This window comes from Strix aluco, chromosome 3 (genome assembly GCF_031877795.1).
Source record: "Strix aluco isolate bStrAlu1 chromosome 3, bStrAlu1.hap1, whole genome shotgun sequence".
In the NCBI taxonomy this organism is placed as follows: Eukaryota; Metazoa; Chordata; class Aves; order Strigiformes; family Strigidae; genus Strix; species Strix aluco.
The window spans coordinates 846,726-983,700 of NC_133933.1; the positions used below are offsets into that span (position 1 = coordinate 846,726).

The 136,975-nt window shown below is 40.4% G+C and overlaps 1 protein-coding gene and 1 long non-coding RNA gene across 4 annotated transcripts; one reads left to right on the forward strand and one right to left on the reverse strand.

Annotated features, from left to right (window-relative positions):
- Positions 1-14,644: 14,644 nt before the first annotated feature.
- EFEMP1 (EGF containing fibulin extracellular matrix protein 1) lies at positions 14,645-64,071 on the reverse strand. 3 transcript variants are annotated; one of them, XM_074817114.1, is made up of 12 exons: positions 63,927-64,071; positions 63,474-63,562; positions 63,243-63,330; positions 60,211-60,259; positions 59,772-60,032; positions 27,555-27,677; positions 23,833-23,952; positions 21,335-21,454; positions 19,764-19,883; positions 18,163-18,286; positions 17,846-18,041; positions 14,645-15,870 (listed from the first exon to the last, which is right to left on the reverse strand). In XM_074817114.1, exons 3-12 carry the CDS (start codon positions 63,321-63,323, stop codon positions 15,712-15,714), a joined length of 1,353 nt encoding a protein of 450 aa, XP_074673215.1. In that variant the 5' UTR covers positions 63,324-63,330; positions 63,474-63,562; positions 63,927-64,071; the 3' UTR covers positions 14,645-15,711. The 3 variants fall into 3 exon arrangements, with proteins under 3 accessions (XP_074673215.1, XP_074673216.1, XP_074673217.1); XM_074817115.1 differs by having other exon boundaries at positions 63,990-64,024; XM_074817116.1 differs by lacking the exon at positions 63,474-63,562.
- Positions 61,474-75,506, forward strand: LOC141920418 (uncharacterized). The gene is made up of 2 exons (XR_012622331.1): positions 61,474-61,531; positions 75,127-75,506. It is a non-coding gene; the product is annotated as an uncharacterized LOC141920418 (long non-coding RNA).
- The last annotated feature ends 61,469 nt before the right edge of the window (positions 75,507-136,975 follow it).

Genomic DNA, 136,975 nt, shown 5'->3' on the forward strand with positions numbered 1-136,975 from the left:
AGCTGTCTCTGCTGTCATGTGAGGATGCATTTGCCTGATGAAGATCCCTTTGGTCACTGCTCAGCTTGGGAGTGTGGCTGTGGGTTTGGGGTCTGCCCCTGTCCTACAGCACCTTGTGGGGCTGTTGCCTATTTTGGGGCGAGGCAATGGTGAGAGGCTTTGTGTTGGGGATTAGCACATCAAAGGGGATGTGTAAGAGGTGGTAATTAAACCAGATGACGACATGGGGAAAGGCAGCACTAAGGATTTGATGACATGGCTCAAGCTGGCAATGGAGCATGGGGTGAAGATGAGTGATTTGAAGGCAAACTGTGATTGATCTGGGTTGTGTCAGGCAATGGCACAAAAACAATGACAAAGGTAAATTTAGAACTCTTCAACTCCTTTGCTGAAAAGCTAGTCATGATTATTTAGCTGTGGATGTGACATTTTGATATTTTAAAAAGCATTTTCAAGTAAGAGAAGAAAAAGACAAGACAGGGATTAATAGGGCTCTCTAACAAAGAGCAAAGCTCTGGAAGCCTCAGAGTTGCTGGTGGTGCCATGCAGAAAGGTCCCTGTAGTCTGTGAGAAAGACAGGATTGTGTAATGTAAAAATCAGGAAAAAGACAGGAGATGATCATTTGCCTACAACTTGTCAGCAATTAGCCATTGAATCCTTTTAAATTTCGCTGTCTCTGAAAGTCAAGGAAAAACTCTTTTCAACTTTGTCAAAAGTTGGATGTTGGCAGTCTGAACTTGCAGCAGCTCTGTGAATGTGGTGGATGGCACCCTGGAAATAAAGCAGCAGCTTTAGAGCTCGTGTCCTATAGATTGTATCTGTTCCATCTCTTTCCCCTTTGGCATGATGGTGTGCATTTTTCTCTTTAAATTAAAGTAAAACTATATAATATACAGTATATAAAAACTATACATAGGAGTTGGGAACTGGGTGGATGTGGTGATTGATAGAGGTTTTGTTTGCTGTTCTTGCCCACTCGCTTTGTAAAGGAGGTCTAAGCTTAAATTAAGAGCTAATGATCGAGCAGTTTGTTAACTTGTGCCATGTCCTTGATCTGTTTCCAGTGTGTTGGCTTCATCCTCTTGCTGTGACAAATGTCATTGATTTCAGCAGGTCTGGGTCAAGACCTTTGTACAGAGCTTTCAAATTCTACCATGAACACAAATATGAAAGACTGAAAATAAACTTATTTCTTCAAAATGACTCCTTGGAGTCCCTAAATGTTTACATTAATTTTTCTTTTCTTGCTTAGGAGAAAAAAAAAAATTTAAAAATGTGTGTTATCATTTGGGGCATGTAATAAGGAGCTACACCTTGATACAGGTCTTCCTGATCAGGGGAGATAGCACATATTCCTATAAAATGAACTATGAAAAAGGCAACAAAAAGTTTCGAAGGCTGATAAAAATGATTTATAGTCAGAACCCAGTTATAAATCCCATCAACACTTACTATAGTTATACTTGCACATTGCTGTGTTGTTGAAAGAAAGGTTAGTAAAGGAATTAAGTATGTGGTGTTTAATTCATATGGTTACTTACACAAGTTGCAACTAGCTTGAAAAATGCCAGCATTGTTAGTAAAAGTAGTAAGAGAATAGTGATGTATGTTAATAGTCATAAGGGTATCTGCCATTTAAAACTAAATATAGTCAACTGTGTTTTGGGAACTGAAATGTGTAGAAGAACATGTAAAATTTTTAATAGGATAATAGCAGCTGCAGAAGTCAAAGTAGTAGAGGAAGGGGGAATACTTCAACTTATGGTGGCAGGCATTTTCTCTGTAACATGTAACAGTTCAGTGATTCAACTTCAGCCTTTGATTTATCTCATTTAATTTCATACTGTGTTTGGCCTTGAGCTTTTTTCCAGGCATTGCCCTGTCCTAAGAGCATCCCAAACCCCCAAATTTAACCTGTATAAGTTATTTGTAACTCTGTGTAGTGGGTGTAAAGAGCGTCTAAATGAAAATCAGGAGTTTCTCTGTGGTATGCTCTGATTTTTAACTCTGTGTCACTGGACTGACCTTTATCAATGACTCTCAGCATATTATGCCCAGGACAGGCGATACTCTATCCCTCTGCCTTTGGCTTCTGAGGTTACACCCCAGTTCTGAAAAAAGCACCTATTAAATTATTTTTAATTATTACTGATGTTTGCAAGATACTGAAGTGATTGTGAATGTACAGGCGAGTATAAACACACAAACTCAGGGCAGCAACAGCCAGTGTATCCTGTTAGCTATGTACTCTTGTTTACTCAATCTTCTCTCAGTGATTTTCTTTTCCCTTTAGGATTATGCTTATTTTTTCCAATTCTAAGCAGTTGTCGGGTAGTTTCAACTTGCAAAACCCTCAACAGATGTAATTCTGCCCCTGCCATGATCGACAAACAAACTGTCATCTGGAAATCTTGTTTATTTTCTTCCTGAACCTGCTTTGGTCTAATACTTCTACTTTTGAGACTAGTAATTGTAAAAGTATGCTGATAAAAACTTTATCCTGCTTTATCAAAAGCTCATGCCATGTAGACCCATCTCCTGGTTGCATAGTTTATAGCCTGGCTGTTACCATTACCCACTCACGTCACCCTTGCACGCACGTGAGCTTCCCTGCAGGAGTGACACTGGGAGCTTTGAGTTTTGTGGCCAAGTGTGCAAAAAGAAATGTAAAAAATCCAGGTTTCCTCTGTAGTCTTGCTTTGTGGGTATGTGCTGTGTTACAGGCTTTAACTGCATGGCTGCAGAATGTTTCTCAAATGCACTATAATCAGCATTTTCTAAAACCTTAATTGCATGAGTTTCATCTTTTTTTTTTTTTTCCCCCCGAGCTGTTTTACTTCCTGCAGACTGTGCTGAGGCTATGATGCCTGCCTGGCAGTAGCATATGGTCAGCTCTACATATAACAGCAGTACAGTGCAAGATGCTGATGGGCACCAGCAAACACACAGCCTCTAAGGAGGCTGTGCAGAAAAAAATGATCACAGAAAATCCTCTCTTCCCTCTGCTTTGTGCTCTGAAAAGGAGTTTGACTTGCCATGCCACAAAATTTTGGGGCTAGAGCTGATTTTTTTGACCCTGGGAAGGATTTAAAGCCTCCATAAGGTTGTGAGCCTCTTGCCCTGAGCGGCTGAGCTGGAATAAAACTGAATTTCTTGGCTGACTCTGGAAGGTTTGGGGATTGTTGGCCCCTGCAGCATGATCCTTGGCCAGGGCTGGCCCCGAATACCAGTGGCTCCTGTGCCTTGCTTACAAGCAGGAGGGAATATGCTTTTGAGGATTGCAGTTAAATACTGCTGAGGGTGCATTTGTGAAGATTTCGGGTCTCTATTCAGCACCTGCCTTTTACTGGGTGGGTGTTAGTTAATGTTTTCTGGTTTTCTAATGTTCTGTGACCAGGCAGCTGGTGATGGCACCTCCTAGCCTGACCCTTGTAGCCTGTCAGGACATGTGCTGCAATCCCAAAATGCCTGAGGGGGGCTGGGAGCTGGTGGGAGCCCACCTGTGTGTCCACTGCCTTGTGTTGCTGATGGCAGAAGGATGAGATGTGTGCCCGGTTGTGCTGGTTTTGGCAGGAATAGAGTTTGGTCTCAGTGCTGAGAAAATGTCAGAGCAAAGGCTTGCACAGATTTATTCTTGGTTGGGGAAATGTACAAATCTTGGTTACAAAATCAGCAGCGCACATGTTTGTGCGTAGGAAAATGAAGTATTAGTGTATGCACTTCCACCATAACTGTGCCTCCAAATTGAGTTAATTATCAATACACTTCCTCAGCCCTCCTGATCCCCAGAGATTTTCCTGTACTAAATGAAAACGTGCGCCTCGTTCCTATTGTCTGAGTTAGGTGGAATAAAACCTGCCCAAAATAATACTGTGGAGGAAAGTTTCAGTTGTGATTTCTTGTGATGAGCTTTGCCGTATAACATCCTTAAACTCCGTTATCACAATTAAGTTTGCTTTAGTTTTTTGTGCTTTTATTAGATATTTTATTCAGTTAATTTACTTAGTGGAGTTCCTGAATATGCAGTTTTAATGTTCCTGGTTTTGCTAACCTTCTAAAAACAACTTCAGCAGGTATTTTGATATTTAAGAGCTTCACAAATGTAAGGAACAGCACTCTTTTATTTTTTTTTTGTTTCATGATGAAGACACTGGAGATGTGAGCGAACTAATGATCTGTATAATTATAGTACAGGTTGACGTGCAAACTATTCTTCACCAGTTGCTGTAAAGCCAGTGCTTTCTGCCTTTGCTGGTCCAGAGACCTGAGCATAGGCTCATGGAGGAATTGATTACAGTTGCAAAATTTTCTTGTAAAACTTTTTTCCTTGTAAATATATTCTTTGCACCAATCCAGTGCTGATTCAGTTATAAAAGTTTTTGTATTTAGAGGAAACTTCTTCCTCGTTATGGGTAAGCAACAGCCCTTCTCACAGGTCCCAGACCTGGTCTGGTACAAACTGATTGTATAGGCAAAATCTGTGTATTACTGTTGCCATCTTCATGATTTCTGGTCTCCAATCTTTGTTGTCTCTGGATCACGGCAAACAGATGGTGTTCAAGTTTTATTTGAATATTGGAAATGAGGCAAAATGAATTCAGCCATCACTAATAAGAATAATGCCAAACCCTCAGGAAGTTTCTTTCCTCCCCTGCTTTTCCATAGTCTTGTTTATACCTTACTTTGTTACACAGTTGTGTTTCATCTGAATGGTTTAACTGATGGCTTTGGAGATGCACCTGCAATTTTTGTGTGTGTTTCGTGAGCTGAGTCACAATGATCACGGTTACTGTGCACACAAGTGTCCCTTTAGATCTGTCCATCTTGTTGGTGCATACAGAAATGTACATAAATTGGATTTAATGCAGAAAAACGCGTCGCCATAAAACAGAGTTCCTGTTCTGGCTAGGTAAATGCAGCATTTTAATTGAATTTGATTTGAGCCCAACCAGTTGTGTATTAGTAATTGTTTTCCTCACAGCAGTAACCAGCAACAACTGCAGGCATTGAGCTTTATATGTAATCTAATTTTTGGAAAAATTGTTTAGCAATTAACGCTAATAGCTGGCTGATACTTGCATAGCATCCAAGTTCAGCTGTACATTTGCCTTTCACAGAGCAGACTTGCAAACAAGATCTGGCACCCAAACAGGCCTGTGCTAGACTGAAATCGTTCATGTGTAGTCAGATAAGTAAACAAATAAGGAATTTGGAGACTTCTTAGATTATTGAATTTTTTTCATTTGGTATCTGCCTTTTAAACTTGGAGCCGCCCAGGATGGACTTGAAACTAAGCTTTTAGGCTTAAAAGCTCATTTATTTATTTCTAGGGTATGTTATTGGTACTCGTAATAAACTAATGGGATTTAATAAACCCAGAACAGTTTCAAAAGGGGGAAACTATTCTTCAGTGTGATGGACGTATTTAAGCAATCAGGTCCTATACGCTTTGCTGTCAGGTTGATGCCCCTGCAGAGTCAAGCTATATGGCACTGATTACTCAGTTCTGCTCTTCAGTGAAACGTCATTTCCTTGAATTATCCCTTTGATGTTTCAAAGTCCCAGAAAAGGTGTGTGAGCACTGAAATGGGAATAAATGCCTTGGCAAGGGTGACACAAGGTGAAAAGGGGAAGCGGCAGTACATGGGCTGTGCTGGCTCCTGAACTGCAGAGCATAGAAAATGCTCAAAATATCAGATGTGTAAGTTGAAATCGCCTCAAGGCAGCTTAATCTTATATGGGAGGAATTGGCATAGTGCATAAACCAAGCAGAAATGGGCCTTGGCAGAAGCGAAGGAGCAGCAGTGTCTCCGGGACAAGTTGTTCTGAACAGTTTATCGCTCGTGTGAGCTCACGCTTGCTGCGTTGCTGACCTGGAGGACGTGTCTCCTGGTTTGATCTCAGCCTGATATTGTCCTTGGTGGAGCAGTCCTGCGCTTTATTCGAAACTGAGACGGCCTTTCAGGGAAATCCTTGACAGCTGCTTTCTGCCCGGGCTTTGTGGTGGTAGGGAGGGCTGTGGCACCATCCCCAGGATGGTGGAGGCAGGCAGCAGAAGCAATCTTAAAGCTGGGAGGGGAAAGAAAACAGTTTAATGAAAATAATGCTCTGTCAAATATAGGTCATCCTGTGCTTTTTGTCTTACCCCCCTGTCACCCCCAGGCATGATGGGGTGGGCAGGTTTCACAGTGGTCTGTACATCCCAATGTTCAAATTAACTTGGGCGGTTTGGTGCCTCAGGACTCATTTCTGCTTTGTGATTGCTTCATGCTGGGACGTTGTGGTGGGGTTATTTGGGGGAGAATTAAAAGCTTTTTTGTTGTTCTTCTGGATGGTTTTTGGCGCTGAGAAAACCTGTAGCTCTTGCAAAACGTTCAGCATCTCTGAACTTAAACACTATCGTAACATCAGACCTCACTGGATTTTGGCTTGAGGCTTGCATCCGGAAGTATTAAAACACTTGTGTTAGACAGGAATGTTACCCTCGATATAAATTTCCATATAAAAACCTCTACTTGTAGTTTCTCCATATATTCCCCCTGTTTGTCTCACCCTTCTTTCTTTTTATTGCTGTTTCTGCTTGGCAAACACCACCACAGTCCTAACTGTGTGTCAGCCTTCGAGGGAACTTCTGCAGGGCGATGAGGTTTTAAAAATAAAAGAAAAAATATTTTTTTAGGCTTCCTATGGACTCTCTAGGGCTTTCTGCCCCCTTGTCTATGCCTGATGAAGGAAAAGTGTGAGCAGCAGGATGAGGCTTTGAGTTGGGGGTAATATGGACAGGGAAACCCACAGACTTCTCCCGGTGCCTGGGTGGCCACAGCTGGGGCTCTACCTTCTGCTATGGGGTACCCTGTCCCTGCCTGGTCTCCCCTGCACCCTCCCAGTCCCCCTGCCATGGACAGGATGGCATTTACACCTTTAAAACCTCCTCAGCTCTGTACTGGCGAAGGGCTGTGTGGTTGTTGGCTCCAGCCTCGGTGCTTCAGGGCATGATTTCAACCATGTCTATGGAGACCAATTTTCAACATCAAAACAAACCAGTGTAAGTGGAATTTATATTACCTTTTAAAAACGCAAGTCAACAGAGCTGAGGACTCTGCTTCGACGAAGCCTCTTGGGTTTGTTCAGGGAATTACTACAAATATTTTACATCCTTTTTGAGACTCCAGGCAACCTCAGGAAGTGTCTGCTGAGGACAGCTGTTGAAATACCCCAGGTTGCATAGCTGATTGGGGGATTTTTGGGCCTGTGGGGTGTGAAAGCACTCCCTTGTCACCAAATATCCTACACTGCTTGAAAGCGGTCTTAATTTTCAGAGCCAGGCTGAGCTTTCTAAACATCTAGATAGTATTTTCTTCCCCCTGAAGAACAGTGTTTTCAGCTTGGGTGATGGTGATCGAGCAATTGCGCAAAAGCCTTGGTTGCAAGTGCATGAGTGTGTGCAAATTTGGGTAAGCCCAAAGGCAGGGAAACAATCTACTGTCCAGAGATGGAAAATATCCCTGCAGCAATGTCACAACAGTGGAAGGGTTGAATTCAGATAAGAAAAAGCTGCAGTGGAGGATGTGTCCGGATGCTGCTCGAAGCCCATTGAAGAGGCAGGTGAGAGTGGGCTGGGGGTGCTCCACCCCCTCTGAAAGGTGCCTTGAGCACTTGGTGCTCCGACTGAGTATCTTGGAAACTCAGCAATAAATGCTTGAAGTCAGAATCTGGAAACTTTACAAATGTGGGTTTGTTTTTTTTTCCCAAGCTGGTTAGAGGTTATGCCATCTCCCACAGTATGGGGAAGAGAAAGATACACCAAGCTACTGGACTGAACATTTGAAAATAGCATGGTTTAGGAATTTTGGCCTAGGTACAAGCATCAAATTATGTCAAGAGGAATAGTGACTTAACTGTTCACTTGATGATAGGAGAAGGCTGTGCCAACAAGCTGCCAGCTTAGAGATGTGTTTTAATTATCTTGGTACCTTGCAGGCAGGTGGATTTGAGTGGGATGTTGGTACTGGCTGGATCCTTGTTTCTTTACATACCAGCAGTGCATGTATGTATCGTACATCTGTAATGTGTGTGTGCGCATAATCTTTCAGGAGAGTTTTATTTTCATCTTCAATTGCCATGATGTGAATGTGGTGCCTCTCTAGCTTTTCTTTGCACTTGCTTGCAAACAGCATTTGTGTGAAGTGCAACTTGCAGCTTGACAAGAACATCACTGTGGCACAAGAACATCTTAATTTCTGCCAATTCCAAAAATGGGGGAAAATTCTTAAACTGAGGAAGAAAACGGATTTCTGAAAAATGTTTACTTGTGATGGAACTGGGAAGCTTTCAAGATGGTACGATGGAAGTTATAACAGCCAACAATGCCTCTACTGTATAGCAGTGGGGAAGGAAGGGTGATTGGAGAGGGGGAAGCTTCCTGATAAAAGTGGGAAGCTGAACCGTGGCCAGTTTGCCTAGAGACAGAGTGGTCTCTCTGTGATGCTCTTGCAAAGGTTTCACTGTGGTTTCAGTCTGATGTTTCCCAGCACTAGAGAGGAAAATGATGCACGAGTCTGGCTTGCAGTAAGACATAAGCATATGTCAGCTTGATCTGCTCTGTTTTTGCAGAAAACAGAAGAAACTGTGACCTTTTGATATATTAGAAGAAACTGTTGCTTGATTGTCCATGAAATTTTAGTGCTTTATTGGAGATGTTCACTGTATAATTTAGGTCTTCCCTCTTCAGCATACCGAAGCAAAGGCAGAAATCTTCCGACCCCATTAAAGTTTCATGTTACTATTTTGATCCTCGTGATTTGGTTTTTAGTACAAAATCACCATCCTTGCAGTGAGCGCTCGGCATGTTGCTTCATGTTTTCCACTGCCTACCTACCTTTGCCAGTTTTTAAAGCTCTGATGAAACAAAACAGCCCTACTAAATATTGGGGGGGCAGTCTTTAGACCAACCCTGAGTTGCAGAATTGTCTGGAACATGGTTCATTAGACGTTGTGAAAGCAGCAAACACAAACTTCAGTGTCAGGCTTTGAATCTCTTCAAGGGTCAATTCATGTCTAGTAACTGTGTCCAGGAACAACTCTCCTAGAAACACAGTTATTTGCAATGATCCTGCTACCTTTCCCCACACAGTGCCTTTAAACTGGGCAGAACTTAAATTTTTGTCCCTTGAAGGGTTTGGGGTTTTTTTGCAAGTGTTTCCTGCTCATGGAGTTTGCTTTAATGCTCTTGTGGCCACTGCTGAGCTGAGTGTGACAGCTGGTCACCAAACCCAGAGCCAGCAGTTCACCATGGACTGACTATGGCAGCCACACAAAAACATTACTAATGCAAACGATGGACGTGGCATCAAAATGCTTCGTGCAGGCTGCCTCCCTTTTTCTTTTTGGTGTGATTTTCAGGTTTTAGACATTTGACATCATAACACTGTGCTGATGGTAGAGCTGCTGGCAAAGGTGTGTAACAGCTTGGGAGCTACTAATAGCAAACTGCAAATGCTTTCCGTGTGCCTGCAGGTGCCAGGGCAATAGCCCTTGTCCAGGACAGCCATATATTTAATGGGTCTTGGGAGGCTTTTCTGTGAATTTGTGCAGTTATTTTTCAGACAGATCTGAGGTTTAACATTCCCAACATCCTGCCCTAAGAATGGGTCTGGGGGATGAGACCCAAACTGCATGGTTTGTTCAAGATGTAGTGGACTTTCACAATGGTGGAAATGTTCAGCTTCATTTTCTGCTCTGTCCCCAGTTATTCCTGATGCTGGATTTGTGTTCTGGAGCTGTGGTTTTCTTTGAGTGGTCTGTCATAACCTTGACACTATCCTCTTGAGAGTTGGTAGTCAGTTAAATAAAGCTGGGATAACTTTCTTCTATGTGCATCAGTTTTTACATTTATCCCCTTTGGTTTTATTTGGTATTATTTGCTCAATATTTGGAGCTCTGTAAAGGCCCCATTTTCCAGAGGATGCTCATCTTTACCGGAACAACTGGATAGCATTAGCAAAATTTGCTGCTTCCCCCTCTTCTATCCACTTCTTAGAGGCAGGTCCTTTGATATGCCTGTAAGAACAGCTCTGGCACCCTGGTATTGGCAAGTTCCTCCTCCAGGAACATGATAGAAAGTTTCACTTCATTTTTCTGCCATGGCATTATCTTTTCTACTTATTCCCCTAATGCGTGGGTCACCTCTTGGCCTCATCAGCCTCCTGGGAGATGGCTTCTGCTGTGCTTGGAAGAGGCTTGATTCGCTAGTCCGGGCGTTTGCAAGTTGCTCCTTTGGCCTGCCTTGTTTGTTTTTACGTGTGACCTTCCAGATCTCAGGAACATTTCTATTTTCCTCATTCATATACAACCTCAGCTTCTCAGAGGATGACTTATTGATTTTAATAATGCCTTTTACCCTGCTGTTTTGGTATGTTGGCTTCCCCTCTGCAGCCCTTACTCTGAGCTTCCAAAATCTGTTTGTTTTCCTAGTTTCCATGCCGCCTGCAAGAATTTCGCTCTTTTGACTTCCCACTTGGGTGTTTGTTGTATATATTCGGTATAGGAAACATTCCTATATATTGCACATAGATACTCCAGAAACACTCAAAGTGCAAGAAGAAAATGTGACCCTCAAGAGGAGGTGGTCACAGGTTCAGATGATTCTGGAGTGGCATCAGCAGGATTTAGACCTTGAGGTGTCTGTAACTTTCATGATTGTGGTTTCAGAGTTAAACAGCATAAATATGTTACTTTTCTCAACCCAGCTGGCAGGCTGCTAAATTTGAAAGCCTGTCTGTATGCTTGCTAGGGTGTATGGATGGGGATGGTGCATGGCCCTGCATAGGGAGTTTTTGTAGACCACAACTGCAGAGGCTTTAGAGGGTATCTTGGGGGGGCGGGGGGAAGTTTCATTAAAGCTGTGCAGTGAAGTGCACCAGAGTGTGTGTTTGCAGGACAGGAGCTGCTGAAGTGCTTAGCTGAGAGCTGCACCTTTCACTTGCAAAGGTCTGATCTGAAGCATGTTAGTGGGAATGTTTCCCCTGTTTGAATATATATGTACTGTGTGTTTATGTAGAGGTTAGAAAAATATTATATTAAAATAAAAAAAATATTAATTATCCAGATGTATTTCTGGGAGGGAGCAGAGATGCCGAATGCTGATGTCCCTGCTGGGCCTGTTGGGATTCTGGATCAGAAAGTAAAATACCTTCTCAGGTGAGAGCAGAAACAGCATGTGACTGACAGTGTGACTGTGTTTACAAACCAAACCCAGAGGTCACTTAAATCCAGTGTTTTGCTCTGCAGGCAGCATTGCTGTGTGTCTTGGCCACACAGCCCCTAATCCAGTATCAAGGTGTTTTCTGAGATACCAGAGAATAAACCAGGGGAAGCCTTTAGTACTACTTTGTCATATTGTTGTGGAACAACGTTTGCAGATTTTTTGCTGAGCAAATATATACAACAAACAGCAGGCTTTAACAAGAGTTAACTCTGAGATCATGTTAAAAAAAATTACTTGTTCAATGTACATAATCTATATCAGTATAAAATCAGACGGTATTTTTTCCCATGCAAAAATGACAAAAGCTGTTGTACTGTCCTTCAAATTTGCTTTGGCAACTATAAGCCAACTCTATTTTATTAAACAGCTCTCTTTCCTCCTAATATATACAGAAATGTTTGCAGTATAAACATCTTAACTAGACATCTGCTTTTCCCCAGATATAAAACACAGTTAACTTTTTGCCCTGTTTCTGTTCACTGGGGCTGATAACTTTTTCTGCTGGCCAGATGAAATAAAATTGATTTTTGTACCAGATGCAGCACAGTTCAGTTTTGCATTACGCAGGTGTTCCCCCAGCTGGGAAGTGTGGAAACGTGCCATTTTGCTGAGATGATGGTGAGGTTTAGAAATGTGAGGGCGTTAAAAATAATTCTCTGTGTTAACAGTGGGCTTTGTCCCTGGTGGGCTCCATATGCCGAACAGCTGACTGGGGCAGCAGCTGTTCTATATTTTAATAGGAGAGTTATAAAGTTAGAAACATGGATGATCATTCAAAACATAAGCAACTCTTTGCAGTCATGGCAACGGGATTCAACAATAAACTTGCATTTGTGAGCCTTCCAAACAAAATAATCCCACTGCACTGTGTTCAGGTGGTCTCGGGGAAGTGAATGAACTTGCATTTCTATTTCCTAAAGTTCTGTTTGCTCAAAGTCCTATTTTTTTTCTTTTTTCTCTCCCTGTTTTCTATTTGAGAAGATATTAAACTTCGCATGTGATCCTGATTTAGATTCTTTTCCAGCAGTGACAGAGATTTATATGAGAATCTTTCTTGGAGCGTGTTACTGATAATGGTCATGCCGGTAGGATATAGCGACGGCTGAGCAAACACTTTGCTCTCATACGCTTTCTTGGGATTTCAGCGTCCCTTTTTAACCCAAGTAGCTGTTCATACTCTTGTCGTATGTTTGCTGCAGTTCCATATCCTTTGCAAGGAACAGACAAAGTCTTGCTTTCCTGGAGAATCGGATGAACCTGTGGGTTTCCCTCCTAACAGCGTGCAGGTTTTCTGGCACAGCACACAGTACAAAAGCTCTCCTTGTTCAGGCTCCGAACCATCCTCTCATTTTGATTATGGGCTTTTCGGGCACGCTCATGCTCGATCATGTACCGCACCCCTATCCAAAACAATACCAACCACCCCTTCCAATTTCTGCACAGCCCTGCTGTAGTCCCTGGCTTGCTCTGCTTGCCTGCTTGTGTTTTGGTTTGGAGGGGCTGCTGTTATTTCAGCTCCCCACTTCCATAAAAGTGCCACGATTCATGTCATGCATGGAGAGCGGTTCCCACACCCGGGGACTGCGTTGAGGTCTCAACCAACTTGTCGCAATATAAGGGCAAGCAGCTGAATCTCTGCTTCTGAGCTGGGTGATAACATCTGGCTTGGCTAGTTTGGGCCCTAAGTGGTCTTACATAGACCTGAATATTGCAAACAGACTGGGAGCGGGGTGGTTGGCGGAACAGTATGTGACAATAAGATGGGTTAAGCCAAGTCTAAGAGCACGATGAGATGTGCAGGAATGAGCAGGCTGAATGTGAGCTGGGCGTGTGTACAAGCTACCACTGCCTCTGTTCATGCCATTTGAAAAGGATGTAAAGGTTGTTGTTCTCTCTGTAATGATCAATTTTGAGTCATTGTGAGATAAGCAGAGATTTAAAAGGAAGGTTTAAAAGTGCTGGTGATGAAACTGGTGTAAATACTGGCAGAGCATGAAGGTAGAGTAAATCCTTGGGGCAGAGCCTGGCAGCTTGGGGATGCTGGGGATGACTTGTGGCTGCTTAATTCACTGCAGGGAACAGTCTGGTGCCCTGCAAGTCCCAGGACTGAAGGAGGCAAAGACACTTCAGCCTCCTCTGGGCACCTATCAAGAGAAAACTGCCTACCTTAAACCTAGAAACAACAAAACCAGTTGTTTCTCGGAACGTGTAATGCTGAATGACACAATTTTGGAAGTTAAACGTCAGTGTAAAAGAACAGTGCTGAGGCTGGGGGTAGAGAGGGGGATGCTTGAGAGCCAGCACAGCTCATTTGTGAGGAACGACTACATAGAAAATGTTGACAAACTAAGTACAGAGGTGAGCATGTGCTGCTTACCACAAGAATTGCAGGAGGAGGAGGAGGTCAGAGGCATTTTGCTCAGTCCATGTGTGGGATGAGGAGCTGCCTTTCAAACCAACTGGACTTGTAGCGATTATGAATGGGGAGGAATCCCTCTGGGGAGAGGAAGGAGCTTCCTACAAGCCAAACGATAGCAGAGTTTTCACCATGGAAAACACCAATTAAATCCCTCTACAAAGCAACTGGGTTTGTATTGGTGAGCTCCTCTTTGCAGAGAGGGATGAAGGCTACCTGGGGTCTCACCCCACAGCTCTGGGGCCCCAGGCAAAGAAAATGCAACCCAGCGCCAGCACTATTTTTTGGCCTATGTTACAACCATGTGCTCTGACCCTTTTGGCAGATGAAATATTTGTTTAAAGCCACAAATGACTGCCTGAAGGAATGATCATTGGATAATGGGGTCCTGCTCTGCAATTTGTCTGAGCGTGGGGGATGTGTCACCCTAACCCAGAGCGGTTGTGGCCTGTTCTGAGTTCTATTCTGGAGTGCATTTTTGCTGTCTTGCCATGCAGGACCTCTGGATGCCAAGTTCTCTGGCTATGCTCATTGCTTCTTTGGGCACATCCCCTGAAAGCAATCACTGAGGGTCATTGACATAATAAATATGAATCTGTGGGTCTGCACCACAAGAAGTTTTTTTGTGTATAATGTAGTCACTATTTACAAGTATTTTCTATAAAAAATGAAATTGAAGTAGAAAAGAGGGTCCTTCCTGTAAATCAGGAACTAACTGGCAATGTGTGTTGGTGTATTTTTCCTTTTTTTAAATGTCAGTAAAACTAAAACTCAGTAGGTAATACATTAGTCCTTCTACAAAGGAATTGTGTTTTCAGTCTTCTGTGAACTAATACTGTGTGGATCGAGATCTGGGTCATTCTGACTCTGCAGAACTCGATGGGGCTTTGAGTCCCGCAGTAGCTGACAATTCAGTCCTCTAATGCAGCTAATAAACTACCTGAAAAAAGACTAAATACAATATGGTAAGAGATCTTTATTAAAAATTTTGTACATCAAAGGATTAACTACTACATTTTAAACAAGAAATAAGATTTTACATATTACAAAAGATGTTATTAGTTCTTGAATTAGAAATAAATTTTATGAACACTGTACACGATACATCTGAGTTGTAAGAGCAGGAATAGGACTGAGTGCCTGAAAATGATATAACTTAATAAGCAAATGCACTCAATTCTTAGTATACAACATAGTATTTCTGGGAAAAAAGCATGTTAGCTTCTGTCTGAAAATGCCGTATCCCTCTAACCAGTAACTACCAACAGTGTTCTCAGGAGAAAGCACGGACACATGTGCCCTGCGTGGTGATTTTTTTTTATTTGAAGTTTCTTTTGTTGTTGGAGAAATTTTCTTCCTATGGTCTATTTTTCTTGGAGAGAGCAGAATGTTATTTCGCGGTGCGGTTAACGCAATCTGCATGTACAAACCCAATGCAAAACATTTCTCGCAATGTAACTTTACCTTCAACCCAGATTAGAAAAACCAACTGATAACTCATAAATGTCTACAGAAATAGATTTTTATTGACTGTTATCTTTTGTTACAAAGTAGTTAAAAAGAAGAAATATATTTTAGCTTATCAGATAACCATTACTTTGTATCGTTCATACTATATCATTTTATTCTCTTTGAGATTGTCAGTGTAGCTGCATTAGAATTTAAAATAAAAACAACACAGAAGATCACCTTTTGATTGCATGATCTATTTGGCTAGGAAGGGTGTGTGAAGTTTTACAGGATAGTATGAACATACAGTTCTCATAGAAAAGTGTAGTATGTATCTAGTCCAAGAAAGGTAATAAAAAAAATTTAAATCTTTATACAGAAAGTGACAATGCCCATGTTATACTATGGAACACATCTACTAATTTTGAATTACAGGTGTAATGTGTGGATTAAAGATATCGATTTACTAAACAAATTTTTAAAAAAGAGAGCAAAATCTATAAATAAAATAGTAAGTGCTTTCTTTAAGATAATATTCTTTGGCTGCTTTAAGTGCCAGTGAAGGGTTATTGAAAACCACTAAAATGCGTAAGGTCCCACTATTATTGTTAATCTTAACACCGAGCTTGTACGATAATTCAAACTGTTGACTGTTAGCATCTCCAGATCCACAATGTGTTCTCTTGGTCCTGATAGTGATTTCACCAGTACAAGCATTGCACTTACAGCGCTTGTTTGCTGAAAGAATAACAACAAAAAAAAGGTTTAATTCAGTTAAATCTAAAACGATTCCCTAGTTGCGTAAAGAGAGTGCCTGTGCGTTACTACACTGTAAAAACGCTCTGTCTCAGCACAGAGATACACAATGCAAGTATTCTTTTAACATTTTTAAATGGCCATGACTAATCTCACACCTGGCTTTGCTGCAGGGAAAACTTTACCTGACTAGGGCTCAGAGGAATAAACTGCACTGCGAAATCTGTTCCTGGTTATGCTGACTCTCCTCAAGGACGTGAAAAGTGGTAATCTATCCCAGGATGGTCTTTGTTTTTATCCCCATCTATCAGCTTTTAAAATATATAGAGAATAAGTAAAACAAGAGACCTAATGTCTTTAACAGTGATGTAGCTTGTTCAGTGGAGGGAAACTCTAAGACTGTCTCATGGCTCATACTCCAGAAGTTGTGCTCCCCTTGTAAACACGGGGAATTTTTGCAAGTGGTGTGCCTGCTGCCATCCCCATCTCGTACTGCTCCCAGACTGGGGTCATGCTGCTGGGGAACAGGGACAGGCCTTGTCTGTGACAAGCTGCGAGTTGGTTCAACAGCTTTGTAACTTACACATATTAACAAAAGGGTAAACTCCATCTCTCCCTTCACCTACTACAAATATTTTCTCACTGTGTCAAATGAGTAGGGTATACAGGCGAATCCAATCCATCTGTTGTATCTGAGACCCAGCGCAGGGTTTTACTAAAACAATAGGAATAACTTCTAAGTAAGCCTTTGTTTACCACAGTCCCTTGGCAGGAATAAACACATGCTTCCTTCTTTAAGGCTTGCAATTTCTTGTTGGGTGGCAACAGAAGACTGGATTTGTTAGTCGAAAGAAAGTCAGTCCAAGGGCTAGATTGGTGTCTAACCCAAACTAGAGCTGGAGTGACCTCGTTCTTTTTTTAAGCAAATAACTATTCATATTTTGGGGGTACGTATGGGGTTTTGATGGGTCATAAATCCAGGGAAAAGCACTGGATTATCAGTTATAGCAGAACAAGTGAGATATAGACGAGTAGTTCCTTGTTCCCATCTTGGGGAAACACTGTGTAAACAGGCAATGCCGTATCTCGGTACGCTTTTTGGATATACTATCAAAAGCCCCTAATCTTCAGATTTGAAGAAAAAGAAACAAAAATTAAAACCTTGCAATTAATATATTTGATTGAAGCTTTTTGTGCTGATTCTGTTTTACTGACTGCAAAGCCACATATGAAGCAAAAAGGATTTCCCAGGAATTTGTAAATATTACAAGTGTCCAAGAAAATCAGATTTCTTCCAAAAAAACTTAAAAAGCAGATGTTATAGACACTTTCATTCATGTGTATCTACTTGAATGTATTACACCAACAGGAAATACTGCTATCGTAAGTCATTTGAACTTTTGTGGTTTTCTGAAATAGTTGTAGTGCTATGGGAAAATAAAGGTTTAAGTATGTCTCAGCACAAAACCTTTGTAAGCTGGCCTGAACTTATCACTTGAGAAATCAGTGCCTCATCCCAAGCTATTATCGATTTCTTTACTTTTTTGCTAAAACCAGAAATGTAATTAAAGTAATTGTACAAGGAATCTTTCTATAATCCTCTCCTCAATACATATACATGGGGTGTTGGTACAGAGAGTGAAAAGCATAGAGGTGTATCGCTTGTATCTGACATGGGTGTCACAGACTGCTAAATATTCATGATTGCTACTAGTGTTGCATTCATTCGAAAGAAACATTTTGATTCTCAGTTTAGAGTGTCCAGATAGAAAGGTAAAAGGCTTCTTAAAATTTGGAAATCAAGCACATTTAATAAGGAAGTATCAAAAAGCTGATAAACTTTGGGCTGCTGTGATACTCTCACAGGGACATTTGATGGGTTTGTCAAAATGGCAGGGCACTAGAACACCTTGGTAGCACCAAACCCACTCAGGGTCCAACTCCCGCCAATACTCACTCTCAGGTAAAATTCTCCGTTTTCGTTTCCAGACTTGATCCGGAATGTGTTAATAGTATTAGGGTAAATAGTGGTTGCCTGAATCTGGAAGATATCAGAGGGCACTGTTCTGTCTGAACGGATGCTCATGTATTTGTACACAACAGAGTAAGGCAGCTCTCGGCAAATGGCGTTTGATACGGGGCAGACACAGCGGCTGAAAAACAAAAATGGATGAAACCGTGACAGTTACAAACAAATGGTACTTGCTTTCTCTTGTATTTGATCATGTTGCCTGTTGAGGGTGATCCTAAAAAAAAGACTGATTTTTCTCTTACTTCTCCGATGTAAGGACATAGGGCTCTTGACAAGGATTTCTTGGGTAACAACGAAATCCTCCATGGTAGTTCCAGCAAATTTCATCCTCTCTGCATTCATTAGTAGTCTCGCACTCATTTATATCTAGGAGGAAGGAAAAGGGACTGTGTCAAAGCAGACAGAAATGAGTTTGCTACAAAAACAATTACAATGTCTTCAAACCAACTGAAAAAAAGCCACCTGCATGTCTGTTGAAACCCAACAGGTTTCTCTGTTCTTTACCTACTTTTTTCTGGGTCCTGGCTATAAAAGATTTCTCCATGCAGAAACAGAGCAAATTTGTTTATTGAGTGTTAATTAAGTCTGAAGATTTTTTTAGTTGACTAAAGATACACATTAATCATACATAATACATCTGTAGAAATACTGTAGAGTTTCTAATTGGCAAAGAATGATTTTATAGCAGAAGGTATCTTGTAGATGGAGGAAAAAAGGTTTTGAGGAAGAATTGTGATTTCCTACGTTTTGCAGGTTCTCATTTTTAATTGCCTGAGTTTCATGGTCTAACTAAAATGTTAATGGCTGTATCTTAACTAAAATAGCTTTGAAAGCAATAATGAAAACTTGTTTGTTGTGCAAAGCAGAGCTTCCTTTTTTTTGTCTAGGAAAATAACCCTGAGTGGAGGTGGGGACTGTCAGACTTGCACTGCATTAATGCTCTATTATCCTGTCATTGCCAGAACCCCCCTACTGTCTACCTATATGGTCTCCTAAAATTAACATGGTGACAGAAAGGGTTTATTCAACTGTAATCTCTTGGAGGGCACAAACAGGTTTTTAGGTGCTCAAACTACCCTGCAATGTTGCAGTACCAGCTGCTGTCCTAAAGAAGGGAAAGAAATTAATCTGGATTTAAGAAAAAATTAATTACAAATGAGTTGCTTCCTCATCCTTTCTGCCAATAATTAGCAAACGTATTTATTTCTAAAAATAATGACTGTTAAATTGGGTTCTGGATTACAAAAGCAATGGTTCTTGCACATAATATGTTTTTCTGCAACATTCTCTAATAAGATGCAGAGCTGTTTAGCACCAGTGAGGAAAAAACACAATCTTTAAAATTCTGGCATTTGGTGGCGCCTGACTGGAACATTTATTTTTCTAAACACAAATTATCTAAGCTGCTCAAGTCTTGCATTTTTTTCTGCTGTTATCAGAAGAAACATATTGTTCATTTCTACTGTGGCTTGATTTAGAAATCTCTATAAAATGAAACATGATATAAAGCCATGTTTAGCATCTGTAAAAAATGGCCTGATTTTTTGCAGAAATACTTCTCTCTGAAGGTTAGACTCACTACCTAGACATTCAAGACAAGTTTTACCCGAGGGTTGCAAAAACTGAAATTTTGTCCTAGGAATCTGAAGGATTTAAGAGTTTGAGCTGAGTAGGAATTAATATGAGAGATGCAATTAAAAATGCTTTATCAGTGTATCTTTTGCTAACATAATGGTAATCCTGTCATGAAATAGAAATATTTAGATAACACCATTTCTGGCAAGACTAAGAAAGCGTGCTATTAATAATGCAGTATTGAGACTGCTAAGATGAGGGCACTTACCTTGACATGTTCTGCCTCCTACTACCTGGTATCCTTCAGGGCAGACACATGAGAATTTTCCTGGTTCATTGACACATTGATACTGACATATATAACTTGAGGTTCTGCATTCATCAGTGTCTGCAGAGAGCAGAAAAGCTTCCAGTTACTGCTTTTTAATATCTACCTTGTTACAGAACTAAATATAATAGCTAAATGCTGGTTCTAACAGGGAAAAAAAAAAAGAATTCTGTCTAAAAAGAACAGGTTATCAAACAACTGAAATGTTTTGCTTAACACCTCAAAGCTGCAAACAGAAGGGTTAATTCTACTTGTGTTTTGTCAATAATCTTTCAAAATGAGAATTTTAGATTTGAGAAAGCAGAAGCAAAATTAGACTTGAGAACAGGTTTGGGAAAATAATTCTTGAAAGGATTTCTACTTCTAGTATTCCAAAATATGATTGCTTTCGCAAAAACCACAGATGTAAGATTAGTTAGTAAGGCAAAAATACTGCCTTTGTATTTGTGCCCGACACTAATGGAATAGCTCTTTGGAAAAGAGGGGAAGGCCTCTTTTTTGTATTCAAATCACATTCAGTGTATACCACTATCTTCTGCTTTTTTTTTATCCTTGTGTAACCATCAGTCCCTTGCTAGAGAACTGTAGTGTGAAACAGAATTTAACAGTATATGCCATTAACCGGAAATTAAATTAAACCTATCAAAGCTAGGGAATGGCTTGGAAAACAGCATAACTCCCTCCTACTACCTCTGAGGCTTGAGCCCAGTTCTTGATTTTATGTCCTTGGAGGCTGCATACTTGCTGCTCCCTGTTCTGTTCACTTGCAAGTAGGATTAGTTTAAGAAGCTTGGAGAGGGAGCATCTGTAATAGCTCTGCTGGCTTGTTTAGGAGGGCAGTGGTAAACCAAAAAGACCTCTTTGGCTCAAAGACTGGTAGAAAGGATATGGGCTTTAAGGGTGAGATCATCATGTGTCCAAAAGGAGATTAGAGGACCCCTGTGGAGACTCTGGCAGAGGAAATAAAGTGTTGATTGTATAATCATCAGGAGACATGCTGTTTGTATACACAGGCTTGAAAGCACCTCAAAAGCACAATTGTCACTTCCTTAAAATCAAAAATTTGAGGTTTTATTTTCAGAGGAGCCCAATAACACACAAAATTGCACTTGTTTTTGGTTTGCATTCCTTTCTGATTCATTTAATGGTCATCAGCATTAGACCACACACAATTCAAGTGAGTTTGTGAAATAAGTATTCAGCAGCCTTATTCTTCCCAGCTGTGATCTGAACTGTAGCAATGTCTGTCCTGTTTTGCACTTCCTATTAAAGAGAGATACCCATATCTACATGTACCTGAATGCAGCTGCAGCTACTAAGGTTTGTATTAGCAAGCACATTTGCAACATAAAACATAAATGTCTTGAGGGTTTTGGCTACAAACTGCACCCACAGCATGGCTCCACTTGAATTATATCCATTAGCTCACAGAAAGACTTCTGGAAAAATAATTTAAAAAAAACAAACCCCAAACCCAAAAACGCTCTTCCAAGACAAAAAAAATTGCTTACCTTCACAGTTGATTCTGTCACTGCTTAACTCAAATCCTGGGTTACACTGACAGATGAAAGAACCCAGTATATTGTAACACTGTTGTGCACATGGATTATTGGCATCACATTCGTTTATGTCTGAAAGGAAAAATTACAGATCTTTATCTTGTGTAGCTGGTAATTAGGCTGATTAAGTGGATTAGTCCTTAGTCTGGGTCTATTGCTTAGCAGAAGCTCAGTTGACTATATGGATATAGATCTGCAGTCACTGGAACGATGTCAGATGTATGCTTTACATTCCATGTAGAAAAAGAGTATTTTTCCAGGAATGAGAGTTATTCTAATGTGTGATGAATTCTTCCAAAAATGTTTAGTGTGGCTATTAAAGTCCGCATTCCAGCGTCTTTATTCAGGTATGAAATGCCAAGTCTCTATAAATAATTGATATAAAGAACACATACTGATAAGACCTCTCAGCATGCAGTGGTTAAGATTTGAGCTATTTATTACTTTTAAAATGTCTTCTTTTAAATTCCATTACAATTATAACATGAGCCTTTGAGGCCAGTAGAGTTTTGCAATGCTTTAAGGCCTAGACAATATTGGGGGAAGGTATGTTTCTGTGCTACATTTTTTCCATAATGTGCCCATCCTAAGAACATAGACGAGAACACTGTGGTATGAGAAGAGAAGCAGTTTTTAATGGGAAGTTGATATAACTGTAATCACCTCTGGAATCTAGAACACTTGTTTTTCATAGGCTGTTAACTAACTGCTGCTCTCTGTCATTCACTCTGTAGGTTTCAGTGTATTTTCCCTTGTATTCCTCCCCTGCACATTTTCCATTCATATTTGTGTTTATCAGATATAACTATTAGTAGAAAGCTGCATTTGAAAAAAAATCTTGAGTTCATGGCTTTTGCAAATGCTTATGAATGTTAGAAACGCTCAGTCGATTACAGATATAACTAAAAACTGAAAAAGATAGCTAAGACTAGGCATTCACAGAAACTAAACCAGAGAGGAGGATCTTAATTCTCTGTATGATGAACCTCCTAGTCCTGAAAATGAATGGTAATGGGGGGAAAAATGATCACCAAGGTTTTTTTTCTTCCTCCTTTTAGTTAATTTCTGGCAACAGTGCAATGAATGTACATCATGACAATGCTACCTGAAGGAATAAATAAGCTAGGCAAAGCCACAATTCTGTTTGTTTTCCTTCCAAGAAATACTGACCCACTTTCAATATATGCAAAAGTTGTAACACAAATGTAATTGGTACAGCTGTCAAGTGTCACTTCTGCCAGATGACTGTTGCAGATCTGAAAGTCTGTCTTGATGCAGCAACCGTTAATTTACAAATTTCCTTTACTTCACCTTTCCTGGTGGGAGTATCCCTTATTAGGCTGGGAGGCCAGCAAGTCAGAGAAGGGTTGGTGAAGCACCTAGGAAACTTGGAGCTGTCTTAGATTTGTAACTGAAATAACACACCTTGCATTTGAACCATGGAAAGGGTTAGTTAAGTAACAACTTGTCACATGGTTATGTTGTGTCCATGTGTAATTTTTTTACCCTATCATTTGGTGAAAACCAAGAAATTCCTCTCTTCAGTGCTATGCAGTGTGCCGGGGTATTTGATAAGATATGGCAACACTTGGAAGTAATGGTAGAAGCTGGAAAAGCCAGACTGATTTTTATATATATATAAAACTATGTATTTAATATAAATTTCATATATATATAAAAACAATATGGCCATAAAGAACTTCTGACCATCTCCATTGCCAATCTCTTGATATTTTTTTTATGGCCATTTTCTCTGCGCTTCAGCAGGCATAGTTACCTTTTTGTTATTACTCTAATTCTTCTAGAACAGAACTTAAAATTTCAAACTTAGCAGCAGTCTTCAAGTTTTACCACAGGGCTTCCCTTAGTGTTTACTTCTAAAGGGAGGATCACTTCTAAAGGATCACTCTTCCGTAGTGACCCTCATTTTCATTTTAAACAGTATTTTCCAGATGTGACATTTATGCTTTCTTTCCTCACTGTTTATCATGTGCTGAGGATAATTACACTTAACTGCGGAGTTAGTACTGCTTCCCCGGCTTCCAGTTCCAGCCTTTGAGTTGCATGAACTGGGAACAGTATCATGAAAGCCAATGATAATGCAAAGCGATCCACCAGAACTGAGATAATAATTAAATCTAAGATTAAATAATGAATATACGCCTCCAGCATTCCAGTTGCCAAACTAGATACTGCTCTGAAACCTGCTATGCCAGCAAAGTAACAGGTTTTCAATAAGGCTCCAATTTTCTCTCTAACCCGCCTGTACTTCTTGGATCACTTGCAGGAGAGCCTCTCAGTACAGCAACGGGTATGGCTTACTGGTTGGTATTTATTTCCTTTAGGTTGGCATGAAGATACTTAATATTTCTGCTGTGGCAAGTCGTGTGTCAGTATTTGTCTTTAGATTGGGTGAGGTCATGTGTAAGTATGTGCAGAGAACTTCTTACCTACGCAGGTGTGGTTGTTGGATGCTAACTGGAAACCCGCATTGCACTGGCAGAAATAGGAACCAGGAGTGTTCACGCATCGATGGTGGCAATATGGAGGCAGGGTGCATTCATCAATGTCTGAGTTAATAAAAAAGAGAAATTAGTCAAAATGGAATCATGGTACTTCACTGGTGCTGTCTTGTGTGCAGAGAAACTGTAAAGTTAATTGCACTTAATTAAAAATGGAAAAAAAAAGCTAATGGGAGCTAGGTACTGCTTGTATGGATGTTAACTGGAATACACTTCAACTGTTGTAGAAATCTGTTTTATGCTGATTGTCTTCTAGACACTGAGATCAATGCACATTCCAACTTCATATTTTATTCAGTTCCACAGTACTGCTTAGTCTTGTTTATTTTGTATAGGTAAAACCCAGAATGTTCTGCTTTTCAACCAAGATTTCTCATGATCAGTCAGAATGCCGACCAACACAGTGAACGTGGCTCGTAGCTCTTGTTTTTCCAAAAATTTGCACGCAGCACTCTTGGCATGTACTAAATCTTTTTAGCTCCATTAGGAAGAGTCCAAACTTTCTGTGCAAGTACAGGGGAACAGCGAGGACAGAAGATTAATGGGCTTGAGAAGGAAACAGGTGGTTGTGCTTCGGCAGGGATCCCCAGAAACTGGCTTGCTCCCCCAAGGGGCTGTCACTGCTCCCGTTCCCCTCCCTGCCTCTCCTGCATAGCTTTCCATACAGCAGCACTAGTGCCTTCTGGCTGCGCTCTCTGGTGCCACGGAAGGTGATCAGACTGGCTGAAGCTGGTGCTATCTCAGGCAGTATTAACTTCCCACAGACTCTCCTTGCAGATTAGGTCTGGTTTTGAGGTGGAGCAGGCTGCCTGTCCAAGTTTCAGCATTCCTGATGTGCATTGGAGCAGGGTTTTCACCTGCAAACCACATGAAATGTGTAACAGCCCCTTTTACCTCTCTGCGTTTTAAAATGTTTCCTTGCATTCTGGAGGAGAGATTGCTTCTGGTTTTGTCTGAAAAAAATTTTTTTTTTTGTTATGCTGCAATGCTGATCGTGCATGTATGTGCAGCAGCAGTCTTTAGTTGTGGCCTGCTTGAGCTTGGTGAAGAAATCCATGCCATGTTCTGTGCATGTACACAATGTGAGATTTCAAAGGCTCAACGCTCAGACAAATAAGACCAGTTTTCACTGGAACAAAGAAAGGCACTTCCCATATCCATGCCAGATCTTGAGTTTCCTACCTCCAGCTGTTTCCACCGTAGATGTGTTTAAAAAGAGGCCAAGACTTTTTTTTTATAATGAGGAAAGTGTTTGTTTTAATATCAAGCGAAAAAATAATCTTTAGAAGTTAACCCTTGCTTTGTCAAATTTGCAGTCACTGTTTGGGACTAAACTTAGCAGTTTGTATTTTGGATGGTTCTGAATGAAAAGCCTTCTGCTGGAAAATTCCTGGCTATCTGTACAGTAGTGATTGTCGCTGTAACTCTTTTGTTGCAGAGAGAAATTTGGAAGTAGAAATGGAATAAATTAGGAGGCACAGATCTCGTCTATCCTTGACTTTTACTGAACTAAGCTCTTACAAATTGCTGTTTAAAGATCTGATTATACAATATAGACATATGAGCAGTGCTTCACTGCTAGGCACTGCACTTAAGCACAAAAATGCTTCCAGGGTCTGACTCTAATTCAGCGGGAGTTTTTCTTGTGGGATTAGGCACATCAGGTCTATGCAGATCTAAGGGCTAAGCATTATCTAATCAATTCGGCCAAATCTTCTGTTGGAAGTAATGCTGCTGTCCCATGTTTCAGAAAACACTAATTTTGCAAAATGTGAACAAGCAAATTAAAAAAAAATTCTCAGAGACAGAAATGATTTGTGAATTTAAAATCTATCAATCGTTAGAAATGACTCCTTTTCTCCCTTTACCTTGAAGCCAAAATAGTCTGGAAAAATTTCTTTCAAATTTGAGAAACATTTCCTCCCATATGGAGAACCTCTATCAAGATCTGGCCCCAAGAACATTTTCTGGCTAAGCTGTTATAAAATCCCCAGAGACAGGCTTTATTCTGAAATGCTGACAGTACTAAGTGTAGGGATGTACTTATAATTTAGGTCAGTGTGTAATATGTAACACAGGTGTTATTCTTGGTTTTGACCTAAATAGGAGAAGGGAAATTTCACTTTCCAGACATCTTCATGTGTAGATTTAGATGCATAAATATATTCACATGTAGATATAAGGGTGTATCATTCTGCTTTTCTTTGGAGTGCTGCAATATGCATTCCATGAGACTTTCAGGTAGTACCGTAGGTCTTGACATTAGAAGTGCTATTGCAGAGCAGTAATATATTTTATCTGCTCTAAAAAGTCTAGATAAAGACCAGCTATTTGGAAAAAAAAAAAACAACCCCAAACAAAAAACAGTGACCTGTCAAAACTATTTCTCTACCTACATCCCAAACTACTCATCCTACTCTTGCACAGAAAACTGGGAAAAATCAGATACATCTGTGTTTATATCAATTTGTCAGTTCAGGGCTTGATCCATATCTTTTAGGAAAGAGATAACAATTTTTGGGTTGATTTCTACAGGCCTTGGCTCAGAACTCTAAAGAGAGAGCCATGCCCAGAAATTTAAGTTAGTCTAGACGTGTACTGAAATTTCCCCAGTTTCCTTCCTGCAGCTCTTGTTAGGCAGTGACTACCTACAGCCTTTGCAAGGCTTTTTGGAAGAGATTAAAAATAAATTCTTAAACACTTTCAAACGCACGATCTCTAACACAAAGAGGAGAACCTGAAGTGCTGCTGTTCCCGTTCTGCTAAGGACAAAAAACCCCCAACAAATGCTTTTCTCCTATGCTGCATAAAACCAGTCTTGTGTCTTACTCAAGACCACCTCTTATATCACCTCATGATGTATATATTTGATTCTCTTATTTCATAGTCGTTTTTATTATCTCTGACAAACCTAAGGCTTAAGGCTGGAGTGCCTATAAAAGCAATTCATCCATTGAAATCACGATTAAAGAGGTGTTAAGTACGGCTGAAAGAAGACTGCAGGAACAGAGTAATGGCACTTCTCCATAATGTCCCCAAAAGAGGATGGAATAGGAAAGATGCAGTGTTTACGCTGCACTTGGATTGAATTTAATGCTATACTTGTATAGGTCCCATGGGTGCTGATAGTTTATTTTGGCACAAAGAATAAAGCGTAGTGGTTTACAAGTTGCAAATATCATATACCTGCATTCAGAGTTTCCATCTCTTTCATTTATACTCATAAAGCACAGTGCAAGGGGGCTCTGCAGAGCGGGGATTAGGTCTGTGTGAAGGTAGTGCTTTGTCCTACAGATCTGGAGTCAAGTCTCACTGAGGTCAGTGGAAAGACACGCTTTAGGTTTGCTGCTATAGCAGACTTATGACTATATCTGGGACATTAGGCAATACCCCAATACAAACAATAAACACAACGGTAACTGTTAGGAAAATTAATCTTGTGAAGTTCGACTCCAAGCGTTGATTATACTTAAAATAGTTTCTAGTTCCATGTTTTAGTGATGAATTATTGTGATAAAAATGATTACTCCATTGCATTTCAAAGTTACATAGCAATTTTACAGTTCACATACCTATACACTTTGTATTCAATATAAAGTTGGTAACTGTAGATAATGAAACAAAGTAACTTAGTCTAGAGCAACACTTACCAACGCATTGGTCCCCTCGTTTCTGATAGCCTGGAGGACACTGGCAGCTGAAGGACCCTCTTAAATTGACACATACTTGGTCAGCTCTACAGTTATGGGTTCCAGTTGCACATTCATCTATATCTTTATAAAAAAAGCAAATGCAATATTAGTCATAAAGTTTACTTAAAGTATTTAGCCTGTTGAAATGCTTTACACATCTTCAAACTACCTGTAAGTGAAGGCAGCAAAATTCAAGAATACTCCAAAGATGTCATGTCAATGCTTACTCCATTTGCAGGACATAAAATGCTATCAGATTTCTAATAGCTTGGAATTCTAATATACTGCATTTGGAAATATTTTAAGATATGGTTATTTTAAACAATCAGATACATCTTATTTGTCAAATACCACTAATATTTTGTACTTATCGCTGTAGAACTTTCTGTAAACTTCTTGCAACTTTATCATATTTTAATCATTTGTCTATTTTGTTTTGTTTTTTTCCCATGCTGGTTGTTTGCTGCATGCTGAATTACTCTGGAAAATCTCAGCAAACGTAGTTCAGCCCTTTCTCAAGAATGAGATGAGTTAGAAATATGTTGTTCTGCTGATACTAAAAAGACACCGGTGATCTCTTTTGCATGGTTCCTGTGCTCCATACTTTGGACAGGGAACTTGGTATGTGGTGGCCTTCTCATCAGGAAGAGATCTGCCTCTTGTCATTCCCATGAAAGTTTCCTCTAATTCAATCAATCTGTTAAAGCCTTTGGAAACAGTTTACGTACGTTTGGATTTGAACAGTACAGCTAAAAATGCAAATGTTGGACTGATACTTTTCAGTGTAATTCAGGCAGCTTTTAGTTCACACTAAATGCAGGTTTATACAAGTATAAAACCAACATTTTGATTTTGCCTATTCATTATAACTGCTGGAGGTACTTAATTATAATTAAACTGCATGTGCTGACAAATAGGTTGCTTAAAATGGAATTGCAATTTGCTTTCTCATCTGAACATCCAAAATGTTGGAGAGCTTTTTATTGTAACCTGACACAGTACAGTGAAAAGACTTTTTAATTTTGGCATTGTACACAATTTGGAGACTCTAGGCTGAATAAACAAATTCCTTAAAACTTATGATCTCTAGTTTACAAATCTCAGCTGACCTCTCTATTTGTATAGGCACTGGGGATGTTAGAACATCACCAGTGGCAGATTCTGGGTGGTGCTTTGGAAAAAATGATGGATTCTTTCTCATAGCAAATGAAAACAATTTTGACCACAAGATTCAATAAAAAATAAACCATCAACAGTTTGAATTAATTCTCAATGTTTGCCCTTTCCCCAAATGCTCAAATATTTTATGTATATATTCTCTTTATCTGACAGGAAAAATAAAGTCCTTTTATGTTAGCCCGCTCTTTGCATTTCTGCCTAATTATCAGTCCTAAAGCTGCTGTGTTGACGCAGGACTTGCCGACTCCATTGTTCTGTACTGACAGCTGAAAAGCACATTCTCAGGTGTAAAGACTTTCAGAGACTATAGCTGGCTGCCTCATACCCACCTGACACATCATTAACTGCTGGAACCAAAGCACGGTGGAGTTCAATGCAAGTCTTTGCAGGGACTTCACTGGGCTTTCTATATACTCCTAGTTTCTACAAAACTTGAAAATAAAATGGCTATAATACTTGTATAGTTCAAATCCTTTTTGATGCAGAGTGTTCTGGAACAAAAAGTTTATCTGATCTTTAGAAACTTCATGTATGAGTCAACTTAAGGTGAGCTATGTTTTAAGATGGATTTGTCAAAATGCACTAAGTCCTTATGTTGCCATTTGCATCCATGGCTTGATTTCCATTTAGCTTAATTTCTGTGGCATCATAAGCTAAAATGAGGCAAACTAGATTGACTTGTGCACTCAGGGTCTTTAATTTTTCCCAAGGGTAAGTTCAGTTTGAAAGAAAAGCTGTTATTCAAAAGTAGTGTTTGACTGCTAGCTGCCTCCTCATTTGGAAACTTTTGGAGGATTTGATGTTATGGCCAAAAAGATATTTGTGGTTATAAGAATAACCTTTTCCTAAGACTTGTTTCAAGGAATCCTTCAGAGCTCTCCTAAGCTTCTTACTCAAGTTAGGATCCTGCACTGGGTTGCGTATTAGCTGTGACTGTATGTCATGTTTGTCTTCTACATGTCATGAAAACACGTATCAGTATGTAGCCTATTGTTGGTGGGCTTCAGCAGAGCTTTATCAGTGTTGTTACTCTGCATTGTCACACTTTTTGCTATCTTGACTGTCTTTGGATGGCTTTTGTTGAGATGTGAGTCCCTAGGCAAGCCAGGGAAACAGATACATGGAGTGAAGGATTGATGGGAGTTCTTTGAAAATTCCAATCCTATTGTTTTTTTGTTGGACTTCACTGAACTGCCTAAGGCAGGAAGTGGACAGGAGAGCAGCCTCTGTCCCTCACTGGAGAAGGGCAGTAGGCTGCCACGCTTGGAGCAGTTCTGCTCACATCTGTGCAAAGAAATCAGTAATGTTAGAGAAAAGCTGATGGCCTAAAGATCACGGAAGATATTGTGGGAGGAGAACAACAGGCATCTAGAAAGGTTTCCATGCTGGAACATTCAGTTCTGAAATCTCCAGTATTGCAATAATTACAGGTATGTCTACTGTTGTGACCGATACAAGGGTGAGGAAGTGAGTGGAAGATCTCAGTGCTGAAAGCAGTGCCAAATGTGAATCGTATTAGCGCGATACGAGAAGCAGCCCAGCCCTTGTGGAGTACAGAAAGAAGCATCGGTGGATTTTGCTATGTGATGTTGCTGCACACATCTCTGCATCTGTGCCTTTGAGGCCCAAAGAGAAGTCTTCAGTTTCTTGGCACTCGATGTGCCTTGAATCATCCTCCATTAGAGAAAGAGTCTTTTTTTTCTAACTGTCCTGAGAGTTATTGGAGCAATAGAGAAGTCATTGGAAGGAAGCAACATCAATGTTGGAGGTCTCCTTGGGGTGAGACAGATCAGCTCTGTTTTTCCCTGAGGTGGCAGAGGTAGAGTTACCTACCAACACACACAAACAATTCTCTCCCCATGTGAAATAGCATACTCTTACCCTGGTGGTGCCAGTATTGATCTGGGATTCCCACTTACGTGTTCATGATTCTTGAATGGGTAGACTGTCTATCTGCAAGTGTTTAGGGTCTGACTTTGAGAGCTTCCAGATTGTTTTCGCAGTTATGTCCCCTCTGTATGGAAATCAGTAACTCCCAGGTCTTCATTCCATTATTCCAATAACTACTTCTTTCAGTTTAAATCAGACTTTTTCAATCCATTAGATTCGTAGCTTGTTTATCGTAACTCACGCAGTGCCCTCTGATTCTGTGATTGTGATTTGGAAGCTGCATAAATTCCTGCTTTTAGTCCATATCGAATGCAATAATATGGGGATTAGATGGTGGTTATCCAAAGCACGTGTTTTCCTTAAATTCTACCATCTCGTTCCATTTGCTCTTTCTTGACAAAATAGCTAGACTTACGTGTGAACAGTAAATGGTGGGTATTGGGAATCCATACTTTTGGCTTCTGCCAGCTACAGACACCCGTGACCAGACTGATTTGGTATCTGTGAAGACACAGCAATCTGGGGCAAACGTGATAGAAACTCCTACAGCAACATCACAGAGCTCACCAGCTTTAATCCAAAGAGCAAGATAAATTTGTCTGACCTTTTCTCTCTAGCATGAATGTTTAATAATGTGTTACGTGCATGTGTATTTATAATAATTAAAAAAATTAAAACAAGACACTCCATTGCACACACTTGTATCTCTGGGGAGAGGGTGAGAGAACAAACATGTGACAGATGTTTGTCATGTTGCTTAATGCACTACTGGAAAGCACTCAAGATACCACAGTGATGAGTGCAGTATAAGAAACAGATCTAGAAAGAAAATAATGGGCTTTTACAAGCTCATTCTTGAGCATCTTTCCTCTGCATCCTCTTTTCCAAATCTAGTGTCATCATGATGAAGTTTGTTTCCATAAGTGTTTCAGCAACTGATGCCATAGCTGAAGCGTCTACCTTAAGCCAGTATCTTGTAAGCTATACCTGGAAACACCCTCAACTCATTCCTCATCAAGTTTGTTTACATCTTATTTCTAGATGTTCCACATACACTTGTTCACCAGGTAGGCAATGTACTTTATATTGGTAACCAATAATGAAAATGATCTTCTCTTTTAACATTACCTTTTTTTCTTTGCATTTTCTAATCTCAGCTAACATTTTAAAAGGTGGTGCTGTTCACTACAGATAAACAAGAGCTGTAAGTTTGTATTAAATTGTTAAACAACCTGAATAGTATTTTATTATGGATGGATGCGACTTGTGAAATATAGATTAATTCTTAAACTCACTGTATCTCTGAGTCTGATCTAAGATGTTGCACAGATTTTTATTCCCAGACAGTTATTCTCTGGACAGTTACATCCTGTGTAGTTGGAAAATTTCCTTTCAAATAACCTGTGTGTGTCTAACAATCCTTTTGCAGATTGAATTTAGTTGAAAATGGAACTGGATTACCTTCTGTCTTGATCATTTTATGGAGTCTTTCAATAGGCTACTCAAAAGCAAACTTATTACAGGATTTATTTGTACTTTGAATAGTTATAAAAATGTAACAAAATTTGTAAAATGAATTTGGACTGAGTACTGTAATTTCTATATGTTGCTTATAGGTGTTAACATCCAGAATACTACACTGAGAGAGCTTCAATCACAAGTACTCGGGGGATTGAAAAACACAGAATGCAGGCTCTCTTAAGTGTCTGAATTCAGATCCATTAAGCATCCTGACACGGTCTTCAATTATATGAATCTCACATTCTGTTTTTCCCGCAGGCTTGTGCTCGGCCAAACTTTACCATTCCCAAAATGGGATAGGTAGTATGGTCCTCTATCAAGCTGTAATGATTACTGCTATAGAAAACCTTAAATTGGTGGGAAGAGTCAGAGTCAATAGAGAAGTGGAGGGAGGAGCATTACAATTGAGGACACGGGTCTCTCAATTAAATTACACATAAACTGTGCTGCTCCTTTAGAAATGTTTATGGAAGTCCTCAACTGTACGATGGTGAATATGGGCCATTAGACCCCAGTGACTCAATCTAATATAAATCCTGCCTTTTGCAGCAATTTCCAGGGCTATTTGAGAAAGTCCATTGTAGAAGACTTTCATATTGATAACTATCTGCAGGTTAAGATAATGCTCTGATTTGCATAGGCTACTGTTCCAAGCTTGCAGGGTGCTACAGAAATAACGTGAGAACCATGGAGGGCAGCAGAGCTTGCTCCTGTATTCCTTGAAAATATAAATCAACTTGCATTTCATAGTTTTAATTCCACAAGCCTCACTAATAGCTATACCCAGTGATTCCCTCATTTTCCAAAAATGTACCCGCACTCCCTCTTGAAGTGATTTACACAATTATGTCCTTCCATTGCTGACTTTGGCAGCCTGCTCTATATTTCAACCACCAGTTGTGTACAAAAATTTTGCCTGACCTGCTTTTTAGCTATAGCTTTCTCTAAATCTAGTGTATGGTTCCCTGTTTTTAGAGCTAGTTAGTTTTTCTATTTCTCTACTGCAATCCATTCTGTCAGGCTCTTATCTACATCCATAAAATTCTTTCCTAGTCTCTCTTTCTGAGCTACAAACCTGGCTCTGTGCCCTTCATGCTGTGACTCATTTTTCCCAAACCCCCTGACTCATGCTGCTTGCTCACTTATGCAACAGCTTAATCTCTGTAATTTTCTTTGTATCATTAGGAGAAGTACATAAATTCACAAGATGCATTTCACTAGTGCTTCAAACTTTTGTAGAGAAAAATGCAATCCACATCTATCCTTCCTCTTCTTCAAGCCCCTTGAATCTTTTCTGCTCTAGCTCATACCTGTATGTTGTGCTCATAGCTGGAGAACTGTATTCTTAACTAATTCGAGTATGCCTTATTCCTGTGAGGTGCTCAGCTTCTTGCTGCTCACTGCCTTTCAACATATTGCAATTTACTACAGCATCTTCGCGCCTTCTTTGTGTATACATTCATCTGTTCAAACAAGTCACAAAATGTTTGTAGGTTGCTTTCTCTATTCTGGACTGTAACGATCTTGTAAGCAGAATATTCCACCAGATCAAAAAGAAGGCTCTTAAAATGACCTTATGGGATCTGAATTCTTATTTCTGCCCTCGCTGAGCAGCACCAACGGACCAGGTTCTGAATGGTTTACACAAATCTAAACTCAGAATGATTCCGTCGATGTCAGTGTTGCACTTGTCATTGACTCCATTTGTTTTGAATGTAAACGATAAATATTTTAGTTCATCGGTTTAAACTTTTTGAGTTCTCAGTGAGAGCAGAAAATGACTTGGTCTATTTTTCTAATAGATTCATCTGACCTGAAAACACTGCTTCCCACGTAAGCAGTGGCACCAGTGAGTCTGATATCAGACATACAATGATCTACACAGGACTGCAGGTATTGTGGACAATTTACTGAACTTCAGGACTCGGTAAAACCTTTCACTTTGTCCACTTCATCAGCTTTCCTTCTGCCTGTAAGACATTTTATATTGGTATTTTTCAGAAATAACCAGCTGAAGGTAAAATACTTGAAGAAATTAGACAACTATAGTTCCTCCACCATCAGTATGGGCTTACTGTATTTTACCAAATTAAGTATTTTGTCCCTTATTTATGTTTCTTATATTGTTCTTGCAACTGAAGCCAAGCTCACTGCTATGTCGTTTCCTGGATCCTCCCTGATCCTTTCTTACACATAGGAACAACATTAGCAACCTTCAAATTCCCTGGTTCCCTCCCCAGCCTTAGCAAGCTATCAACAATTTCTGTCAAAGGCTTTTCTATTTCCCTTGCTACTTCCTTCAACATTTGGGATGTTATTCATCTGGGCTGGATGCCCAGACAACTTTTAACTCATTGGTGTTGGGAGGCTGTGCTTTGCGGTGGTAAATACCAGCACAAAATATGTTACATAACATCAGGTCAGTAGGTACCAGGAGATTACATATTTGGAGAGATCTCTCACTTCTGGAGTGGCAAAACCTGTTAATATAGAGATCTGCACTCTAACAGTGCAGTCACTATCCAGTAGTGTCATGAGGTAGCGTCTATAATTCTGTACACCTCTGTAGCAGCCCATAAACTCCCTCTTTATTGCTGGTTTTTCTCTTTCCCTTTTAAATTTTCCTTTGGCCCTTTCATGTTAAGTATATTGGACAGATTGCCCTGGTAACAAGTTTTCACAGTTGAGCGAAGGTAACCTGCACAAATACTTGTTTGCACAGGAAAAATGTACGTAAGAGCCAAGACCTACATTTAAGCAAATATGTGAGGTAGAATGTTGAAATTAATGAGACTTTCATGAAAAATGGCAGGACTTCTTTTGGTGTGCTGAAACATTTCCCCTCTCAAATTTGAGAGTATAACAAAGCGAGTTCCTTGTAGATTTGTCTTTTAGTCTTCCCGGACATCATGGCACAACAAAATAGAAGTAATGCAAAGTATTAATGTAGAAAGTGTATTAAAAAAAAATAAAATGCAGTGCAACTTAGAGGTCCTTGTGCGATTCCTGTATTTGGACTGCAAAAGTGTTAGCAACTACCATGAATTTGGGAAGTTACCCAAGCACAGTGACTTCATGAATATGAAGGTACAGGAAAAGCATCCTTCTATTAGCAGAGTTAATGAGGGATCAAGCTGTAATAATCAAGTCTGGACTGCAGTACTTTGTCATAATTATGTATTGTCTTTGGTATGTCCAAACTGAATAGACTTATCACATAGAATAGCGAAATGAAGGAGTGAGCCATAGCTTTCAGCACTAGAACATCTCCCACATGTTTGTTTGGGAGTGGCAGGCAGCTGAAAAGGAAAAAAAAAAAAAAAAATGAATGAAGCTTTGAATGGATGCATTACTTCCTTTCTTCTGCCCTCCACTTTGCCTCCGTCTGTGATGCTACCTTCCTTCCCTAGTGTATGCCATGCAGCCTGGAAATTACACTGCCAAAGGTAAATAGCTTTTAATTCTGAGATTTTTTTGACTTTGGAGACAGCGATGCCATACGCAACTGAACGTGCTTTTTCTACCCTGTATCGTAAGACAATCCTTCTAATCGTTACGTTCAGGACAGCATTTCAGTGGTGACAAGGTAAGGGTGCTCAACCTGAAGCAGCACCCAAACATGAATTGGGCTCCTCTGCCTTCTGCACAGTAGCTGTCCATGCTGGAAACGCTATGGCAAGTTAAAAAGCCTAATGCTCTGTTACAACTTCTTTTGTGTTGTGCTCTGTACTTTTCCAGGCCCCTACCAGTACAAGCCATGGTCCAACGCAGCTTGTAGGAATGTGTTCTGATAATCATTATTGAATTGCAGCTAGAGTGAATTAAATGAATGTGACGCGTAAAACACTGTTCAAGTAATACCGGAATTAAAATTATTATTACAAATAAGTGGCATGGCTAATAAGACAACAATGTTAGTCTGATACAAGGCCACAAAAACTATTCCCAAAGGACATTTAACAATGTCTTTTCTACCCAGTGTTACTTCAACATGTGTTCATAAAACAAGAACATGGATGTTAATATATATGTCTCTGTGTTTAAAGTTTCTCAAAGGGAAGAGTACTTCTTTCCTAATAGAAGACCATAATGTTAACTATCAGTCTTCCTGCTCATCAGGAAGAAAAATGTTCCATGTTTTTGATTGATCTCTATTAATTTACAATATGTATTTTTGGCTTTATTTCTGCTGGGGCCATAAATGGAGCCATACTTGCTTTCAAGTTACAATCCAGTAATTCAGTGCAATGTGTCTGCAAGTCTGAGTGCTTCAAAATGTGAGTTGTCATAATGGTAAACTTTTTGATTTAGATTGCAATAGCTTATTTTTACTTTCAGGAGAGTATTTCCTGCTGTTGCTTTCTTGTGACTTTATGCTAGAGGTCTAACAACTTGTGCTTTTTGGTTCATGCCTGCCTAAGAGAGGATCACCCACCCATGATGACCAATACACTTGGACTATACTCAAAAACAACAAGGGTGGATTAAACTATTCCATTATTGCAGATGAAAGAGTTCTCCCCGACATCTGGCATATCATCTTCAAAACTGATATGGAACATTTCCATAAATTCAGCTTAACATTGTTTTTGTGAGTGTTCCAAAGTATTTTTAACATGAAGAAATAGCATGCAAACTAATTTCCTATTTGAAAGTAAATGTCTTGTTCTTATTTCTAATTCACCCAGTTATTAAAAAGAAAAAAAAGAAAAGTTCATTTAACTTGAAGCATACTGTTTTGTTTATTTAAGTTAATGGAAAAGCTAGTCAGTGTTTGATGTAAAGCTGCCCCCTTGCTTGAAAGAAAACCAAACAACTGGTTATGAATTATGAATATCTCCTAATAGTTTCCAGAATTATCTGAAGGATGTATTTTTTTTTCTTAATTACGTACACTTAAAAGTTCCAAGTTCCCTATTCATTTCCATTTTGTTTATTTCTCTCCTTGGAAACCTCATAAGCATTTTCCTTTAGCTAGGCTTGACTGAACAAAATATTACTGCTACAACCTGTAGTATTAGTGAAATAAAGGCCCCAAAACTCATTGCGGTTTTTAATTAGGAAGTTGAAGAATCACTCATTAAATCTTTGCAAGCCTTTTCACAGCACTGACACCGGCAGCTGCAGGGTGCCTGCAGAGGAAAACACAAACTTCTACCCAAAAAGTGTGCTTCAGAGCACACGTTAAAAAATCAACTTTTATTCTGAGACAACACCTAAAACAGTTCCTGCAAAAAAAATCTTGCTTTTCTTGTATGTTGGCATGTCTTCAACTGGTTTAGTCCTAATCAGACTGTTCCTCTTGTGAGGAACCACAGTGTCTCCTACAGTGAGGGAGGCATCTCCACGTGGGAGTTGCTGGCAAAGGTTCTGCAACGGGGATGCAGTCAGGTGAAAACCTGCTCTGTCTGTGTGGCACCACCCTAGTCTGCATGTCCCTCTGACAGTAAAGGCAGCTAGTTACCAACGGAACAAAATCGAATTAACACAGTGAGCCAACCGATGCACCGAGCATAAACTATGTGACATCCAACCCCAGCCTGAAATACAATAGCCTGAGGCTTTCTTTTGGTAGTGAATGCATAGCTCGTCAGGGCACACTTGGCTACCTTAAGAAACAAGGGACCTTCAGATACAAAGGACTTAAGATATAAAACAAGGGACTTAAAATATTTTATATAAGGGACCAATTTTATCAATAAATCTCCTTTAGCTTTTGCAGGCTGAATGAACTGCTTTAGGAATTTTAACTGTAGTTCCCAAGCTGAGAACATTTAAGTTCAAGTCGAGTTCAATAGCAGCTATCAGAAGGAGAAGGCTTATCTAAATGATGATATTGTTTTTAGCACTAATCATCCTATCAGTTGGCAGTACCAACATGCTGCAATCTCCACAGCTCCTACGTAAATAAGCAGATTCCTGATGCTGTTCCAACTTCAGAAATGCCTTTGAAGGCATTATTTAGTTATGAATTTTTCCTCCATGGTTATGTGATACTTTTAGCATGCTGCTGTATGTACCCACAGATGCCTTGTTCTGAAGAAATGTAGCTAATAGTTATATACTTTCAAAGTATAATTAGTGGGCACTGGTTTGTATTTTACCTTCTCGTGAATTGAAAAATGAAATGGTTAAAAGAAATTCACTTTCACGCCTTCTACAACTTTTGAATGATAGACCAACAAAAGCAAATTATGGAAATAGTACTTAAAAAAGACACATCAGTTGATTTGGTCCAAAATATACTCTAGGGATGGGAGGGGATTGGAAGAGCTGGGATAGAAAAACACAATGTTCAGGTTGCACAGTTCAAGCAAAGTGAAGTGAAATGTATGTGCAAAAGTTAAGATTTCTGTGGCAGTATCAGTTTGACTATGCTACAAACAAGCAGTCTTATGTGGTACTGATCTAACAAAACCATCAGGAACAGCATCTTGTAAATTTTTGTTTGCCTGTCTTGCCTTAAGAATTCACATTAGCTGGCTCTCCATTTGCACTTAAGTGGAAAATCCAATTTTCCATGTAGTTCTTAACATGAAGGGGGCTTAAAATGAAGTTTAAAAAATTCTTTGTTTGAAAGAGAATAGATACAAGAGGCAAAGCCAGGCAGGATCAAAAGAGAGGCAGAGGCACCAGGGAAAAAGAAATCTGTTCTTTGAAGGGAAAAGGAAAAAAAAAAAGGCAGTATGAATATTTATGAAGGAAGAAAAATGAACATCAAAGTTCAAAAGATGTATCATGATAGAGGTGACTAAGTGGAGGCTAAAGAAAAGAATGGGGGGGGGGGGAAAGGCACATTAAGAGCCCTACTAATGTAGCTGCTTTTCACTTACAGAAATAGTGTTTATTAAACACTTGATTATAATTCAAGCCTAGCAGTGTGATCTGCTTAGATCACCAAGGTGTTTTCGATGCCCAGAGACCTGGTAAGTACCTGCCAATGGCTGTATTTTGCTGCTGGTTTTCTGGTTCCAGTATAATCGGAGCTGTTAGAAGAATGCCTAAAGAGCAGGTGCTGAGGTGGTCCAGTGCACCCCGCACAGAACGTGTCCTGCTGTGGCTGCGCGTGCCTGGGACACGGCGAGAGCAAGGCGGGAGCCCAGGGGAGCTTATGGTGTGCTGGGGGCAAAGGGGGGATGCACGAGAAGGGTAACTGAAATAAGTTGAGGGTGTGCAGTCTACTGAAGATTGTAAGTTGGAGTGCTGCTTGGGAAGTATTTGTTGTTCTTTCAAAAACCTGACAAAAAAAATCTTAAAACTGAAAATTATTATTATTTTTGGCCCCAAACTAGGATTTTTCTGGGGTTTAGCCACATTTTTTTCTGTGTTCGGAAACAAAAAAGAAAAAAGACACCAAAAAAATACTTTGTTCTTTCAATGAGCCAGTAATAAATAAAAAGTAACATTTTAAAAAAACAGAAGTTTCCTTGGGAAGAGAGAGCTATTTTTTCTTCCAAAATTACTTTGCCTTAAAATTGTGATCTACTCTGCTCTCAGGCTAAGGATCTGACTTCCCAGCTGCCTTTAAGCAATCAAGTAGAAGTAGCAATTGGGACAGCTTTTCTCTCTTTTTTTTTTTTTTTTTTTTTTCCCCTGGTCTTTGGCTGGGAAGTTACATGGGTTTGCCTCAGAATAGAGGCTGTGCTACCATAATCCTGGCACTTTTCACTGAAAGTAAGATTTCGGCAGTGTTTCCTAGAGTAAGTAGAGTATTCCTGAAGTCTGCTTGCAGGACTGTCAGGATGGTGAAATGCAGCAACCTGTTTTTGTTTGCCTGAGCATGTGATTTTTTTTCTTTTTTTTTTTTTTCATACCTTGTGATCTTCACAGACTGCTGGCAAAGCTTAAAAGGTTAGTTTGAGAAGGGAGTGGCTATCATTTGTTTAGAAAATAAATAGAAAAAAACTAGGCCAAATACCAGTAAAGTTCCAGTTTTAAAATATTAAACTAACATACAACATTGCTGACCTGAAAAGGTCACATGAAGTGGGAGAAAGGATGTATTTAGACTGATTGCCAGGCAGGACGTGGGATCTCTCACTGACTTGGCAGTAGATACTTCAGCTCCATTTGCTATTAGTGCTGTTTCTAATGCTCCTTATTTGCTAAGTTCTTAAGTTTGACAGGATCCATGCTTTATTTTCCAGTATTTACACAGTATTAAGCAAGTGTGTAAATCTATTCAGAGAGTAACCAAGGCTTGCACCGCCCCCTTTTTTCTGCTCTGTCCTTGGGTAGTAGACAGGATGCTCAGAAACCTGGGAAAATGGAAGTTTTGAGGGGTTTTCCTTTGCAGTATGCTACTGGATAACAAGGTTATCTGTAACGTGTTTAAACTTGCTAAATATGGTGGAATAGGGCCCTTTGCTTCCAAATTTTTCAGTGAGATTGAAGAAAGAAATGACATTATTGTACTTAAACTACAACAGAGCTGTTACAATTTCTTCAGAAGAAATCGCAAGATTTAATGAAAATGTAAGCATCCCTTTCTATGGTCTGACTTTAGGGTACTTGGCTAGCATAAAGTAGAAAACCTAACGCAGCAGATAAATAATTGCTGCCACATCATCTAAGCACATCATTATCACTGCTGGATGAGATGAAAGGTATTTACAAATGAGAGTCTGCCAGGAGAACGCAGTCAGCTCAAGCTTGATCCAGCTCCAGCTGTAATCAATAGGAGCCTTCAACTAAACTAGAGCTTAAAGAACAAACTTTCTTCTTTTTTAAACACGTTACACTTCAAATTTTGTAAAATTAAAGCTGGAGCTCATCAGAAGTGAGGCACAGAAGGGTTTAGTGCCTAACAAAGCCCCGTGTTTTACACCACGCGTTGTTTGATGGTCTTCAAAATCATGCTTTCCGCTCTGACAACCTCAGCCCCCATTTTTTCCTTCTGCCCCTTAAATCTCCCACTTTTACTTTGCTCCCCGTTTTTCTTTCCCTATTGCTTTGGGTTCTGCCCTTCTAATTTTTCAAGGCGGAGAATGTGCCTTTGTTTGTGAAGAGCAAAGCAAATTTATGGCACCCTATTCATTATATTTATGAATCATATCTAACTGAATTTTTCCCATAGCCCAAAAGTGGCTGTTTGCCCAAAGGCACTGTTCTCTGTGCCTGTATTTGCTATTTATAAGGTGTATTTTAGTTTACATCAGAAGCTGAGGGAAAGACTTCTGCTTGATATCACTTCTGCCAAATGAAACCCACAAAGAAGCTGTGGCCAAAGGGACTCTGTACAAAAGTTGTCTGGGCTCTGTAATCTTGTACACGTGGGTGCATGGTAGTATACATTAGTTGCCAATGAAAACAATCTAAAATAGATACAGCCCTGTGCAAGTCTCAAGACGATCTTAAAATGTACAGAACACAGGTAAGTGAGCACTGGGAGAGAAACACACTTTGTCAAAACACAGTTTGGTGAGAAAATTGGCTTTTGCAAGATGGTCATGAAAGGACAAGAAGCAGCTCTGACCATCCCTTCTACTCTGTGCAAGTTGATTAAATTCCTGAAACTGAATTAAAGAGAATTGTTGGTTTTGAAACTATTCGTGGTTGTGACAAAGTATGGGTGCTCCCCAGAACATGTTGATGTTAAGTAGGCAGCGTAGCCAAGGACACCAAGAAATGAACCATTTCAGTCCTCAAAGGGCTCATATCACCAACTGCTCAATGCCAGGCAAGGCTTTTGGTTCCAGGTCAGCGACAGGCATTGAAAAGCACCAGCAGCACGGAGCCTACTATTCACAGTGAGGGAGATCTATTGTGGGACAATTGTTATTACAGATGCCCAGCCAAACCAGGCTTTTTGACTTGAGAGACCTGCAGGAATAAAGAGGAAATGGCTTTGTAGGTAACATGGGGAAGGGAAGGAACAGGGCCTGACTGATTCACTGGACAAGTTTTTTAATAGTTTGTGGCACGAGACACTTTTCTTGCTCCTGGCTGCAGGAAGAAGGATGAATGGCAAGCTTTAGCCATCCATCCTTCCTAAAAAGGTAGCACGGATCCTCTTCCTTCCCTTCAACTCTTTTTCAGAAGGTATTTTGCTGCATTATCAGTCTATCCATTCCCTATTTAAAAAAAGGCACAAGGTCCCAGATTTTGATTTTCTTGCAAATTGAGCGTATGAGCTAATTGCCAAGGATATGTAGCCTGTCTGCATCTCGGCATTGCTGAGGGATGCCCAGCATAACTGTTTCATTGCCCGGTTGTCTCTAGCTCTAAGTAGATAGTCATAAATGTTTGATTAAAATCTAATCTAGGCTTTCCATGACCATTGCAGAGGTTAACTAATGAGCACAGGCTCACAGGGGGAACATAAGGGCCTCATATGCTGTTGAATACAGGCCAAGATTGGTCAAAATAAATTTTGCTCATAAATTCTTCCAGGATGGGAGAAGAGATTTCTCAATTTAGACTTCCATCAAAGCTATTGGAAAAAGCTGTCAATCACACTCAAGGTTTTCATAGATGTCTTGCTGCCTCAAATGCCTTCCAGACAGATTTAATTCCGGTATGACTGATTGTCCACTCGGCTTTGCAGCTGTGCACTTCAGGGGGAAAGTCCATGCCATGCTCATTCATCTGCTGGATGGCAAAACAAAAATGACTAGTGGCTCCTTCTTCACGGAAGTGCTGTCTTCCAATAACTGATGAGGCAAGAGATGAAATGACAGAAGATGAATCTAGGGGAGACTAATTATATCAAAGTAATTAATGCCAGGAGTAAAGAATAGAATTAAAAGGTAAAGCAAGGAGGTATGTGCCTAATTATTAGTGAGATGGTCTATTTATAGCTGAGGAAAAATAAACATCTACAAGCACATTAATTTCTTACCGACAGGGTGAAGGGAAGAATAGATTAAAATTCTGAAGCTGGAGTGTTTTAAAATAATTTTTTGGATGATGTTACCAATCCTATTATTATTTATGCTACTGTGGTTTTTGTTAGCTAGAATAATGCAAACAACTGTTTGCAACATTAAGCCTTCTCCCAGGCTAATCAACTTCAAACTATTTTGTACGCTTAAGAGGTCTAACACAGTACTCGTATTTCTCTGTGCTGTTAGCTTACAGAAGCCTTCATCATGGATAAGGATTCCACTGTTCTGCTGATATGCAAACTCTGAACCGAAAGACAGGGCCACTTTCAAGCAACTTCAGTCTCAGAAAGGCAGAGAGTAGAGGATTTCGAAGGACAGCAAGAACCAGGCTGGTAGGTAATGATATTTGTGGCCTGTAAAGACTTTTAAAAGCTTTTGCAAAATACAGAATTTCCAGACTGGGACTACTGAAGAGGAGGGCAAGTTTTTTAACAGGCTTTAAACATGTAGGTTAAAGTGGCTTGAATACTTTCATATATAGCACCTAACCAACTCCACTGATTTAGAGGCTGGTTTTAACTAATCAGATGCTACCAATAAATATGCAAAACACTGGTGGAAGACGAATTACAAGATTGGTTTCTAGGAGTTAGTTGAACATCCTTTGCAGCTAGATCTGTATCTAAACTTGTTTAAGATCTAATACTAATGTATGCTTTGGAGATTTCATGGACAGGCAAAAAGATCAATATGAAAAAAAAGAAATACAATGTCTCAGATAATAGCAAGATACTATCTTCTGAACTGATTTCAAAGTTTCAAAAACACCTCAGAGAAATGAAAACCAAGTCCTGAAAGTTCTTGTATCCTATTATATTCAAAAGGACTGGGACGTGTTCAATGTGTTTTAGGATCAAGTCCAAATGATTTTTAAGGAGTTAGATCTTATTTTCAATGAAAGGAAAATAAAAAGGAAGCAAAGCATAATAGATAAGTAATGGCTGAATACATATTAAAAAGAGATCTTTTCAAAGCAAAGAACAATGATCTCTTATCTACAGAACATTCAGTAAATAGGTTCATTTTGCATATTGACCTAAAACTCTTGGGCTTGATTTATTATTGTTCTCATTTGTGCAGTAATTTGTATTTACCCCATAAGGCTTCATGCTTATTACATGTCCATGTGCTCGCCTGAAATGTCCAGTGGTAGAGAGCAAAGTCTCTCGAGCCAGAAAATGAATCTGAGAAGTTCAGGGAAAGAACTCTCTGTGAACATACAGCTACGTGTTATTCTGTCCCAAACCAGTCATGTCTGCTGCGTCATTCTGGTCCTCATAATGAAGAAAATGTATCTGATTTTCAGATCATAACAATTTGCAATTCAATTTCTAGAAGAGGTAAGATTTTACAGGAAGGATACTGAGGAGATGATTGTTTTAGTCAAACCAGGCATCACTTTATACAGAGGTGGCATGAAGTATCTAGTTAGTAAAAGTGACAATATTTTTTTCATCTGGCACTGTAAACTGTTCACAATCCTGTTTAGAGTCACCATAAATCATAAAGCATAAAGTATCTAGTTTCCTAAAGGAGCAGCTTTATTTCATTAACATTTTGAAACTCACATTGCGATGTTGCTAATTGTATAGTAATTTATCCAGGATCACAGTGTGAATTGCTGTTTTCAGTCAGATTTTGGCACTTGTTGCCAGCTTAAGAAAAGAGGAAGAGAGAATAAAGAATTAAATAGACACAAAAATGACGTGAAGAATATCTAAAAGGGACAGCACTGCTAGATGTGAGACAAGCTGGGATAGGCAGCAGAATTATCTGAAAACTGTCCCAGCAACGTAACTGCAAGCTGAGTAAACAGCTCCGTTCCTTCAGATCAAGGCTACTCCCTCCTATAGTTTCAAGCATTTCCTACCCACCCGTGAATAGGATTGGTCTGTGCTTGATATTGCAGGCTTGCTCTGGCAAGTTGTTTAGTGAGGGTTTTTAAAATAAAAGTTCCTAGCAACAAGGTGAAGGACTAATTCCAGACAGCATTAAGTAATTGTGTAAATTTAGGCATGTGCAAAAAATGTCAGTGAAATTGCTGGGATCCAAGCATGTGCTTTAAATGCTGGAACACAACTAAATGTGTCTTAATAGGACACCTCAACGTATGACCAGTGGTTTTATTTATTAAAAGGAGTCTTGATATGCTTTCAGTACTTGAAGAAGTTTGGTGGGCACTAGGTGAGAATACATCTTCGCATTTATTCAGAGCTTTGCATGTTAAGTAGCATAGACGCTGAGCAGTGAAACTACATTTTTTTTTCCTAGTTTGTGGATACACGTTGATATTCCTTTTTTTTTGTTGTTTTTTAAGAAACTGAAATCGAGAGTTGGGTCATAGGAGGCTGGGAAGAACATTCAGATTCTTGCTAGCTAGTCTGCTTCCCATGCAATGTTTTCCTACAAACCCAGGGCTGCCCCAGAATTGTGTTTCCCTTATGGAAAGCACTTCCTCACCTTCACCTTTTTTTAAGAAAACAAGCCGGTTTTTCCCATAAACACAGCACAGTTTTATAAAAATTTCAGTGCTGGAAAGTAGAGTAAGAAATAGTCTTAGTAGTAGGTGAAACCCAAGAAGGTGTATTTTTTAATCTTCAAGTAAAGGAGGAATGCAAGGCAAATGTTGAAAAGCATGAAGATGGAAGGTTTTCTCAGGTGAGCTTTGTCGCTGCATCTGTGCACACAGTGCCTTCCAGAAGGAAATTTTCACTGGCGATTGGCACCCTCTCTGTGCTACAGCCAACTGAAATAATAAAAAATTCTAAATAGTTTGGCAAGTGAAACTGAAGGACCAAGGCAAACCAGCTATAAGTATAATGAAAAATTAAAGGAGCGGGGGGGAGGAGAAGTCTGCCTCTTCAGCACATCTCTGTTGTCTGTCTCTATCCATCTAGGGTGAATTGAAAGGAAGGGTTCTGACCTGATAAAAGGAAAAACCTTTTTCACCATTAGGGCAGTCAAGAAGTGGAACACATTGCCCAGAGAGGTTGCGCACTCTCCACGCGCAGTGGATTTCAAGACCTGCCTGGATAAACCTCCTGGGTCTGAGGGTCTGATGAACCTGGTCTGATCTCAGAGCTGACCCTGCTTTGAGCAGGACGTTAGACTATAGACCCCCTGAGGTCCCTTCTCACCTGAATATTTTATGATGCTGTAAATACACTCTGTGCTATTAACCAGAATGGAGAACTGCACTACCTTTCTTTCCTATGACTTTTCACAGATAGTGTTCTTCGGGCAGTAGTTGAGTCAAGTGAGGTTTCTGATTAAAACATTTATGGAGGCTGAGTCACAAAACTTTTTTTTTTTTTTTTTTATGCAACCTAAGCACCAAACTAAACAAATTCAGGACAGCTGTGAACTGAGAGAAAAAAAACTGTAAGGAAGCCATTTGGTCATCACTGGGCTAAATTGTGAAATTAGTGCTAAGAATAGTTAACAATGGGACATAAGCATTTAATTTTTCAAATTAAGGACAAATGATAGGAATGGAAAAACCTGCATATTATCATTGCAGTTTTTAAGGGCTGTTGTCTACGCAGCCCATCCCAATTGCATCCCAATGGGACAGTAATACTGTTTTGAATCTGAATTTGTGTGACAGAGACGGTTCTGTAACTTTATGCCATAAAGCTGGAGTGCGTGTCAGTTGGTGCATTGCGTGAGGTTCTGCGGTGTTCTGCAAAGAGGGTCTTGAGTTTATCCAGGCAGATCCCATGGCTGTCCCACTTAGAATGTTACAGCCAAATTAAAAAAACATTTGTGTCGCCTTTTTGCTATTTCTCGTATTTTTAGACACTTAGGATCGTTCTTTCTGGCTGAACCCCCTGAGCGGCCATTTGGTCTGTGAAAATCCCAATTGGTCCCTTTGGTCTCTTTAATATTTTGCTCTCAGCCTACTGATCATAGCTGTCGTAGGAGTGTGACTCCACCCTGAGGACAAGGCGCTGTGAAATGGCTCCTTAGCCCCTGTTTGGTCACAGATGAGGCATGTGTATGGAGCCCCCGGGGCTCCCACAGCAGATACGAGCCAGAATTTGCTGAGGCCAGTTTTTGGCTAGGTTGAACATGACAGATACTAAAACAAAGAATCAAATGCAAAGAATGATATAAGCTGCTGCTGCTTTTGTCCCAAATACAACCCCAAACACAGCAATAGTGTTGTGTGCTTGTTAAGGTATGCAAGCGCATGCATGGCTAAGCAGGACAGACTTCCTTCTACATGCATACGTTGTCCAGAAGAATGGAGCCTAAGGCCCCTGAAAGCTGTGGCAGTACAGAATGACGTCACTGAATGTGACTATTGCATGCTTTTCTCCCCAATAACAAACTGTGATTCCTATGATGAAAATGTTCCGATATTAATACCCGATTTCTTCTTGATAGAGAAATGTTTTAAACTGCATTTGACAGCTAACAAGCAGATCAGATTATTTATGCATAGCTTTGTCAGAATTACAGAATTTTTGTCTGAATTTCCCAATGGTTTTAATTTTCAATAAAACTATACTGGTTTGCGTGCTCTAAAAAAAGTCTCAGCCTTCTGCAGCTTGTAGGGCAGGGAATGGTTCCATTACGATACTGAACATCTGATGTCTACCAGACCAACTAATCAAAGCTTTGGGGAATAGGCTTTATGCTCAATCCACAGGTAGCAGTCACCAAATGCAGAAAAATGTAAAATTTAACACACTGTGCTTTCTCACATTGGGCAGCATCAGATACCTCAGAAGGGCACAGACACTGCCAATCTACTTTCCAACAATTAACCTTATCTTGACATTCTTCAATAATTCAAGATTGCCTTAAACATATAAATTAGGTTTGTCATCCCTTTCAAAAATTGCTCTTTTTAACTTCTGGTCTCACTGTATAAAAGCATCTAGGCCTTTGTTTAATTAAAGTTCTTAACTGTTGGCCTGACTCATATTCTATAGCAGTGAGTTCAGGAAGCGTTTCCTTTTCTGGGGTCCTCCAGCTACAGCACCTTTCAGCACCTTCAGCATTTGGTTTTGAATTGTTGTGTTTCAAGGTGGGCAACAGCAGTCACAAGTTTGCTTTCTCCAACCCCTTGGTTATTTCTGTACGGTTTTGCCACAGTTATCTCTTTTCTCAGTTGTTAAAATCCCTTATCATCCCCTAACTGTTGCTTTCTCCTGCTGTGAGCTGCTCCTCTTTTGCAATATTCCCCCTGAAAGGGGCTGAGCAGTATGGCAAACAGCGGCACTCCGGAAGAGCTGTCTGATAGGTAAGAAAATCAAGCAAGTGAACTATTTCTGCATCATCAACAGCCACTCGCATGGCTCCGGCTTCTCTGCGAGCTGGGGAATCCCCCAGGAAGCTTTCACAAGGGTGGAGAAAGCAGAGACAAGATCAAGGCTAGTGCTCTAAAGCTGTGCTTAGGGGAAGAGGCTGAGGGTGTTCGAGGGTGTTGCTGGGTGGATCTCCTTGGCTAGTTTCTGGTTTTGGCTTTATTACATGGCTGTGCTTTCAATTTATTTCAAAGGTGCCTGGAGCCTTATAAATCTGCATACATAGTAAGGAAGAGATTCTCTTAACGGTGAATACTGCAATGTGAGTGTAATCATAATGGAGAGAACATTCTGATTTAAATACATAATGAAGCAACCTTTTCATAAACATATCTTCTAGAAATGGGGACTTCTCCCTTTTATAGGCATACAGAGCCATAGTTTCTGATGAAGGAATACTTTACCTTGGAACACACACAAAAGAGCAGCCCCTTCCCCAAAATCATCATTTCCCACATGCTGAATAATAGATTAACACCTATGAATATATTTTCTGGATTGTTTATAGAATGGTCAAACAGTGTTTACAATGTGAAAACTGGAAAGTTTTCTCCTGCCCCCAACTTTTGCAACGCACAAACCGTATCAGGAGGATGGTTATAACTCTCTTCCAAGTCAGGCCCGTTTGAACTGTCATGCTCTCCTGCTTCTGCTTACCCCAGCAGCCCAAGAGGGGCTCAACCAGTACACTGTTGTTGACTTAAGCCTATCATTTTTATCTGCTTGTACAGTGCTCTCTGCACTAGGTACAAAATACCAGGCAATATCTTAGGGTCTTGCAACCATCCTGAACTTTTTGTCTACTCAAGTAACATACAAGGACTGAGCTGGAAAGAAAATTTGTCTTGATCCATCAAATGAAGCCAGGTAAGATTGAGGAAGAGCTAGATGCAGGGTAAATACAAGCAGGATGACTTCAGATAAGAATGTGGCTTTTCTTCACCCTTGGGAAATGGGAATGATTCTGGATTCTGCACACTTTCCTGATTTAGTCTCCAACAACTTCTGGGAAGAATAAAGTAAGGTATCTTCCACAGCCTACAGGGGCAGACCAGTGGGTGCTCCAAAGCACTGCTTATTTCTGATGCAATCCCACACTAAGTGTAACACTGCCTATTGAAATATTACTGCTTTTAACTAGTGTGACAGGCAATACATTGTTTTATCTGGTTCACCTTTATCATCTAAAAGCTATGTGGAAAACTTCCTTCTGATAAGAAAGTCCTTTGAGAACAAATTCATCTACTAAGAAAGTGCTTTTTAAATACTACAAGATATAAAAGTACAAGTAAGATCTGGTAATGTAGGTGCAAATCAAAATGGTTTCAAAATTGATGTAGAACTCAGTAACTATTTTTTCAAGGCACTTGACAAAGATACCTATCTCTCAAAACGATGCTCTCTTTATCAACTTAGATGAACCTTCTCCAAATACTGAACTGTATTTGTTCCTTCTAAATGTGTATTTAATTCCATCTCTTTTCTAATGCAGTTCAGATACTCAAAATTCTCCACGGAGTAAGTCTAGACAAGAAAGAGATTGCTTTTTCCATCTTTCTATCAAGATAGTTTTATAAGCTAGGTCAAGTCAGCTAAAATCTCACTTAAATTTCTGCTCACTTTGCCATGTTTTATTCCTTTCCTCTGTGCAAGTCTGTTATTAAATGTTAGCTTACTGGCAACCTCTTTGAAACCATACAGAAAATTGCTACCTGTCAAAGTCCCTGCATTTTCCAATTCTAACTACTTCTGTTAGAACAGGCAGCTGTTACAGTATTGATGAGGCTTTCTTTTTAAATTGTTAATGCTAAGAGGTATGCAGTAATTGATTGTCCATCTTACTGTTTTTCTGACATGGTCTTTTTTCATCCTGTAAGATGTCTTATTTTTTCCCCCTAGATTTCTTTAACTCTTGTGAATTTTAATTACTGAAAAGCAAACTTGTAAATCTTCATATAAACACCAGTTTTACACAGCAATCTGACTTATCACAGTTTTTGTTTTGGTGCAAGTTACAGCTGGTAGTGGAATTTAGGTGTCGATAGTATTGAAGTAGGTGAGCTGACTACTTACTCGGAGGCCAGCAGAAAGCCAGTTCTCCTTTATAAAGACCATCTTTTTGAAAGAAAAGATTCATGGGTAGACGGTGACCATTACTTTGAAAACTCAGGCTGAAGATTTTACTGGATTGATGGACACAAAAAAAATTTCTTGAAGCCATTCAGACCTGAAACTAAAATCACCGTCCCCTCCATTGCTTTCACTATCTATTGCAGTTTGACTGCACAGATTATGACCAGTTACCTGTTAACAGAAATCCCACTCATGCAGGCATGTGCATATAAAAATCCTTGAACAAGTTCTGTTTGTACTCAGGAAACTAGAACATCTGTTCAGGCATGGACTAAACATGCTCAAGTGCAATGTCAGATTTGCTTATATCATATCATACCGGGTCATGCATTAGACTAGAAGTTTACTTCAGATTAAATTCAGCTTATGAAAAAAAGTTCATCAATGTCCTCTCCTTTTCAGAACTGATTTAAATAGGCTTCAATGATGCCTAGATACATCCACTCAAAGGCATGATTTTTTTTTTTTTTAATCAGAAGTTAATAAAGACAGATTTGGAGTTTCCCAAACTAAACATCTCTTCCCAGGAGATACACCTTTATACAGTGAATCCTTTATCATCCTATTAAACAATTTTACTTACTTATGTGGTTAGCCATCTATGGCCATCACCACTATCCTTGACCAAACGAGTACTATTTTTCTGACCTCCTAAAAACTAGTGGTTTGACAGTAAGAAATGAAAATAAGAAAGCTGTGTAAAAAAACCCAACACAACAACAACAAAAAACCCCAAACCAAAAACAAACAAAAAACCCCAAACAAACCAATACCAAACCAAAAACCCCAAACAAACCAATACCAAACCAAAAAACCCCACCAAAACAACAAACAACACCCCATCTTCTAACTGCAGAATAGTTATGGGATATTTTTCACTTAGGTGAAATTAATTATTTAAAGTATTCTGTAACAGCAACAGATAAGGGTCTACTGAAGATGTAGTTTTAAAAATGCCTAATTAAGAGATTGGGATACAAAAGGCCTAACTTATTTCAGGGCCTCAAGAACAACTTAGCACTGTAGCTTACAAAAGCGTGAGTAACATTGTTTTCTCAGTAACGTTTTTCAGCTTCAAAGCTACAGGTTTTGCCATATAATTATACATAACAAAGATTAGACATTTCTCCACTATACTTACAACAGAACCAACTTTTAACATGATTTCACATCAACAAAACACAAATGTGAATGAGCATAAAGGTATTTTATAATAACTACATGTATGCTAAACTACTTCATAGCTCTGTAATTTGCAAATCCCTCTTGTATTTTTAGTAATGCTAAAATGTAAATGAAAGAAGGTACAAGCAGGATTCTTGTACATTTAGCATGTTCTTTCAGGTTAAATTTTGCTGTATATTGAACTATGATAAATAAGCTTTCTCTCCAGCTTTCTGGCTGTTCTGCAGATAAAACTTAGCAAATTAAAGATGAAATCAGATGCAATCTTTGTGAAATGTCATGTTTTTAATCCATGAACTTTATATGGCTGATTTCCTATTCCATATATTCTTGTCACACACAGAGAGAGGAGATCTTACTAGCCAAGTTCAGATCTTCCAATCTTGTGGATAGAAGCAATTGAATTTTGACAGGTATGTGGCAAACCTCCCTTTGATAAGAACCCTTCAGCCGAAGGATGCTTAAATCTTGTATGAATTATTACAGAACATGCATAAATGATGATAGTCCAGAAAAAATAGCTCAAAAAGCATCACAGAGGGAAAATGAGAATAAATATTCTTTAAGTACAATGAAAGGAGATTGACAAGCTCAACTTACACAAAACCCATGAACAAAAAGTAAAAGTTATTACTCAGTTAACACATACACAGGACAGAGGGGTTGCCAGGACAAAGTGCTGTCCAAGAACAGTTGACTACACCACAAAATATGCAGAATGTTTGAGATACAACCTGGTAAGGTGAACTCAAAAATGACTCTCTTGTGGTTTCCACCAGACCAAAAATATCTCACTAGTACGGGGTCCTAATAGTACCATGTTCTCATTGTCCTTGACAACAGGGAAATGGCAAAACAGCAAACCTAAACAACATACTGAATTAATTGAAGTAATGGTGGAGACTGGTTTGCTTGACTATAGTGCAGCAGATATTCTTCCTTAGTGAAGGATACGCAGAAGAACATAGGCATCCCTAGGTGGTACAGTGAAGAACTGAACAGACCACTTCTGCATTTGTAGAAAGCTTTGTTCTTCCTGTAGAAGATTCTGTCATACACAGAAAGGTGAAGAAAAGCTGTAGCTACCATTGTTCTTTGCCAGCATGAAAAAGAAATGAAGAAAATCACTTGGAAAGAGAAAATAAGGAAAATAAGTTTTGAACTCCACCTCTTGAACTAGTTTTCCAGCTTGCTAAATTCACATCCCATCATTGGAGATGCTCAGGAAGTGTCTTGGGCCTTTAAAAACTGTGTCTGTAATGCTGAGATGCTTTAGAAATGTTCTAGAGTCAGAAAAGGTGACTTGGTAACCCAAACTTCAAAAATGAAAATAGAACACTGATAAGAACATTTCTGTTATATACTAAGTAATCTGAAGCAGGAATCAGGTTTGAAAACAGAAAAAAACGTGTTGGTTGAGAGAAAATTACCCTTAGCAAACAATCGGAGAAGGCAGGCACACACAAGCTTTTTCAGCAGGCTAAAGAACTACAGTGCAGGATGAAGTAACTGCAGACCTGCTCAAAGCAAACCCATTGAGAACATGGCTATAATTCTTTCATGGAAGCATGGGAGGAAGAATCTATTCACCAAGTGGCAGTAGTATCACTATAAGATTATCCAAGAGTGGTGCTAAAAGTAGCTGCCAGGATGCTCTCTCTCACACTGCTGTTACTGCGAGGGAAACTTTCTGTATCACCGCAATGTTGTAGATGACAATTCATTGACAGCAGGTATTGAAACTGGGAACAAAAGCCAGCCTGTACTCCCACTAATTATGTTTTATGCTGATGCTACTAAATGCAACAGATCACAGCTCTCATTCCTTGTAGGGTTTACTGACTTATAGGCTGCTTGTGTCCAAGCGTTTGCAACAAACACAGGGAATTCCTCGAAGAGATAAATAAATAGTCTGTGCCTTTTAATGGGGTGCCAAGTATACTGGGATGCCCAGTCAGGATCAGACATAAGCACATTCTTCCCCTTTGCTATCTGGTGTTATTCCTGATTGCATTCTGAAAAAGACCTCCAGCTTAGAGAGTGAAATTCTGAAGGAGGACAGATGGCTGGAAGCTTGGACTTCCTTCAGGCCGTGGGCCTTCTGAATACATTTGCTATCTTTTGTCTGTCAAAAAATTATCCTCCTCAGAGCTCCTAAGCAAACAGGCTTTACAATCAACAAATCAAACCTGAAAATATGACAGTTGATGTGACTACTGTACGATGCCATTTTTCTTGACTAAGAAGCCTTAAGAACTGCTAATGAGTTTACTTAAAGTTCAAGTTCAGTGCTTGCTTGCATAATCGCAATTCAGGAAGCAAAGGTAAATACAACTTTCAGAAGCTTGCCTCAATCTAGGCCACTTAGTGTGACTAGCATATGGTCTGAATCTTTAGCTGCAATGTACTGAGCATATTCCTGCAGGGGTCAGAATAATGGAAAAGCAGTAAGTGACTAAAGGAAGTAAAGCAGCTGCTAGTATTTATGCTTGTGATGGATGTTCACGGTAAAATGGTCAGACAGAACAGAGGATATCTATCCAAGGTCTTGACATGACACTCACAGCTGTGCAAATAGCACAGATGGGAAGATGATTCAGAGTGGCCAAATTCTGAAAATGCCCCAAACCAGGCCCTCAGGCCCTCAAAACAAGATGGTTTTTTGTGACCTCCTCTCTGGTCCCTCAGGGCTATTAAAGAGATGCTCCAGAAAGGACTCTTTGCAGCAAAACCCAGCAGTTTCACAGACTAACAGCTTGAACAATTGGTTCAGGATGGGCTGATGAAAGATGATCGCTGCATGACGTACCCAAATGTACAAGAAATTAATTGGCTTCTATGAACACTCGGTACAAAGAGCTGCGCAAATGTCAGCTTGTATCCTTCTGTGGATTCTCTTAGACTGGCAAAATTCCTACGGCTTTTCCAAGTAATTAGTATCCAGATGGCATGTGTAACCAGGTCAGTCTCTTAGGGTGGGTACTGCTGGCAACAAGTACTCTCCACTTGCTGAAGTACTGCAGCAAACATATGGAGATCTGAACTGTGCCTGAGCAGGTGCTCTGATGAACTGATGGCATCCTAAAACAGATAACTAGACCTTATTTTTCCTACCACAGCCTCTCACCTCACCCTGTCCTCAAACTAAACAGGTCTTGTGTTGTTGGGAGGAACAACTGTGGAACTAAACTTGTCACAACTCAGGCTCTTTTAAAAGTAGTCCTGAAAGCATTTTTTAAAGTGCTCCTTAAACTGGGGGCAGTATTTTACAAAAGGTTCTCCAAAACATTTCCAGGGCCAGCCTAAGAAGCTACTACAGGTGTATTTTAGCTTATGTGTAGATTAGCAAGTAGTGTGGACCCACAGGAGCAGATCAGAAGTTGGTGCAGAGGCTCCAGTGTCCCAGTACCTGCATTTCTGAGGGTCTTGGGGCTCTCTCTAGTCTGGTCCTGGAGCCTGAACACTTGTTAGTGGTTTGGGGTGTATTAGCAGCACTCCTGCAGTGCATTTCAGGTTTAGTTTCATCTGAACGGGATCTGGTTTGCATGTTCCAAGACCGCTCAGTGAGGCAAATCAAAGCGTGTTAAGTGGAGCTCATTAGGAGGTGCATTTCAGAAGTGCACTCAGCACCCCAGCCAAAATGTCAATGAAGAGCACCCTGCCAGAGACACACCCAGGCTCTCCAACCTGAACCAGTTCTGCCAAGGGCCAGGCTGAGTGCACCTGCAATTACCCAATTCTTATGTCCTTAGATGCCACTTGTACATCCCAGACATATATACATATATAAAATATGAAGTTATTTCTGTATGGAAAACAAAAGATCGTTAACTGTTTCCTCTTGTCCCTTCCTCCTTAAAATTAAAAAAAAAAAAAAGAGGAATCTAGACATGAAAAATTTAGGCTTATTTGCACTAAGTTAACTTCTTGAGGTAAAAGCCTAGATTGAGTATGGTAAGTTACTTTGAAAAATACTGGAAAACTGAATAAAAACCCCCCTAACTCCTATCAGTGAAGAGCTCCCTAAAATGATTTTGCAGGGAAAAAGTAACTACAGCACAGAAAACAAATGTATTCCTTTCCTCCCCCCACAGAGAAGTAAAAAAGCAACCAACATCCACTAAGTTGAGGCAGGGCTATCTGGAAAAAGGTGTTTTTCATGTAAGAAAGCATTGGTATATTTTTTTACAATCTGTCTCCCCCCTGTAATTTACAGTCACAGTAGCACAAAGGGTTATAAGGAGACTTGAGAAATATAGGAAGATAATTTATCCGAGGAGCAAAAAAGTTTTCTTACTTTATTACTTGTATTGCCAGCATGATAGGAATGGAAGGAAAAAAAAGTTCCCTTCTCAAGTTTACAGGTTATTTGGTACCTTTGCTTGGTCTTTTTTTCCATTCAAGTGTCATTAACATTCTAGAAAAAGCCAGTAGTTTTTTGCAGCCTAGATTTGACAAAATTGAAATAATTGGGTGATTTTCTTTTGACTTCAATAGGAGTGGACTCAAATCACAGAGAGCGTACCAACACAGTAGAAATACAATTCAGTCTTGTATGCAGGCAACAGAGTGCAGCTATTTATGTTTTTTATTAGGCAAAAAGTGTCTTTGAATATGAGCTAACTCAGTAATTTGCTTATTTCTTACTCTGTTTTTTGCTCTTCCTGATGTGAGTGATACTCTCACCATGACAGGTCAGAACACCTGAGTGGCTTCCTGAAAGTGCTGGCAGGTGCCACATATGGGAATCTACCTTAGAGACTCATTCAGCAGCCCTTGGAGTTGAGAGCAAATTTAGAAGTGACAGTGAAGTGTGAACTCACTCTGCAGAGACAGGGAAAAGGGGGATTAGTTAAGGTCATAAACTCAGAATTTAAGATGCAGTTAAAGCGTTTTAAGTTGAAGCACAAAGCTCAACTGCTTTGTACATATTCTACGTAGGAGATCTTCTCCAGAATAACTTCCTCTCATATTTTCATCAGTTTTGGGGGTTCCTGGTACTTACTGCTCATGTATACTATCTGAAGAATTTCCCAGGACATTTTTGCTAGCCACACTTTTAACGTCAACACAACTCTACAAGAACATGTTTCTGATCACTAGCAGTTATAAAAATGATGTATATCATAGGAAACAGCAGTAATTTCCACGGAGTTGTCTTCTGCCAGGCAGTGTGCTTTGCTATCAACCTGCCATCTGTGCTATTCACGTGCTATGTGGTCTCTGATAAATAACAGCATGCTTTGCAGACAGAAAACTCTCAACACTGATAAATATCGTAGTTGTCACTTGTTTTCTTCGGGTCAGAAGTTAAGAAGGTATTAAGTATCGTTTGTAATTCAGGCATATGGCCATGTTTTGGCAGATTAAGAAGTGTGGAGAATCATGTGCCTCTCTGAATGTTTCTCATTCCTGTCAATAGAAATAGGATCTGGCACCACTGCATTGTGCTTTACCTAAGGCTGAAGCTCAGCACACCACAGGATTAGTGTCATTTATGAGTGTTTATTCCAACACAGAAAGCAACATGAGTGTGTTTGGCCTATCGTACCCTCACTATTCAATGTTTAAAAAGGGAGTGGACATTTGTATTAAAACAGAAGGCTCCTCATACTCTAGTATGATGTCAGAAATACAGCTCCTCAGAGCGTGTTATTGTTTTAAACAGAGGTCTCCACACTTTCACATTGGTTATAAAATACTTAGTGCTGCTGGACTGGAAGGAAAATGTCATACATCTGCAAACAATTAGAAGGAGCTGGACTTCATATTTGATTTACTAAACAATAAAACAAGCTTAAGTGTGACTATATGTGTAAGTTACACTCCCTAGGAGCCTCGAGCAGTTATCATAGCAAAGTCTTTTAACCATAATTAAATAAATCCACAGTGGGACCATTGCTGATCAAGATTATCTTTTAGAAGATATTTTCAGCAGTGAAAAGCATGAAGATCATGAAGTTGAATGCATGCTTTAAGTGCTCCAAAAGTCTTTCATCCTTTCTTTCAAGCACACTGTCCACTACCCTTTTCCCAGCTGGAATTCATTCAGTACAATACATTTCAGCTTTTAAACACTAATATTTCCATGCTTTCTGCATTTAGATTGAAATTTTGGCATGAGGATATTAGTAGCAAAACTCTTGATTCAGTCAAGCCCAAGGTTTCACCATAGTTTATGTGTCCGCTAGTTACAAACTCTGGTACTATAACAACAGTTAACTGTCCTTCTAAATTAACCAAAGGTTTGTGAATTGAATATAAATATTTAGTTGCAAGTTTCAGGAAGCCAGAGCATGAAGTAAAATAATAGTAATCTATCACCACCGATCTTCTCCTCAACAAAACAAAAACCTCAACCAGTTGTCAGTCTCTAAATTAACCCTAACTCTCAACCTTTATTTGGAACAGAAGGTATTGGTACTGCACCCTGGTAAACTTTCCTATGCTATCCCCGACTTACACACCTAAAGCCACTGTAGCAAAAGTGATGTTCATGTTTGGAAATCTTCTAGCATTACTTGCATTCTTTTATCAAGCAAAAACTTTGTTCCACGTTAAAGTTGAAGCAGTTTATTGCAATTCACCGGCGAAGATGAGTGCCAGCCACAAAAACACAGCACCACCTGAGGAAGGGAGTGCCGGATCAAACACAGCAGTCCGGTATTCTGTTCCTGGTTCTGCTGCTACTTTTGCTAAGTTAAACTAAGGAAGAAATCATTTGTCATCCTTGGCATTGATCTTCTCTTGATCACCCTAAGTGAATGCTCAGGGTTAAGGGGGATCGCAGTACCGACCTCCTGCGGTAGGTTCTTTACTTGACATTCTTGAATTTGAGTGACAGAAATGTTGAACATAAGCAGATAAGCCAGAAATGCAACTCTGAGGCTTTGCCTACAAAAATAACTTATCCAGCCTCCATGATGATTACTATGCTTCAGAATGACAGGGAATTTACTTACGAGTGATAAATAATGTTCTGTGTACATGAATACCAGGCAGAAAGGAACTACCACTATATATTACAGCTCGCCCTGATTATAGTCACTCAAGTACTATTTTATATGATTATACTGTTATGGGCCACAAAGTGGAAAAGATGAACCATAGGGTCAAGTTTTGCCCTCTGTTTGCACGGGTATCCCACTCCCGTGCCTGGAAACCAAGTTTGTGAACCAGGAGTAGAATATATTTTTACGAAAGAAAACAAAACAGCGGACAAAACATTTGTTACTTCAGCAAGTATAAGAGTAAACTATTTATATAAAATAATAAATGAAACAGTCTTAGTTTACAGTAGTGCTTGTGAGTCTGGTCCCTGAATGCATACAATTAACATTGCTAATAGCCTGAGAATTTTGGCACTGCGTGTGGTGTATGTACACTCAGATGAAAGCTCTTCATTGCCATAGTTTCAGAGACTGGTTAGACTATGACTGGAAGTAAGCTGGCAGGGTCTGCGCAGAACTACTTCCACAGAGATCAGAAAAGCACAAGCTGTTCAGATGTTTGGTTCCTACTACTGGAGAAATATTCCTCGTACATAATAAAAACACTGTATTCTTCTGCATTGCAATCTGGTCTCAGGAAAAGTTCATATGGTGATTATTTTTTTGTTCCATTCAGCATTCACTTACTGAAGAATACACAGTTTTGCAAATCTTTAGAAGTTATCTATAACATGACTTGCTGTGCTGCCTGCTTTTTTCAAAGCACCGCCTCTCCCGGACATACTTAATACAATACAAAATGTTTGACTAAAGTTGCTTACTTGCATTAAGGTTTTTTTTGAGGATCTACAGACAACAGACTGAATTCTACCTGTTAGCCTGAAACAGATGGAACAGACTGTAAGGCTGCAATAAACTGAAGTTCTGTTACCTCGAACAATACCAGCATGTACATATTTTATTTACGTATGTTAAGTGCATATGTGTCCGGTTTAATGGTGCGACAATATATTCTAGTAAATGCAAGAGTTACAGGCTGTCATTTTCCAGGCATTAGATTTGTTATCACATACACTCCAGTGACACTGAAAGCAAAACATACAGCAGCTTGCTTACCTTGGCACACATTGTGATCGCTTTGCTCATACCCAGCTGCACACTGGATTTGATGAGTTGGGTTTGGAGGGGCACGGTGAGGATCAGCTGGAGTCCGTCGAATGACATTGTTTCGACCACTAGTGGATTCAGCTGCTGCTTCTTCTCGCTCATTTACAATAATTTGCGCTGTTCTAGGTAGACAGAGGTATCCTCCATAGTGGTTAACACATTTCATCCCACCTTTACATGCATCTGGGACTATTTCACATTCATCAATATCTGTGGTTAGCAACAACACAAGTCATGCTTTTAACAGTCGAACCTTCTGCAACAGCCATTAATACATCTAACACAATGAGACATGCAAGCACACCTCCTTGTCCAAAAGAGGGGTGTGTAATGACAATATTTAAAGAATATCGATGGCAAGTCTGTCTTTGAAATTTATTTACTGTACCTTTACAGCGTTGCCTAACAGGATCCCATTCATAGCCATCTGTGCATTGCTACAGAGAAAAAAAAATAATTAGGCTACTTGTGATTATTTTTGAAAAATAATCAAGCACGTTTCAACGAACTAAGTTTGACGCTAAAGGAAATGCAATGTTTGCGTACCTTGGTAAGCTAGAAAAATGGCTGCTGGTACAGCATTGCTGTGCAGGAACAAGTACATACAGAGAGAGCCTCTATCTCAGGAAGTTCCTGAGTTATTGTTTGTTGTGAGTAGGTAGATTTTATTGCAGCTGGGGACAAAGTGAGAAAAGCATCACTCGCTCCTTGCCTTGCTCCTATACGCTCTTTTAAAGCATGTGTCATTGGCCAAATGCTGGAACAAGCGAACCTCTGGATTGACCCAGCTGACCAGTATGAAAATCTTATGAAAAAGAAGCAAATTTTTCTGAATTTTGATCTTGTTCGCTGCCTTCCAACAGGTGAACATCTTTCATTCCTGGGGCTGGTTTGCCAGAGGGACTAATGGGCCTCTAAGCCACCGCACTTGATCCTCTCCCCCATTAGCACTCTAGCAATGGGGAAGGATCCCGTGACAGCTGGAAATTCATTCACATGCTTTTTAATCACATGACTCCAGGAACTGCAGTCTAGGAAGAACAATTTATATTGTGAGACATACAATAAACCGTTAGAGTTTATAACAGTGGGACTACTTACATAAATAAGACTGCAAAATTCCAACAAGACCATACTCAGCAACTCAGCATGTCAATGCTGACTAGCAAGTTCAGGAAGAATTTTAAATATTCTGCCCTGCAGTTAGGGTGGCATCTTCATTAATACTCTGCTCAAAAACATTAAATCGTCTGGAGGGCAGTAATTTTAATCACAGGTGACAGTTACGGAAACTGGTTAGCAAAGTGTCACAATGCTGCCAACTACAGCAGACACATTTAAAAGATCAATGAATCAACTGAGCTGCACCATGAAGGTGCATATGCATGCTATGCTGCTTAGGATATTACTTTAATGGCTCTATAGAAAAAAAGAATTGAGTCGGCTAATATAATTAGTCACAGTCAAGCAAGCTAAATCTCATTGCAACTCCTCTGCTGCACAGCAACCACACAAGTGACAAATTTGACCTGCTGATGCCAAGATCCACTTGTTCCATGCACTATCCTCAAGTTATTTTGAGGAACTTGTTGCTAACAGACACTGACTCAGCAATGGGATTGAAAGTATTTTCTTCATTTGCAGGTGACGCCAGCGATCTGCCAATGGGGCAGCGAGTTGTAACTTTGGAGGCTTTTTCTTCCAAAGGGGTAAGTGGACAGCAAATTGTATTACAATTCTTGATCTCTAAAGGAATGACTACATGCTGAGTTGACAACACCAAAGTTACTGTAGCTATGAAAACGCAAACCCAAAGGAAAACAGCTAATTCATGCATTTACTGAATCACCCAATTCCTGTTAATGCACAACAGAAGTACTGTCTATTTAACGGTAAGGAGCCAAGTCCATCTATTACTGCAGCTGAAGGGACTTTTACAGTAGAAAAGGATTTGGCCCTAAATGAATCCAATGTACGCATGAGAAACAGTAGCATCCCTAAGAGTAAAATTTCCAAAAGCTAAGGTTTGGGTGGGTTTTTTTGTTTTGTTTTGGTTTTTTGTTTTTTTGGTTTTTTTTACACAGTTTTACATGATTACAGTCTCGTGGTCACTGAAGCACCTAAATGCTAAGACCTCTTTGAAAATGGAGTATAGGAACCCAAGTAATATATGCATGCTAGAAATTTTCTATTGGTATAAACAGAGCTATGTAGGGTTATCAGAAAATGCTAATTAATTTTCTAGAAAGAACATGTAATAAATGCAGAAAAGGGGAGGGGGGATAGAATCCCTATATTAGTCTGGATTTTCAAAGGGTACTTAGACCTTCAGTTTCCACTTATATATAGGGACTTAAAAATCCCAGAGGCCTCTAAATAGAAGTACTCCCAACCTTCAAAAAATCTATTGCTTCTAAAGCCCAGTGTTAAAAGTATTTTATGACTGACTTCCTGATGCTCACTTGAGGCTTCTTTGAGCCCTGTCTTCTACATTAAGGTCCAACTCTGCAATATTTACTTGCTTGAGCCATCCCACTGACTTCAGTGGGATTACTTGTATAAGACACAATCTCAGTCTTTGGCTGTGGTTCTCTAACTTTTTGCATGTGTGCAGAATTTTCTGCTTGTGTGGCATTGCGCTAATGTCTGTACACATATTCAGAGGTCCACCCATATGAAGCAAGTTGCAGGGATTACAACTGTAATCAGATGTGAAAATGTGGGTTTTTCCCCAGCCCAAGCCGATGTAATTGCCACTCCTTCTATGACATGCATTATGCAAGCCAAAGACTGAATACAAGCAGATTAAAAAAAAAAAAAAAAGCCTCACAAAAAGGCCTTTAAATCTCTCACCCTATCACTTGGTTACAAGCAGAACCTATTTCCACTGTTCTTGTACAATTTTATCAAGCCATGCAAAAACCATTGCTCAGAACCAGCTCAGAAACTAACAGTCCTACGATCACTCCAGGACTTAGAAGCTTCATTAGAGCACTGAATTTTGAAGTACTTACATTCTGTTAAGAACAGCTTGAAATATCCAAAAGAAAACACAGAAGAATGTTTGACCTAATTATTTGTCAGATTCCATATATTTCAAGTGAAGGTCCTAAGGACCCTGTCTTTATGAAAATGCATTTTAAAATATTAAAACCGCATAATTTTGCTCAGTTCATCAAGCTCAGTCTGTAGATAAGCTTTTCAGAACAGGCAGTTGTAGCCTATTTTGCTCAATCCTGTCAACTTCAACTTTAAAACTCCGTTTCATTGCAGGAACAGCTTATTTTATGGTTAACATTCGAACTCAAAGAACTCTGTATTGCATGCTATACATTGGCAAGAAATTTGGTTTTTCTTAAGGGTCATTTAGGGAAGAATCCCTGCAAAGCAGTAATTATCTCAAACTCTATTAAACCTTACCGTGTATGTTATGGTTTCCTCAGTTTCCTGCGAATGTACTGTAATAAGAATGAGACCAGCCAAGAACGTAGCTGTCAACATCGTGAACCTTGAAAGAAAGAAAGAAAAAAAAAAATCACCAAATAAAGTGGGAATATTTTTAGCGCTCTCCTTGGCTGGAGGCCGCGGTCAGCACCTCCGGGACCGGGTCCTGCCTCGGCTGCGAGCGCAGGGCGCCCGCCCAGCCCCTACCTGGGGAAGCGGCCGGGGCGCTGCCCCTTTGCTCCTGCAAGAAGAGGGTGAGGTCTGGCCGTGCCTCCAGCCCCTTGTCGTTTATCCAGCTGAGGAGGGGGGAAAAAAATAAAAAATAAGTCAGTGGAGTTATAATACCGCACTTAATGCCACACCGGACGGGAAGCCGTGCACCCCGGCGCGGCGCGGGGCAAGGCGCAGGCGGAGCGACCGCCCTGCCATCGCACGTTTTGGGGCGGCAAAGCGATTTTTAGGTAAAAGCTTCCCGGCCGCAAGGAGAGCGGGGGGGGGTGGGGGGTGTGTGGGGAGAGCCAGGAGGGACGAGCCCCGGCAGCCACGTCCCCGCGGGGAGAAGCCACCGTCGGGCCGGGCCGAGCCGCTCCCGCCGGGCACCTGCTGGGCTCGGCCCGGGGCCACCCTGCCCGGGGAGCTGCCCCCGCTGCCCGCTCCTACCTGCGGCGGGGCCGGTGCGGGCGGCGGTGGGTGCTGCTGCTGCTGGTCCCGGCAGCGCCTTACCGCGGCGGCTCGGCCCCGTCCGTCCGTCTGTGCGTCTGTCTGTCTCTCTGTCTGTCCGCTGGCTCCGCTGCGGTGCCGGCACCCGCTCGCTCTCCTCCCCCCCCTCCCCCCCCCCCCCCCCCCCGGCGGGCCTTCAGCGAAACAGAACCGGTCCCGGCTCCTACCGGAGCCCCCGGACGCCCCCTACCGACCCCGCGGCGGCCGGAGCCCTGCGGCGGGGCGGGGCCCTCCGCCGCTCCCTGCCCTCGCCCGCCGGGGGTGCCCTGAGGCGGGGCAGGTGCGGGGCCCGCCGCCATGTTGGGGCTGTGAGGGCCGGGCGGGGCGCCGCCGCCTGAGGGGAGCCGCGGGCCCCGCGCGCTGCAGGAGGGCACCTTCCGCCAGCCCTGCGCGGGCAGCGCCGCCACAGCCGCTCCCTCCCGCCGGGCAGGGAGAGGGACACACATACCGCCTCGAGTCTCGGCAGCTGACTCGAAGCCCCGTGAGGCAGAGGTGAGAAGGAGGGAAACGCCGCGGCCCTGGCGGGTTTACCTCAGGGAGGTGATAGCAGGCCTGCCCTCACCCTGCTCTGTGTAGTGCCGCGTGTGGGATGGCTGCCCTACGACATGAAGTAGTGGTGGTGCTGAGGGGTGGCGGCTGTCTTGCCTGGTGACAAATGAGCTTCGCCATCCTCTTACCTGAGTTTCTGGCGAACTGGCTCGTGCTGGATGCTGGGCTTGCTCCTTGGAGCACGATTTTGAAAGCCCATGTATAAATACATATTTTAAAAAATGTATACTGAATTGTGACTTCGCAAGCAATAGCGTTTATCAGGCTAGGCGAGCTATTTGGAATTTAAAATAGCAAGACTGATGTGTTTTCCTGCCCATTTTGAACCCAGTAAATAAAACCCATGAGGGGCCCTTTATAGGGAAATGCTTGTTCCTTTGGACACCGCGTAATTTCAGCAATTGTTACTTTTAAGAGCTGCTTCTGTATATGAAATGCCCTTATTTTCCCTACTAAGTTACTGGACTGAAGGGAGGATGAGGAGGCATTACAGAGATTGAGAAGCTCTCGTAGGTGGCACGGTTATGGTGAGGAGCAGCCTGCCAGTGAACTCAAGAGTTCTGCAGGGGGGGAAGATGAACCTTTAGGACCCCAATTTTGCTTCTGGGTCACTGTGCCATCATAGTGCAGCTCTATTCTATTCCTCTAGTTGAACATGAGGTCTTTTAATTTTTAAAAAAAGTTTTTACCTCCTTAATGTTGACCATGAAGGCCCTGGAGAACTTAAGAAATCCTGAAAAAAGGTCATACTAGGTTGCAGGCCTCTGGCACTGCTGGCCTAGAGAATAGCTTTCCTCTATAATCCCTTAAATTCTTAAATTACATTTGATCTTACGTAAAACATAATTCCTTTTTTGGATGGCTACACATTAATTGCTTTTCTTACCTGTTTTAGAAACAGCCAAGCTGGTAGTTTCAGAATACTTTTATCTGCAACAGTATGTTGCCTTTTTTTTTTTTTTTTTAGCTAGTTGTGACAGGAGACAGGATTTTTCCTCTGTCTCTTCAGTTTCTGTGCTTACAGGTAAGTGGGACTCCTAAAAATGTAGGACTTAACAGGCCATGCACCTCACTAGTAATGAAAGTACAGAAGCAACAACATGATGTAATAGAGAAAATTTAGGTTGACTATATTTTTAGGACAATTTGCATGTACTTTCATATGCCAGCCTATTTAACAGGCTGTCTTTTGATACGTACTCTCCTGGTCCAAAAATGATTCCCTTAAAGCCTATATGTCATTTTTTACAGATACAGCTTCAAAGTGTTAGATTGGCTCTAAGTCAGAGACTCCTGTTAATGTAAACTGGATTCATATTGGTGATGTGGCCCCTAATGTTTTTTCAAATTTTATGGTTTGTGCTTACAGAAAGCAGTACACACGCTTCTAATAATTGAATGAATGCAAAATGGTAATATCAATTACTTTTATCTACTGGCAGGAACACTTAGTGAGTTTTGAATGCATTGTCATATCTGCCATCCAAAGAGAACTGAATTTAACTTGTTGGATTCTGGATTAAGTAGAAATTTTTAAGTTTTGTCTTAATCTACCGCCTAGGGAAACACTGCCTATATCACAGGATTGGTTGTTTTCGCTCTAGAAAAAGAGAAGCAGAGAACAGCAGAAACATCATTTTGGAGGATGTATGAACACCGGCCGAACATAGATCCAATACTTGGTTTCAGACATGGTATACATCTACTGAAATACCATATTCTGCTAAAGATAGTCCTCCGTCCTTTAAAGGGAGGTAGTAGACTCAGTTCCTGCATTTGTAGTTCAGGTATTTCCTACTGAGGGAGGTGGAACTTTGCCTGATGTAGGATACCGGGATTTAGACCCTTGGAGGAGTGTGTGAGGCATGTGAATGAGCTGCTCAGCAGTAGAACAAGTTAGTTATGTATCTGAAATGTTTGAAGACGTCATGTCATGGTCAAACCACCCCTTCCTTCTTGCTGACCATACAACATGACATTGCCAAGGCCAACCCCTTACAACAGTGGCCGACAGCGCGTCCTATTGAAGCAGCCCTGCAAGGCTGGCCCCTAGTTATTTGCTTTTGGCTCCTTCTCAAAATGGTGCACTCTATTTCCTACTGCTTTAGTGAACCCTTTGTCACATCTCAGCTTTTGCTTTCTCTAAAACCCACAGTTTTCATGCATTCTTTAACTCGCATGTGTTTGCGACTGAAACGTTCACATTTTTCCTTCCTGGCAGGACTTGTTGCCACCCCCCATTGTCCTCAAAAACCCAAGGATAGGTAGGCTGAAGGAAGACTGTGTGTGTGGTTAAAATGTCACTGCACTCCAACTAATTCTGGCTGCTAGACTTGTCCCTGGGGGCAATAGACAGCTGGACATAATTTAGAGCAGGCTGAGATTGATATTAGAGGCTCGCCCGAAAATGAGGAAAACAAAATTGCAGTTTAATCTCTTCTACTCCCAGATCTGACCCCCTTTTCCTGTTTCAAACATAGCTCACTAGAACAGAAAATCAAGCACACAGTGAATTTAAGCAACTTGTATTTGTCAGCTCAGGGGACTATCAGTGTCAATTTAAGATGATTTCTTTTCCCGAGCATGTCATATCAAGTAACACTGGAGTTGTCTAAACTAAGAGTTGGAATGGTGGAGATGTTATTTTCATGTTGGACTCACAGGAATTTTAGAACATAAATTATTTTGATAACATGGCAGGCTGCCTTTCTGCCACACTGCCTGCAAATGTCAAAATTTTTTCCACGTTTCAACTTGGAAATGACATAGTGTTGGTGAAGGATAAATTGTGAAGAATTATATGTCTGACTTTATTGCTGATTAAATATGACAAATGTTGAACTTTTATTTGAGGTAAGATTTTAGAAGTTTATTTATCTTCAAGGGAGGTATCATGAGTATATTGTTTGTGGCGTGAGGTGTGACTTTACTGTAAACTTAATTTGAAAGAAGAACTGTGCTAACAAATTAGTCTCAGTTTTTATAGAAAGTTAACAGTGAGAGGTAAAAATGTCCCGTATCGCTTTCTGATATGTTGACATTACAAGAAGTTAATAAGGACCAAAATGTCAGTAGCAAAGGACAGAGAACATATTCTCTCCTTCTTCTTAAGCCTCTCATTAAAATCAAACATGTATTTATTGTTATTGTTTGCTGCTTTGCATTACAGTAGAGGACATAGGTGACTGATGATACAAACACATAATTAGAGAAAACTCCTGCCCCATAATTCTTGCAATTTGATGAGGAAAGAAGCCCAAGAGTTGGATTAGAAAATCTAGTATCTTACAATTTCAGCCTTTATTTTGCTAAAATTATCTCCTGTACAAGAGATCTCGCATGAGTTTTGTTGTGCTGAGGCCTTTGGCTAACTTAGGCTAACCTGTGATTTCAGTTCTAAATGCCTAACAGTACTCTGAGGATATTAAAGTATAATGTTGTTGCCATTTTTGATTTTAACTTTTACTAAAGATCAAGCATGTGGTTAGCATGAAATTTATTAAGCATTCAATTTACTTTTCTTCTCCAATTTGTGTTTTGTATGTTTCTGTAAACTCTTGACAGAAATTTGAATGCCCAAAGAATATGGTAATTGTATTCTCACCAGAGTCCTCGGACAGTAAAAGAAAATGTGAGTGAGACTGAGGGGGTGAATGAGAAAGGCATCTGCCCAGAGGCTGCCCATCTTTTTCAGTGCTGCAGTTGTACATAATAAAAAAATTGAAGGGCTTCCGAAGTGTGAGTGGTTTCCTGATACAGCTGGAAACAACGAATGAAATGAGGATGTGATTGTGTGTGGGAAGGGTGAGTCCATTTTACTTTGCAAGTGTGGTTCACCACCTCTTGTGTCTTACATAATTAGTATTTTTCATGACTGTAAACCACTCTTGTCGGTACTTATGTGTGATGTTAATTTAAGGCTTCCCTTTAAAAAACGAGAGAATATGGCTTGCAGGTGCTTTCTCAGTGTTTTCAAGGGCATAACTTTGAGGCCCAATTGAACAGAAGTTTACTCACCATCCCAAAATGTCTGTTCTTAACCATACAGGTAAAGACTATTTAATGGAGTAAGAATTTCAGGTATGACAGATTTGGGCCTTAACTTAAAATGCACCACTATTGCTGTGAACATTTTATTCTGATAAGCAATTGTATCTGGAATTTGAACAGTCTTCCTATCTTTTGCCTGTATGGTTATTTTTAACTCATTCAATCATTTTATTCTGTGTAGCAGCTCTTCTCCGTTGCTCTCTCCACCAGGGATTTCCCTTCTCTTCTCTTTTTCTTTTTCTCATGCCAGGTAAAAGAAACAGCCGACCGGGGAACATGCATCAGTGTAAGTGTGTGGCTTTTGTAACACTGGAGTTGTCATTCCTTCTTTCCTTTTTCTGGAAAACCAGTTTAAATCTGATGCTGTACTAGGTTTCAACCAGTTTGGTTAAAATGAGAACTGTCTAGAACCTTTCCACAGAAGTATAACCCATCTGAGGAATAGATGACTTTCCTGATGTTCAAAATATTAGCTGGAATATATAGTTTTCTTCTGATTAAATATGTCAGTGCAGTTCCTTGCTCTGGCTAAGAGGCAAAATAGAAATGCCAGAATTCAGATCCAGTATGACCCAGAATATGTTGGAGACAGTTTTCATCTCTAGTTTTGGCTTCTCATGGAACTTTGTGCAAATCATTTAATCTAGTTCTTGGTACACTCTGTCTGTGAAATGAAGAAAATACGTGATGCTTGCACAGGGAAGTGGGGCAAATGGATTCACATATGTATCTAGGATTTCCAAAGGCAGTTAAATGTCTTACATACCCAGATGCCTTTCAAAGTCGATGGAATTTGGATTCTTACCTGTGACGTTGGCTTCAGGCAGCAGTGACAGGGCCTGCCGTGGGCACCTTGCTCTTGACTCAACTGAAAGTAGAATCAGGCAGAATTTCATCTAGCAGCGTTCATGTTTCAGAGAGAAAAATGAATGGGGATGAGTGAAAAGTCCATGTCCTCTTTTTCTCTTCCCTCTGCGTAGGAAATCCATTTGCCTTTCCTCTGAGCTGTAGGTGTCTCTTTTTGTCCTGTAGACTTTTTCATTTCTGAGAAAGGTAAATGTGAGCTGATTGGAATAGAATATGTATGTATGATTAGCATGGGTTTCTAATTGGCAGGTCAACTTCAGCAGGCTACTCAAGATGTTAATATGCCCTATTGTTAATTTTTGCAGTATTCCAGTATTGTATTTAGCTCCAGATTTTTTGGTTTTTTTTTTTTTGAGTAATTCAACCTTTTTTGCCCTCAGTCAAGAGTATGTAGAGTATTCCTGATTTTCAGACAGTGCTAAACACCTTCAGGGCAGACATCCATAGTTGAAAACCTTCACCTGCTTCCTGCAGAACCTCATGGAGCTAGAATGGAGAGTGACAGTGTTGTGATCTTTCAGCACAACAAAAATGAGACAGCTCAGAAATGCTGCAGTGGAAGAGGACCTTAGAAGAACAGATTTGTGGGGCAGAGCTCTTGCTGATGACTGTTCTGCTTTTTAGAATTCAGAAACATCAGGATCAGTAGATATGTTATACAATAATTGGGTTTCATAAGCATCTTCTGAACTCTCTGAGTTTTCTTTTCTTTTTTTACCTTTTGAGAAGAAGTTATTAATATCGGAAAAGCAGCAGCATTGCTTATTTATATTGTGTGTGGGTGAACTTGGCAAACAACCTGCCCAGTTAACCTGTTAATTATTATCCAGAGACACAACTTTTCTGGTGAATATCTGCGTGTTAATACTAAAGGATATATGTCAGAGCATTTTAATTCCCTAGAATATTAAGCTTACTTAGTGCTAGTCTGTATGCTGTCACACAGAAAAGAGAGGAAAAATAACAGTGGAGATTTTCCTTTTTGTGAGATTAAACGGGTTATCCTCTCACCCCTCTTTGCAGATACATGCGGTTGAGAGGCATCAAAATTCTGGAAAAGGCTGGAAGATGATACGACTGAAAGCTGGCACAGAAAAGTCCTTATCCCTGTACGCTCCCAAAATACGCGCTGTAGGAGTTTAACCACATCAGGGAAAAACTCAGTTCTGGACCGAGACGGAGGGAACACCACTGCTCTCAGTCATGGAGGTATCCCTTTTAAGAGGCTGCAGAAGGATACCAAACATTTTGTCTGTGTAATAAACTAACACGTAACTTACAATATAGGTTTATTTTAATTTATGCGTAACACGGGGATTCTTTTTTTATTAATCAGGTCATGTTTTTGTTCCCTGGAAGTCCGAAGCCCTGACAAATTAATCCTGCTCATTCACACCTTACCGTGCTTTAAGGGCTGTTAAAATTTAGAAGACTGCTAATGCCAAAAATGATCAAGGCCCAAAATAAACTGATCAATACAAAGAAAAACAAATATCCCTCTCCACCCCCATCCAGAGCAGCGCAGTGTAGTTCAGTTAACTTGCTTATGTCACTCAAGAAACCTCGAAGCTCTGTTTTGCCAACAATAGCCTCAGTGTGTTTGGGGCTGTGGGCCTCTTTGGCACCACAGCTGCAGGTCGTAAATACAGTTCTGGAGATTAAGATATTAAAGTGTCCCTCTTTGGAGGCTGCAGAACAACGCCTGAGGTATTGCCGCCTGCCTCCGAGGCAGCCTGGTAGCTCCCGGGGCTGTCAGGTGACTGTACGGCGCAGGCTCAAAGCGGTTCCCACATGTGGGTTAGCTCCTCTCAGAAATGACATTTCTGCCATTTCCCGTGTTAGCCAGGGAGTGTTTGGTACGCCACGCATCCAGTTCCTGCAGAAGGCTTCTTGATGTTGGGTAAAGTGGTTTGCTGAACACGAAATCAGGGTACATAAGGTAAAGGATGGGTACGTGCTTTAAGAAAAGCACTGGACATTTTGTGCAGACCAGGTTAGAGTTGGAGCACCAGTCTGTCCTTGTGTCTTTCTGTGCACTTAGAAAATAGTAACAAAAAGAAGGGTGCATGGGGAAAAAATCACTTGTACCAGTGCAAAGGAGGGGAATGGATTCTACTCGGTGTCTTACTAGTACGTACTTCCAGACTGCTTATTTATTACCTTTTAGCCCATTTTATGTAGAAAAGGTTTTTGCTTTCCAGCTCCCTTACTCTTGAAAAAATGTGCCTTTCTCACTGTAGTATTTGACAGCACTTTAAACAGTGAACTGCGGTTGCAGAAGGTTTCAATTCTAGCAGCAGTAATTAGAACGTGTCAGAATTTTGGATAGGCCTTGGTCATTTATGATCACGTTCATCATTCATTTTTCAAATACATATCTCTAAGAGAGATCAGACTTTTACCATATAAATTCAACTCTGCAAGAAAACACTAGAGCAGGAAAAGCATAATGGATTGAGCTTGCCTGTGCTTTTCTCAAATCAAAGGGGAACTCTTGGTTCAACATTTTGTCAGCAAATTGTGGCTGAGTTATTAATTATCTGTCTCAGTTATTAAGTACCTGGAATTTATAAATCTTTCAGGAAGGCATTTAATATACAAATCTCGGAATGTTACTGGAGCTCCTGACTGGTATCTCTAAGTAAGTTTTGGATGCTGAGAAACATGTAATCTTGAAGATGAATGAATTAAGCCCGTTGAAGTCAATTGTTTGGCTGTGTGATTGTAAAATAGCTTTTCTGGCACTTGTTACTTTAGGACCAGGGGTCAGATTCTTTCTCTGCCTTGCACTGGAGATGCATTGAAACTCATGTGGCCCGACTGCGGTGGGTTAGGAGCCTGTTACATTTTTGTGAGTAACCGTACGTCATGGCTTTTGGGGATGGGTCTTGTAGGTGCTGTTAGCTGGTAAATTCCTTGCTGCTTTAAAGGGGAGGACACAAAAACAGTGGAGGTGACTTTGGCCTCAAGACTGTGGCACTGCAGTTATTAAGAAGGACCTTTTCTTATTTTTCCCGTGCTTTTCTTCAGTCCCCTTTGTCATGCCGATTCAAAAGATTAGCCAAAAGCAAAAAGAGAAAAAAACGTGACTGTTGGACCATGATGTCATTCAATGGAGTCGTTGCTTAAAACTGTTTTCAGGAAACTGTAATAATTACTGAACTTAGCATTAATTCAGAATCAGCTCTCACCCTGTGTGGAAATAGAATGTAACTGGTGTGTGTGAGTGTGAGTGTGTGTATTAACTTGCATGTATATCACAAGATCAGTGAAAACTTGGGGGGGGGGTTTCAGAGTAAGAGGCAATGTACTCTTGAGCTCTGACAGTCATTGTCACAGTACTCGAGGCTGCTCTGCCACTGTGTCCTGATCTCATCTACAGGGACACGTCTTATTACCAAGAAGGGAGTTCTTTGTGCTTAATACAGTCTGTTCACTTAGAAAGTGCAAAGATGACATCTAATTCTGTCTGTTTTACTGGTGGTTTTGTGATGACAGCACCTGAATTCTATGAGTAGAACTGTATGAAAATGAGAGTTTTCTTAAAAAAAAAAAAATCATGTAAATGGGTGAAACCTTTCTAATGATGGTTCTAAGGAGAAGACTGTAAAACAGTCTTACCAGCTCTTCTTCCTATAGCTTCCTCCCTTCCGCCAAATATTTTCCTTTCTTCTTTAATTAGCAGGAAATTTTATAAGAGGATGTATAATTTTGTTTCTCTGAAGGTAGAGGGTTGAGTGGTTTTACAGCATTCCTTTAGAGCTAATAATGATTCAAAGTTAACAGTCACATAACATTCATTTTAGAGCAAACGTGTATAAAAAAATACTTCTGTGTAGAAAATCACAGCTTACGGGTGTTGCACAAGGCATTATTTTGGATGGAATTGCTCCAGATTCTTGACACACTTCATCCAATTAACTTCCATTTTCATCTCCAACATGGCTGTCGTTATTTAGTAGAAGCCTTCTGTAACGCAGGAAATGTATCTGTGCTGTAGGCCTGGAGTGTGGTAAATCGTGATGTTTAAAAGTTGGCCCCTGTGGGCTGGGTTTAAATTGCTAGAACACACTTTGTTGTGTAAGTCACATTTAGCAGCGTTAGGTGAGGTGGTAAGGATAGTATCTTCTCTACAGCAGAACAAATATTTACTTGAGGTGGATTAACAGTTTCTCAGTTTTAGGTTTTGGGGTTTTTTGTTTGTTTGTGTTTTAAGTGTGCATTTTAGGAAGGTAAATAGGAGCTATTACAATATCTCATTTGGAGTCAGAAGACCTTTCACGGCGCTGCTGCCTTCTCAGAATGATTTCCCAGTGTCAGGCAAAGAATATCATGGAGGCATGGAAGAAAGGTGAATGGATTTATTTATAGTAATCTTTATTAGAGAAAAGCTCTTGACTTTTCCTCCTTCGTTTTCCAGGAGGAAATGAAGATCACATACATTTCCTTCACAAAAAAGTAGGTTTGGTTTTTGTCCACCTTGAGATCTGAATGAAATCTTTATTCCCAGTTGGCAGTATGTGACACAGCATACCTTTTGGGACAGGCTGTGTGAGGGATTAATCATTGTTGTGAATTCATTAACAGCAGTAATAAATTATTTTACAACTATTAGGGATCCTCAGTAATTTTACTAACTTGAATTTAAAAGCATGCGAACGGTGTAAGTGAATTATGAGATAATACTAAATAGAGATGTTTGCTCACAATTTAACTTCTAGTTCTCAAGCTATCAGTTGTTTACTGGTCTGGACCAATGAAGTGCTAAAAGCTAAATACTGTGAAATGTTAAACTTTGATGAAAGATATGAAGAAAGAAACTGTTTCTTTTGCCAACACTGTGGTCAACAGCAGTGCCCTGACCTGATTACTTAAGCTGATGTTTTTCCTAAATCTGTCATGAATCAGTAATTATCAAGTTTTGCAATACTCAATGATTCTCTTGTGAATAGCAAAAAGATTTGTTATTGTAGGTTGGTATTTTCTGAAAAGAAGGGTTCAACTCTTGCATCTGCAAGCTCTATACAGTATGTTTTGCTTTTTTGCCTGGAGAACTGTGGAATGCCACAACAAATCTCCTGAAAGATTACACAAAATGTGAGGAAAATTCAGTCCGGCCTAATCTGGAAGTGACCCCTCTGGTGTCTTTTAAAATAAACTTTCATGTCAGTGTGTTTTTCCATTCATGGTTGGAAGATAGCCAGTACAAGTATTCAGTTGTAGGGCTTGACTTGTAGGGCTTCTAATAGGAAAAGGAGCTCGTACAACATATTATTATTATTAGCGGGGTGTTCTCATAGTAATTTAATATGGTAGTCCCAGAAAAATTTCCCCTTTCCCTTGCACCGAGTGCCATGTGGCAGTGTGAGGTGTGTTGTGAATTGGGTCAGAGGAGGGACTAGGTCCCTGAATGAGGCTGGAACTTCAATCGATGCTTCCCTTGATTATGGTGGCAGAATACTAACAGCTGGCTTCGAAGCCCTGGGAATCCTTGCAGCTCCTGGCTGAGTTTTCTGAGAAATAAGGGACCAAAATGAGGGGAACTTCTCAGTTAAAGGGAATGAGAGATGTCACAGGATTCATTGACTCTTTAGACATTTAAAAAGAAAAGGATGGGATGGCAAAACCTCTGTGGGGCTTATTTGAAGGATGCTTTCGGTTTATGTCCACGCAGATCTGTGGCTAGAGCCTCGTGGAAGTGGGACTTGGCTTCAAGCTACGTGTGAAGTTCCTGCGGAGCCTGCCATCCCCTGAAGCTTGTATAGGGAATGCAGCTGAGTATGAGGTAAGTGGGACTGCGCTGCCCGTGTGGCAGAGCTCCTGTGGTCTGATTGACAGCAGTCACTTGTTGGCTGATGGGTGAGCCTCAAAGGGCAGAATGGACAAACAAGCAAGTCTAAATGCAAATGTTGATTTGAGGGCATGGTCTTAACACTGGTGGAGATTTGTCCAGATGATAGGGGAGTTGATAGCAGGAAGAAAAAAATTAAAAAAAAAAAAAAGAGGGGGAAAAAAAAAAAGATTAAAAAAAGAGAAAAAAAAAAAGAGAAGAAACTTGAACCAGCCAGTTCTTTTCTGGTGAAAATTGCTTAACGTAGATTTGCGGTTTTAAGTGAGCGTGCACATTAAAAGAATGCTGACCTTTAAAAACATGGTTTTCAATAAATTGCTATTGTTGCTTTTTAAAGCATGTGGACTTACAAGCAGCAGAAAATACCATAAGCCTATGAGATTGGGAATGCACCATGGAAACAAACTGCACCCTGGCAAAATAAAGAGATGTTTCCTCAATGGTGCTCTCCATTAAAAAGTCAACTCAGCATAGTTCCTTCTGAATTCTGCGTACAGTGATACTGTATACCTCTCAAAGATAAATGCACGATAAACCAGTGAATTAAATGGTAACCGCTGTGTTTTGCTTTAAAACAAAGAAGGCCTTTATAAGATTCTTGAGCCGAGGTTATATGTTGTGGATCCATTGTGTAGGAATGCAATGAAATTATTCCTCTTGGAGATAACAAAAAAGATCTCGAAATGTAGAGCTGCCCTCTAGTGGCAAAATGGTAGTATGAGGTGTACTTGTCTCCAGTGCTCACAGGGGTTGAGAAGCAGAACGCTTACTGGAAGGCAAACAAAAATGTGCAGATAGTTTTTGAAGGGGTTCTATAGGTACAGTTCAAATGTCAGGCCAGCAGTGGACAAGATGGAATATCAGACATAGAGCACGGGCATAGTGCCCTCTGCGGAGGCGGTCTTTCACAGTTCTCCTACCGTATGGCGTACAGAAACACTCCACAGACTTCATATCCAGAGCTTGTTCCAAAAATTCTCAATGTATTGAAAAAGTTTGAACCTGGACGTTTGCTTCAGCTCATTTTGGGAAGAGAGATCATCTATGAAACTGAGATGTAGCTGCATAGCTGAACTTGCCCTAGTCTGGAACCGTTGTGATTGATGGCTTTGTCCAAGGTTATTCTCAGCAAGATGAAAGAACTCTTTCCTGAATGCTACATTAATCCTCTTCACTTCTAGTTTGCATAGTCTTCTGCTCTGGTTCATGAAGAAAGGAACCTTCGGGGATGAAATAAGCCAAAAATAGGAATCCTCTGAGCAGACTCACCTTAGAAAGGAAGATAATGTCTTTTTGGAGAGTGCCAGCATATTCTAACATAATATATGCAATTAAAATAATTTTCCTCTTGTTTAAACTGTAGTAATAACTACCCCCCACCCCCTTAACTCAATTTACTTCTTAAAATTGCATGAAAGAGAAAAGAATCAGAGAAAGTTATATAAGTGATGTAGCAAGCTGTTACTTCCAGGCATTATGTCCTTTGTGAGGCTTCATTTGTTGCCTTGTCAAAGCAATTAACTAACACTCTATGGTACCGTTATTTGGAAAAGGATGTGAGCTCCTGTAATGACTGCAAAGGTGTCTGTCCCTGTGACGTTAGGAAGAGCTAGACTGGTTAGCACAGGTTAAACTTTTCTGTCGTGGTATGGCATTTTCTGAAGCTGCTGCTGCATCTTCATCTTCTGTGCAAAATTTCTGTTTCAGTTTGGTTAAACAGAAAGTTGGGTAAGATGAATTCGGGAAAAAAATCTGAACCTGGCAGGCCGAGGAATTCTGTATGCAACGATTTGTCTTAAGGTTCAGGTTCTGGGAATAACAGAGTGTTTCAGATTCACAGAGGGAATCTGGGAGTGGCTGCATTACTCCAGTGTATTTTTTGAGATGACAGCGGATACTTCTGTGGGGGAAGAGTGAGACACAGAGGAGAAGGGTATGAAAGGCTCTTGCTGAGAGGTTTCTTTGTGTGTGTTAATATCAGTGTGGATAAACGGAGAGGTAAAGATAATATTGATTGCAAACAGTTTTAATCAATGTACACTGCCTGCGCAGACTCTTCAAAAGACTGAAATGAGAGTGAAGACCTCTGCTCGGGAAAGTCAGTGTAATAAGCAGAGCCTAAGGAGTGTTGATGAATCGGGTTTTCCTTTATCCATGCTTACTGAGTACATCTCCCCCCTATTCATGTTTCCTACTGCCTCTTTTATTTTCCTCTTAATGAATGCAATGCTTCTTAGAAGGCAAAAATCAATTTCTCTGGGTGCAGAAGTCCTGGAAGTATGGACAGACCTCTGAACTCATATGCGCACGTTGTACAAAGCACATGCGTACACACACACACAGAGCACACGCGGCTGTGTAAGGGCCTTTCTGGTAGCATCTGCTGTATTTGTCTCCATGGGTTCTGCAGAGGCTTCTCTGTGCGAAGCAGCGCAAAGCAGGTTTGGAAAAAGCTGAAAGAATAGATATCTCAATGGGGCTACCCCTTCTCATGTGTTGTGAACCAGAATTACTCAAGATAAGGGTGCTCTGGGTTATCTCTGGGGTTAGGAACTAGAAGGAGCCCCTTTTAATGTGGGTTTATTGTAGCTGCATGACTGGGAAGTCAAAGGGCTGTGCTGGAGACCACAGTCAGAGACCTCTCCCCAGAAAATCCTGGCCTTCTCTAAATTGCTGCAGACAAGGCAAAATCTTCTCTTCCTCGGTGGGCTGATGTTGACTAATCTCTGTGACTGTTCCCCTCCAAGGGCTAGTCTCCTGCTTTTAATGTAAGGTTGGACATCTTGGCTCAGTTCCATTGGTCAGAGTGTTCTTTGGCCTGTCCTGAATCTGATTGAATGAAGAGGCTGATTGTAGTATTTAACACCCATTTTTAATTTGGGGAGATGCAGATGCTCCACAGAAGCTGCTTAGTGATTTCATAGACCCTTGGAGGCAGACATGGGATGGAAACTTGCAGGGCTAACTAAGTCCAGCTAGACTCTGTGCTAATGGTCAGAGAGTAGAGTATCTGTTAATTCATATGCACTATACTGATGTACATGTAATATTCTTATAATAACAGCCTGAGTCTTTGAAACTTATCAGAATTCTGTGCTTAGCAGGTTAGGTTTAAGCACAAGCACACGGCAGCTGAAGCTAGTATGTATGCTTCATTTGAAGCAACACTGAAATAGTAATTGGATAATATTTTGTTACATCTGTCCCTTCACGTGGAATATCTGGTTCCCCACCTCACAGTGCAGCATACCCAGGAGTAGGTGGTGTTTTCCTTGCTTTTCCCATCTGTCCTGTCACCCATACCTACTTGCCTCCCCGGGGTTCAGTGTTGCCCCCCTGTTATTGCGGTTTAGTGCCTCTCGATGATAGTTAGGAAGATAGTTTGGCATAGCTCAAACAAAAGAACACAGTCAACAGAGGAGCAAACAACTACTTTGTGCTTAGGAACATCTTCACCTTTCATCAAGCCTTCCAGAACTGCTCTGAGGCTGGAACATGAAGTAGTTGCTGGCTCCTCCGGTGCCTGTTTTATTTCGTGTGAGATACTTGATACAGATTATATCTTCCCCAGACTACCTGTGGAGGTTAATTTGCATGAGAACAACATATCCAGTATCCTTCAGGCATACCATAGAAGCTGCAGCCGTTGAATCTCTTGGGAAGTTCATATTGTCCTGTGGATGCGCAGCCAAGACTATAACTTAGATTCCCAGCAAAGACACATTCCCGCTCAGGCATTCAGTGGGGAGTATAACCTCTGCAGTGGACCTCGCTGTTAGTTCCAACAGGGAAAAAAACTGTAAGCCTCATGAGCTGTGATTTGTTTTCTGAAAAGGCTTGGCAAATTTCCACAAACACTAGGTATCTGTCTGACTGAATTTGCAAGTTCCTCCAGCTACCCTGGGGAGCTTGTAAGTTCCTTGAACCTCATTCCTGCCCGCATGGACGTTACAAGATGTGATTGCTTTGCCAGCAGGGCTGGTAAATTCCAAGAACCCCAGATACCAGATTCACAGAAATTACAACCCTGCTGGCCACACTGGTCAAATGAGAAACGTTTTGGAGTTTCATGAGCCTTAGCTGTTTCTACATGTAATTTACAAGTTCCAATTGTGCATCTACGTAAAGGACTTTTGGCACAAACAGCTGGAGTTTTTGGTGGTTACAATCGCAGCCAGCACAGTGCATAAACAGGACTTAGAGAATTTGCAGCGCTGATGGTTTCTCAGCAGAGCTTGTAAATCTGGTGGTCTCTGGGGAGAATGTTCTGAGACTGTCCCTCCTGTTGATTTAGCAGAGGAGATGCTACTCTCATGATCCTCAAACTTCAGGCATGGGATATAATCTATCACATCATTAAATGACCTTGTACTTTTGTTGGAGCCTAAAATTAATGATTTGTGGACATAATAAATTCTGACTCTAAACTGGCAAGTTTGGAAACCTCTCTGTACTGTCTTGATGTGAAGGAAGATTGGAAATATAAAAATCAAGTTTTCAATGAATAAGAATATGAATTCTGTGAGTTTTCTACAGGAGGATTTAGGTGACAACAGTTTCTAGTTTTTGTCGGAAAGTTCTCCTCTGGTGTGAGACCAGACACACTGTATTTAGATGGCAACGAGGGGGATTTTGAGTTTTATAAAGTTAGGGTAAATTGGGTAAGAAAATGTCTTACCCTAATGTTTTGTCTCACAGAATTTAGAAGTTCTTTATCTGTTGTAGCACTGCATTTAGAAAGAGGTAACACTCCGGTTTTCTTACCATATCAGACATTTGAAGAATCTTTAGCAAAAGGAGTCTAAAGATGCTGAACTTTTCTTATGGACAGCATGCACTGCATTACAACAACGGTTTGGATCGAAGGATCCTACATAATCTTGAGGTCTTTTCCCTTCGTATTCCGTAGGCACCATTAAGAGGCAGAAACAACTTTTTTTATAAGCGTGTAAAAATGTGCAAGTTGAATCTTGCCACTTCATGACATTTGGAGTCTGGACTTCACAACTTTAACATTCTTTCAACGTTGTTTTTTATGTGTGTAGTTATATACGTAAGTGTTCATATATAATATAAATTTATGTGAACCAGTAGAATACGTTATGTATCTAGAAATAATATGGCTGCCAGAATAGATTGGAAAATCACAGGAGAAAAGACAAAGTTTACAGATGGAGGGAGAAAAATTGATCAAAATGGGATATTATTTATATCTGAAAAAAACCTTCTAGAGGCCAAGGCTTTTAAGCCAGTAACTGTTCATTCTGTGACAGGGACTAACACTTCTGAACCCACTACTTAAAACAAAAAAATGCCGTGATGTGCATCTCTGTCCACCTGTCAGCACCTGCTGTGTCCAAGAAAAATTCACCTCCTATGTTATAAAAATTTATTGCCTCTTACTAAACATTGTAGAGAGAATAAATCCTGTAACCCTGTGTGCTAATGTGTGTGTACTGTGCAAATGATGCTTTCTGAAGATAGGTGGGTGCCTGAGAAAAGGCAGTTGCAGAACTGGAGTCTAAATGTATAGTTTGGTGTCTATTGTTGACTCTGTGGAGCGTATGCCACGCAGTGTGTTTACACTTCACATTGGCAACTCTGCAAAGGGGCTACTGGAGTTAAGTACTTCCACATACACACACTTTTCTACATTCATTGTTGGCTAAAACTGTGTCTGTGCCATCAGGCAAACAACAGTAAAGGGAGATTGCTAATTGGATCTGCATTTCCAGTGTCTTCCTTTGTGTTCTTTTTGCAAATATGAGCAGTGTAGCTCTGAGGGTATCGCTGTATTATGGGGAGGTCAGAGAAAATGGTCGATCATATGAAATATTCTGGAAATGCTTCCCTCATAAAGATCTGGCCTCTGTTAGCTGACGAACAGGTTGTTAATCTTTCCCCTTTCTCTAACAAAGGGAATATGGCAGTATATCTTCATGTCAGAGCAGTTTTTCTGTGTCCATAGTCTCTCTCATTTTAGCTCTGTGCATTAGATGAGTTGAGCTGTGTGCCGATGTAATCTTCTGTGGCCGACTTCTCTTCTGATGTAACTCCTTCTCCAAAATGTTGTGGGCAGTTGTCTTCTGGGTGGCTGCTCTGCACATATTTTTTCCATTATATTAGTAGTAAAGTTAACTGGCAGTTGTGAATCTTCCTGTGCCCCCTGCCTTGATTGGCAACCCTTCCTCTCTTTCATAATTAGTGATTGAATAGAATTTGCTGGAAGGAGCAAGAGGGCAGATCTGCAGTGATTTGAAAATTGGACTTGATGCGCTTGACACTAAAGTTAATTTTGTCAAAGCTATTGATGAATAAAACTTTCCTCATGTTTTCCTTTTTTGATTAAAATTAACTCCTACTTTACAAGCTTATTGCTTATCTTGTATATATCTCAAGTATAATGGTTGCAACTGTTAAGAGAGTAATTAAACTTCAAAGCTATGTTGTTAAAGACTCAGCAAGAACACCCGAAAGGAGAAGAATTTGCAGTTAAGACTATACAAATCCATCCTTAACTAGTCCACAGTGAGTAGGGATTATGTAGCACAGTAATAGCATTTGCCATACAGAGGATCCCTGCAAAATCTAGACATAATGGACTGCACAGAGTACAGTACACAGCTGAATGTTCCAGGATTATGATTCTGGGATTTTCTTTCTTTCTTTTAATAGACATGGCTTTGCCTTAAAGGGTGTAGCTGAAAATCATTGTAGATAAGCAGGGCTCTTCAGTCCAGGATTCTGCCTTGACAGTCATCTGTAAAAAATGTTAGCTGATGTTTCATTCCAAAATAATGAACAAAAAGCTTGATTCTGCTGTTAGATCTGGGTTTATGAATCATCAAAAAGTGCATTAACCTATGTGTGTGGGTGGCGAACTGCAGCGTGTGCCCCAGGCTGTTGCTCCATCAGGACTGTAGAGTCATCCAGAAGGGTGGACAGCTTTGTGCGCCTTCCCTGTCTGCGCTGAGATATGGGCCAAGTGGGAGGTGGAGTAACCAAAACTGGGGAGACCGTAGACCTCCGTGCTAGTTACTCATACCCTACTGTCTGAAATGGGCATCTCCGGAGCACATTTCTTGGGTGTAACTTATTTCATGAGCCTGATGGAATAAATACAGCATCTAAACATCTCCAAGTATGCAGTCAGGAGAGAGGGGGGCCTGTCACTTAAAACATCTTCCTACTTGCTGAGATGCTTGGGCAGAAATTCAAAAGATGTGTAAACTTCTCTGAAAGACTTCTTTGTGTCCTTGAAGTAGGAATTACAGATTCTTTTTTTTTTTTGATACAATGACCTGTTTCAGCACAGTCACCTTCTTTTCTTTCTTCATGGCCTAGGCTTTTTTTTTCCCCCATGTGTTTTTTTGGTTTCTTCTTTCTCCCATTTCCAGCCAGAATTGTGGAATAGTGTGGTAAAATTTACACAGATTTTAAGGAAAAATCACTGTTTCTCATATGCATACTCAGCTGCCAGATTCTCAAATGAGGTAAAGCTTGAAGGAACCTCTACTGAGCAGAGGTACAAAAAGAAGGGATTCTTCGTTACTATGTAGAGTTAAACTGTGGAACTCCTTGCCTCAGCTGCAGCTTACGGGGGTTCAAGGGAATACAGGACAGGTTCATGAAAAATAAGTTTGTTAGGATACTAAATGCATGGGAACGTGTGTCTTGGGGAGTTCATGAGCCACAAATTGTTGGAGCCTGGAAGAGCACTTGGGAAAGTGCCACTGTGCTTACCTTGTTCTTGCACCTTGTTTTCGTTACTGCCAGGTGATTTAGATGGATCTTTGGTCTGCCACCATTACAATAATTTCTATTGTAGGGAATGCTTGCCACAGATAAGTTTCTGTATGTATAGAGATTCCTGGGAAATACCAGTCTGGATTTTACTGCTTTCAAAAGCAGTGAGAGCAGAGTGGGAGATTCAGTGTGTCAGGATTTAATTATTGGCTTATCAAATGCTTCCTCCTTCTTCCCTCTTCATTTTTCTCCCGGGTCATACCTGTCATAAACGAATGTGGTGCTCTGTGGTTAACAAACCAGGTGGAACATCACATTTGCACACTGTCCTCTGGCAGAGGCTGAATCAGGGAGTTGGAGCAAGTAATGGAGAGGTAGCTCTCCCTCTGAGATAACAAAGCTTTCCCAGGTCAAGGATTACTGGATACTCTCTTGGCAGAGAGGAAAAGGTAAGTGAGGAGAAATAGAGTTAATGGCATTTTTTTTGTGCCTGTCACTGCAGGCTGATTAGACAATAGCTGACCTGGGACAGAAGTGTGAAAGGGGAGGAAAAAAAAAAAAAGTAGAAGAAGAGTAAATGGTCACTTTTTGCCTCCTTACCTGTTTCCAGCAGCTTCAGAGAGGGAACTCAGAAGCTGGCCATAGGCATGGAGCAGGCAAGAGGGAGGCAAAAGCCAAGTGAGAGGAACCCGTAGCTGCCTGCTGGTGGGGATGTGGAGCAAGACCTTCTTAAGCCCTCTGCCCTCTGTTTTCACTGTGAAATGTCATGTTCAAATGATGTTTCCAACTATGCATCTTTCTGCTTGAGTATGTTTGTTCCTGCCTTTCTGCAAATCCTCTCTGGAGAATGCATAGACATTATTGGGGTTCTGAGAAGCTCAGTGGTTTGTTTTCACTAAAAAGCTGTTCCCCTCCCTCCCTGAATCAGCCGAGTTCCCATGGGGGGAGGCTTCCTTCCTCACCCACTTAGATTAGTTGCTCTCTCTAGGCTGTGGATACTCTTAGCCTGCTGCTGTGTGCTGTAGCAGCAGCAGCCGTGGCTTTTCTGTGCTGCAGCAAGTGTTGCCTCTTGACGCTGCCTCCCCTGAGGGATCATTAGCAGGGTGGAGGCTATTTTCTTTCCTAGAAACAGGAAGAGAAGAAGAGGATGAGAGATGGGAGGCCTAAACAATCTAGAATTAGATTACACTGTGAGCTCAATGACATCAGCTCCCTTCAGTCTTCCCACCCATTTGCTCTCTCACGGCATTTCTGTTTAGGCTGATCGGGACCTGAAGATACCTATAATACTGTACTAATTCCTTGGTGGTTAATTGGGTTCAAAGCAAAGGCCCGGATCTGCCAGTCCCACTCCCCAGTACTGGGCAGTCTAGGGTGTAGATAACTGCATATTGCACTGCACAGTTAACTTGATATATCTAGCAGGCCAAAAAGCACTAGGTTTCAGAGCATTTGATAACTACTGTCAAGGGATATAGTCACCCTGAAGCCTCACAAATTAAAATAAAACCTAAAAGGAGCAATAAGTTATGCAGCTTTTGTTGTAAGAGCTCTCTCTCTCGCTCTCTCTCTCTTTCCTCCTCATTCCCTTCTTTGTGGCTATACGGCCCTAATCTATTAAGTTCACAGAGTGCATTCACATTTAGCAAAACTTAAGGTTAAGGCTTGTTTAAAAAAGAAAGTTTTGTTAAAGAGTGACCAAAGAAAAGTCAAATGGCTCCTATAGAACTAAGAAAACTAGCTGCGTGCTTTATGGCTGTAATAATTTCTGAGAAGGATGTACTCTTACAGGTTAGGGTTGGAACAGTCTCTGTCTAATGAGAGTCTTGGTCGTTGTGAAGAGAGGATTGTAACTGCATGTCCTGAGATCAGAGCGTGAGTGGCACTGGGCAGTGCTAATTGCAGAGAGCTCAATTCTTTTTAACTTCTCAAAGGAATCTGTGCTCCTTGGTGTATGGACATGGGGGAAGCTGGCTAAAATTGTCACAGCACCTAGACTAGTATCAGTAAAGTAATTCTGCATATAGGTGTGGTGTAGGATTGCTTCTGCTCCCTTGTCCACACATTGCCAGCTGTCCAGGTTACTGTATCTCCAGCAGAAATAGGTATGAGCTTGTGCAATCAGTGAACATAATTAATGGGACCCATCCTCTCCCTCTCCCTCTCCCTCTCCCTCTCCCTCTCCCTCTCCCTCTCCCTCTCCCTCTCCCTCTCCCTCTCCCTCTCCCTCTCCCATTACTGTTAATTATTTCATCGTTTTATTGATAGCTCTTTTCTGCAGCAGTTATTCCTCACATTTTGTGTATGCTTGGCCTGTGGAACCATGCCATTCACTCACGCATGATGTGCTGGATACATTTCTGGCACTAGAAAAGGTCAAAATAAATAAAGTAATAAATAAAATGTTTGGTGTATTTCCCCTTGAATACAAGTCTTCTAAAAAAGATACCCAATAGGGAAAAAAAAAATGAAAGGCTGGTGTTTTTAAGACTTGGTCAGCTTGCAGTGTTTTCCCAGGAAGGGAAAAAAAGGCCTAAGAAACTACTTTGGTTTCCTTCAGACTGTTCCCTCAGAACCTCCATGCCAGCTGGAGACGGTGTGGATCTCCATGTGCAGGAATCTGGGATCTGCATGAAGGGAGGAGATTGTAGGTCACAGTTTAATCTGATCATAGGTGCAAACCAGCACAGGTGGTGTTGATTCCCCAGAGGGGCTGGAGTAAGTTCTGTGTCACTGCATAAACTGCAGTGTTGTGAAACTGGCACTTACCTTTCTGACCTTGCAGACAACATCTGCTTACTCAGGTTTCTTGTCTTACTCCTAAAATTACTCTTTGCCACAAGCCATGTTTCCTGCCTTTTAGAAGGTGCTCCATGTCTCTGCATGTATGGCGGCGCCTTTAGACTGCTTTTGTGCTATGCAAATTTTCTCAGTGGAATGGTTCCCTCTGAAGATTTAACCTGTGGACCTCTGCCAGCACTTCTCATCTCTGAATACATGGATTCTGAATTGAGGATTTGAATACAGATTTTGCTTCCTACCAATGTAACATAATGAAACACACCTTTGGTTAAAAAAATGCTGACAATTTGTGGGATGGAGATGAGTTCCAGATTCCTGTTCTTATTCAAAGTTTGTGGCTAGACTAATCTCTGTGTAGAAGAAATGGGTAAAACTCGTGAGGAGACAGCCAGGAGGTTGTATTTAAAGCTTTTGAGCTTCAGGTCTGAATAAGAATAATGACTGAACCAGTGTCAGTTGACTCTGTTATACCATAATTAGGTTCTTGGGCATCCATTTGCCCCTCAGAGAACTGTGGAGGTGATGTTCTTTCTGTCAGAGTACAGGTAAGATTTGCCAGGTTCTCTTCCTGAGCAATTAATACAAGTAAGTTCCCTCATAGTTTTGATATTCTGCTCTATACCTTCCTGCTTCAGTTTATCCAGGTTTCTGCTGTAGATTGGTGAGCACAAATTCATGTGGGATGAGATACGCTCAGAATAGAGATAGGAGACCTCCAACATATCCGGATGCTTTGCTCTGAGCCGATGCTCAGCTGAGAAATTGTGGCATTAATAGAAATTGTGTTGGTGAGGGCTGTGTTCTTCAGGTGAGGTCTAAATCAAGGCTCAGAGTTGCAAGAACCCAAAGAGCCACAAAGATTTGTCAAATTAATATTTCATAAGCTGTCTTCTACTTACCCAGATGTCATAGGCTGTTAAAATTGGACATGCTCCATTCAGTTCCTGAGTGACTTGTGTATTAGTGTTACATGCTGTCCTTTGCTGTGTTCCAGTTCAGTGTGGCTTCTGTTTCATCAGTGAGGAGAAGATTCCCCTCTCTCTACTTTTTCATTTGGTCTCATAGATACATACATATAAATCAGTATGTGTAGTTTTTGTGCATATATTATAATAATGCAAACCAGATTGTAAATAATTTTGCAGTACTTTGACAATATAATGACTACTGTCATTATCGCTATCTTTATATTTTAGATATGTCTTGTAAATCTTTTATGAAGAGAAATACATAGTTGAGGTAACTGCCTCAGGCACGAACAGTCCTCTTTTCCTTCAATTTTTTCTCCCAATCCAGTTCTAATTGTCCTGCCCCAATCTGGGAGGGAGTGAGTGTCCCACTGAACAGCACTAATACCTTTAGATTTCCCTCTAAAGGTAGTACTGTGTTTTTGTGAGAGAGTTGTCAAGTTTTTGTTGGGTGGACATTTAGAAAATATGTAAACATTACAATATTTGTGTTAGAAACTCACAGATGCTTGTTTAGATGCTGAAGGCAATGCATTAGGAACTGATGGTGACTGATTATTATCCAATCAGTTCCTGATGCAGTATCTGCGACATCAAAAACTCTGTGGTTTTCGTTACATCCTGATTTTTTTCAGTTGCAGTGTCCCTATTTAATGTCTTATTTTAAAAATTTAAAACTTCAAATGTTGAAGCTTAACAAGGCCAGTGTACTAGGAAGAAAACAAAACTGCTTAATTGCACCACTCAGATGTTTTGGAAATGTATACTTTCTTTCATCTAAGAATTATTAAGAATAAATATTACCAGGAATCACTCTAGGTAGCACTGCTAGAGAGCATTATACATCTCACACAAGTTTTACTTTATTCAGAACTGTTGTTTGTTGGTTGAATAGTTTAACACAAGTTAGTCAGCAAGTGTTCTGCCTCTCAAAAAGGCAGGAAATGATGCAGCAGGGCGAGTCTGCAAATTCAGTAAGTGTTTGAGTTGTGAAATTAATGAGAAACTATAACCTTATGCCAGCATGTATGGGCTTTCTGTATGCAGCATTTTGGCAATGAGAACTACGGACCTAATGTTACAGTCCCATTTCTCACACATTTTCTGGATCTAGAAAGAACACCACATTTGACAGGAATAATCTGGTTTCAGGCCTGAGTCTTGATAGCTAGCCTCCGTGTTTCCGCGGGATGAGTATGTGCCAGGTGTGTCTGTCCATTTGCTGTAGATCTTACCGCACTGAGAGCGAGTAACACACACACACCATAAGCAGAATATGGTCATCATAGCCCTCAGACATCAAAATTTCTGCTTTCACACACTTCTGCCTGGAAGAGTGTAGTCAAGGGTTTTGGAGACAGTTGGGTTTGGTATTTCTGGTACAGGCCTAAAAAGAAATAATCTTGAATGCATCTGACTGTAACTAATTTGATCAACTTGCTCTCCTCCACAGAGGTGCCCTGGCTATGCCTAACGAGTAGACTGAGGTTCAGTGCTCACTCCCATTGCTGAGGTGAGCTGGAGGAGGAAAGCTGTGCGTGGCCCAGGCAGAGCACTGTTTCGGCTGGTACGCACTGATGTGGAGATTCAGGTTAGAGCTCCCTGTCATCTGCCACACTCGATCTCAACACAGGCTGATGCATCAACATTGTCCCTGTGTCTCTGATCTGCCAGCTGTTTCATGCTTACAGAATCATCTAGGTTGGAAAAGACCTTGAAGATCATCCAGTCCAACCATCAACCCAACATTAACAGTTCCCAGGTACACCATGTCCCTCAGCGCTATGTTGACCCTACTCTTAAACACCTCCAGGGATGGGGACTCCACCACCTCCCTGGGCAGCCCATTCCAATGCCTAACAACCTGTTCTGGAAAGAAATACTTCCTAATATCCAGTCTAAACCTTCCCTGGTGCAGCTTGAGGCCATTCCCTCTTGTCCTATCACTTGTTTCTTGGTTAAAGAGACTCATCCCCCCTCTCTGCACCCTCCTTTCAGGGAGTTGTAGAGGGCGATGAGGTCTCCCCTCAGCCTCCTCTTCTCCAGACTAAACCCCCCCAGTTCCCTCAGCCGCTCCCCATCAGACCTGTGCTCCAGACCCTGCACCAGCTCCGTTGCCCTTCTCTGGACACGCTCGAGTCATTCAATGGCCTTTTTGGGGTGAGGGGCCCAAAACTGAACACAGTATTCAAGGTGCGGCCTCACCAGTGCTGAGTCCAGGGGCAAGATCCCTTCCCTGTCCCTGCTGGCCACGCTATTTCTGACACAAGCCAGGATGCCATTGGCCTTCTTGGCCACCTGGGCACACTGCTGGTTCCTGTTCAGCCGGCTGGCAATCAACCCCCCCAGGTCTCTCTCTGATTGGCAGCTCTCCAGCCACTCCTCCCCAAGTCACACCATAGATCAGTTCTAAAAAGTATTTAATTTTTTTAATTCAAATCAGTGTCTCATGAGTTTCAAGGGTGAAAATTAGGCCCGATTGAACAGTATTCAAACATTTGACCAAATGCTGTGTTTAGCCAGCAGATGTTTTGTTGTTGTTTTTCTAATACCTCCAAATACGGTGTTTGTAAGAATCAGAAAAATGAACCAGAAATGAATCTTCAGATTACAATCTGTTCATGTCAACTGTTAAGAGTGCCAGTCCATAGCTCTAGGTGCAGGTGTGTGACTGGAGGACATGCTGATTTTAGAAATTCTACAACACTTTTTGCAAGCCATATATAAGCTGATAACTCATTTTGTTATTGCTTCAGTGTCACAAATGCCATGCAATCTACTAGGTCTGTCTGTTAAAGTATTCTGCAATCTGTGTCCCACAGTGTTCTAGATATTTTCATGAACTTGAACTCTGGGTGCAGAAGAAAAATGCTTACAGTGAATAGGGGACTTTAAAGAACATTTTCCAGGGGAAAACAACCCATGCCAGTTGACATCTGGAGACTAATGAGAGTGATAACTAAGTCCATATAAACATCATGGACAAACTACACTATTACATCAGAGGTACTTTTGTTCACAGTTGCTGAGGTAGAAATAGCATCACTTAACCTGTTTCAGACAGTGCACTTTTATCTCAGAATGATTTTGTTCTAAGATTTTGCAGGACTAAAAAGAACTTGTGTCATACCTTTTTTTGCTGAACACTAGCTTCTATACGTCAGAGCAAGCCATCTTTTATCAGGTACCTTTGATCCTTAGTGTGACATGAATAGTTTTTGGCAGACTACAAATGCTCCCTGGAATCTCACAAGTAAATAAAACTCAGGGAGATGTCTCTAAGGATTGGCCATCTGGAGCTTTCAGCCATAAAGCTGTGGTGAAATGAATGTAACTATTTTATGTGCACTGGCTACACGTAATATTCCTTTCTTCTGGGTATCCGTCGGCTGATCTAAAGCCTTCTAATGTTAATGGGAATCTTGCATTCATTTCTGCATGTTTGGATTGGGCAGTAAGTAGCTAAGTTGCAAGCACTGCAAATGTGAATAACAATATTATAATTACGGCTAAGGAGCTGGTGTATCTGTTTGACAGCTTTGGAAAATTCTCTGTGAGTGGCATTTGGTAACGAGGAGGGTCCCTGCTTTCCATAATACTGAGTATATGCTTCAGCAGAACAGGACTTGTGTTGGATTACTTTGATTACCTGACTCTAATGATCTTTGATATCAAGCCAGTCATTGATGACTTTATCATGAAACTGTGATGATTTCTTAAATTAATGGAGCTGAATTAGAGACAGAAGACATTGCTTTCATTTGCGTATTTATAATGGTATCTCTAATTACATTTTAAAGGTAAGTAAGAGCTAAATGAGAACTACGTAAAGGTCGATTGTACATCTCATTTTCCAAACATTGCATTATTGCTTGGTACCATAAATAGGACATAGATATGTTAGCTGTGTTTCTTGAAGTGGAAGGTAATCCTTTGTTCCTTTCAGCATGTGAACTTCAACTTTAAAAAAGTTACAAGAATCTTGAGTGGTTTGACTTGGGACACTACCAAGGTCATAAACATGGGAAAAATTATTTTGGGTAATGGAAAATTCAACTTAGATGGTGATTATGGTGGAACACTAATCTTTGAACTTGTGACAAGGCAGGGATGAAGTGAAGTCTGGGCGCAGAACTTTATCTTAAAAAACTCAGATGTGAAGGATTAAACACAGAAAAGCCATCGTCTGCCCTACAGTTCGGTGCTAGACCAATGTTTTCAGGAGGTATTTTTGGAAGTAACATTTCCAGTGGGGTTGAAATGAGATGTGATTTCAGAAAAAATCGTTAACCCAGTTATCGCAGGGATTGTTCTGCTGCTACAGTGTAGCTGGAAAGGGCAGGAGTTACTAAGGCAAGGTCTGGAGTCTAGTGTACTTCACGGTTTGAATAAGGCACCGAGTTAATCTTGTGTGCACGGTGCGTTCGGACTTTCTGTACTGCAACAGCATCTCATGGTTCTGTACTTTAGGTGCCATGCAGGTCTGCTAAGCCATTAGAGCAAAGAAATTGCTGTGTTTAGCATAATCCCAGATACCACTGTGAGAGAGTTATTAACTGCTCACAGTTGCCAGCTGAGATTAAGCCAATTCACAGCCATCCAGGTTAGGCCTGCAAGTGGATTCTTGTCAGCTAAATTTCTTCCCTGAATGTCCTACACAGGAAAAAATGGCATAATTCCACAGACAACACCTGGTACTGTGAAGATCTGTCATTAAAACATTTAGGGTCTCTGTGCATCTTCTCTGAGAGAAGTATTATTAAGCAACTCCGTTTGTTGAAGGGAGACCTAGTTTATTTGGTGATCTTTGGCATGCCCCAATCTGCATGTAAACTGATAAAGCAGGCTTGTTCTTTCTGGTTCAGCCTCTGCTTATTTGGCTTCTCTTGTATAATAGGGAATACAATAAAATATAAATGCAAAGGAACTCTCTTAACTTCTGAACAAAAACCATCCATGAAAGCATCTAAAAATGATGTGCATGTTTCTTCAGCTCCTTACACTTACCTCTTTTTATGCTCCTGTAACTGCTGATCAGTGCTTTCAAAGCAGACTAACACATCTGAGCAGAGAACTATAACCAAATCCTGCTTTTGTGTTTGGTCATTATGGAGCTCTGTCAGTAAATCTCATATGTTTAGAAATAAAATGCCAGAACTGCACGCAAGAACAGAAAAGAATCAAAGAAGTTGGATGTACTGGAGACATTTGATGAAATTAGAAGAAGAAAAGTATATATTGAAAGATTATTCTGAAAAAAAGCTGTAAGTTTTCTGAAGGATGAAGTAAAAGATAAACTTGTTTCCTAGAGCTGATTACCTGCGGAACGTGATAAGCAAGATCATTCATTTTATGTTTCGTCATGATTTGCTGCAACAGCAGAATATGGTAGCAAGGAGAGCCAACTGCTTTGTTCCCTGCAGGTTCTATGGGCAATATTCTGCTCAGAGTATCTTAAAGAAAACTAGTGTCACCCTACCCTCAGCACGTTGCTGGGGGCTGGGCTGCACGCAGGAGGAGCGGAGAGCGGGTGTGACACAGCGGCGCTGACGCCGTGCCTGCACACCGTGCTCACTCCGTGGGGTTCTCCGGGGCCGCTCCTCCGCGGTGCGATGGAGAGGTGGGAAGCTTTTGGCTGATGGAGGGACAGACTGGGGGCCACTGGCGATTCCTGGTGAAATCTTTAGCTTGCGTGAGCCCTTGGGCAAGCGACAGGCTGTGTGTTTGGATCAGATGGTTTTGCAAGGTTGGGCAGCTTTCCTTACCTTGCGTATTAAAACTGTGAGCCCCGCTGAATACAGCCTGTACCATCACTGATGTAAAGCTGTTGTTTTTTCTCTGAGAGAAATCCTGTGCATAGTGCAGCCTTGGAGCATACTGGTGGGGGAGAAACTCAGCAAATCCTCAGAAAAAACAATCTTCTACTGGAACAAACCAGAGGCAGCCTTGGCAGGTGGTCTGATTATGTTTGCTCAGCCAGTTCAACAGTATTTGCTGGACAAAAGAAGGCATCAGGTGATACAGAAAGTCCCAAACAAAGCTCCAGATGAATACAGACATGACCAGGCTTTCTCATCTGTTGCATGTCTGTGAAAGTGAAGGAAAACCTGTGGCTGAAGGAGAAGGCACAAGAGCCAGAAGGCATATCTCTTCTGTGGATTCTTGTATGGCAAGCCACTAAACACAACACTATGGAGAATTCAGATTTCTTTGCATTTCTTTTGTAGTACTTAAAGTGTTTTCCATTGGTGACAAAAGAGTTAAAACCATGTGGGGTCAATTCTTGTAACTCCTCTTCTTGTTCCGTCATTTTTGGCCCACACCTTTTTCTCGCTGCCATCCCTGTATGCAGTGCTAGCTGTCATGCAAATACGACTTTGACATGACATGGAAAGCATAGTCAAATGGTGGATGGCTGTTAGATTGTCATTTTTTTATTTGAACCATTTAGTCATCCAAATGTATGTTTGTAGAACTTCTGTGGGAGGAAAGGCTCCAAAGGAGCAGGAGGAGACTATTTCTAGATACAAATTCAGGCAAGCATTGCTGCAACATGGTGTAAATAGATATGGAGGGTAATAGTGTGAACAGAAGGTACCTGCATAGGTTAGGTGTCTTTCCAAGGGTAAACATCCATTTCTGTTTTCTCCCTCCTAACTTCTGTGAGTGAGAAGGTGTTCCAAGTTTCTGAAAGATTTGGGAGTACCTTTCACTTTTCTATGGTGCATAAAAACCGTTTGGTAAAAGAATGTTAATCTTGCTCTAACGCATGTAATCCTGGAATTTATAATCTATCTCACACTGCAAATGCACAGAGGGGACAGAGTAATCTCACACAGGCAACCTTAATTCTGGCACTTTCTAGTTTTTCATTGCATGACTCTTCAACCTTGATGATCTTTTGACATAGCTTTTTCTTTTTTGTAAATGTGGATGTAATAAGATTATGAAATGTGTGTAAGACTGATTAAAAGAGAGTTGAGAATTTCCAGCTCAAAGATCAAACAGTCAAGCCTCAATATTTTTTGTATTGTAATTTGCAGTGAAAGTGTCTAATGAAAAGTTCAGACATAGTGAAGGTTTTGCTTACATTCAGAACTGGATAAATACTGGGAGGTGCTCCAGTTCTACATGTTGCTAAAAGTAAAGAATCGGACTTTTAAAAAAAAAAATCAATAAATAATAGATAGTTGGTATTTGAAACCTGGGCAGCATTACAGGAAAAGAGATCTCTAGTAGTTGGTGGCAGTCATCACAGTGTTGGCTTGATGCAGCTTCAGAAGAGTTGTGTTTCCAGTTTGCACGTTACTCTTACTGGTGGCAAGTGTTTAAGAATTTTCTTTATTTTTTTGTAAAAAGAGATTTTTTTTTTTTAGCATGTGCATTTACTTTTCTGCTATTCCAGTATAATGGGTTCAAACTAGCTCCCTAGCTTTAGTGCTGGGTGACAAATTTTTATGTCTTGTTTATAAATATTTGCTAATAAGTGGCTAGCTGGAAATAGGTCGTTAGAGTAGGGAGGAAAGGCTTCTGGAGGAATCCCACAGAAGATAAAGCAAAAACTTGTACTGATTTCATCGGGCCCCAGATTTTATCCAGAAAATAGTAAGTGCACATTACTGGCATTGACGTAATTTTTTATGATAAGCTCTTGAAACGTGCAGAAAAAATTTGCTTTCCTCTTTCATGCGTGGTATTTTAGTTAATACAGTGGCAGCACTCTGAAGATAGAGGTGTGAAAGCATAGGTAGTTCTGGCACTATGACAAGTATTTAGAATGATGTCAGCCTCTTAAAACATACAAGATGAACTGAAAGAGCCTCTTAATCAGAACACTAACAAAAAAATTCATATAAAAATAATCAAGGGATTAAAATTTTAGATTACCCTAGAGTGATTCTAGCATCGATTTGAGTCAGTTCTTGGAATGAAGCTTTGATTTCCTTCTCAGGGCTGGATTTGCCAGCATAGCTTCTCTTTGATGCATTTCTTTATGAATCTAAATGGATGGGCAGGTTGCATATTATTCATCAACATTTTTGGAAATGTATGGCACCATATTGATATCTCTGCAGGGCTTGGGCTGACTGCGTAATTGAAGATGAATTTAAAGTATTAGAGTGGAACAGTCAGAAAATCTTACAAGATATCTGATGTTTTTATTGCACAGCACATTTTATGGCTTATTAAAACAGTCTCTGTGAAGACACAGTAGGCAAGAACAAGTTGGCTTTAATAAAGGTAAGGATAATTTATAAGGGTCTGATTGGGGAAAATGTGTTAGTTCCAAATGCAATTCTGCCTCCAGTCCCATAACTATTATTTAAGGCTTGTGTTGAAACAATCCTGCTATTGAAACGAATGGGGTTTTGCCATAGTTTTGAGTTTTTCTAGGATATCACCGCAGTTTTTATTAGCAGATGCTGACATGCCAGTTGTACCTGCATGCACAATTATCAGCCATAATCATGGTAGTTGCACATGCTTGCCCTCATCATTTGTCAATTAACACTTGTTTGAGAAGAACAGATTAAACTCATACCTTTATTTCAGTCTTTATATAAATTCCAATCTAGAGTAAAGGTGGTAACTCTGCTGGAAGAGTGGTGGTTTGCTGGGAAGTGCTGGGAGCTGGAAAGTCACACAGCAAGGCTGTTGTTGTGCAGACTAAGTATATATCTCCTGTGAACAGGGAGAACAGAGGAGATGTGAAATGAGGAAGTAATAAAACAAGCATGGGAATCACCTTGGAATTAAAAACCATCCAACTGATCCTTTTCAGCAGGAGATGGAGCACAGCTGCTGGTTTTTGTGGAGTTTTGCAATGAGAGTTCGAAGGGTGCCTTTTCCCTGCCTCGATGTCGTGCTCTTCCCTGTCCTACCTAAGTAGTATTTGCTTTAGGTGCCCTCCTCCTGGAAGAGCACCCCTGTACTTTTAAACACCAACATCTTCTCAGCTGCTCCCTTCCCTTGGGGCTAGTGGCAAAGCAGCAAGATCAGAGGAAGAGGCAGTTTGGCTTCCCCTATGCCCACAGCAGCTGAGGTGAAACCTAAGTGACATCCTTACAGCCTAGGTAGATATTTAACTTCTCAGTAGGGTTGCAAGTGGATATGACGGCTCCTCAAAGTGACAAGTGTTGTCTAAGAGTCCTGTAGCATAGCATTAACTGAGAAGATCAAAGTCTTTCTCTAACTTGCAACCCAGATAACGATTGTGATCTGCTTGCCTATGTCGTTTTGCACGAACAGCTCAGCATCACCATGGATGTCCTTTTATGCCAAGTTGTCCTCCTATCCAGCTTTTATATAAGTTTTGTTCAGGTGGAGTGAATCTCCCAGAGGTCTATCTTCTGGAGTAGGTAGGCACAAATTCTGGTACCCAGTCAGTGGGAGGGGAACTGGGCCTATTCAGTTCAGTGCTGTGTTAACTCTGCAGCTCTGAGAGGATATGCGTGCAGTCAGCTTCTCGTGAGCTGTATTTACATCATCTGTATTGTTCTGTTAAAGCTGCACAACCTTGCTGTTGCTACACTGTGTAGTTCACAGTGTCATCACCTTTCTGCGAATGGTGATGACAATAAGGCCGTGTGTAGGTATGGCGTAAGATTATTTCTGTGCACACATAAGCTTTTAGGAATGCATTTCTGAGCAGGATCAACACCTTGATATTTCAAGAAATTTCAAGGGTTGCTGCCTTCCTGAGCCCTAATAAATATTTGTCCAACTATGAATCTGTTGAATGACGTTCAAGCAAGATGAGCTAAAACTTCCCAAATATCAGATAGTTCTAGAAACATTTTAAATCAGAAAAAAAAGTTACTTTTCTCCATTCATGAAGGCCTGCATTGCTAGGCATTCTCTTATATGAAAAAGAGATTTTTCTTTCAGAGTGACTTATTGTTGCTGCCACTGTGACCAAAGCTTGATTTTAGAACATTCATCAACCAAACAACTCTTCAAAGCATCATCATTTTAAAAAAGCTGAACTCATCCAGTGCTGTGTGAACTAATCACCCATGAAAACCCGGTTGTGATTCAGGTTCAGTTAGCAGTAGGTGTAGCCTATTAATGGAATGTGAAGCCCCCATAGTTGAAATATAACCTATAATAACTTTGTCCTTTAGTATACAGATGTTAACAGTAGTTTTCCAGTGTCCAGTGGGTTGATTTATGTAGCTTTTATGCTTTTGTTTTCAATTTTGGCTCGTGAAAATTATTAAGAAAAAAGCTTGCAGTCAGCTACATGCTATTTAGGCAATTTGGATTGAATTCAGCTCAACTCAGCAGAGGTGCAGAAGATGAAGGACTGTATACTTTATAATTACTGTGTATGAAGATGCCAGATTGTAGAATCTCTACAGGTAATTGTGAGATTGCTATAAAGACATCACATTTGCCTGCAGAGATTTCCCAGTCTGCGACTTTTATCCAGGTTGAAGAAGTGAGGGAAATATTTTCTTTCTACTAGTCCATGTAATATTTTAAACTGAATTTCTAAGAAGATGTTGAAGAAGGTTCTGTTGTTGAAAGACCAGATGTAACTTCTTAGAAGTTTTCAAGAAGACTAGATAACTATATTGACAATAATTAAAATACTGTTTGGTTCTGACACTTGACGTTCGTGGTCTGTGTGGATCCCTGTCTTCCAAAGGTTGCGTTTTGGATGGCTCACAATCACCTGGGACTTGATCTGGCTGAAACTGAGAACACCACCTTTCCTCTAAATTTCTGTGAATGAGTACTTCTTGCCCCTGCCTCTGCTACTTTTTTTTTGGTCTCTATTAGAGCAACTATAATTTTCACTTTTCCTTCTCAACATATGTTCTGGTTGCAATATACTGGCAGCGATTTATTTTCTGTAAACTTTCCTCTTTTTTTTTTTTTTTTGTCTAGTTGTTGGTGTTGGGAAAGAAAGGAGAAAAAAGGTTTTTAGAGTCTCCAGTCATCATCACTCCCCCTTTGATTGCTGCAGCAACCTGGAAGTTCTTTGGTACTAACCTTCTATCCCCTTCAGTCGCTGTAATTCTCGCCTGTTTTATGACTCTCTCACTTGTTATGTCTTGTTGTGCATTTTTACATTTAAATTGGGCATTCTTTGAGGCACAGATTCTGAATAGACTTGTACTGTGCGGGTGTTTAAAAAAATGAAAAAAACACAAGCAAATGAGAGGACATTAATCGTGGACTGTAGAGTTTCTAACACTTATGCTAATTCCAAACAGCCAGCACAAGAAATAAAAATCAAAATCCCCCTACTTTAACCAACTTTAATACTCTTCTTGTGAGCAGCAAAGGAGGATATAAAAACCTCATATTAATTTACTCAGTTCTGGTGTGGAGCTTACATTTTAAGAGATTTGTTTTTGCCAGTGCTAAGTGATCCAAAGAATTTGAAGGATGAGGAACAGATCTGTGGTGTCTTTTGCTGTGAAAAATCTTTAATGTGCTTTAGAAGGAGACTAAAGACCATTATTTATTTCCCTTTGTCTTTTGGAAGTGAAGGGATGTTTTGTATGAAATTCTTGAAAAATCCAGGCAAAAAAGTCTCCATAAGATGTGACTCAGAGTGACTGCTTTTACAGTATAAACAAATGAAAAACAGCTTGTGTCCTTGCTAAACAGATTATCAGGAGAGGTTGAAATGGTTCTTTCTAAAGAACAACTCATTCGCGGAATTTTTTGTAATGCTAGTGGAGCACTAGGAAAGTGGAAATGAACACCCAGAGCCACATTTTCCCCTCACCACACCCTTCAGTATCAGAGAAATCAGCTTGTATTTTGTAGAGAGAAATTGAGGTTAAGGAACATCTCAGTTTCACTGTGACTTTTTTGCCGGTTGATCGTTTGCGTGCAGCCTGTTAGCTTGTCCCCATCGGTGTGCTGCCGCTCCTGCCGGCTGCTAGGGAGGCTTTGCACAATTAGAGGTGCATCGTACCTGCTCGGGGGTTCCTTTCAGCACAGCATCATCTCACTGCGACTTTTAATACAGTCAGTAATAATTCTTCTAGAGTAAGCGAATGAATAAACACGTAAGAGGGAAAAACTCTCCCAAACAGCAGAATGAAACCTTGCTTCTGTTGCCGTTACTGAGAGCTCTGCACTGACTGCCTGGGATCTAGGATTTGACTCTCCCTGTTTAAAACAAACAATCAGACAAAACCCAACTGACAAAACCTGCAAAACACCCCTGTTAAGTTATCCAGTCTATTCTACAAACTAATGAGTATAGTCAGCCGCATTCCATTTTAATGGGAAATAAAAATTTGCACTGAAAACTGTGATGTGTCGTTTCAAGACAATGAAATTAACTATTGTGCATCTCCAGAAAAAGCTGTTATGAGCCAGGAGACCAATCTGTTGCTGCATCCTTTTGTATTCCTTTGATGTAAGAAAGGAAAAAAATAGGCTTTGTATGCTGATTCGCTTGTAAGCGCAAAGAATAACTTCGTCCTCAGGCTCTGAAAGTTTCTGATGTTATACATAATTAATAACATTAGTGTTTGCCACCTAGTGACTTGAGGCTATTGTGTTAGAAAAATCGTCATCCCAAAAGTGTGAAAGACAGATTTGTATACATTTAATGATGAGTCAGTATTGAAGGGTTGTTTTTAGTATCTTTACTATTATTATCTTTCAGTTAATGTTGTAAAATCCCCGTTCTTCTGTCATTTTACTCAGATGTACGTCTGGCGGTGAGGAAAATACGAACTTCTATAGGGCTTAGCCGGTGCACTGACTGTTATTTCCCGATGATCTACAACAATGGTTATTCGGTAACAGCTGGGCCATGTCTTCTTTAGACAAAGCCACTGTGGGGCTGAAACCTCCCATTGCTGAAGCATAACTGTTTCCCTGGTAACGGTTAACTAGCACGTGTTTTATTGTTTCAAACTGCTTTCCTAGGGTATTTGCAGGTGGTAGAAGATGCTTTCTTAAAGAGGGGTCATAACCTCATGAACTTTCAGATGTCGCAACAAATTGGGGGACAAACATATTTTTTTTTTCTTTCAAATGGATTAAGTAAATCTTATTATATAGCCTTTAGGAGACAGATGTAACTCACAGTTTGATTTTTAGCATTATATCCAGATGCTGATACAAGCATTTCTGCTGTCAAAATTTTGTGTTTGGAATGTGAATTAAGACCATATTCCAGTAAAAAGATTTCAAACAAACACAGTGAGAACATGCAGACATCAAGATTACTGTGACTTTCTTTTGTCTTGGGTTTATTTTAGCTGTGGTTTGTTTGCCTGTATGTATTTCTTTTGAATTTGATATTTCAGTGATTTATCTTAAAAATGCACTTGTATCTACCAGAATTCTTAGGTTGGTCTGATGGATCTCAGGATAAATACAAAATTATTTGTGAACGTGTAAAGGATGGTGGCAATGAAAAAATAACTTGCTTGGTATTTTAAGTTGGAAAATATAGAAGTATACTTATGACGCAGACGTACATGCAGAGTATGCATTTCTATGCCTAACACTAAGTAGGGAAGCAGAATTTTGTAAATAGGAATTACATCCTCACTATACCAAAATTACAAGTGCCTTTTAAGTGTACGTATTGCATTCATCAAGGAAAATGTTCTGTGGTACACAGGGATGTTTTGTGTTACAGAGTTGTTTGTTAAGAGGAGACAGTCCCAGAACAAAAGAATGACAAGTAACGTGTGATATAGAATAAAAATGTGGTTAGATTTTAATAAGTTCAGCAAAATCCATTCATAATCTAGTGGGATGAAGAGAGAGCTCCCTCTCCTGACTGTTTGATAAAATTTATAGAAGCTATTTGCATGTTTACTTTGATTAAGGTATAAATAAAAATAATGTTTAAATGACATGCTGTGAAGCTTGTAATAAAAGGCTTGTACTCATCTCTTTGAAAAGAGGGAGTGGTGGTTAAATCTGACTTGATCCTTTTTTTTGAGACATTCTGAAATTATTGTTGCGTTGGTAGTGTGAAGTCTGTTTTGAAAAAGGTACTGCGTAATAGCAGACGACCCGTTTTGTACAGTGTGCTCTAAACTACGCACGAAACAAAGCTTCCCAAGCTTGTACAAGAAACTGTCCTGACTTTAGTGACATTAACTCTCAACCCAGTGGGCAGGTTCAAGCCCTCAGGATCGCGGTTAATAATTAATTTTTTTGTTTAGTTTTTGGTGTCTGGAGAACAATTAAAGTCTTCAGGGCCTTCGTTCGTGGGATTTATTTAATGTCACATTTTATCGATAGTTTTCTCAAAGGTACAGAAGTGGTAGGTGTTCCTAGTCCAGCCCATCTGCTCCTTTTGTTAGAAAGCACATACCTAACCTGTAGCTTAGATACCCCTGGGCCGTGTGCCTTAGCTGTTATCCCAGGCAGATGTGGAGAGAGTGAGGACAAAGTTTCTGCTGCTCACAGCTGAGCAATTCCCAAAGATTGACAAGAGGTACATAGCAATGAGGAACTGGAGGCTACTGGTGACTGAATCATGTCCTTAAAAGAAAGCAAATAAGTCATAGGAAAACGTGGCTGAAACAGTATGTCATTTACTGAAATGCAAGCATGAATATGAGTGTGCATTTTCTAAGATTGATAGTGTTTGTGGCTTTTTATTAAAACACTGATTGTTCAGTTTGTAATGGATTTTTTCAGAGAAATTTGGGCATTCATGCATAGGTAAAGTAGCCAGTGCAACTTGATTTCTAGCTCTTGTTTTATTTGTAGCTTTAATGCAGGTTCCCTCCTGTGTCTGTCTATGCAAAGTGTCTTTGCTTGTCTTCTCTCTGTTCTACATCACATCCTTGCTACAGATACTAGTTTTTGTATAGTTTGCTCAGTCTTTTTGGTGGACATCTCACGACCGCAAAAATCACTCATCACTAACTCATGTCTGCATCCATGGGATGAAAGTCAAAGGTCAATCTGGTAAGTAAGCACAGGAGTGGACACCGTGTCCCTGCCCTGAGCCCTAACTCTGGCAAAGCCCCTCTCTGGGACCTGCCCTGGAACAGGGGAAAGGGCAAGAAATCAGCTCCTGGGCCAGGGCTCCTTGTGCCATGCAGAGAACAGAGCAATTCGACACAGCCTAAGGGATTTTCAGTCAGCTCCTGGAGGAGACTTTGTAGGGAGCTGCGGGGAGCTCAGCACCTGCCTGTACTGAGGCTGGGTGACAGAAGGAAAACTGCCCAGTGCCTGAGATGGCTGTGTAGGTCCTTGGGTTTGTGCTGAGTAAGGGGATGGGAATCACAGCTTCTGCAAGGATACATCATATATGCCCTGAAGTGATGGGTGAGAACACTGCTCATTTTTTACATAGGTTTCAGAAATATACTGCTTAATGGCTTCCTTCACTCAAGCTCATGACTGAACTGCATGAAAACTAAATCAGACTGAATTTTTGGACAGATACATTTCCTGTCATGATCTCTACATAATATGTTAGCAGACATTTGAATTGGAGAATGGAAACTGATCTGAGGTGAGATAAGGTAGGAAGAAAAGCAACAGGTTGTACGCTCAGCATATTCCCCCTTCCCGTTTTTGAGGGGGGGGAGCCTTAAATAAATTAGGACTTAAATAAATTAGCCGCATTTCAGGCCAGAATTTTTGCTTTACAGTGAAGATTGAAAGAAGAATGAACAAATTATCCTCATGGTTCATTGCCTTACTCAAAGCAAGTTTTTAATTCACCAACCAGGTAAAAACATCGTGAAACACAGACTGCCTCATTCAAAATGCCCTGAGCTATATTCTTCAGGAGTTATGGCTTTACCTTAAGATCAATGTGATATCAATTAAGAAGTAATTATAATGAGAGAATTTCTGACCACACACTTGTTCTGCTGCAGGTTATCTGGCAGCAGAGTAACCAAAACTAATAATGTGTGTGTAGTCACACCGTCCTGTGTGTCTGGGACTGGGTTTCACTGTAAACCAGGGTTGATTCCTCCCCCTTCCCCATTTAGTACCAAACTAGTTTTAAGTCTTTTATAAAACAACTTTGATTCCAGACATAGCGATGAGTCCAGATTGAATTAATTATATTCTGTAAACTTCAAAACTCAGTTGTTTCATTTTTCATAGTTCTGAATAAAAAGCAAATGAGGCAATGACAGAGGCTTGAGTGTTGGCAATAAAAAGGTTGTGTTTTGCTGTATAATTACTATCTCATTAATTCTAACTGTTGAAGAGCAGCTGCTAACTGTTGGTACCAGTTTATGACTAAAACAAGGTTCTTGTTTAACAAATGAATTAGCATTATTTTTGGGAAGAAAGCATTAAGAATATTTACAGTGCTATAGCAATGATTAATAACAGTGCCTGTCACATATTCACCGTAACACTACATTTACCAGCAAGCTCCCCCCACCCCTGAGTTTAAAAGTCCAGACTTACCAGTAAACACGGGTACAAGCTGTTAAGCTTTTATTTGTATTTCTCCAGACTTCGGTACTGCTTTCAGGTCTGTTCACTAACATTTGTAGTCACTTTAGATACTTCTGTACCAGGATAGATGCTGACTGATGTGAGCTTGGAAATGACTTAAAAAGAAAAGCCTGGTAAATGCTGCTTTATGCTAAGACCTTTCTGCTTTTGCTCACAGTTTACCACAGTTACTTTGCTAAAGCAATCCGCAGACTGGGGCAGTAATCTAAGAGAAGATTAATTTTTCACTGACTGCAAAAGAAGGCGAACGATGAGGAAGAGTTCTCTCCTTGCTTTCAGATCCCCTCTGAGGTCCCCAAACTGCAGCGCTGACACTAGCGCAGGGGCACAACTTCCTAGAGTCAGGCCTACTGTGCCGCTGGCTGCTCCTGGGATGTCAGCTTCCAAGTTGTTTCTTAAATAGAAAAGCATGCATCTGCTCCTCAAAAGTTTCGGAAGCACCAGAAAGATAGCTGAGAATTACGAGTAAAATACAAGTTTTCTATAGGAAACAGCCTGGCAGTCCACACTTTGTTATTCACTTGATAAGCAGAGTCTTTTTGACAGTCCTAACCTTCTAAACTATAGGTCCTGCTGAGCCCAGCATGAGTCAAACGCTGGGTACCATCTGTCAGAGCTTTAGTGTGGGTTTTTTTTCCTCTCTCCTCTTTTACTACAATCTGCTAAGAGGGGTGCGGAATAGAAGTTGCTTTTCTGCGCTTAAATGAGAAAGTAGGAAAATTCAATAAGAAGCATTAAAGAAATCCTGCTGTTCCCAAAAAACTCAGTAACCACTGGGCAGGAGAACAAATTATGCTGTGTTCCTAAAGATTTTAAAAACAAGTGTATAATATGCCTCAGGAAGTGGAGAAAAAATTCTGAAACCCCAAACTGAAAGATGATTTTGAAAAACTAAGTGGTATTAGCAAGAGTTTTGAAGTGATGTTGAAGCCACTTTTCTAAAGAAACACTCGCGAAGGATATTCCAAATTTCCCAGTGATGGACATTTAATAAGAGGAGCTGGCAGAGAAGAAATGGCCTCCTGCTGCATTGTAAAAGAATTACCAAGGGGACATTTTTATGTCTCATTAGTTTATGTTCAGTCCTAAATTGGCACCTGTTCTGAACTTGGTCAAAGTTTGCTGGAACTTTAGACACACAAGTGAGTGTTTCTCCTTAACATGTTACTAACAATTCATCACAACACAGGGGTTTGCAGGTTATTACAGACGTACGTGGAAGTAAGAATATAACAAAAGAAATGTCCTGATTTTCCAGTGCTGAGGGCCACGTGAGAAGATGTATCTGCAGTTACTGTGTGGGTCTACAAGTGTGGTCAGCACATCTGCATGGTGCAGCCAGGTATCCACACCTCCTACTTGCATGAATTGCTGTTTTAGAGTCAAATTCCTAAGAACCACAGCAGTTGCTAATACTTGGGAGAAAGGAGTGCAAAATTGTTTCATGTTGTTGATTTTTGAGCTGGTTGTCCACCAGCCCGTGTCTTTTAGGGTAGCCGTGGGACTGAGGTCATTTTGTATTAGACACTGCAGCGTCAGCTACATTAGCTCCATACCAGTAACACAACCCTCTGTGCCACAGCCACTCCTAATGGGGACATTTAGTGGCTTTCTTGTCTTTTCTCCCTCTACTTTATAAACCGAAGGAGATGTTTTGCCTCCGAGTACTTGGCTCTGTGACTCCAGCTGGACATTTGGTCGGCAGTGCTCAGCTTTCACATGGAATGATTGTAATCGACTATAGGAAGTGGGTGTATAATTGTCCATGAGTTTTTGTTCAAGGTCTGAATTTTAGAAGGCAGAAACTCTTAAATATCTTAAACAACATGCCTCCTTTTACTATATTGTGTTGTTCTACCTCTACTGACTGGCATCACGTTGTTTCAATTTTTGTTTATTTAGCAGAAGAGATATGTGGCTAATTGTGAACATAGTCTGAAAAAGTTCTAATGCAATTTTATTGTCCCCTCACAGTTTCTTTAGTCATAACAATTCTATATTGCCATTTGAAAAGGTCAGCAGTGCGATTTTAATAAGAGTTTGATTCTGGTCTTATTGCAATTTTGCTTAATACACTGGCAAGCACTTGGGCTGGCAACACAGGCAGGGAGGTGGTCAGCAAGATTCTGATGTTCACTTTGTCTCCTCTTGTGATAAGGGTCATTAAAACGTACCCTTTGGGCACAAGCAGGTAGTCTACAAAAGACTGTTGTGGCGTGCGTTGGAAGCGGTTTACGTAAGGGAGTGACTCTAAGGGCTTACGTGTGGGCAGTTGTACCTGTTGTACAACGTTGTCGTGTTTGCATGCCAACTGTTACGTATCATTTGAACAAAAGCGTGTGGTGATGTCATGACTTGTCTAATATTAGGAGGCTATCGTGGTTGTATGTAAAGAATGTATTTTTACAGATTCCTTACCATAATTATTATCATTCTCCTTGCATATGTTTGTTGTGCTAATACACAAGGACAGACAAACCAGAGCTGAGTTCCTTTGTCCCCAGTGCTGGATGAACACTGATGGGTAGAAAGCCCCTTTCCTGAGGGGCTTCAGTCTAAGCAGGCAAGGAACATGGAAAGCAGAAAAGGAAAGGAAGGAGAGAGAGCACAATGCAGACAGTGAACAACGTGTTACCAAAAATGGCCAGTCAAAGCTGATATTTTTAATTACATCTGTTGTTGTTATCTCACCATGACTCTGTATTGTTTGCAAGCGATGCAGTGTAAGGTGTGTGTTTTCCCCTCCTGTTACAGTGCTGCGTTAGCGTAGCGATACAGTGATAGAGTATGATTCTACGGCTTCTTATACTCTTTGATTGCTCGCTGAGCAACATTTACATTTATGTATTTCCTTTTGCTGTGCACATCTTTCATTAAAGGTACTATTATGTCTAATCACAAAAGTGCTTCAGGCCATGTCTCTTCCAGAAGGAGCCTTACTAGTTGTTTAACTGTGAGCAAGTATAACATCTGACAAGATCTGCTTCTAAAGATGTATTGTGAGAGGGAAATGAAACATCTCCAGGTAGACAGCTATTTCCGAGATGGTGAGCAAAAGCAATAGCTTTTTTTCCCCCTCCACATGCACTGCAGCTGCAATAAGCCGGAGCACCTGTTCTTTGCATACTCCTGCTGGTTTGTGCTGTTTGTATCTGCTGCCAGTGGGGTCCCAGGAGAGACACGGGAGCTTTTTAATGGAACCAGAAAAGCTGGGAGTGCATAAGATGTGCACTCTCACAGCAGTTGTCTCTCTCTTCTTAAAAAGACCACAGTTATGAGGTCAAATCACATTCTTTTGATGTAATTAATAAAACTGCATGAGAATTAGCTACACTTCAGCATGCCAGACTCCATTTGTGAGGAAGGAAAGCTTTTCTAGTTAAGCTACTGTACTTTGTGAGTATCTCATTATTCAATTTGTAAAAATTTGTGTTAGCATTTTGAAGCATTTGAACCAGTGTAGCAGTCACTCTGAGATATCTAATATTTTGTGTCTATTTAGTAAGTGGCATCGACTTTAATAAGCTAACATTTATATTCTATCAGAATTACTACAAGGTGTGTATGAAGTGCTGCTCGTTTTCCTCTCTTGGCAGACCAAAGAGACTTTAATTTCAAATAGTTATTTAAAACAGTTGGTAAAAAGGATGACATGCAAAACACAGATTATTTTTATTCCCTGTTGTATCTCAGGTGATAAAATACCATTGTGTCTAACGTTATGTCTGAACTAACTAAAAATTGGTAAATAGATATGATTTTAAAACTAGCTTATTCTCTCCTTTGTTACGTGAGAAAACTTTCTATACTGCTGTTGCTCCATAACATCTTACAAACTTATTGGCTCAAATGATTGGTTTGACACAGTCAGTTTTGGTTTAATATAGAGTGAGTCAGCCTTCAAATATAAGGTTAAAGCATGTAATTTGTAATGAAAGTCTAGACTATTTGAAAACTATAAATCTCTAGCAAAACAAAGCAATCAACTGCATCAAAATAGTAGTACTTTATAACAGGGTAGAAGCACCCCGTTTATGTTTTCAGTGTCATAAAATGTAATCAAGTGATCAGAATTAGAAGGGAGACAGATGGAACTCTTAATAACAACTGAACAGATCTGTATTGTAACTAGGGGTATGTTCCCTAGTCCCTAGTGGACTCTTTCTTCAACAGTGGCCTCTTCTTAAATTGCTTTGCCATTTAAGACAACCTAAAGAAACCTTTCTTTCTTTGTGGGCCTGACAGCATATGATGGTCATGCTGGCCAGAAATCCACGAACCATAACATGGGTGACTTTGCAGGAACAGCAACACAAGAGCAAAGGTAGTTTGGGACTTCACATTCTTTCCTCTACCCTGGGGTACAAAAGGCAGTGAAGCATGCCTGTAATTTTGCAGTGGCAGAGAGTGTTACTGGGAAGCTCTCACATCCTGCTAACCCCTAGGCTGTCAGCGTTGAGTCCTTTCAGTTCTTAGGGGCTGTGGATTGAAGAAGGTTCACACAATAGTGACTGTACGTGTCACGTTTCCTTCAAGGACAGTGTAGTTTGCAGTAGATGCCAGTGGATTGTTTTGCATCAGCCTTTTCTTCCCACCTTCACAAAAAACCATGGTGAAGGAGATGATGGCAATGGAAAAATTGTGGATCAGGGCAGCTTCCTGGTACCAGAGTTGTAGAAGAATAGGGCTGGAAAGCACCAGGATTTCTGCTGAAATGCTTACAAAAGCCTGAGGAGCTGCTGAGGGGTAGGATGTTACTTCATGTCACTTTGTGCTCTTCGTGCGTCTTCAGAGGATGTCAGTTGATTTAATGAGAAATACTGCTTTAACATTAGTTTGAATTATGTTACTGTTGCCAGATCTCCTTCCCCATGTTGGACAGACCCATTTAGTGGTTATTATTTATTACTATTATATTAGAATTGTGGAAGTCTCTTAGGCTTCTCTTTAAATTTTAAATACTCTAGGAAAACCTAGCTAAGTCCTGATCCCATAGCCATTAATTTTAGTAGCATAACTGCCATTGATTAAGTGAGCCTTGAGGCCTCATGCTGTGTATATCAAGTGATGTTTTTAGAAGACACAAAGTGAAAATAATCTTTTCTGGAAAAATAAACTAATGCATCTTTCTCTTTTTAAAGCTAAAAGCACACCTCAAAGTTGACTTGGAAACTAGTTGAGTCAATTTTTGTTTAAATACTAAAATGAATTTAAAAAATCCTTTTAGATTGCAGTCTCCATAAATCCCAACAGATATTTCTGAAGTGCACTAGAAAAGGAGAGCTTATCTTGATTTCTAAAATCATTTAATGAGTAGCTAACAGAACCTTAAAATTTGCTGTCAGTAAAATATATTTCCATGGCGTTTATAAAGCACATAACGTAGATGTTTGTCATGTATCTTCTTGTGTTACATGTATCACTTAGTGCAGGGTGCTGTATGGGAGTATGCACTTTCTCTACATTTTTCATGCCAGATGACATAAGATTGCAGTTAGAGGTATGGGGTAATTAACTTTACATATGACTGGGGGAATTTACACTGATATTTGACTTTCAGTCTTATGCAAATTAGTAGCATCCAATTTGGCAGAAGTAAAATTACTGACCTTTCAAATGTTCATTTGCCTTCAAGTGTCCAGTGGGATCAATATAGGCATTGCTGTCTATATTTTATACCACTGCATAATGCTTTGGAGTAGTTTGAGTTCCTCAGTTCCTTCCCATGGATACTGGTAGATATTTTTCACTTGCATATCAGGAGTTACTGATTTCTGATAGACTTTCCCATTTTTTCGTGGTTTGTCTTCCATGAGTTCTTTAGTCCTCTTTAGGAAAAGTCTCGAGAACGTCCTTAATTAAATAATGGTGAGAGAATTTTCTCTGCATGTAACTTTTAATCTTGTAATCTTCTCTGGAAGGGTCTAAAAAATCAAATAGATTTGAGAAGAGACTTCTTCAGGTGGTCTCCTTCCAACAGCCTGAAATTCTCCTTAATATTTGGCTAAAAATAAACTGAAAATAGGAGCCCATTCTACTTCACTGGTAAATATGAGCTAGTTTCTAGACCGCAGTCATTCAATACACAGTTTCAAGTGATGTACTTGGCACTTACACCCTCCCTGTTGGAATTTTATGAATAAGATGGAAAGGAAATTGTAACAATTTGAAACAAATATTAGTCATCTCATCTAAAGGTAGTCATAACATTGGATGAGTGTAGTTTTCATGACAAAGTATGGTTCATGTGACTTTTATGGCAGTCCAACTAATACCACACTGAATGGAGTGGACTAGAGAAAACAGTGTCTTTTAAACAATTCTGTAAGTCCCTCTTTCGTATCCACTATTTCGACCTGACTTTTATTCAAATTTAGTCAATCTTGAGTGTCAGTTGCACATTTTCAATTCCAAACTTGCATTTTATTGCGTTGAATGGTCAGTATGGACAGAATGGCATGAACTTTTCAATAAAAGGAGGGCTAATATCTGAGGTAGCTATAGTTACAAAATGCTGTTTTCAGCAGACAGAAATGCTGAACGTAAGGGTCACACCATTATCTACTTCAGAAAGATGAAAAAAAGACCTCCCCTCTCCTGGACAAACATGTATCTGGCGAGGATGCTGATTTCTGTATCTGACCTTCCACAAACACTAATGCATTCTGTGGGGCAAACTTTAGGCTAATATGAATTGCCCCAGTTCCATAACAACAGCTTTGGCACTACAGAACAGCTGAATCTCTGCTTCAACATCCTCAGTTTTCATCTAATGTACTGATGGCTTACAATTCTCTTAACTCAAGTAAGGCTGTATATTTTTGACAGTTACTGTTTAATAAAAGTCCAAGCATGAAGAACAAGGTTGAAAAGAGAAGATCTGCAGAGAGGGACAGAGTGGGTCTTATGTAGCAATTGACTAACACATAAGATTAGAAATAGCAGTAAGACTGCTCTTACCTGTCTTTTATAGACTCACTGTTTTCCCTTGTGTTAATAGAGCTAGATCCTTTCAAAACTTTTTGTTTCAGTAATCTCTGATGCCCAGTTTTACTTCTGTGAGTCTGTGGACATTAATTTGCTATTAACAGCAGTGTTACCTGCTAGAACACATGATGTGCCAGAGCAAAATAATAGGAGCAAGTTATTAACACTTCAAGGTTGACCCGCCCTTTATCCCAGAATTCGTTCTGTATGTCTTCTTATTGATCTGACTCATGCAGCTTTTTGTCACCTGGGAATTAACAATTCAATGTTTTATTTGACCATTTATCTCTTTAGCAAAATTGTTGCAATCTCTTTGACCTTTTAAAATGTTTATGACAAGGTGTTTGGAGTTAATTGCGCTCATAAAAGAGTAAAGCTCGGATCAGTTCTAATACGTGCAAGGAGCCAACCAAGACTTCCTTACAAAAATGTTCTAAGGTATAATGTTGGTTTTTAATTTATTTGCAATATAATTAAAAGAAATAAAAATTTCCCATACCAGGAGGACTTGTACTAGGGACAGCAACTCATCCTAAGGCCACAGAAAGACCACCACTGTATTCTCAGTTCCTACTGAGGATAGGAGGGTCAACTGAGGGTAGAAATTATCTAAAAATAGAATTGCGTATTAAAACTGCAATTTATAAGTAGGTGCACACATGTTTCTTGTCTTTTGTCACTGATGCCTGCTCGGGGAACACCCATGTTTGCATTACCTAAGCAGTAGTTCTGCTATTGCTGTGTGCTGTTTAAGTCTGTATAATGCAGAGAGCACGGTATATTGGGCTGAGATTGACAGGTCAAGCCTGTCAAGTTTGTTACTTCTGGCAATGTCTTCCCATAATCACCATCACAGGGTGTCCTAACCCTCTGCCCAGCTGCTCTGTCCTGTACCACCAACCCATGTCCTCAGATACCACACATGTCCAACACCTTCCAGTCACGCTCTCGCTCAGTTTTCTGCAGTCACCCTGTTCCTGCCTGTGTTGCGGACAGAGATGATGGCCCCTGGACTCTTTCTTCTGTGCAGAAGAGTATGGTTCAGGCAGGGAAGAGGCTTGTAAGGCTTTATCCCAGGGCTGCAAATGCATGATGGCAGAGGGAGCGGCACTGACCCCGCAGAGGCAGAGCTGCAGCCAGAGTGCTCTCTGTGCAGTGCTGCAGATTTGGCAGCCTGGGGATACTGTTTTGGTTTCATCTCCTAGGGCTGTGTTGCATGGCAGGCAGCGCAGCCCCTGTCTGAACCCACCCTCAGTCCCTGGAAGAGTCCATCTCGCTCTGTTTGGCAGCACTGCTTATGATCTCATTTTAGGCACCCCAATAAATTGCTAATCTGGTATAAATCTGCATCCTGCCAGTAGAATTAATGAGCTCACCCTGATTTCCTCAGCTGCTGCACTGGTTTATGCCTCCTACCTTGTGTGTTTGAATATGGCAAGCTGGAAATGACTGCACTCACAAAGCAGTGAAATTATGTAGTAAGACGCTGTGAAAAAAGTGAGTTCAGTGGCACAGCTGCGTAAAATTTCACGAAACAAGACCAAAACCTCACTACTACCAATACTGTGAAAATAAAACCCGTCACTCAAGAATCCCCGAATTATTTCCTTAACTGGTAAAATATTTTTATGTGTGTTCACGAGTGACTAACTCGAAAAGTCTATTTTTGCCATGGATGTGCTACTGCTCTCATGTTATCAGAGTAAAGCGCAGTTTTGCGCTTTTTCCAGCTGTGCATTTCCCACAGCTAAGCGAGCACATGTTCAGTGTACTTTCCTGTAATTTTCAAGGCCTCACTTTAAATGATAAGGCCTGAGGTGCTTGGCTTATTCACATCTGCTGCTTTCCTGGAGGTCAATCAAACAGTTCTGCATTCAAGAAGTAATGGGGTCTTACAAAGGAAAACAATTATTTCACTTGAAATCTATTGATCTGGTTTCTGTGGTTCATGTGGTGTTTTGGGTGCAGAACAGTTGCTTGAAACAATTTGAGATCAATTCAAGTGTAACCGAATCAATAGATAACCATAACTGAAATGCACTACTCTTGTTTTTTATAAGAATATATTTTTTGCTACCAATAGTAATATGAGAATGCTAAGTGTGATCAAAACAGAAGGTCAAAATTAGAAGCTCTTACGATCAGTGACAAACACTACTTCTAGCATCAAATTTCAGTCTAAAGGAAAGCTGAGACGTGAATAGCATTACGAAAACAGTGATTTGTTATTTTTAAAAGCATTTTTATAAAAGCTTTCCAAAGTCTTGGGCTAATTTCTTTTCCGTTCTGAGTATCAAGTCATCCAAAGCTAAATTTGCCAGATTTATGATATTGTGCAGAATGCTGCTATCTTTAAATAATTTTGCTTCAAGAGGGCAAAATTTGCATTTTTTAATTACATTGCTTTCACAATAAATGCTGGTGCTAGAAATTTGTGATTTTATAACCATGTCTCCTTTTTATATTTCCAACACAGTTTGTTTTCATTTTGCTCGTTTTTCTGTTTGCTCCAGTTCTCTTTTCTGTTGCGAGTTTATTCAGGCAGAAAATTTCTGGCCATTCAAAAGAATTTTGAAAACAATGGATGAGGAAAGGCAATCAGGGTATCAGAAGATGTATTTTGACATTAACTCTTTGTCTGCTGCTAGAGTACTAGCTGACAACAAAACAAATGGAGCAGGGGAAGCTTTTGTTAAAGCAGTGATTAAACATTCCACATACTCACTTTGGCTTGCAATTAGAAATATACTATTTTGAAAATCTCTCCTGTAAAATGCTGAATGCTGATAGAAGTCTGGTGGACACTAAAATAGGCAAGTTTGTTTTCACCTCTGGAGTATGTTTCTGCAAATTACTCATTCTGGAGGGATAAGAACTCTTCGGGGCCTACAAGATGAAGAACATAACTAATTTTCTGAATTCCCACTTTTTGTGGGCAAGGACAGCAACCATAGGAAAGTAATGCATAGTTAGTAATGAATAAAAAGCGACAGGCAAAATGTTTAAAAGTCTTTTTATCCTTTTCTGAAAAGTCTTTTTGTCCTTTCTTTTCAGAGGAAAAGTAGTGCTTTTGCATCTTGCTAGTTTTCTTTCCAAAAATAATTATTTGACAAATGATTGGTAGTGGATATAGGGAGAAATCTGCTCCATTGGAAATATACACTACAATAGATTTTTCACAAAAGACCGTTACAATTTTAGTGCTGTTTAAGCAAGCTTTTGAATTCATTATTGCACCTGGAAAGGACATCGTGGATAGGCATGTGATATTGAACTGCTCGGAGAACCTGCTCGTTTTGCATGCAGAAATGCCTTTTGTATGCAGAAATACGGATACCTACACGCATAAAACATTGCATGCAGAGATGAGTTTGATTTAGTCCTGTGAATCTTGGTAGTGTGAACTGCCTTAAGCAAATTCAGGGAGATGCTTCCAATACTCTGTTGTGAATTTAGCTCGTCATTAAGTCTTGCCTAAACTTACCCATTTCAGCAAAATATTCTAATGACAATAGCAGCAAGAGGAGAATCTAATATAACACTTATTTCAGTGCCTTTTGGATCATCGGTATGGACCAATGACTGTCTGGTTACACAGAGAATTTTGTATTTCTAAAGACAAATTTCCGCTCAGATTTATTATTAGACCCAGGTTGCCAGACCAGCTGTATAGTATAGGGTATATATGGTATAGTGAGAGGTGTCGCAGAAATGGGTAAGAGACGAGCAGCAAGTAGTGATGAACTGGTAGTAGAAACAGCGACAGAGAGGGCGGGAAAAGAAGGGCGATTAGAGCAAGAAGACAAGAAAAATACACTAAACCTTTAAAAACTGCTGCAAGGCATAATTAACACAGAAACAAAAAGATACGTGAAAAGAAAGAGTTGGTAGATATGATAGTGACGGAGCCACTGCCAGAACCAGGTACTCAAATGCTGCACGAATATACATTTTCACTTTGCCTAGTTGTCCAGGTTAATCACACGGTTTGTGCGGCGTGTGCCTAAGAGTACCCTGCTGTGATGCTGGGTGGAGAAACAGAATTAGCCCCAGAGTCTAGTGCTACTGCTGTTCATCCAAACTTCTGCCATTCTTGGTTTCTCCAGTGCCTTAGGACTTGCTTTGACTTCACTGCTGTTACCTGGTTCACTGGTGTAAGACAGTGTAGAGCCAGCAACAGGGTCCTGCTGTCTGCTGTGAAAGTGAAGTGGTCATGAAAAAGGTCCCCAAGTACTGTGTTCAAAAAAGGATGGTACGAATTGTTTAATCCCCAAGGGCTACCTTTTGGGAAGAAACTTTAGCGTATCCTTTCCCAGTGGCATCTGCTATGTGCCACTGCCAGAGACAGGACTTCAGGTTTAGTCTAACTGGTTTGGCCGTGCTGATGTGTTGCAGTCCCTAGGAGAGGCAACACATATTGGGCAGTGGCCAGTAAACACTTCCTACCTGTTGTAACCTGAAATTAGGTGCGGGAGCTGTAGAAGTGCACAGTCTGGTACCTACTACTGATAGTAGTTGTACTGTGCCTGGGTTGCATCAGATGATGCAACTTCCCTATGGTTAAAAGAGGCTTTTAGAATGCAATAAAATGTACAAAGAGATTAAAATTGTGTTTGTTGATCTTAAAATTGGAAATCTAAAATTAAACACAGTGCTTGTGCTGCACTGGATGAAGATGGAGGTAAACAATATTTATGACTTGTTGCTGAAATTACTGTTGCTAAAGAAAATCAGCCTGTACAAGCTGTTAGTGCTCTCTTTTCCAGAAAAAATTAGAGGTATATCAATCTTGGGTCTTTGGACTGAGCTCAAAAAAGCAGGCCAAACCTACTTTTTGCTAAACCTACTTTTTTGCTAAACCTACTTTCTTCCAAACACCCAGGGCTGCTTACGGCCCAGCTCCAGAGATATCTGTTAGATAATTAGGGAGTTTCTGCCGAACAACTGTTGTGATACTGAGCAGCTGTGGACCTGGTGGGTCCATGACTTTCAGAAGCCTCCAGCACTCAGAAGAAATAACACATTCATTCATCTCCTCCTGCAATGCAAACCAACCCTCATCATCCTACCCTTAATTTCTCTCTGGATGTAGCTTCCTCTACATTTAGGGATAATCTTCGTCCATCTCTTACCTCTTGGTGTGTTCTGCTTGAATGACTCCATAGCTGCTGCAGTGCAGAATAGAGAGCAGAGATCTGCAGCGCAGAGCGGAGAGAATTGTCCTCGTAAACACTGCCATGTGAGTGAGGACTGTGCCAAACTGTGCGGGCAGTTGGTACGTGCCTATCTTGTGTACAGACCTTCAGCGGTATCTGTAAGTACAACGTTATGAACAGAGCTTCCCAGTTAAAACTCCTAATCTGAGGAATAATTTTGAAAAAGAAAATTGGAGTTAATATTCAACCTGGTTTTGTTTCCTTTCACCTTTCTTCATTTGAATGACTTCCAGTTTAATTGCAAAGTTAAAATGTGCTGTCCTCACAACAAAATGACTTTACTATGAGGTAAATAATGCTAAGGAGAAATACTAGTGTTGGTTGTTTTCATTTAACACACCAAGTGGAATATCACAATTCATTTAGGTAATAGACTGCTACAAAGACTAATTAGAACCTGTGAAAGTCAGGAATCATAAGGAGTAGTGAATCTTTTAATTAGCTGGGATTTAAAAGCTGACAGAAAATCAAGATGCTGAGGGTCACAGTGTGGAAGAAAGTACTTGTCATGGGTGAACAGATAAATGCTGTGCCAAGGGCGTGGGGTTTTCCTGCATGTGTTTTTCTGGTGACATTCAAATGAACGCACAGATACCACAGTCCACTTGCTATCTACCTTTATGGCATAAGGGGTTAAGTGCAAAAGATACCTTATTAGACTAACGTTGATGTCTTTCTCCTTTACCTGCTGTAAGAGAGAGTTGCCTGGTCTGTGACATTACAGCTCATGTTGGTTATGGGCGAGACCTTGGAGGAAGGAAGTGGGAATGGTGGAGGAGCAGTGTATCCTGTGGTTCCCTGCATGTCGGGTGGTCATCCTACACCTCTGTGATCTGCGCTCTGGTCAAATAAATGCCAGGAAAAGCCAAAGTCAGTCCTGAAAAAGTTCAGGAACAAACATCCTTCCAGTTAGGCACAAGCTTGTGATAGTCAGGAGGTTGCGGCAGTCAGTCCCAAGGCAGGTTATAAATATTTACTAGTCTTACTGTGCAATGGGAAATTAATAGTGAAGATTGGTTATTTCTGAGAGAATGTGAACTTATTTGCATGTTTTCCAGTTTTACTGTTTGGGAGACCTATTCACCTTTCCTTTATGATAACTTCGGGTGCCACAGTTTTCTGTCAGCTCCAAGGCAGGTTTTCTAGCTGTTTTTTTCCAGGTGCTAGCAGTGATCATCTGCAAAGGTGTATGCAGGTGGATCTCTGTATTTCTCATTAAGAGCTGTGAGATACATAATGTGGCTTTTGCTTTGAGCACCATTAATCATGCTTTTTGAAAGCCCAGATTAAAAGCATCAGCTCTACACTACATTTGGAATATAGTATGACTAATGCAACAGTACTTTTTATATAAAATATATTTAATACTTGAGGAGAAGTGTGTTGCTATCGAGTGCGTGGTATGGAAGGTGATCAGAGAGACAGCTGGTTCTATTGTAAAAGTTTTAGTGGTTCACTTCAGGCTTCTACCTGTACGTGGCCAGTTGACATTTTGGGTCCAAGTTTGGAGAAACGCTTTAAAGCTTTGGTTTTTAGTTTTCTGAAAGTCTGTTCTACACTATTCAAAATAAGGCATTATTCCTAATAACATGAGTTGATTATAGAATTTGTGACAGAGAAGGTACCACACCTGAGGGAACCAATGGGAAAGAAAGAGTTTAAGAATAGTCATGGAAATGACAAAGACCGGGGGGGCGTGTGAAGGTCAAAAAGCTAACGGGCAGTTGCACTCAATGCTCACATCATTTCAAGTTTTCAGCTGACCATGCTCAGCCTTCCAGAGATGCAGCTACTGGCCAGTATAGCTCATGTTAGCAGCCTGCATCTGCAGCATAAGAAGGGGGCTCTCTGTGGGAACTAGTGCTCACACATGCATACACTGGTTAGTGTCCCAGTAGGACATATTTCTTTCCTGTTATAGAAAAAAAAATATTTTTTTGCATCAATGTTGTGGTAAATATTTTTCAACTTTTGCAGAGACTATCTGTCTTCAGAGGTCTCTGCTGTCTGAAGACTTGAAGAGCTTTACACTTAAGGTATCAATGTTTGCACTCTGAGGCTGAGAGCAAGCGTTATAGGAAAAGCGGATGAAATGTATAAAATATCACGAAATGGCTTCAATGTTTTGGGGTTTCCAATTGTTCTTTTAACCTAAACTCTATATCGTTTTGGAGCTACATGAGCACAAACGTAGAGTGACAAAGACAGGTTGTACTTCGGAGAGGAGTGCACATTTTTGAAGGCTAGGTGGTTTTCAGAGATGCTGTTTTTCAGTCTCTGCTCATTACAAAACAACAATAGGAACCCAAGAGGAAGATTTCAAAGCCAAGGAGTGCCTGTGCAGTCAGTCTGCTCCAAGTCTGTGCCATTTTCAGTCGTTGCTTGTACATGCAAAGTGTATCCAAAGAACCATTTACATTACCATTAATGATTGTGGAACCCTACCACAGATTTACTAAAGGAAAAGGCAGCTGAAATTTATATTTTGGTAGTGTTTTTTGCCATTTCTGTCTTTTAAATCTATAAAAAAGCTTGTAAGTGTAGCATATCACTGTGCTTTTTAATGATACAATACAACTCAGAAAGCCTGCATTTGGCTTTAAGAATGTTATCTGAATAAAATTGGACAGAATATATTCTAAATTAATAATGAAAAAATAGTGAATAAATGTTCCTTGGCTCTCTGGCCTGCCAGTATCAGCACTTTGTGGCCCTTGTCATTGTTTATAAATCCTAAGGAAGCAGGTTAATCCAGGACAGCTGTCTAAATTTGCTTGGGACCTCCCTGGATTTTTTTGGTCTAGCCCTGGATGTTTACATGTTCTCCTGAAAGCCCGAGTGTTTCAAAACAGATGGGACAGAAGAACTTCTGCTACAGACATTTGTGGAGAAGTGCTCACAACTCCTGTGTCTGTCCTGCTCTGTATCAACTCTTGTGTGCTAGGTGGAAGGGAAGGGGATTCTGAACACTTATCGTAACTGGAGCGAGAGTGAAAATTTGGGAAATTCAAATGTATGGATCCTAAATGGTTGAAAATTCCCAATTTCCTCACAGAAGAAAAGATCCACTGCTCTTTCCCAGACAGGAGGGAGGCTGGTAACTGATGGGAATAGGAATGACAGAAAAAGGGAAAGCATTTATGTAGTAGAAATCTGGTGCTGGTGAAACCTGGGCATTGATAGTCTGTGCCTTTTTGCTTCTGAGACTGACACACTTCCTGGTGTCACGATCAGAAAAAGATAAATGGAAATTCCCTTTCCAACAAATTTATCACCTTAATTAATTTAGTGAAGTGTAAGATTACAAACAGAGTTAAGAACAAGTTGTAGCTGTGTGGTTGCTATATAGAGTCGTTCCGTAACGGAATTAAGGCTGAGTACTTTAAAAAACAGCTTTTCATAACATAGTCTGTTTGGTTCTCTTATACATATATGTTACAGACCTAAGTTATATATGAAATGTTAACTCTTAGATTGCTGTGTTTGAAGCTCTTCCTTGGTGGATAGTCCCTATAACACAATTATCCTTAATTTAATGATATTGTCTGTAATGCTGTTTAACATGATTTCCATTTGGGAATTAATATTTGAACCATCGAAGGTAGCTACCCGGGGAAGTGTAACTTCTGAACCAAGCAAGATCTGCCCTTATTAAAACTGGAGCGAAGGTTTGGAGGTGCTTTGGCTCACCACCAGCATGTAGCGCAGATGGTTAAACAGTGTTACAAGGCTAGAGTCTGATAATTCTGTTTTATGATCGTCTGATTGTCTACCACCTCTTTGATGTGAAAGCGCTATAGCAAGTATTCAATAATTTACATACTGTACAATATAGCCAAATATAAATGATGCATTATTCTTCCATTTAGCCCCATTTGAATTGATTGATTACCAAATCTCCCATTTATCATTTATCAGCATTGTGATTATATATAACTTTTGCTGAGTTTACAAAGTAATGCATCAATCAAGGAGCTGAGTTGCACTTCCCTGATTTGTAATGGATATTTTAATGATCAGAACCCGATCCTTTTCTTGTTTATTTATTTAGTTTTGTCAACATTGAGCTTGAAAAGAGTAGCCAGAGTGTATGAGGCTAAAACTAAGGCTGAGAAAGATGACACCCCCTTTTTTTCCCCTTGCTTTGCATTATTGACTTTTACTATTGTAATATTTACCTAAAAGCGTACCACAAGAAGGAAAGACAATGCTGTTAATTTTGGTAATGAGCTCAGTGGAGCGCAGGAAGCCGCTGGGGGCATTCAGATCCCTGGGAAAGGCGGACATGCCACCACGAGGGGAAGAGATTGGATTGGGGCCAGGTGGCCAGTGCAACATGGGCCAAAGCCACGTAGGGAAAGACAGCAGGTTATCTTTCTGTTTTCCTCCTGCCTGCGCTGGCTTGTGACAGCTGACCATGGCTGAGGTCACTTACTCTTAGACGTTGTGATTTTTTTTATGGACTAGACCAGTGTTGTAAGCTTTTTTACAATTTGAGTGCTTTTCCACTCTTTACGGGGTGAGAGCTAAACACGTTATGCTGGAGACACTGGTGTGCCACCAGTCTGCTTTCCTTCCCCAAATCCATGCCAAATCCTTATTTAGCAGTCAGCTCCCTGGCTTTCTCTGAAGTTCAGGTCGGGCTTTCTCTTCTCTGTCCCCACCACACTCCTGATCTGATGGTTGTTCCATGGGAAGCTTAAAGAAGGAGCCACGCCTGATACACTGAGCACTAACATCTTCCCTAGTTAAAACCTGTACTCCCAATTAATTCTTCTGAGTGAAGCAAGTGACGTTAGTGATGGATGTGAGGCTAGTGAAACAGAGAATAAGGGTGTGCTGGCTCTCCTAGAAAAATTCTTATTTGAGTTAGAATATTGTTAACACTTGCTGAATAGACAAATCACAGAATAGGTCCTTTCTGGCTATTGATAGCTTTTATGTTTAATCACTACACAACCCTTTGTGGTTTGGGCTCACCTAATTGCTTTCCTGTTAAAAATTGCACTAATAGTCAGTAGCACAACTGAAAAGTGTGGAGATGTGCACAGTGTGTAGCTCTCTGGGCTTTTACCCTATCTGCTATCCTTATTAACATTTGCTCTGCTAAGAGAAAGGAAGATTGAACATAAAAAACTGGAGGTTGTCCATACAGTTGTCTCAATAGCAATCTGTGTGACTTTAACCCTGTTGAGGAAAAGTAATTACCCTTTGGCTTCTGATGACCTCAACTAACCTTTGTTGAAGGACCAGAGAAAATAAAGGCTGACCAACAGCCTGCCCTTCCTGCCCTGTGGTTAACCTGCTCTGGGAATGAAGAACACCCTCAACAATAGAACGTGAAAATGTTGCCATGGAAATATCATTGGAAGAAGAAACAAAAATCTATTACAATTAATAGTGTTTTATTAGGTGACTCCTATAGAACTGTTTAATCCATGGAAGTTGCTCTATCTTAAGATCTGGGGTCAGAAAATTTCAGGAGGAATAAAAGAGGGAGGGAGAGGGTACCTCTTTAAAAATTCAAGAGCTGTTGACAGAGCTGGGATGGTTTGCATGAGATAAAAGAATCAGTTAGATGTTGCACAATGTAAGTATGGGAGATGATAGCAAAGAATAAATGCAATTACAGTAATTGCAAATGATAACCGCCAGCTATCCAACTGGTCAGGAAGTGTATTGATACACAAATATTTTGGTTTTGTTATACAGCAAATAACAAGGGTCATTTTTCTTTTCATATTTTTTTCACAATACTAAGGCCTTGCGTAGAGAACACCTGGTTATTTGCAGAGTGAGTGCTGCTTTTGTGCATCTGGCATTTTCAAAATTGGGTCCTATAATACTTTTGTTCTGATTTTTTTTAAACCTTTTACTGTTTATTAAATCTGACGCCTTTTGATACATATTAAATTTCTGTTAAATTCACTGGTCTACTTCGGTTTGTGTTAGGCTGAATCTTGTGCTGTTCATTACCCACGGTAAGTGGGAGTTTCAGTTGGAGCTGACAGTGCTGCACATTTTCAGAAGAGGTTTAGCAGTTTCTAACAAATGTCTATAGTTCTTTGACCACACAAAGATGGAAAATTGTGAAGACATCAAAAATCTACATGTTGCTAATCTACAGTATTCCAGTTTCTAGAGCATGATAAGGGATTTCAATCAAGTAAATTCTGTGACATTTCCTTATTCACATGACAAACTGCAATAGTTTAATTAATGTAGGAATAAGTTTTAGATGTCTGTTTCTGTATGTGTGTACCTAAACAATTTTAAATTATCGTACTGCTTTTAAGGGAAATGAGAAATTTTAGCACGTTCATTTTAAGACATATCGATACACAGTTGTATGCATGTATTTTCTGGTATTGAAAATTAATTCAAAATAACACATTTGTTACAACAAAGTCATACACCAGCTTCCTTTTTTTGGTCTTGTTCCTAAAGCACAAATATTTAAAATGCTAAGAAGATGTCAACTGAAATACTTTCATTAGCGTTACTGATAATCTCACCGTTAGTGTAAATGGGAGCAAGTCTGTGCCCTAACTGTGTATTTCTTCTAATAAAAGCTGAAAGCATGCTAAGGAAATGGCTTGCAGTAAACATCATATTTCTTTTCCTTCTTTTAAAATGGTGAATAAGATATTTTTTTCCCCAGTATTTTATTAATACAGCTGTGGATTTTCACCATGAGAGTACTCTTCAACTTAAGTGTATTTTCAGATGGTAATTTGAAAAGAGAACATAGTATGCTGGATAGAAACAAACATTTATTTGTGCAAGAGAAAGACTTTCATGTGAAACATTAAAATAATTTTCTGTATTGCAAATATGATAATCTTCTTGACCTTTTCTTAATTGTGACAATGTTATTCAGTTATTAAAGTTTGCCATTTGAAATTTTTGAGCACAGCGTGCACTGTGCCTAGATGAAGAATTACAGTAGCAGTAGTGCACCCTGCCTTTTGTTTATAAAATGTAAACTTGTCTGTTGCTTTAAAATGAATTGTCAGCTGTTACATTAATTTACAACTGTGTGAACACTTAAAAAGGCTTTGGTCTGATTTCTTTAACTCCATAAGCTTGTACTTCAAGTTACCAAAACAGTGGAGGTCCAGGATGAAGGCAATGTGCTTTCATTCATTTTCAATGATAATTTTGCATGTCACTGGCTCCTAATCATTGTTTGCTCGTGTAACTCACCTGGTCGTGGTGCTGTGGAGAACCGTTACCTGTTTTGTTGACTCTTTCACTTTTTCCCTTGGGCTGGTGCCAAGATTTTCATGTTATTCCCTCTCCATTTCCAAATGCTGTAGGTCCGTGCAATTCTGGCTGGAGCTCTGAACAAGAGTCAAGGAAGTCCACCATCATCCGTGGAGTTTCTGTTGTTCTGTTGACTGAAGAGAGAGAGAGGGCAGAGGGAGAAGAATTATAATACGTTGCTCAAAGGTAAGCATATTGATAACCTGCTCTGTTCTCAGTACTTTGAGGAGTTTGAGAAATCCCCTAAAATTAGGCACATCATATTATTTCTACATTAGAAGTGGTTGTTAAGGTGTCTTCACTTGTGGGTTGTGTTCTGTCATGCTTTAATTGGTACATAAACTACATCATTTTCCATTTTAGCCTAACATAATTCTAAGGCCTTAGAAATGTTTTAATTTATCAAGATTTTAATTTGTGGGATTAATAAAGATAGAGGACTGAGGGATCTATGAAACATGAGTTGTTCCTGTTGTTGAGTGTTTGCCACAAGAAGAATTTTCTGACCGCATTAGTAATGAGCTGCATATACTTATTGTGCTTTATAACGTGTTTCATACTTTCATTCCCTGAGATATATTGTTGTCTGCCATTGTCAACTGAGTGGGAAATTAAATACAAACTCTATTTATAGGGTATTATTTTACTGCATTACTGTTATTTTGATATGTCCATACAGGTGTATGTTATGTTATGCTAAGCATAGTATAACTTATATAAAAGAACTAGGTAGGTAATACCAAAGCAAAATAGTCAGAAATGTTTTTAATTCAAGTGCAAAGTCTGGTGACATGCAATCACGTTCTTTAGAAAACAATAACCTATTTATACTTAAATTAAATTTCGTTCATATGTTCATTGATCTTTTCACCATAAAACATACAGATGTAGTTTGGTAGCTAATGATTAATCTCGCTAGCATATTATTATACATATGTTGTGTAAAGTCAGAAATGAAATTATTTCTGTGTTATTCTGACCTGATAAATTCACAGACATCTATAAAATGCAAGGCTTTTAAACATACCACAATTCTTAAAGCTTTAATTGATCTAACATTGCATAACTGGTGTATTTAACTAGTGGCCTCCTATTGTTCTATAGCATTATCTAAACATATTATGCCCTTCAAGTGAAAGACTGACAATACCAAGGTTTAAATGTTGTATAAATGTTCTAGGGAGAACAGAGAATTGATTCACTCATCAATGGTAATTGCGGCAGAAATATTAATTATAACAAGATTACTGCATGGCAAACTAGATATTGAAAGTACTGAATGAACATCTGATTCTCAAAATGTAAATACAGTCTGAATATCCAAGGCATTGCAAAAATGTTTACGGATTATTTTAACAATTTGCACAAACTATAGAGGAGGTATTTAAAAAAAAATAGTATGACATTTCTGTAGCAAATTACTGTCACTATAAAGTCATCTACTAGACATTTATTAACAGTACAGCAATAAAGCATTGAATATAGTTTGGATAAGTGTTTATTGGTAGCCCTCATCACACAAACAGAGAAGTAAATTTTATCTTGATGGTTTTGTTTTTAAATCAACAGCAGCATTAGATATCCTAAAAGTTACCACAGTCATTAAATACCTTATAGTGCTGTATCCCTGGTAATCCAATTTACAAAACTATATTCTCAGCAGAAACTCCTGGGGTATACAGTAGTTCTCTTCAGTAAGCCCTTCCTGCTTTTTCTTGTCATGAAGCAGTGATGGTACATTTTTATCCTGTTGATAATTTGACTCTCTTTAAACTATTTCTTGTTGACCCACTGGATTGGTCTTTATTAGGGTGGAGGTAGCTGGAAGACTGAAGGACTGCAGACCATATATCATTCTTCCTTTTTTACTGTACCTTAATATTCAACATAGCATCATTATTCTGAAGCAAAAAGAGAAAAGCTGGTCCATCATATATTCCACACATTGCTAGTCTTTCCTCTATGTCCTGCAGTGCTAGAGAGGGGGATTATTGCTGCAGAAAAAAAAAATCTGGCCATAGTGTAGGAATAATCACTGCAGTCCAGCTCACCCCCACACCTCTCTTTCTCTCTCTCTCCTTCTCTCTCTCTCCCTCTGTTTGAGGCCCCAGCTGATTCAGTCTGCATCCATCCATACATAAATCATTGCCCTTATTCTATTGGTTACATGGTACATGGCAAGTATTGATTTTTTCCGTTGCCTCATTGCTGGAGAACCCATGGTTTTTGTGAGACTGAAAATGCAAAATTTTTTGCTGGAGATCTTGTCAAGGTACAAAAATGACAAGCGAGGAGGGTGCTATTTTAAGGTTTGTGTGACTTAAAAATCTTCACCTTCTCTGTTCTACTCTACATTTGCCTGTGTCCCAAAAAGTCGTGGCTTGTTTAATCACTACTGCTTTAGGTAGGCTTACTGGCTAAGCAGCAGGAGAATAAGCAAACAGAAACAGGGCCTGGCTGTTCTGAGGAAGGCATTGCTTAATTATTAAAAGTTTAATTATCTTCTGAAACATTAACAAAAAAATAAAGAATAATATGAAAATAATGCCATTTTAAGGGAAGAAATGAATCCTAGGCACAAGATGAAAATATGTTGTAGAAAAATGGACATTTGTTTCCTTTCTGCATAGCACAGAGCTATAATATTGTGCTTAATTCTTGAGGTAGGTCTTCGTAGCATTTTGAAACGTATTTACTAACCCTTTATCAGTACGATTGCTCTATTTATTGAGTTAATTTTTCTCAGCGTTCAAACCTGCCTGAAAATGTCTCACAAAAGATGGTACCTTGTTTCCTCAAAAAAGTGTTTTTGAGGAATAAGAAGACTGGGTTATGAGACAGATTTTGAGATGTTCGCCTTCAGTAATAGAGAATTCTCTGGTATAAGACTCTCTCTTACTAAGAGGCTGATCTGAAACATACTGGAGTCAACAGGAATGTTTTCATTGACTCCGTAGGTGCTGGAGCAGCTTCAAATTACACAGAAGCAAATATTTTCCTTTTTTTGGATAGTCACTTTTCCCTATTTTGAAGAAGTGAAATGGGTTAGAATGGGTGGTTTATAGATGGATGTGGGATATTAGTGTATTTCAGCTGATTGCATCTTTTAATGCTTTTAAATGAGATGTATTAAAATGTGTGTGTATTTTCTTTAATGCATGTAATGCAAAATCTGACCCATGCCTACCCTGTGCTATTCCCAATTTCTATATTTTGTTCTGTGGGGTTTTTTTATTGCATTTGAAAGCCACTGTCCATTCTTCTTTTTACCTACACTACCTTTAGACTCCAGACTTCCACCAGATGTTGTGTGGACTCTATTGAAGTCACTTTATTTTTCTCCAAATGTATGTTGCAACTGTTTTGAATATGTAACTTACTAAAAAAAGCAAGCCTGGGGGAAATATAAATTTTAAATGAAAAATAATGCATATCGTTTTCATTTAGGAAAAAGGGCAGGGCATTGCCATCAGCAAATGAGGTTCTCACTCACCAGAAATGTAGTGTCTCTGAAAAATGTCCCTTTTGTCTCACTGTAAACCATAAGTTCTCTGTTGTTTCTGTGTACATACGGGCCAGATCTTCATTATATTCAGTAGTAATGTTTGTAGTAATTGAAATGAGAACACTTCTTCTGTAATTTTTGTGACAGTGATGCTGTACAGGAGGGTCTGTTACATGTCTGTGTATTACTCATTCCAACCAATTTGCCCGTTTCAGTTCATTCCTTTAATCTTTATTAGTAAAAAAGGAGGGTTATTTGGCTAGCAGAGGTATCCTTTGTCAGTATAGCACTGTTGTTCAGTGGTTATAACACAAAGAAAAGGTACTGATGAAATACTAGTCTAAATCTGAATGTTACCAAGTGTGTTTCATTGGTTTCTTACAGAGTATCAGGACAGAAAATGCTTTCAGAATTTGTCCCCGTTTCCCAAGGTTTTAGGACTCATCTTCTGTAAGTTCATGGTTCCACTGTATGTGTTTCCCTGGAGCCACCCAGCCTGAAGTCTGGGCTTTCACAAGGCAGTTGGCCTACCTATGTTAAAATAGTTTTGCTGTAGTCTGTGCTCCTCCTGAAGCAAGCTGTATTTGCATCACAGGTGGTGGTGAATAGCTCTTTTTCAAACTGGCAACCTGTCACAAGTGGAGTCCTCCAGGCATTGGAATTGGGCCCAACACTGTTTCATATCTTAATAAGTGATCTGGGTGATGGGATCAAGCATACCCTGATGAAATTTGCTGGTGATACGAAACTGAGTGGGCAAGTGGACACTTTGGAAGGGAGAGCCACCCTGCAGGAAGAGCTGGATAGGCTGGAAGGATGGGCTAACAAGAACCTTATAGAGTTCAACAAGGAAAAATGTGAGGTCTTGCACCTGGGAAAACATATTCCAGGAGTGCAGCACAGGCTGGGAACTACCCAGCTGGGGAGCAGCTCTGTGCAAAGGGACCTGGGTATGCTGGTGGACAGGCAGCTCAGAATGACTGAACAGAGTGCTGCAGCGGCAGAGACAATCAACAGGATGCTGGGCTGCATCAACAAGGACGTCCCCAGCAGAGATAAAGAAGTCATCATCCCACACCACTCGGCGCCCATCAGGCCACACCAGGAATGCTGTGTTTAGTTTTGGTCCCCGCTATCCCAAAAAGCTGTGGCCAGGCTGGAGAGGGTCCAGAGAAGGGCCCCGAAGATGATCAAGGGAAGGGCAGCCTGCCCCAGGAGGAAAGGCTGAGAGAACTGGCTTTGCTCAGCCCTGAGAGGAGAAGGCTGAGGGGAGACCTTATCCCCATGTTCCAGTGTTTGAGGGGTGGCTACAAAGCAGATGGAGACTCCCTTTTTACAAGGAGTCCCATGGAAAAGACGAGGGGTAACAGGTACAAGTTATTCCTGGGGAGGCTCCAATTGGACAAGAGGAAAATTTTTCACAATGAGAACAATCAGCCACTGGAATAATCTCCCCCGGGAAGTGGTGGATCGCCCAACACTGGACACTTTTAAGATTCAGCTGGACAGGGGGCTGGGCCAGCTTGTCTAGACCGGGCTTTGGCCAAGACGGGTTGGACCAGATGATCCTTGAGGTCCTTTCCAACCTGGGATTCTGTGATTCACAACTCTGGGGGTTTTGGTTGAAAGCTTGGCAGACACTGCACACACACAACACAGAAATTCGTTATGTGGATACTCCTCATCATCACCATTCTTTGCATTTTTCTTTTCCTTTGAGATACTGTGTTGTGTTTTCTGTCAGTCTTTTGTGTAGAAGGATGGATGCTCTGCTCAGAGTAACCAGCACACATGCATCATGCTCGCCAGTCCCCACAGTACCGTGGCGGGTGCTGGCTGAGGTAGGTTTTTAGTATGGCCTGAGGAGTTCACTTGTTACTGGTCAAGGGAATAAGGCAAGTCTCAACATGCTAAAGTCACTGCCAGTGAGGCAAGAATTGGTCTTTTTCATTGGTCTTTTTTCTCTGCATGATGCCAGATTGATAGCTCGTGAAAGCTTAGTGCTCCCTTATCACAGGTTATTGTATGTCTGGACAAGGAAGTACCTTAGATTTCTTCCCCTTGAAAGCAACATAAGTCACTTGAGAGCCCTGTAACAGTCCTTCCAGTGTGTCTGGGAAGTCATCTCGACGTTGCCAGTTGTCTCCAGAAAGAAAGTGGAATATAGACAGCGTGATCCCAGAGCACAGAACAGGTCATCCTCCTTCAGATATTATGGGAGAGGCCATGCCCACTGCTCTGCAGGAGGGTGGGCAATTATAAGAAGTGTGATGGGATTTTCTTCGTGCTGGTCAGAGACCACTAGACAGGGGAGTCAGCTACTCCCTGGGCTGGTACCACTGTCTTTGGTGGCCACTCGTGCTTGCTGATAGACACGTGTAGGTGGCTGCACTAATCTTGTGGGCAGCTACACCGTGCTCCTAACCTGAAGCCCATGCTGAACCTTTGTTGTGTACCCAGCAGCCAAACCCTAATTACAACCCTTTTCTGCCCTGCTTTGTAGTACCAAGATGGGGTTAGTGCAGCCAGTTCAGCCAACCTCTTTTTGCATACCTCTTTGGAGGAAAGCGATGTTGATTTATTAATTTCCTTGAAGACGGACATGAGAATTAATAAATACCAATGACAAGAGGTAGAAAGGATTTTCCCTGTAGCAACCAATAATAGTATCTTGGTTGAAAATACAAATGAAGAGACAGAACTGCAAAGCATGTTTGTGTAAGATAGAGCTGAAGCAGCCAGGGACATTAACCATTCCCTGAGCAGAGGAGGGAGAGCAGCTGCCCTTTTCCCCATGACAGAAAGCCATCGGCTCGCCCCGGGAGCCAGCCCACACTGCTCTGCACGGGGTCACACACGAATACCACATCCGGAGTTGGGATGAGCTGCTGACAGCCGGGGCCAGGCTCGCCCAGTCTCGCACTCGCCCATCGCCAGTGACCTGCTGTCCCCACTGTGCACAGCTGTATCTCTGCTCATGAAACATCAGAAAATTATGAATCTGTTGGGCAAGAGCAGACTTTCATCCTCAAAGGCCTTCATAAATAAGGTTGCAATGTAGAAAAATAAGTCTTGCTAGTGTCTTCGTTTCAATAGGTGAAGAAATTAGGGAAACCAAGAGCTGGCACTGAAGCTGAGATTCTGTTTGAGAGCTCCTGCTCGTGACACACATGTGGGAGAAATTGCTAAAGAACCTCGCGTACATGTGGAAGTTTGACCCCTATAATGCTGCCAAGGGCAGCGAGGTCTTCGGTGGTTTGCTTAGCAAGCATTAGTCACAGAAGCATCTGGCTCAGCTCAAACCTGTATGTTGCATTTTCTTAAAAATTAAAAAAAAAAAAACAACTGAAAAAGGGCAGGAAATAGGAACACAAAGTCCTTTTTGCAGGAGGGCCTGCCTCTTTTTCTGTTTTCCCCAGCCTGTTATTGTGTAAATCATTCTCCTATACCCAGCAGATTAACTACACACGCTGCAACATGCTGTAGAAGTCGGTTGTGGATTTATCCATTTAAATAGGAGTGGAGTGTAGTGCCACTTCATTTAACCCATGCTGAATGCTGCATAAGATCCCAGAAAAGTTATTCAGCAATAATTTTAAATCTCAACCCTAGGAAGAAAAAAGGAAAAAGAGCTTTGGACTATACAGTTGGAGCCTGTAGTTGCAATAAAATCCAGGAAAAGGTTATTTTACCTGAATTTATCGCTTAGCAACCAAGAATCTACCTCCTGAGATTGCCTTTCCTGGGTTACCAAGTAACTGGCTGTGACAATTACCAAACAGCTGTCCCAGGAATCTACATAGCCTTTAACCTCCGTCAGCTGAAAGATGGGCTGATGACAGCTAACAAACAATAGAAACACACCCTAATATTTTATTTAAGAGCTGAGGGAAGCCACAGCTGTATGGATCATTCAGCCAGCTGGATTTAACTGCTTCAAACTGCGTGTCTCGTCTTCAAGAAACTGCTCTATAGCCACGCTGTGTGTTTAAAGATGCGTTTGGGTCTTTATCCTCCAAACTTTGTGTCAAATAATTGAATCCAAACCATTAAGATAGGTTTTGCTATTGTGCAGGAATGGTAAGCAGCTAATTGTCAAGCAGGGTTTTTATTTATGCAGCCAGAGATTTAAAAAATTTTCTCATTAATTAATTGTGTTCATCTTGGGTATTTCTGAATGTAACTGTTCCACTGGTTATCAGTGAGCAGGAGAACATTAAATATCAAAGTAATAAAGGAGTAATTTAGAATGAGTGAAAAAGCTTAATTGAGACTGGTAAAATAAATTAAGGAAGAAAGAATACTGAGCTTGGATATTAAGAAAAGCTTTTTGATAATGAGGTGGATTATGTCTAGGGGTGGTTTCCCAAAGGAAACAAGGGAAACTACCATCACCAATGTGTGGAAGTAAGCTGGAAACAATGTAAAACACTGAAATGTTAGAGACAGTAATGCAGGTGTCAGTCCTGAGCAGTGGAAATTGTTTCCTCCATCTTTACTTTCTGTGATTTTATAACGTTACAAATAGCAGTCAGCAAACTTGCAACAAATTCCGAATGCAACGTTTTATTTTGGCACTTTAGATGCCCTGAGCCTGGAGAGATTTATGGATATGCTGCCTTCTACAAGTTCTGAGTGGCTCCTTTTAGTTTAAAATAGCAACAGGAAAAAGGGTTTTGGAAGTTAAGAGCCCCGTTCACATTTACAAATCCCAGGCATGCAAGCTGTGGCTGAAATGGCAGCGAGCTCAGTTTCTCCCTGCAGGCTCAGTGCAGGTATCCAGGGGGTGAGCGTTTGGAAATCAGCTGTGTCTTGCTACTGCTAGTCTTCCTCTAGCATGTTCTAGCTGAGATATTATAAACTGCTCTGCTACACTATTTTTTTTCTTTTTCTTTCTTTTCTTTTTCCCCTGGCATGTTACATACACCACAATAGTAAGAACTGGTTCAGAAAATTCTTCACCAGATTTCCACTGGCAGCGAGTTCACAGAGGAAATTTTCCTCTGGCCATTTGTGGCCTCCTCCTTGGCACTGGAGGATTCTTTAACTGGCTGGTCAAATTCGACTGAACTTAATTTGGCTACCTCTGGTTTTTTTACATCCTTTTAAAAGCAGAATTGATAATATTTACCCTTTTGGTGCATGCTACTGTAATCACTTTTCAGGTACTCGGGCTACAGAGGAATTTTTGGTTACTGAAATAGGTTAAAAACCCCCTAGCCACATCAGCATCATTTCTACTGATAAAATGACATCCCTCATGACATGAGAATGTCCCACTGCACATACAGACAGCCTTTCAGGGTGAGGCCATGCTGTCCTGCAAGAAGAAAATGTTGAGCACTGTGACACACCCGCAGGTACCAGTATACACCTGCTTCTGTGGAGCACAAGTGTGCAATGAACTGTCAGCAATAATATAGAACTTAATTAAACCTTTTTATTACCAGTTGATTGAAAGTGAGTGATGAGGAGTATGTGAATGCTTAGAAAATGAGCAAAACCCTTGGAAATACTTACTGAAAAAAGATTGAGGTACGGTCTCTTGTTGATATTAATGGCTTGTCGCTGCCATGATTACACTGTCTTCACATGTCTGCTGTGGACATTTGCCCAGGCTTGTGAGCTCTGTTAACTCATATGTCTGAGGGAAATGGCACCGTGGTCGTACACAAATCAGCGCATCTTTGGGGAGGGCAGGACGGGCGTCAAACTTGTCACTGCCCAGAGTGTGGTTCCTTTGCTGCTTTCATGTCTCCTTCGAGCTAAGCACCAAGGGTACTTTCACACCTAAGCTGATTATTGGCTTATTTGGGTATGAAAGGAAGGGTAGGAGATCACAGCAACTGTCTGTCTTGCACCCTGTCCTGCTCATTGTTTGTCTCCATGGTGGAATTTGATATAGGAAGGCTTTGCTGGGACATTCTTTCTGTCTCTTGATGACAGATGATGGTTGTCCTGTTTTCTGGCTGGTAGTTGGTTGGTTACGTTGACAGATGTTGCAATGATTCTTTTGGCAATATTCTGTTGTGCTGACTGTTCAAACAGGAAATTCATCTTTTAGTATTTGCACATGTTAAATGTTTGTTTTAGTAGGAATCGGCTCTGACAGCAGGCTGGTCAAACAGTGTATTTTTGGAGCAGCAAACTCCGGAATTCTCAAAGTCCTCATCATCCCGTAGGTCTGCTGGTGCTCGGCTCGGAGCCCTGCTCCCTGAAGTACCACCAAACTGACTTTTGAGGAGAGGAGACATGAGCTTTTGAGCTCCAGGTTGCTGCTGTTTCATTCTTTTGGTGATGGGTGCCCGTGTGGGCTTGATAGCACTCGCTTCAAATCATCCCCTGGTACGGCACTCTGGGAGACTTTGTATGGTTTGCTGTGTGACCGAGTCTGTGCTCTCTTTGTTCTCCCTTTAGTTTCTGAAGATTTGGTTTGCTGAGCTGGCCTCTTGTCTAATATTAACACAAGTGAACAGGGAAGTGGCTGTGGCTTGTGCTATGCAGTGGAAAGTGAGGACATGCTCAGGACGTATGGCAAGAAGCGTTTTTCTCCTAACAAAGAGTAGCTGGAGAACTAAATCTGAGAAAGCTAAATCTCCAACTAAATCTCTGCTTGGCTGGTGCTAATTCCCATTTCAGGTGACTGCTTTTTGAGCTTGGTAGGCAGCTTTTTTTAAGGACAAGCTGCAAACGCTGCTGTGATTTCATGTGATACATTTTAACCTGTTTCCTAAAATTTTCATCAAGCAAAATTGTGTGGACTGTTTATTTGAGAGTTGAAAGGGGCTGTTTCTTGTATGAGGTGGCATTAGAGCTGCCCTGGCTAAGACCTGTTGTGCTGTCCTTCAGAGGACGCTTATAGGATGTCAGAAGTTACAATATTTACTTCTTTAAGTAAGCCATCTGTGCTGAAAAGACAAGCACGTTGTGAGAAGGAGCTACATCCAGACCTCTGGTGCATATGGTGGAGGAAAGGTTTCATCTGGTCAAGACCTCTCCAGACCCCTTCGCTGTCACTTAGTAGGTGAGAAACAAGTGGCTGCGAGTCGCATGTGAAAGCTGCTTTGTGTCTTGCCAGCCTTTTGGAAATACTTCAGAGCTACAGCTATTTTGAGTAATGGAGCTTGGAAGTGGAAAAAGGCTTTGTGGCAAGCCTAGCATATGCATTTCTGAGAAACACATTCGGTTCCTATATGGTTATTTTAGTGTAATTTGACAGGAAAAAACTTAATGTTGAGGGGAATGTGCTCAGGCGAGTCGGAATACAACACACGTGTGTTTGCAATGCGTGTATTTGCCCACAAAAGGTATACAATTGCATGAATAACTCTGTGCATATATAACAAAAGTGTTTTCTGATTAATGCTTACAACAGTTTAGGTACAAAATACACGCTACTCAGCAATTTACAAGAAGACCAGAAAAGTTTGTTAGCTAGTGGATCTTTGAAAAAGTGACACCTGCAAGAAGATAGAAGAATCCTTGAGAATCCAGTGGTGATTAGCATTGATGAAATATAGGGAATACAATGAAATACATCCTTCAAAAACTGACATTTGTGTGTCCTGGCATTTGGGGTGATACTGTCAGTTTGGAACTTACATTGATTATCTGCCAATTAGTTGAATTTTGAACATAGATGGTTTCTGAAGATTTAGTGTCTTGCATGTTTTGACAGGTTTACTGATCACCAGGATTTTAGATGCTATCTTTCTATCTTGATTCATTATTTTTCTTCTTAAATGCACTCATCCTAATCTCTGAGTAACAACACTGGTTCTGGAAGGGGCACACTGTTTCCAAAAGAAATTCAGAGGTGTTTTCATATATGTTGGGTGAAAGTGCATTGCAGGAAAAGGCACTGTCTTTTAACAAAGTTTGGTTTTAAGCACAAAATAATCAGGATTTGGATGTTATTAAAGTAACATTTTTGTGAAAAGGAACTGGATTTATAAAAATGCACCAACTCTTCAGCCAGACTCATTATGAATTGCAAAAGCAGCTGGGAGAATTGGCCAGAAAATCAAGGTTGGTGTTTTTTTTGGTTTTTTTTTTTTTCTTCGTCAGAGTTTGTAAGATATTTGGAGGGACATAACATTTATTTCTTATTTCTCTGAGTTTCAGTCCAGGCCTTGGAAAAACCCATCTGACAGTGAGTTTGTTTGTATATTTTACATTTTTTCCCCTAAATATGCTAGGCTCATTAGCAAGTCTTGGAAAAGGCATGCTTTGTTAAAGTTAATATGGAAAACAAGATACTAAGGGCTCAAATCTGTCTCCAGAATATAAATAAGCATAGCTTCCTTTGGACCAGGATTTGACCACAGTTATACTGGAACCCTTGTTTCAGGGAGAGTTACGAATGTGCGTTTGCTAGGAAATGCTGCTCCTTCGACAAATTTCCGAACAGTGGTCGCTAAGTTTCTGCCTACAGGATCTACACATCTACATAGAGAATGACTGCGGCGGGTCCCAAACAGCTGCGTAGCACCCCGTGTGGCTACGGGTGAAGAGGACATGGCTTCCTGCTGCGTGGGAGATACTTGCCCAGCAGATAGAGTGCAGGAGGAGTGAAGATGTCAGGGCTGTCCCAAATCCTCTGCTGTGCCAGCAGAAGGCCCGTGCTCCGTTTCCTTTCTGACCCATAGTGCTGGCCAGCAGCAAGCAGGCACAGGGAGTGAATAGTCTGCTGCTGGCTGTGGGCTCGTTCCTCCCTGGAAAAGGTTCCTGTTCCTGTGGATCAAAGGAAAACAAATCATTTTTCCCTGCTTGTCACAGAGCAGTTTGTTTGGTTGTGGTTTCGCCTCTAGCAGCATAGAGCACTCTACCGCTACACGTAACAAAGACGTGGCAATGACAACTTCACGCTGACTGGACTGTTCTACTCCATCCAATGACCAATATGGGACACTGGAGAAGTGCTACAGGATCCCCTCTAGTGTGGTGACCAGAGAAGACACTGCTCAAAATTATTCTTCAAAGACTTAAATGAAATAACAAAACGATGTCTGTGACATTGGATGAAGCAGTCATCTTTAGCTGAGCATCTTTGTTTTTATGATAATTTATGAATGAAAAGATTGGATTTGAGACGTTTGTATGTATTAAACATCTGTGTAAGCAGCGCTTCACCAGTTGGCACAAGGTGGATGTAATCCTCGTTAGTCAGAACTTATACTTCCCTGTTAAGCCAAAGTCGTTCCTATTCACTATCATTATACTAAACTGGGTCCTTTGGTAATCTCCTAATTCCAAAAGTACAATGGCCAGATAAGCCTTGATTAAAGCAGTTCCTGTTTTCAAGCCAAGCATATGGTAACACTAGGGAATATAAAGAGCGTGGAACTGCAATGGTACTGGAGAACTTGGGATATCTTGAATTGCTGCTTGAGAAAAATATAGTTTCTTGAGGCAGGGTGTAAAATTTTTCATTTGAAATGCGCTCGGGAGCTCAGGTCTCCCCAAATGATGACATGTACTTGGTTCTTGAGCTAATAACCAGAAGAGTACTTACATGAATCTGAGCATGTGTTCTGGTTTTGGCTGGGATAGAGTTAATTTTTTTCATCGTACCTAGTATGGGGCTGTGGTTTGGAATTGTGCTGAAACAGTGTTGGTAACACAGGGATGTTTTCGTTATCGCTGAGCAGGGCTTACACAGAGCCAAGGCCTTTGCTGCTCCTCACCCCACCCCACCAGCGAGGGGGCTGGGGGGGGTGCAAGGAGTTGGGAGGGGACACAGCTGGGACAGCTGACCCCAACTGACCCAGGGGACATCCCAGCCCATATGGCGTCATGCTCAGCATGTACAGCTGGGGGGAGGAGGAAGGGGGGGCTGTTCGGAGTGATGGCGTTTGTCTGCCCAAGTCACTGTTATGTGTGATGGAGCCCGGCTGTCCTGGAGATGGCTGAACCCTGCCTGCCAGTGCGAAGTGACAGGAATGAATTCCTTGTTTAGTTCTGCTTCTGTGCACAGCTTTTGCTTTGCCTCTTAAACTGTGTCTCAACCCACGAGTTTTCTGACTTTTACCCTTCCAGTTGTCTCCCCCATCCCACGAGGGGAAGTGAGCGAGTGGCTGTGGGGGGCTTAGTTTCTGGCTGGGGTTAAACCACGCCAGTGTGACACCAGGTGACACCTTTTTTGATTGCTAAAATATTTAAGGTGGCTGCGGGACCATGTGGCAAACTCTGTAAAATAATTTTGGTTATATGCTGTTCTGGCTGTAAGTAGTTTTAACTGTAATCTATCTGTGATAGCAGAAACATCTTCATCTTTGCAGAACATTTATTTTTGTAGGGTCCATCAGCTTTCTCCATTACTTGTTATTTGAAATCACCTTTTGTAGCACCATTTAGTTGCACTGGAGATAACTATTCCATTCATGATATTAAAGGACAGCTGGGTGAACGCTAAAATCTCTCAAGTAATCTGCTTTTGTGCGTGTGTCCGTAGCAGTTTTACACGGCGGAAAATAATGCCTTTTTATATTGTTCAGAAATCTCTGTTTTGTGCAGCAAAACTACATTTAGCTCCGTATAGCTACATATCAACTTCTTAACCTTCATGAGCATACGCATTTTATTATAGTTTTCACTTACAAGATTAAATGTTATGTCTCGCGTATTGCAGTAGTGCAGCAGTGCACAGTTCTGCCAGTTGGTGGTATTTACTACAAGAGCAATCCTCTTCCAACTGGAGGAGGCTGGTAGGAGAAAAATATTTTCATGTATGCGCATACTTGCTGAGC

Excerpts from the sequence above, each read along its gene's own strand:
- EFEMP1 (XM_074817116.1), bottom strand. The coding sequence starts at position 63,323 with ATGTTGACAGCTACGTTCTTGGCTGGTCTCATTCTTATTACAGTACAT. Across the intron at positions 27,678-59,771 it reads CGATCACAATGTGTGCCAAG|ATATAGATGAATGTGCAACT; the intron begins GTAAGCAAGCTG and ends TTTTTTATAAAG. Across the intron at positions 18,287-19,763 it reads AGGAGGCAGAACATGTCAAG|ATATAAATGAGTGCGAGACT; the intron begins GTAAGTGCCCTC and ends CCTTCCTCCTAG.